At 36.0% G+C, this 144179-nt stretch overlaps 4 protein-coding genes and 2 long non-coding RNA genes across 17 annotated transcripts; 3 read left to right on the forward strand and 3 right to left on the reverse strand.

Annotated features, from left to right (window-relative positions):
• The first annotated feature begins 28899 nt into the window (after positions 1 to 28899).
• On the forward strand, positions 28900 to 29799 carry LOC133806531 (uncharacterized protein At4g02000-like). The gene has a single exon (XM_062244620.1). The coding sequence runs from the start codon at positions 28900 to 28902 to the stop codon at positions 29797 to 29799; it is 900 nt and encodes a 299-aa protein (XP_062100604.1).
• A 12037-nt stretch (positions 29800 to 41836) lies between these two features.
• LOC133807120 (uncharacterized) lies at positions 41837 to 42438 on the reverse strand. The gene is made up of 3 exons (XR_009879160.1): positions 42382 to 42438; positions 42232 to 42304; positions 41837 to 42157 (listed from the first exon to the last, which is right to left on the reverse strand). It is a non-coding gene; the product is annotated as an uncharacterized LOC133807120 (long non-coding RNA).
• A 48-nt stretch (positions 42439 to 42486) lies between these two features.
• On the reverse strand, positions 42487 to 43797 carry LOC133805362 (uncharacterized). The gene is made up of 3 exons (XR_009878942.1): positions 43717 to 43797; positions 43587 to 43628; positions 42487 to 42694 (listed from the first exon to the last, which is right to left on the reverse strand). It is a non-coding gene; the product is annotated as an uncharacterized LOC133805362 (long non-coding RNA).
• Positions 43798 to 80619: 36822 nt separating this feature from the next.
• LOC133803315 (uncharacterized) lies at positions 80620 to 84781 on the forward strand. The gene is made up of 2 exons (XM_062241310.1): positions 80620 to 81182; positions 81330 to 84781. The coding sequence occupies exon 2, from the start codon at positions 81628 to 81630 to the stop codon at positions 84472 to 84474; it is 2847 nt and encodes a 948-aa protein (XP_062097294.1). The 5' UTR covers positions 80620 to 81182; positions 81330 to 81627; the 3' UTR covers positions 84475 to 84781.
• Positions 84782 to 110348: 25567 nt separating this feature from the next.
• LOC133807098 (B3 domain-containing protein Os01g0723500-like) lies at positions 110349 to 115130 on the reverse strand. 9 transcript variants are annotated; one of them, XR_009879153.1, is made up of 8 exons: positions 114830 to 115127; positions 113595 to 114225; positions 113018 to 113208; positions 112389 to 112920; positions 112189 to 112263; positions 111817 to 111986; positions 111287 to 111668; positions 110349 to 110605 (listed from the first exon to the last, which is right to left on the reverse strand). XR_009879153.1 is itself a non-coding variant. In XM_062245245.1 (7 exons), the coding sequence occupies exons 1-7, from the start codon at positions 114923 to 114925 to the stop codon at positions 111339 to 111341; spliced, it is 2025 nt and encodes a 674-aa protein (XP_062101229.1). In that variant the 5' UTR covers positions 114926 to 115127; the 3' UTR covers positions 110766 to 111338. The 9 variants fall into 9 exon arrangements, 6 of the variants coding, with proteins under 6 accessions (XP_062101229.1, XP_062101231.1, XP_062101232.1 ...); XR_009879152.1 differs by lacking the exon at positions 110349 to 110605 and adding an exon at positions 110766 to 111111; XR_009879151.1 differs by lacking the exon at positions 110349 to 110605 and adding an exon at positions 110766 to 111164.
• Positions 115131 to 129811: 14681 nt separating this feature from the next.
• On the forward strand, positions 129812 to 132274 carry LOC133803719 (B3 domain-containing protein REM16-like). 4 transcript variants are annotated; one of them, XM_062241832.1, is made up of 5 exons: positions 129812 to 129890; positions 130080 to 130202; positions 130579 to 131248; positions 131462 to 131652; positions 131804 to 132274. In XM_062241832.1, exons 2-5 carry the CDS (start codon positions 130092 to 130094, stop codon positions 132143 to 132145), a joined length of 1314 nt encoding a protein of 437 aa, XP_062097816.1. In that variant the 5' UTR covers positions 129812 to 129890; positions 130080 to 130091; the 3' UTR covers positions 132146 to 132274. The 4 variants fall into 4 exon arrangements, with proteins under 4 accessions (XP_062097816.1, XP_062097813.1, XP_062097815.1 ...); XM_062241829.1 differs by having other exon boundaries at positions 129822 to 129890; positions 130064 to 130202; XM_062241831.1 differs by having other exon boundaries at positions 129834 to 129890; positions 130072 to 130202.
• Positions 132275 to 144179: the final 11905 nt, after the last annotated feature.

The raw sequence follows: 144179 nt of genomic DNA on the forward strand, positions 1-144179 counted from the left end.
AGCATGTGACCTTGACACATAACTTCCCGATGGTTGGGGTGGTCTAGCCTGTCTATGTCCTTGATGTGCCCCCGGTGGAACCTCACGATCACCTTTATCCTCGAGTCGAGCCTGATGGCTTCTGTCTCGGCTTCCACTCCTAGCACTTTGGGCAGGCCTCTAAGGTGCGATTTCCCCAGCTCTGTTTCCACTAGGAGCTCGCTAGGGTACATCTTAAGCTGGAGATGGATGTCTAATGGGTGATGGAGGATGCCTAATTGGATATGGAGGTGGTCTCTCGTTGTTCATGGCTGGCATCGCGGGATCTGGGTTATTATTTCGAGCTGCTTGCGGGGCTGGTCGGTTGTTCCCAATGGAGACTGGAACCTCTCTTGGCTAGTTGTTTTGCGAGGGGTTTCGAGAAGACACCCCAAACTGGTTGATCAAAAGTACTCGCTTCAACCCTTGTTCCTCGGCATTGTTGGGCTCTTTTTTTGGCCACCCTTGCTGCAATACTACCTCGAGGACATCCCCTAGTTCGTCGTGGGGGTGCCTGCAGTTCCGCAACCTTCCTCATCATTTCATCGTTCAGGCGCATGGCTTCAGCCAGACTTTCTCGTAGCCTTCGATTCTCTAATTCCACCATTGGCACATATCTCTCGAGATTATAATAATAATCCTCGGTAGGTGGCCTAGACCCCTGACCAGGTTCTCATGGGGCCGATGACGCACTCCCTTTAGTTGGATTTTCCTCATTCATCGGCTATTTTCCAGGACGTCAAGGATGTTCTTCTGTTTAAGGAGTGTTCACCTCAGGGATCCCGGCCAATGGTTGACCATTTCCAGATCCATGGACGTTACCAGCGAGTGCATCCATTGTTTGTTCAATGGAAGGTTTGAAAGAACACAATTGCTTAAAGCTCTCAATGAAAGCACAAAACTGTTGACGACATTTTTCGTCAACTAAAAACAAGAGCGATTAAGCAAATGTATAGTTTAGCAAGAAAAAAAGAACATATATTTTTACGTGGGTTAGCAGTTAAAATCTGCCTACGTCCACGAGTCACTTTTTATTAAGATCTGCCTTAAAGCTTTTTTAGAACAAATTTACAGAGCATTTCTAAGTACCAAATGGTGCGTGAGTACAAATGATTAAACCCAGATTATTTATAGACCTGGTTACAAGAATTTCCCCTTAATCTTAGGGATATTCCGATATATATATATATATCAGGTTTGAATTTGAAATACCAATCGGTTAATTAATATATAATCAATTGCATTAATTGTGGATACATATCCCTAAACAATTGGGTTAATTACACGCTTTGAATTAAATCCCCATGATTATAGGGATTTCCTAACAACACCTCCGTGTATTGATTTAATGCATCTTCGAGCTTGAATGCTGCTTCAACGCGCTTTTGAGATCATATGTAGTTTCGAGCTCATCATTCCAGTTGTCGCAACCTCCTTGATTGATTGGTCTTTCAAACTCATCTCTCGGAGGAGACTCTTGTTGCCTTCGAGCCCACAACTCATGCTCGAATACAAATGGTATGGGTATTTGGAATTTCATGTTTATTTGTAGAAGTATAATGTTAATACTTATTAAATTTGAGCTTACACCTTACGAGCCTATATTTTGAGGTAGTTTATTTATTCACGAAATTTGGGTGTAACAACTAGTATAAAACGTAATTTTGTAAAAAGAAAATGTTTTAGATTATATATCAATGAAATATCTCTGTAAATACCGTAAATATAATTTAAAAAGTTTTTATATACATATTAATAAAAAAAAAACTCCTTTATATATTTAAGGAAAATTTGTAGTGAAAGTCAGTAAGTAGTCTGGAAGGCTGCACTAAGTTACTAAATAGTTTTTTTGACAACAAAAGTTAGTAAGTAGTATAAAATGTTCCACATCTCAATCTCTCTACAATTCTTCATTTAAGCTATAATCGAAATCAGAATAAATCAATACTAAAACTGTTTGGAAAGAAAATTAGAATCAAAATCATTTTATCTTATTTACATCACGAGAAAATGCAATTAAAATGCCTAAATGGACTAAATCACTATTTTTATCAAAAATATATAAAGTAGTTATTTTGTAAAATGTATTTTCGAATGACAAAATTATTTTTTGATTTTTGATTTTTTTTAAATTAAATAAAAAGAAATAAAAATTATTACCCTCAATGGCTTTCTTAGGTGATTAGGGGATATTCTTTTTCCTTTTATCCCATCAAGTTTTCTAATTATTTATTTTAATAAACAAGTGAATGAAAACCATTATTACACAAATAGTTTTCATTTCCTCAAGTAAACATGTCATAAATCTAATAATTAAACTGCTGTATCATTAACTATTGTGAAAATTACATTTTATATGAGTTTTTTAATAAAGTTTTAAAAGATATGGCTTTTTTTTTTTTTACAATTATTATTTTATGGCTTTTTAAAACTTGTATTCCCTTTTATAGAATTTTTTTTCCATATTTTTGTAAAAAAATCATTATTATGCCATATTTTTGTAAAAAATCAATATTATGCCATTTTTTTTTCCCATAATCTGATTTTTTTTTTAATTAAATTTGTTCATACAAACCAAGAAAAGTTTAATTACCATATTTTTGTATATTAATGGTTAAAAATCCATATTTATGAAAAAATCCCTTTAACTATTGGTCACAATTTCCTTTATTTATATAAATAATTATTATTAATTGAGATATTTGTTACTGGACGAGAGTTATTATAATCAATTCAAAAACTGTATCCCTGAGACTGCCATGATCTGTTTGAACAATCCACTTCTGCAACATAACCAGTGCACTTGAGAAAGAAAGATAAAACCTCAAGAAAAGACATCACTAAATTAACCAAAACTTGCATGGTTGTCTCGTCTCGAGGATCAAGGATATTTTTTATTAGAATCTTTTATGGTAGCCCCACTAAAACTTGACCACTTAGATATTGGTGAACTTTTTAGCAAAGTAGAATTTGAATGGAATTGACATACTATACAGGAAAAGTTGTTCAACCATATATCAAAGAGGGGAAAAAAAGTAGACAAAACAAAACCTACCAATTTAAAAAAGAATCTACTCAATTATTCAGAATATGGAGTGTTGAACCGCACATTCCACTGAAGAAAAAAAGTTATGATATCTTTGTGCTAAACAATCACATTGATTAATACCAACAATAAGGAACACGCTACAGGAAAATAGGACTACAGCGATGACATGTCGTCGTCACAACAACCTCGGTGTAGATTCATATGTGTAGAAACCTACAACGACGATAAAATACTGTAGTCGGCATAAGGTTTTTCTACAGCGACGATATGTTAGTCGCAATAAGAAGTCTTTTTTTTTTTTTTGAACTAGGCTATTGCGATGACACGCTGTAGGTGTTTACATAATTTAAAAATTTGGATTTCAAAACCCCCTACTGCGACCACATGTCGTCGCAGTAGGTCCATGGACCGCCAACATCTACAGCGACGACATGTAGTCACTGCAGAGTGTGTGGGTTTATATACCTACTGACGTGTCGTCGCCGTAGGGTCACGAAATCTCAAATTTTTCGTGTTCATCGAGCACCCTACTGCGATGACATGTCGTCGCTATAGGTATATAATTTTTTTTAATTTAATTAATTAAAATTTATTTAATAAAATATTAAATAAATAAATAAAAACTAATTTATTTAATTAAATAATAAAACTAATTTATTAATTCAATAATAAAACCAATTTATTAGTAATAATATTTAATATTAATATGATATCAAGATGAAAATAGTTTTGTTCAACTTAGTACAAACATAAGTAGGATAGTCTCTAAAATGTAAAAAACAACACAAAATATTAATAAATTTAAAAGAATAATATAACCAAACTAAATGTCATCTAAATTAATCTCAAAGTCGTCATCATCGACGGGCTGCTGTGGTGGAAATTGGCTCGAGCTTGGAAAGTTCGCCATCATGGACTGTATCATATTCATGTCCAAGTTCACAGGCTATGATTGGAGCTTGGATGTTCAGATTTGTAGCTTGCATAAATTGTTGCATTTGCTGGAAGTTGTTGTTCTGGATCATAATAGCTTGACTGAAGTGTTGAACCATGTACTGGAAAACCTCAGCTCGTACCATTGGAGGGCCGACTGTGATGGACATAAACGGTGATGCCTCTGACTGTGAAGAGGATCCGGTCGCACCTGAGGCAAAGATACTAGTGCCCATCAACTTGCGTCCAATACCTCGGTCGTGGCCACAACGTTGACCAAGTACCTTTGAGACGACTTGTGTCTCATCGACAGAGGCACTTCTTGCTCAAGATTCAAATAGGGATTGTGTCTGGACTTTTTGCTGCAAGGCATCCTGCAGTTTAGAAACAAGACAATTAATACATAATATAATTAAATATTAAACATATATACAAAACTTAGAAAGTTACTTACATATGCATCCTTAGCATTCTTGTTCACACATCCACGTGTCGGATGATTGTGCTCGTATCAATAATGTGTGGCAGTTCCTTAGTTTGAAGATTCATCTTTAGAAAACAAAATGTAACAAAATATCGGTTAAATATTGAAATTATTATTAAGATAACTGAAAATATTTCAAATTATCTACATATTTGTATTTACCTTTTTAAATCGAACAGAAGCATAAGAGGCCGATCCATGGAGACCTGGATACTTCTGTTTTGCTCTGTTGGCAACATTTGCCTTTGAGTGGGCCATGAACTGTGGAGTGTTGAAAAGGTCAACCAACTTTTGCCAACTCTCATTATCCATGTCCTCCGGTGGATTCCTTCCTGGCTGTCTCGATATCATCATACCATCCATGTTCATCGAAGTATTTTTTTTTCTTACGACCTTTTCTATCCTTGTAGGGATCCTGAAACTCTCGCTTAATGCAGTCTTCATCAGTGGCCACTCAGGGAGAGCTTGGGGAAGAATGAAAATTCCTTCAAAAAAATTAAACCTTATTAGAATTTTTAAATTATACAAAACATTACGTGTGAATAAGTTGATAAATTTACCTCATTCTTTTGCATCAATCCTATCTTGTGCTCATCCGGAACACTCTGCCACGAATCATAATATAACGACACATGGTGACCAATAAGGTTACCAATAAGTTTCGTGAACAATGTCCCAAAATCACCAACTGCTTTGTAGGTTCCCTCCTCTAGATCAAATTGTAGAGTCAAAAAACCTTTATTGTCATCGACGAGCTGCTGCAAATTTTTGGATCGAGACCGACCTCTTCTTTTTGCGACAGCCACTGCATATTTTAATTAAAAAATAAATAAAATTGAATAAATAATAAGAATTTGTCATTTATGGATAAAACATAGATTAATCATAGTATATTACCTGTCTCACAGGAAGTAGGCACCCGCATAGGTACTGGAGGAGGATCACTCACTCCATCACTGCCATGAGAACAAGCAACAGTAGCAGACATATATTTATAGTTTAGATAATTATTAACTTTAAATCAGTTATAAAATAATTGTAATAAAATATAGGGCATCCACATTAAAATTTCGGTAATACATTGGAAACTATTGAAAAACAAACATTGTTGAGAAACGTCATATATTGATTGAAAAGTCTTGAAATGAAAACATACACATTAAACATACAATAAGAATATTCACAAGAAAATATTATTCCTCATCAATGTCGATTCCTACATCATCATCTGTACTTTCTAAATCATCTTCACTAATTTTCTCATCTTCATTGATGAAATCACCATCCACATCTCGAACAGATCGAGATGTTTCCCCAATTATGCTGGTGTGACCAAGTCGATCCAAAGGCATAGCCTCCAACTCTCCTAATTCAACAGTGAGTACAAAATTTGATGAAGTACTATCATGCACGACATCAACCTCGTTATCATCATCGATACTTGGATGATCCTAGATCTTTCGATGGTTGACTTCTTCTACTACCCTCCAATTTTTGTTTCTTGAAGGATCTTCCAAGTAGAAAACTTGTTTTGCTTGAGTGGCGAGAATAAACTGCTTGTTTTTGTACCATTCAAAATTAATCATGATACTAATGATGTTATTCTTAGTCACATTTCGACCCTTGCTTACATCGGTGTTGAACCATTTGCATCGAAATAGTACTACCGAGAAACCATGGGAATAACATAACTCTACAATCTCCTCAAGTTTGTCATTTGTATTGAAACAATAATATCGAGTAAGCATTTGTATAAATGCTTGGAGATCATTCAAAAACTCATCAGAGTTACGCCGTCTATTAGTTATCCAACTTTTGTCAATCATCATAACTGATTCAAGTGGAAAATAAATAATCACAATGTGATACTCATAAAAAATCACATTTATTTGGTAATAATGTTTTCTATCACCAAATGACTAATTCTTATAAGTAAATTATGATATCTTATTGAATCTTATGATTAAATTATTAAATTTTATGGTTATATAATATCAAATTTAATAATTTATTATAAAATTAATTAAATATTCAAATATTTAATTATAAATTTATAAATTTACTATTTAATAATAATAATAATTTTTTATGTTTTAATTAAAGAAAACAAGAATTTTATACTTGTAAAATTATTATTTTAATTTTCACTTTATAATTTTATGAATATATATTATCAAATTTTATGAATATATTATAACATTAATTAAATGTATAAATATTTAATTATAAATTTATTAATTTACTATTAATGATTATTATTAATTTTTTCTTTTTTATTTTTAAAAATAACAATAGAGTTTTATACTTGTAAAATTATTATTTTAATTTCCACTTTATAATTTTATGAATTTATATTATCAAATTATATGAATGTATTATAAAGTTTCATTATATAAACAAATATTTAATTATAAATTTATTAATGATTATTATTAATTTCTTTGATAGTTATCAAATTAGTATTTTAATTTTCACTTTTTATTTTTTATTTTTAAAAAAAAAACAATAAAGTTTTATAATTATAAAATTATTTTTTTAATTTCCACTTTATGATCTTTTATATTAATTTCTTTAAAATTAATTAAAAAACTTAATCACACTAACTTTAAAATTATTTTATAATATTTAATATTTCTAAATCTACTTAAATTTCGGCAGCATAACGGTTGTAATCTAATCTGTCCTAAAGTTTAAAATCTACATAAAAACTACAAAACCAGACCTAGAACATACATATACTAATTATAAACATATTCAACTAATATCTAACATAACATTTAATTAAATTAAATTAAAATAACAAAACATAACATATTCAACACTATATCTAAAATAACAAAGTACACAACTAACATATTAACATTTAATTAAATTAACACATTAACGTCACTACTACAAAAAAGACTTTTTAGGACTAGCATTGCGAGTCCTAAAAAAGTTTCTAGGACTCGCGGTGCGCGAGTCCTCTATTTGAGAGCCTTAAAAACTGAGGTTTTTTAGGTCTCGCAAAGAAGTTTTTTAGGACTCGCATTGCGAGTCCTAAAAAGTTTTCACTACTACAAAAAAAAAGACTTTTTAGGACTCGCAATGTGTGTCTTAGGACTCGCAATGCTCCGTATCAAAGTCACGGTCGATATCGTCACTATCATCAATATCGTCACTATCATCAATAAGAAAACCCTTAGGCTTGTTATCCAGGAACTTGTTCAGAAATACTGTAATGAAAGGAACATAGGAGTTTGTCGCTAGGTATTTGACCAAATAGGATCGTCCAGTTCCTATAGAACCTATCACTAAAATACCCCTAGAGAGGGATAGGGCTAAGCAGAGCGAAAAAAGGTTTTCCATGAGATGAGAAATGAAAACTATTAGCCCCACAGGAGGTTTGTGAATAAGTGATTGTCTGATAATGAGAAAGGAATATCCGTCTTTCTGCTAAACATGATGTATTGAACTCATAATTCATTAGAGACTTTTTATGAATGTCAATTAAGTATCGTAAGTAAATTGCTCCCGGTTGTTCAATCATTTGATAACCAGAGTCATTCTTTGATAAATGATCACTATGAGTCAGACTCAATAGAATTTGATCAATCCTTTTTTCTGTCGTTAAGGCAGAGAACTGAACCAAGAGCTCTCTTTCTTGTTTCTTATTCATAAAAAAAAAATTATAATTTTATTTTATAAATCAATATTTAAGTAAAATGCACAATTTTTTTTAAATCTCACTATTGTCTAATGAATAATAAATATATACGTATATATTTAAAATATATATTATAGAAAGTTTTAGAAATATTACTATGATTAAATGAATAAATACAATACACATAAACAAAATCAAAGCAACACAAGACTGCCTCTGTGATGAAGATACAATCTAATACAAAATCAGAAATACAAAAGTAATGAAGATTCAATCTAATACAAACACAACACAAAAGAGAAATAGATCAACAACAAGAAAATGAGAGATTGTATATATTTTTTAAAATGATAAGACCCAAGACTGCCCTTGTTAGCCACCACTGCCGCGAGCTACAGTCGCTGCCAGCCACCGTTGTAGCGAGCCACCTCCGCGAGCCACTGTTGCAGCGAGCCCTTAACCCCTCGTGAGCCACAGTTGCAGCAAGCCCCCACCAACCGTGAGCCTTCATCCACCACCGCAAGCCTTCGTCTGCCACCACCGTGAGCCTTCGTCCGTCGTGAGTAATGAAGGATGGGAAGCTAGTGAGAGAGAATGAGGAAGAAAGAAGATGGGAGGAGGAAGAGGATGAGATGGTGAGGCTGGCGGCTAGGGCTTCATTTAGAAAGATAAAGATAAGGAGGGAGAGAGAGATAGCATGTGGAGAGAGAGGGAAGATGAGGGATTTTTAATAATAATAATAATAATAATAATGATGATGATGGTAAGTGGGCTGTCTTTTTTTTAGTATTAAGGACTCACAAAGCAAGTCCTAAAAATTATTAAGTAAAACACTTATTTTTTAGCCCAAATTTTTTTAGGACTTGCATATTCTTTTAGGATACTCATTGTGAGTCCTAAAAGAGTATTAAAGACTCCCAAAACAAGTCCTTAAAATTATTAAGTAAAACACTTATTTTTATAGCCCAGATTTTTTTAGGACTCGCATATTCTTTTAGGACACTCATTGCGAGTCCTAAATTGTATTTTTTCAGGACTCTCAATAAGTGTCCTAAAAACTCCATAAATATTTTTAAGGACTTGCATTTAGGTGCGTGTCCTAAAAAAGTGTCCCGTAAATGGTATTTTGTAGTAGTGCGTATTCAATGTTTTCTACAATACCCAATTACACAATTAATATATTAATCAATTACACAATTAACATACTCACATTTAATTAAATTACCATATTAACATATTTAACACTGTCTGAAATATACAAATCTAAAATGAAAAATAAAATTCAACACTATATAAACAAATCAATCACATACTTAAAAACATAATTTAAACATTAATCAAACAAAAAATATATACAAACAATACCCAAGGCTCGGGGGTTATCCAAAGGTGTCTCTGGCTAAGGATGATGCTCCACTACTCCAATCTAAAAAGAAAACAAAAAAAATTTAAAAACACATTTCTACTAATTACTAAATACATAAATATATTAACAAAAAATTTATTTTAAAGGCTAAAACATATAGAAATTGAGTTTAGATTGCCTAAGCTTAGAAGAAATGGCCAAGAATCAGAAAGGGGGGGGGGGGGGGGGGGGCGTCGCAGGTCTAGCGGTTCGTCTTTGGTTTTGCAGAGAAAAGAGAAGAAAAATGAAGAAGAAGGCTCGGGTTGGGGAATTTATGCCTTGATCCTATAGCGGTGACATGTCGTCGCTATAGGAAATAAGAACGTCGTAGCTAGAGAGGGCACACCGTTTCATTTAACCTATAACGACCACATGTCGTTGCTATAGATAAGGGAATAGTACACGAAGAGTTCGTTTGCTATCAGAAGTGAAATTCGACAACTTTTTTGGTGGTCAACTTTCCTTCCGTTTTTTTTACTCTATAGCGACGACATAGACTAAATTTTTAACTCACCAGTTGATAAAATGGGGATTTATAGTGACAACATGTCGTCGTTATAGGTAGTGAAATTTGGCAACAAAATTTTTGGCAGTCCAGTTTCCCTCCGTCTTTTTTGGGACCCTATAGCAACGACATATCGTCGGCATAGAATAAATTTTTCCCTTGATTTTTTTTACAAGAACTCTTGAGTGATGACACGCCGTGTCACCGTAGATTCATTCCCTGTCTCGTGTCGTCGCCGTAGGGTTCTTGGAATTTGGAGGGGTTTGGTAGCATGATGTTGGCTACCCTACAATGACAACATGTCGTCAGTGTAGCTAATTTATTTCAATATATTTAAAAATATATTTTTTTGTAAAATTCAACTACATGCTGCAATAGATGTTGTCGTTATAAAGTAATTTTCTTGTAGTCCCACAAGCATGCTCTGTGAGGAACTACACACTCAATGCATGCAATGCAGCCTCATGGTACGAACTATATGTTACAATCTTTTATATAATATAATATAATTGTATGCCAATATAAATTAATAAATAAATAATTGCATTGTTAAGCTATAATAAATTTATTTGTTAAAATAAATTAAGAATACTTAATTTCGTGCCTTGAACGTACGTGTTTGATGTGCATGTGAGCTTATTACATGTGATAATTTACCACCTTTGTTTTTTAAGCCCACTACTATAAAACTAAGGTTTTACTTAGCTTTTTACAGCTTCAAATCTTAACATCAAGCTAAAATTAGATTTCATCACTGCAAAAAGATCATCATTTCGCGTCTCTCGTTTCGGTCGGTCAACATTCATGACCCATGCAGTAGATAACGAGGTTTTATAGAATCTCGAGCTTTTCCCCATGGAATTGTGCAATAACCAATGCCATAGAGGGAGGAGGCTGTTGTATAGGGCATTGCTCAATTTCATACCCCTCAAAACCACCATCTCAAATAAGACTAGAAATCATCCTAAAAAATCTTTCTATATCTCATTCTTTGTTCATCTCTATCTTTCTCCACTCACAAAACTATTTTCTTATTTGAATGCAAATGGACAGACCTTCGATTAGTGACGACTTCGATGGTTGTGAACAGGTGGGTCTCGGCTTGGATGGGCTTCAACGACAGCTGGTGATGCATGCAGTTTTCCATATCAAATTTAACTATATTCGTTTTATATTTTTACCAACTATGTCAGTATAGCGATAACAAGAGTCAATCCCACCAGAATTATTCAATTAATTTATTATTCAAATAACATAAATTTAATTAAAAGGGAATTTCGAGAAGTTAAGAAGTAAAAGGAAATAAGCTCAGTAAATAAAATAAACGAAGAAGAATTCAATTATCAAAAGATAGTTAAGAGTTGATTCTCTATCACTCAACATTCATTCAATAATCTAATAACAATATTATTCTCTAGCTCCTTATCAAACTATCAACAATATAACAATTTTACCTCATTCTCCTTTATGTAAATTAACCAAATGTAAGCATTATTAACTAATTATTTTCATTAAATAACCTAAAGGAAATGCACCAAAGGTTCCAACCTTACTATAGGAAAATAGGCCTACAGTGACGACAAAATTCGTCTATGTAGGCTTTTTAGGACGACATGTCGTCGCAAAGATGTCGTTGTAGTAAGCTTCTATGAGTAGCGACCTACTGCGACAAAATAAAAAAAATTGGAACCTATTGCAACGACATGTTGTCTATCACAAAACCTATTTTTTAAAAAAGTTTGGACCACATGTTGCAATGACATGTCGTCTCAATAGGTTTTTTTCAAAATATAATTAAAAAAATTGAATTTTGGGACCTACAACAATGATATGTCGTCTTGTATGTCTTTTCAAAATAATAATTTTGAATTTTTTGACCTACAGTGACGACATGTAATCTCTTAATGTCTTTTCACAATAAAAAAAATGAATTTTGGGACCTACATGATGACATGTCGTCTCTGTAGTTATTTTCATTATAAAATTTAAATTTTGGATCCTAAAACAACGTGTCGTCTATGTAGATTTTTTTAAAAATAAAAATAATTAATAAATTTCAGCAATATTTTTTTTAATTTTCTAAAAGAAATTACCTATTTAACCAAATCATATCATAACAACATATACTTAATAACTTAATATTTTCAACACTCATAAATAACTAGAAGAAAAAAAAAATTACTTTCTAACATCAAACAAAGAACATCATATATAGCATATATAAATCTAAAGAAAGTTTTAAAACTAACATTCAAACAGTATATACCAATACAAATATAAATCTACATATATTTGAAAACAAAACAAAAACAAACAAATTTAATCAACATATGCTCAATATCAATCATATAACATATATATATATATATATATAAATGGGTGCACTCTTAATGGTTATTACTCATAGATTGTTACTTTAATATTAACCGTTGAATTAAGATCAATGATCCATATTTATAGTTGTTAATTAATATTTCTAAAAATATATTTTGATATTTTTTCAAATTTTTTGAATGGTTACCTGATGAAAAACGTGTATTTATTATGAAAATATAATATTGTAAATTTTTCATTTTTCAAATACATGTCAATTTCTAAATATAGTTAGTGTTTCTCATTGGTTGGAAACACCATTAATTATGGCAAACAAAAAATAACTAAATTCGAAATTAATGTAGAAAAAAATATTTACCTGTTGGTGACTTGCTATACCAATTTACTATGTTGTCATATCATCATAATGGTTAGTACGTAGTAACCACTGAGAATTCTTCCATATATAAATATAACCTAACATATAAATTACAATCCAATCAACCATAGCAACAAAATATAGTATCTATGCTAAATATATAAATTCATGAACAAGCAAAATAATTATGTAGAAAAGACAAAATGCATCAACAACATTAACAATTCTAAGATCTATTTTAGCATATGAGGGCATCAAATCTATTGGCATCAAGCTTGGTGCAACACAAGTAAAATATTATAAAATAACATAAATATACCAATATACGTACATAAATTAAAAAAAATATGTGACATATATTTCCAATAAATAAATCACATTTACAATTTATTTTATAAATTAATCTAAACCCTAATACTAACAATACAACTTTATACAAATAAAAACTCATTAGAAATTCAAATAAATTTTTAAAACTAACAATCAAGCACACACATGCAATTTTTTTTTTCTTAAAAAAACACTAAATTATAAACATCTAATACTCAAATAAGATTTACATATAATCTTTTACTAATATCAAATTATCTAACTAACATGCAATTCCAAACATACTTAGTTTAACCTATCTATAAACTTAACTAATTAAAACATATTCTATCAAGTTTTACCAAAAATTCCCTAATTTCATTTTATTTTAATAGAAAGTACGTCTAAAAGTTCTATAAACATGCATACTAAGATTCTATAAACACATGCTCAAGCACATATAAACTATAATCTACAATACCAAATCAAAAATATTCTTATCATCTAAAATTAATAACCCAACTAATAAGAATTGAAATTTTTTATCATCTAAACTTTTTAAAATATATACAATCTAAAATTTAATAATTAATAAACTTTTTAACATGAACTTAATTGTCTAACCTAGAACACATATGTTCATCTCTTTCATAAAGATACACAAATCTAGAAAAAAATACAATTCATTAAATTAACAAAATCACAAATTATTAAATATCAAACATAATACTAACACTCATAAAAAAAATTTATACATTTAAAAAATAAGAAAAAAATACCAACACCCAATGGAGATCCAACGACACAGAGAGGAGACCAACCAAAGTTTCAAAAAGTTTAACAAAAAAATCTGAAAAAAAAGACACAAAATCAAACATATTACAAACATTATCATAAAATAAATATATACAATTAAAAAAATAAAAACAATACCTAGAATCACTGGAGACAAAGCATTACACGTACAATAACCTGAGCAAAAAATCTGGAAAAAAATAAATAAAACCCTTTTCTTAAATCAAAAAATCCGAAAAAAAAAACTTACTTTTTCAATGGCACAAGATAATTATACGCACTGGGGAGACACCGGAGGCTTGTAGATGAGGCAAGGGACCTAGGCGGAGGTCCCTTGCTGAAAATGGTGGAGGGAACGTTTTCCCGTCTGAAATTTTAGAGAAAATGGAGAAAACTTAGGAAAGAAGACGACCCAGTTGGGTTATATCGTACAACCCTATAATGATGACACACAAATGCCGTCACAGTAGATGAAACACAGTTTTCATTAATAAAAGTTAATTTTCAATGCTAAATTTTTTGGCGGAAATTTTTCCACCATTTTTTTTGGAGCTCTATAGCGATGGCAAATGTCATTCTTATAGGTTATTTGAGAGAAAAAAAAGAAACATTAATAATAAATAATAAATAATTTTGGCGCTGTATATTTCCTCTAAAAATTTAGAGAGCTATAGCGACGACATGTCGACTCTATAGGTCTTTAATAATTTTTTTTTACAGATTTCATGGTTTTATGTGTTCTATTGCGATGATAGAGATCGTCGCTATAGGGTTAATTTCTTGTAGTGCCTATTGAAAGCATTAAATTCTGTAGAAATAAGTTGATCTAAGCAACAAATTCAACAATTATGATTCATTCAACCTAGGTTGTATTTTTTTTTTTATCACAATTAGCTAAAACTTTGACTTAATCTCAAATTTTAATTCACCACAGACACTTAGAATCTTACACTACTATGTGAATATAAATTATAAGATGGTAATAGATGTTGGAGCTAGCAGTTAACACAACAATGGATTTCTACAAAAAAAAAAACTTAGAACAAAACACAAGATCATAGGAAAATAATAACACAAAATAACACAAAGAGTGTGACACAACAAGTCCATGAAATTCTCAAGTCAAGCAATCTTGATGAATTTCTTAAAGAAAAATGAGTCTTGGAGAGCTAGAAAGAGAGAGAGAGAGAATTTGGACAAAGAGTAAGTAGGAGTAATCAAGTCCCAAAAACTCTAAAAATATATATATTTTAAATAGGTTGGGCACTGTCATTAGGTCAAACCAATAGGATTAGGCCTTTTTAAAACACAATTTGGAGCCAAAATCGTACTTTGTACGAAACCAGCATGCGATGTGTCACCTATTGTATCATGTGCATTCCTTAATGGCATGCGACGTGTCGCCTCCTAGGGGGTGACGCGTCGCCCCAAGGCCTGTCTAACTTGTCCAAAAGTGACTTTAAATATGTTTAAATGCTCCTTAGATACCTTATTGTATCACTGTAGTCTCCAAAAAAATATTTTTTAAATACCTACAACAAAAAATCAAATTTTATATTATTATTATTATGTGAAATCGTTAATAGCTTTGTATCTTTGTGTAAAATTATTAACCTTATATATAACCAATCATAACAATTGAGTAATGTCAAACCCTATTCAATGGTCATATAAACAAGACAAGAATACTAATCATAATAATAAGCATAGAAGAATATAAAAAAATTGATTTATTGGAAAATAGAAAATAATATTTATTACTAAATGAAAGAAATTGTGTTTAGGGTTTCAAAATCACCCTTTAACTAAAATACATAATTGAAAAATAAACACAAGAGTAATCTAAGAAAGAAAAGAAGAAGACTAGAAATTGAAAGATAATCTTCACAGGTGTAAGCAATCAATCTATAAAACTCTCTCTAGAATATGCTCTGTAGCCTATGAAATTGTCTCAAATTCGTTGTTATGATGTTCTATTTATACCCCAATTCAAATTAGGTCAAAAAACATGTTTCAAATTCAGATATAAATATAAAATTGGAGTAGTGCCACGATGCTAAGTGGCAAAGCCGCGACCCCAGAGGCTTCAAAACCTCTTCTTCCTTTTGTAATGCTATAGAAAGATAATAATAATAATAATAATAATAATAATAATAAAATCTACAACTTTTATGTTTTGAGGTTTTCGAGAAAATGGCTGGACAATGTTAAAATTTAGAATGAATTTCTTGACTTGTATTAGTGAGCTTAAATGCTCATGTAAAACACTCCCAACTTACCATATAATGTCTTAGAACTCCTTAAAACACAGAACAACCCGATTAAACATATAAATAAATAATCAAGTGCATAATTATAGAAAAATAATAATGACTCTAGATTAGACAATTCGATACTTATCAGATGTCATGGCCATTTGGTTCCAACATCCTCTGCATTGGTAATTTCATGGGTCTGTATTTTGGTTGCCATGTGTTTGTCTTTTTGTTTCTATGGGTCTATGTTTTTGTTTCATTTTGTTGTTTTGTTAATGGTTTATTGTTATTTGTCCCCTACTTTAGGTTTTATGGCTTGGTTGTTGTTTCAAGTCTTACTTCTATGTTATGTTAGTGTTTTCTTTGTGCTTTTTGTTGCTAACTCTTTATCCAGTTGGTACTTTGTTTGAATGCATTTTTTTGGTCTATCTCCTGCGTCGAAGGGGATGACTTTTATCAAGAAAAAAAAAAGTGTTTTGTTGATTTTGTTAATTGTATATTCATTTTTGGTAAAGATCTAATTTTTTTATAGGTAATTATTAATCTGTGTTTGTTTTTGTAAATATCTGATTTTTGTATATCTTCTATTCTAGTAGAGATCTAATTGTTGAGTTATTATTAATCTATGTCTTTTTTTTGTAAAGGTCTGATTTTTTTTTCAATTATTAGTAGTGGAAGTGTGGGGGAAGGGGGCAGGGAATAAAGAAATAAAAGTAATTTTATTAAAAATAGATAAAAAAATCAAGTTAAAATTTGAAATAACAAAAAAAAAAAAAAAAATTGAGGACTATTACTTCGATTCTATTAGATAAACGAATTAATAGGGCTCCTTCCCGTGTCACGCAAGGGCTTAATGATGTCAGTTACAAAAATTGCTCGAATCAATGTCATTCCAATGAGAAAAAAAAAAGTAAAGGGTCCTAATTCTTGCAGTGATATTTTAATTTTAGATATATTTTTAATTTTACAAACAAAAGTAAAGTAAAGTTATTTTTAAATTTTTTTTTTTTTTAATTTTAGATAAAATTAAATTATTTTATTAATTCAAAATACATTTTTAATTATTTTTTGTGTTTTAAAACTATTTTATATTAAAAAGGAATATGTATATAATTGTAACACTTCATACATGTTGAATATTTATGTCCTTTAGGATATGAATATTTTAAAAAAATAATATATAAGAATATCAACTTAACTTTCTCTTAAAATAAATCACCTTAAGCTAAAAATCAGGTTTAAATTTGAAATATAAAGTAATTTTTATTAAACAAATAAAAGTAATTTTATTAAAAATAGATAATGTTATCCAATAAATTAGCATTGGTGACGTGGCGAATAATCTTTGGACACGTGGCTGGTACCTGGAAGCGTCTGCTAGAGTATCGATCAGGAGGCACAGTAGAAGCAGGGTAAGCCTGTCTTACCCGCGACCAGTCTGGTCGGTAGTTCCGCGTACAAGGCAACATTTATGTGAAGATCTTTATGAATCCCGAATTTATCTCATACAATCTTCTGGATATCCGATTATTCAGGGAAGAATATCTGTAACAATCTTTTGTAACCCTCCTTGAGCCTATAAATAGCAAGAGATAGCTCGAAGGAGGGGACTTTTTTTTTGGCTTTCGAATGATAGGAAACGATAGTAATTCTCCAAGTAAATCTGTATTGTTCTTTAGAGGAGAGTGAAACTCATTGAACCCTGATTCTTTGATCACCCTTCCGATTTTATATCAATATCATTCTAAGTGGACGTAAGTCATTACCAAATCCTGGGGCCGAACTACTATAAATTACTGTGTTTTCTTTACTTTTGTCATTGTGTTCTTCTCTATACATCTGTCCACATCAATCACGTTTTGACTCCGTGTCAGTTGGCCAAATCTTGGGTCAACAGATAAAAATCAAGTTAAAAATTGAAATAACAAAAAAAAAAAAATGGAAGCCTATTTCTTCGGTTCTATTAGATAACAAAAGTAATAGGTCTTCTTCTGGTGCTCCAAGTCAGGTAAAGACTTAGACCATTTTCAATGCAAGATGTGAAATTTTTGCTAAATTTGGCATAAAAAATGAATCAATGTCATATCTAGCTTAATATTTACAAATGTGATCCAATGCAAAAATACAAATTAACTTAAAAAGTCAACAATTCATTAAATATTTACTGATAATATATAAATTTTTTTTTTTTTTTCATTTTCTATAGTAAAAAATTGAATAAAAAATGAATATAGTTAGTTATTAATTGTTAATTAATACATTAGTGACAATATATTAAATAAAAAAAATAACATTTATTGTTTTGCCAAATTTAACTCATATTATATCTTGTGTTGCGAAATTTTGCCCTTGTTGTATCTCTAATGAAGTGCTATAAGAATGATATATAATCATTTAATCCCTCACCTCATTTTGAGGTTTGAGATCCCTCACCATCTTTATAGCCATTTTAAAGTCTACATTTTGGTGTCGTGCGGTTGGATTTGGCCACTGAAAAGCAAGGGCCAATAATGATGGCAAGCTTGCAACGAGCTTTTCTTTTTTTGTTGTACTTCTTTTGAATTAAAATAATCTGTGAGTTTCGTAAAGTGTTTTTTTTTCTTTCATTTTATGCCTTACGTGTGTTGAAGAAGGTGAAATCGGTTATTCACCACAATTAGTAATTTATGTTCATGTGTAGCTGAGGAAGAGGAAACATTGAGTGTATCCAAGTTCTAAATTTTTTCCGATCGGTTATTTTTATTTTATTATTTTGAATATGACTTATAGAGTAATTTATATTGGAATTAGTTAGTATAATACCACATTATTCAAGTATTTTTTGGAAATGTTTCTTCAAGATAATTTGATATTCAACTATATTGGACACTGATATAAATTATATGAGAAATTCTCCTATATGAGCTTCATTTTAAGTCCTATCGGTAGGGCTTTCAGTGTTCTTAACCGGTGAACAGTTTTTGGCGCGATTTTTTTATGACCGTGTATATTGTAGCTATTTAGAGCATCCTGCAAATTTTTAGAAAATTCCGAATAGTTTACACTACCGAAAACTAAGTTCAAACATGTTGTTGCACACGTGACTAATTTTTTTTATGTGCGTGGAAGGCAACATGTTTAAACCTAGTTTTCACTACTGTAAACTATTCAGAATTTTCTGAAAAATTTCCAGGATGCTCTAAATAGCTACAATATACACGGTCATTAAATAAAAAACGCCCTGAAAACTGTTCACAGGTCGAGAAACATTGAGAGTCCCACCAGTAGGGCTTAAAGTGAAGCCCTTATAGAAGAATTGTCCTAAATTATATATAGGGTGAAAATATTTTTTTGATATCCTGTGTTTGATCGAAATATAAACTTGGTACCCTCTGTTTCACATAATTATCAATCGATATCTTCTATTTGCAAAATCTACAAAGTTTGGTACTCTCTGTGCTTTTAAATTTTGAATATTCCTATATTACCCCTCATTTTAGTGATTTATTTGATTTTAAATTGTTTTATTATTTTTAAATGATTTAAATATATTTTCAAAATTCATAAAATAAAATAAATGTTTAATTAAAACTTTAAAATAATTTTAATAAACAAAATTATTCTTAAAATAAATTTAATTAATTAATTAAATTAAATTAAATTAAAAAATAAAAAACTAATTAAAATCTTATTAATTAACTTTAAAACAACCAAAATTTTAATTTAATTAACAATTCAATCCAACTTTGAAAAAAAAAATGTAGGTGAGAATGGGAGGGTGGGAACTGAGATGGTGAGGGTGAGATTAGGTGAAATATTGATTTTTTTTCATTAATTAAATTAAAAGTTAGGTTTATTTAAAGTTAATTAATAAGATTTTAATTAGTTTTTATTTTTATTTTTTAAGTTCATTTTTTTTTGTTTTTAATTAAAATTATTTTAAAGTTTTAATTAAACATTTATGAGGGCGGGCAATTGAGATGGTGAGAGTGAGATTTGGTGAAATATGAGTTTTTTTCATTAATTAAATTAAAATTGAGATTTATTTAAAGTTAATTAATAAGATTTTAATTAGTTTTTTATTTTTTAATTAATTAAAATAATTTTATTTTAAAGTTTTAATTAAACATTTATTTTATTTTCTAAACTCTGAAAATATATTTAATTCATTTAACAATAATAATATAAATAAAAATCAAATAAATCACTAAAATGAGGGGTAATTTGGGAATATTAAAAATTTAAACAAGCAGATGGTATCAAACAATGTAGATTTTGCAAACAGATGGTATCGATTGATAATTATCAGAAACAAAGAGTACCAAATTTATATTTCGATAAAACAAGTGGTATCAAATGAGTATTTACCATTATATATATAAGATAACAAAAGATATATATTTTTTAATGTTAATAAAAACATTGAATTTTTATAAATATTATAACTAAAACGTAAGAGGATAGTAATTCGAAGAATTCAAACGTTTGGTCATTATATTAATTAATATTGCTTCACAAATTTTTCTTTGCCTAAATAATTATTTGATAACCCTGTGTTTTATCTTAGTACCATATGTTTTTAATAATGTTTATCTGATACCCGTCATTTGAAATAGTATATTTTTTGTACCATAAACTCAAATTTGATTAATAAAATTTTATCAATACGACCAAACTGTAATTAAGAATTATATTTGAATTTGAAACATATATAATTGAGTGCAGTTTGGTCATATTGATCAAATTTGAGTCTATGATACTAAATATATACAATTTTAAATTACAGGTACCAGATGAGCATTATTGAAAATATAGGATATCAAGTCTGTATGTCGATAAAACACAGGGTACCAAATGAGTATTTACTATTTTTCTTTTTATAAATAACTAGTAGTTATCATTTCAGGGAAAAAAATGTAGTTACCAATGAAATTTTTTATTTGAAACAGAATGTTTTTTTTTTTTTTACATAATATGTTTGATTTTAATATTATATGTATATTAATAAAAGAGTAAATACTCATTTGCTTTCTTGTATTTTATTAAAATACATATTTGATACCATATGTTTTCAATGATGCTCATCTAGTAACTTGTAATTTGAAATAGTACATATTTGCTATCCCACACTCAATTTTGATCGATAAAATTTTATCAATATGACCAAATTCATCTCAATTATATAGGTTTCAAATTCAAATTTAATTCCTTATTTGCGTTTAACTAAGGGAAGTTTGGTCATATTGATCAAATTTGAGTCCAAGGTATTAAATATGTATGATTTCAAATTACAGAGTGTCAGATAAGCATTATTAAAAATATAGAGTACCAAATCTATATAAAACACAAGGTGCCAAATAGTTATTTGTCCTTAATAAAATATAATTTCCAAAGATAACAAGAAGTTGGTTGTAACTAGTAACAATAATTAGTTTGTTAGACCAACTTCACATTCTACCTAACTATTATATTTTATATATTAATTTTTTTAGTGGGAATATATGCTTAGATTTTGTGGGCCTAAATTAGTGTATAATAGTGAGATTTTTTTTTTCACAAGTGAAGTTAATAATGAGAATTGATATGATTTTATCCCAACAATTTACTAAAGGCCAGAGGGATCTGGTGTTAGTGAACGAGTAATGAAATCCACATTGTCTTTCAAATATGCATATATCTTTACTGAAGCTAATATGCATAGAAAAATTTCATGTGTCTATGCACAATAACTTAGTAAAATATTTTAATATGCCAACCTAAGTTATTATCTCAAATATATGACAATTTTAATTTTTTGGACAAAAATATCCCTGACATTCAAATACCAATTTTCTCTTTCAGTCTGAACTCTCTCTCTCTCTCTAAAGTCTCTCATTCTCTCACTCTCTCTCTCATTCTAATCTTGTAGATCTCAAAAAAATACCAAAATTAAAAAAAAAATTATCTGAAAAAGACATTTGAGTGAAAATAATATGAACCTCCAAAGTTTTCATCAAATTTCAGTGCAGAGCATCAAAATTGCATCAAAAAAACACCGTTTTGGCCAAAAATCAAGGTTTCATGATTGCATCGCATAAGCATCAATTTTGCATAAAAAAAACATCAATTTTGTATTGAAAAAGCATCGTTTTGACAAAAGAAAAAAACAAATTTTCATGAATGCATCGCAAAAGCATCGAAACATCATCAATTTTGCATCGAAATTGCATCAATTTTTCATCGAAAAAGCATTGTTTTGGCCAAAAATAAAGTTTCCATGATTGCATCGCAAGAGCATCGAAACACCATCGATTTTTATCGATGGTGTTTCGATGCTCTTGCGATGCAATCATGAAAACTTGATTTTTTTTTTATGCTAAAACGATGCAAAATCGATGTAATTTTGATGCTCTTGTGTTGCAATCATGAAACTTGATTTTTTGCCAAAATGATGCTTTTTTAATGCAATTTCAATGCAAAATAGATGGTGTTTCGATGCTTTTTCGATGAAATCATGAAAACTTATTTTTTGGCCAAAATGATGCTTTTGCGATGCAAAATCGATGATTTTTTGATGCAAAGACGATGTTTTTTCCATGCAAAATCAATGGTGTTTTTGTGCTTTTGCGATTCAATCATGAAAACTTGATTTTTGGCTAAAATGATGTTTTTCTCGATGCAATTTCGATGTTCTGTACTAAAATTTGACAAAAAAAATTTAGGTTTATATTGTTTCACTCGAATGTTCATTTTAGATGATTGTTTTTTAATTTTGTAATTTTTTTGAGATCGACGAGAATAAAATGAGAGAGAGTGAGAAAATGAGAGAATGAGAGATGTTAGAGAGAGAGAATTCGGATTGAGAGAGAAAATGAGTGTTTGAATGTCAGAGATATTTTTATCTAAAAAAATTTAATTGTTATATATTTGGGATAATAACTTATGTAGGCATATTAAAAACGTTCATTAAATTATTATGCATAGAATATAAAATTTCTCAATGCATATATCTTTACTGAAACTAATTGATGCAAACTTAAGGAATCAGAATACATATCCATTAAGTCAAAATGCATCCCACCAATAAATCTATTTTATGCTTTTACCACTTTTACCCCACAAAGTACATGCGAAATTCTTTTTTTCATTTAAAAAAGAAAAAAAAAACTATATTAGAACATTTTTTGTAGCATCGAAATCCGATGAATCCGATTAAGTAATTGGCAGCTAAAGGTGATTGTATAAAAAAAGTAAATGCAATTGTCTTATGCGAGGGATCAAAAACCTCAAAATGGGCTGAGGGACTTAATAAGTGCCATATTTTTAAGTTTACAAACCAAGTCGTTACACCCAAAATTCGAGGATGAATAAATGAGTCTCGCAATGTAGGCTCATAAAGCGTAAGCTCGAAAATAACAAGCAGTGTCTGAACACTTGTATAAATATGCATGATTCCTGACCTGTTCTTGTTGGCGATCGAGCACAAGTTTAAAAGACTCGAGCTTAAGGTATAAGCTAGAAAGAAAGAATCTTCTCCGATGCTTATGGGTGTTATTCGAGCTTTAGTTGTAAGCTCAAAGAAATTGGTCTTCGAAGATTGAGTTTGATGAAACCACTAGCTGAGGAGGAGACTGACTGGAATAATGAGCTCGAGGTATTGGTCGATCTCGAAAGCGCGTTAACCTTGCGTTCAAGGTCAGCAACGCGTTTTGCATACAACAGTTGTTAAGAGATCCATATTCCTTAGGTATTTGTTGTTATCTGATATTAAATACCAATTATTATGGGATATTATGTATTTAATGTATTTATTTACATTTATTTCAGATTTGAATAATTTGTTGTAAATTCCTTGAACCAGGGGAAGATATTCTCCCAACCAGGCTTATAAATAGCCTGGTAATTTTTATTTGTAGAGAGGCATAAATTTGTATTGAGAATAATCTATTGAATTGCACTGGGAAGGCATTGAGAGAGTATCAAAATCAATAATATTGATTCGTGGACTATGCAGATTTTAACTGCTGAACCACGTAAAAGTTTTGCTGTTCTTTTCTTCATTCCTGAAATATTGTTTAGTGCTCTTCAAATTCAAGTTGACGAAAAACGACGTCAATAGTTTGTCAAAGCGGCCTTGAAGTTTTTAGGTTCATCTTCCAAAATTTCGCTTGCTGCAACCAGAGAAAATGCCATTAAATCGGCATAACCAAATTTCACAGGAGGCTTTACCTGTCTTTTAGCTCTGTCACGGGTAGCATATAATCATCCTTATCAGAGTCATCTTTAGCTGATTCTCTTTCAGTTGTTGCACTTCAGCTTGATCTTCTTCCTCAAGAAGCCAAACTCCAACCTGATCCTTTTCAGATATATGACTTGACTCCACCTCAAGCTCATATTTCTCTGTATCAGGCACTTCTTTCTGCTTGCTGCACATACTCTTTATACCAGTCTTGTTCTTATATGCCATCTCAGATTCATTGAAGACAACATCTCGACTTATTATACACTTTCGATGCCCAGGTTCCAAACACCACAGCTTATAGGCTTTAATTCCTCCTGGATAGCCTAGGAACATGCATTTTAGAGCTCTTGGCTCTAACTTGTCTTGCTTAATATGAGCATAAGCCACACAACCGAAAACTTTAAGTCTTTCTAAGTTTGGTGGATGGCCAGACCAAATTTCTTCTGGTGTTTTCATGTTTAAAGCTGTCGAAGGACATCGATTTATAAGGAAACAAGTTGTCATTACTGCCTCTGCCCAAAACACTTTTGGAAGACCAGCACTCAAAATCATACATCTTACACGTTCAAGGATAGTCCTATTGAATCTTTCTGCCAAACCATTTTGTTGAGGGGTACCAGCTGTTGTTCTATGTCGAGCTATTCCATTTTCTTTAGAGTATTCAGTGAAGTAATCAGCACAAAATTCCAGCCCGTTGTCAGTGCGAAATCTTTTAATCTTCCTCTCTGTCTGATTTTCAATTAGTACTTTCCAATTCTTGAAATGTTCAAAAGCTTCATCTTTAGATTTCAAAATGAAAATCCAAAGTTTTCTTGAGTAGTCATCTACTATTGACATAAAGAATCTAGCACCAGAATGTGAGGGTGTTCTTGAAGGCCCCCAAAGGTCAGAATGAACATAATCAAGAGTGCCTCTAGTTCTTCTCTGACCAGTAGTGAATTTAACTCTACAAGCTTTTCCAAATACACACTGTTCACAAAACCGAAGTCTTTCCACTTTGTCACCACATAGTAACTCTTGTTTTCCTAATTCAATCAAACCTTTCTCACTGACATGACCCAATCTCATATGCCATAACTCTGATTTTATCAGGATTTTTTCCGAGACAGCAGCAGCAGACCCGACCACAACATCACCTTCTAATGAGTACAAACCATTTTTCTTAATTCCTTTCATGACAACCATGGAGCCTTTGATTACCTTCATAACTCCTTTCTCTCCTTTGAAAAAATACCCCTTCTGATCTAGCTCACCAAGAGAAATTAAATTCCTCTTTAACTCAAGAACATATCTGACATCTTGAAGAAGCCTCTCCACTCCATCGTGAAATCTGAACCTTATAGATCCAATTCCTGCAATCTTACAGGGCTTATTATTTCCAAGAAGAACTGTCCCTCCTTCTTTTCCACAGAATTCTTCAAACCAGGATCTATTTGGTGTCATATGAAATGAGCACCCAGAGTCCATTATCCACTCTTTTTCTGGACTTTCATGTGAGACCATTAGAGCTTCTGTCGATTCATAACCATCCTGAAAAATTGCAGCTGTTGACGCCGTTTTTCGTCAAACAGTGAAAGAAGAGCACATAAACAATAATTGATAATGGCCAATTGAAATAAGACAATACAAACACACGATTTTTACGTGGTTCAGCAGTTAAATCTGCCTAGTCCACGAGTCTCTGTTATTAATCTCAAGATTATCTCTGAAAATTCTTAAGCATGAATTCTTCAGAGTTTTCTCTCAAGGATCAGAATTTCGGTCATTTACAATGGTGCATGGCCTCTCTATTTATAGAGAAGGATGCAGAATACTGTCCCACATATTTTGGGTAGTTACTCTTTTGTGTAAATAAAATAAATGGCTTTAAATGCCTATAATCAGATATAAAAGGAAACGTCCTCTGAAGACCAGGAGACGTATAACTAACCAAATAATATCCCACGATTCTAGGGGATTTACAATAATAAATGAGGATTATATCTCATATTTATAACACTTGTAGATATTCAAGGTGGTTATCGCGTATCTCTAAGGCTTTAGCTTTCCAGGTTTCCCGTCATCTATCGAGCTAGAAACATCTTCCGAGGCCACATGGATTTCGAGATCGTACGTGTGTCGAGCTCGGGGCCCCTGATCCGAAGTCGTCCCTGAAGATGAATGTGTTCCCGGAGTTATCTTTCGAGATCATGAACTCTTCGAGGTCACCATACTCGAGATCGTCTATATCCTGCAAGCTCGGCATATGATCCTGGAGCTTGTTTCCAACCTTATGAGTCCACTTATTTGCGAATCCGACTTTCGAGGTCATAATTAACATAGCTCGAAATCTGGGTGTAACAGCAGCATTTCCAGAGTCATTGTAATTGTTCCTCTGTCTTTCAGGGCATACGCGATGTGTATGGCCTTCCTTGTGACAATGATAGCACCTTATATTTGGTACATTCCCTCCATTTCTTTGGCTTCCATTTCTCTGATCATTGTTTCTCTGTTCACTGAATCTTGAGTTAGACTTAGAACATTTTCTGTCTTGCTTGTTCTCCTTTCTTGATGCTCTTCCTCTTACTATTAGTCCTTCGCCATTAGATGAGGTCTTTGGTTCTTTCCTCTCATTCAACTCATTTGAGTTTAAGTTTTCATGCACTTCATCAAGAGATAAAGATTCTCTTCCAAACAGTAAAGTTTCTTTAAAATGAGCATGAGATTTAGGTAAAGAACATAACAGTAATAGAGCTTGATCTTCATCATCAATTGTAACATCAATATTTTCCAAATCAAGAATCAATTTATTAAACACATCTAACTGCTCTTCTATTGACTTATCTTCTTTCATCTTAAAAGAGTATAAAGCTTGTTTGAGATACAAACGATTTACCAAAGATTTTGTCATGTACAGTCCTTCGAGTTTAGTCCAAACTCCAGCAGCTGTCTTCTCCTTGGCGATCTGTCTAAGTACTTTATCACCTAGACTCAAGATAATTGCACTATGAGTCTTGTCCAACAACACTTTCTTATCTTTGTCCTCCATTTTCTTATCAAGACTAGCCTCTCCCTTCCAAGCCTCTTCGAGTCCTTGCTGAACCAAAAGAGCTCTCATCTTCAGACGCCATAACCCAACTTTGTACTTGCTGAACCAAAAGAGCTCTCATCTTCAGACGCCATAGTCCTTGCTGAACCAAAAGAGCTCTCATCTTCGAGTTTTGACTAGTGAACTTCTCAACTTTGTACTTGGCTGAAGCCATGGCAATCGTCCACGCTCACTGCACCAATTTGTAGAGCCAAGACCAGAGATCACACCAACAAGCACAAACACAATTTGATCCAAGAAACAGTCACAAAAACTAGTTAGAAGAAACACACAAGAAATCAAACCAGAAAAAACACAACACCAAGAATTACGTGGTTCGAATTAGAGTAAAAAACAGAGAACTCTAATCTACATCCACGGGCAGCCACTTTTATTAGAACTTCTTTCTTTCTTCAGTACAAATCTCTCTTCTCTTAGTTACAGATTTTTCTCATAATTACAAGTAAAAAGATTCTAACAACGTGAATAAGTATACAACTCAATAGTATATATATATATAGCAGTAGTAAACATAACGAAACATAACTAACTGCTTTACAAGAATGGTTGTAAACATAACATATTGCTGACTGAACCAAAATAACTACCACACTTTTTTTTTTTAAATATGTTATAAAAATAATTACTTTATATATATATAAAATAATTAATATGAATTTAGGTCAATTCTTGGTATCTCAATCTTGTACTCATCAGGAAGATTTTTCTAAAAACAAAAATACATGGAATATTCCCAATTAATCTAACAACGAACACGAAATTATCTCCAACAGGGTCATAAGTCTCATCCTTTAGATCAAATTGAATAAAGAGAGGTTTACCTCCATTTTCAGCAATTTTCTTTTCCAAATTATATGATCTAGACTTATATCTTCTTTGAGGCATACAATTTATTTTTAAAATATAAAAATTATTATAAGATATTAAGAAGTGATAATTTTTTTTACATCAACCTACAAACTAACTACATTACCATTACTCGCATGATATGGAGGAAGATCACCATCAGTATCTCCGCTATAAAATCGAGCAACAACAATACATTTAACTTCATACTTTTATATAATTACAAAATTATAATCAACACCAAATATAATAAAATTTAATTTATTTATGAAATAAATCAATGAAAGTACAATCAACTAGACATAATTATCATTATTACTATAATAAGAGTAATGATACATACATACAAAATATGCACCAAAATGTAGATTTGGTGCGTGTCATTTATCATATCAAATTTAGTTATGCTTTTTTTTTTTTCTCTTTCTTACTAACTATAATAATAAGGTGACAACAATGGTCAATCTTACGATGATTGATTTAACCAATTTATTATTCAAATAATAAGAATTAAAAAATATCTCAAATTAATAAAGTCTTGTCTATTGACATGGTTTCGCTAGTCTGCTGGTTTTTCTTGGTTGAGTTACAGTTTTGATTTTCTTGGTCGACACTGACGTTGGATTGTGGTTCTTGGTGGTGTTTCGCTGCTGTGGGATAACTTTTGTCGGGATATGGTGTCGTCTAGTACAAACTTAAAGAATTTGGAGGCTAGATGGGATGATTTCCAGATTGACGATGAGAATGAACGTGGCTTGGCATTTGATGAAACCGTGGAAAATGAGGTCAACTTTGACGCGCGGTGGTGCTTGGTCGGTAAGATACTTTACGATCGGTCTACTGACTACAATTCGTTCCGTAATGTCATGGCTTCTCTTTGGCGAGCGGTGAAGGGGATGTTCGTCAAAGAACTTGAGATAAACAAGTATTTGTTCCAGTTCTTCCATGAGTTGGATATCAAGCGCGTTTTGGAGGGATCCCCATGGACTTTTAATCATACTCTGATTATATTGGAGCGGCTGAGTTTAGGAGAAAATCCAAGGATGGTCATTCTGAATAAGCTGGAAATATGGGTGCAAGTTTACGATCTCAAACCGGGTTTTATGTCTGATCGGATTTTAAAAGCTTGTGGGGCGTATATGGGGCAATTTGTTGCATCATGTCCGAAGAACTACACTGGCATCTGGAGGGAATACCTGAGGGTGAGAGTGAAGATTGATATAGAAAAGCCACTCAAAAGGAGGATGAAGATATTCACTTCGAAAACAGATTTTTTCTGGGCTACGTTCAAATATGAACGTCTCCCAACTTTCTGTTTTGTTTGCGGAGTCCTGGGACACTCTGAGAGCTTCTGTCATAAACTTTTCGATGAAGGAGATGAGAACATGTCGCGACCATATGGGATCTTCATGAGGGCTCCCGACCGCAGAGGACAACGAAATATAGGAGCAAGGTGGCTTCGGGATAATATGGCCAGGCCTCTAGAGTCGGCTCCGGAGGTGGTTCGTACGGCGGCAGAGAATCGTCAAGGGCGTGAGGGGGTTGCTATGGTGCCGCGGCATTCTCGGAGCTAAGGAGGGGATCGTGGCATTGATGCAGGGGAAGATCGTGGGAATATTGGGTGAGAAATCAATGGCTTTGATCGAGGAGGAAATCGAGAGGATTTGGGAGGAGAATATCGTGTTGACCCTAGGGGGGTCAGAGGTGGAGTTATTGGGATTGATATGGGTTTGACCGAAGAGTACCACTTCATGGACCCAAAATGTAAAAGAGTAGATGTTGTCATGGGCCATGTGGGCCAAAGAGACAAATTGGTGGTGGGCCATGAGATAGACCAATCATTTGAACAAGGGGATCACGTGGTGTTGGGCCAAGGCAGTAAGGTGAGTTTGGGGCATATTGATGTAATGCATGTTGATGCTCCTCAAGAAGCCGGTGCAAGTATGGGTGTAGGCCCAACTTATTTGGTGGGGCAACAGGCCGAGAAGGGTGACCTTGATCATGATGATGTGAGCTCTTCAAAAAATGTCTCTGGGGCGGGTGCCACGAGTTGGACCTGCCAAGAATCATGAGTCTCCTTTGTTGGAATTTTCGTGGGCTTGGGAACCCACGGGTTGTTCAATTCCTAAAAGACATGGTGTGTCAAAAGCAACCCAAAGTTGTGTTCTTGTGTGAAACATTGTGTAAGAAAGAAAGAGTTGAATGGCTTAGAGTTTCTCTTGGCTTTGAGGGGTGTTTTGCGGTAGATTGTTTGGGTCACAGTGGGGGTGTTGCGATGCTATGGAAGCTCAAGGAGGAAGTACAGTTGCTAAGTTATGGGAATAATCATGTGGATATGGAGGTTCATTTGAGTGAACATCCCAAATTCCGTCTGACAGGTTTTTATGGGGAACCCAACCGCAATTTGAGGGAAGTATCTTGGAATAAACTTCGTCAACTTGCTAGCTTATCTTCGCTTCCTTGGTGTTTAATGGGAGATCTGAATAATGTCCTTTCTAATAAGGATAAGAAGGGGGGCAGACAGTATCCTTCTTGGCTTATCAATGGTTTTCAGGAAGCTATATCTGACTGCAACTTGATTGATATGGATTTGGTTGGCCATCAGTTCACTTGGGAGAGAGGTCGTGGGACAGATAATTGGGTGGAGGTTCGATTGGATAGAGCACTGGTGTCTCATGGTTGGCTTTCTTTGTTTACTTCGGCGAAGCTTTATAATCTAGGGCCTTCTGCGTCTGACCATTCTCCATTATGGCTGAACCTAGATTACAGGAGGAGGACATGCTATCGTTACCGCTTTAGATTTGAGAATGCTTGGTCTAGAGATCCTATGTGCAGACAGATAGTGCAAGATCGGTGGGGGGTGCCTCATTCAAATACTGTGCTTCAAAAGATTAAATGTTGTAGCACTTCTCTGGCGGAATGGGGGCGGAATATAACAGGCAGATTTAAGTCCCGCATAGCTCGGTGCAAAGCTATTCTCAAACAGATCCAAGGTAGGCGTGATGCTGGTTCAGTTCAGAAGTACAAAGAGACTCAAGCGCTATTGTTCGAAGTACTCTCTCAGCAGGAGATATTTTTGGCGCCAGAGGTCAAAGCAACTGTGGCTTCAGGCTGGGGATCTCAATACAAAATACTTTCACGCAGCGGCCAATAAAAGAAGAAGGAGAAATCGAATTATTTCTCTTAAGGATGACACGGGTACGCTTAGAGATTGGGAGAACGGGTTGGGTTCGGTGATGGTAGACTACTTCAAGCATCTCTTCTCAGCTTCTCATACTGACTGGTACCATGTGATTGATTGTATATCGGTCTCAATTTCTGAGGAGGTGAATTTGGATCTTGTGTCTCCAGTTGAATCTGAGGAGGTAAAACAGGCCCTATTTCAGATGCATCCAGATAAATCACCAGGACCAGATGGTTTCTCTCCAGGATTCTACCAAAAGTTCTGGGATATTGTAGGGGAGGATATAGTTCGCATGGTTCAAAACTTTGTCACCACAGGTGAGTTTCCTACTCACCTCTCAGAAACAAGTATTGTACTTATACCTAAAAAGTCGGCCCCAGAGTCTATGGGAGATCTTAGACCGATTGCGCTTTGTAATGTGGTGTATAAGGTGGTTTCAAAAGTTTTGGCAAATAGATTGAAGCGAGTGCTCAACATGGTCATTTCAGAAACTCAGAGTGCGTTTGTACCTGGGTGGTTGATCACTGATAATATTATGGTTGCCTTTGAAGTAATGCACTATTTAAAGAGGAAAGGTTCAGGAAAAGATGGCTTCATGGCACTAAAACTAGATATGAGCAAGGCCTATGACCGAATTGAATGGGGGTTTCTTGAAGCAGTAATGAAAAAGATGGGTTTTGGAGACTTTTGGGTTTCGTTGATCATGGCATGTGTTCGCTCTGTCTCGTATAAGATCCCCATTGAGGGGCAGGAGTTGGGGCCTATTGTCCCATCTAGAGGACTGAGACAAGGAGACCCTTTATCGCCCTATCTCTTTATTCTATGTGCGGAGGGTTTTTCCGCGTTGATATCTAAATTTGTGCATGATGGTAGGCTCTCGGGGTGCAGAGTTGCGAGAGAGGCTCCTGTGATTTCTCACATGCTCTTCGCGGATGATAGTTACTTGTTCTGTAGAGCGACAATGGAGGAGGCAATTCAGGTTAAGGAATTACTTCAGACTTATCAGGTGGCATCAAGACAACAAATCAATCTAGCTAAATCTTCTGTGTTTTTTAGTACAAATACCAGAGTTGATTTTCGCCAAGCTATATGCACCGCTCTTACTATTCCTGAAGCAGGACCGTCGAGCATGTACTTGGGTCTTCCAAATACTCTTGGAAGAAATAAATCTGCTTTGTTGGGGTTTACTAAAGACAAAATGAGGAAGAAGATTGAGCAGTGGGAAGGGAGATTTTTGTCTAAGGCAGGGAAGGAGGTGTTGATTAAAACTGTGGCTCAAACGCTGCCTTCTTATGCTATGAATGTATTTTTGCTTCCATTGGGGTTATGCAACGATTAGGAGAAGCTCATGTGCCGTTATTGGTGGCATTCCTCCTCTAGTAATGGTAGAGGAATCCATTGGAAGAATTGGCATAATTTAACTGTTCATAAAGTTAAAGGGGGTATGGGTTTTAGAGATCTTCATGATTTTAATAGATCTCTTTTATGTAAGCAGGCTTGGAGGTTACTTAGCAACCCAAGCTCCTTGGTGGGTCGTATCTTTAAAGCTCGTTATTATCGAAATGGGTGCTTTTTAAGTGCAGATCTTGGTTCTAATCCAAGTTATATATGGAGGAGTATATGGGAAATGAAGCCTTTAGTCAAAATTGGTGCCAGATGTAGAGTGGGTAATGGTGAGACCATTTCTATTAGCTCAGACCCTTGGCTTCAGGATAAGGTTAACCCCTGGATCACTACAACTCATCCTGCTTTATTTGGGACAAAAGTCTCCACCTTGATGCATGCCGATAGACTTGAATGGGATGAGGATGTGATAAACGACCTTTTCAATTCTAGAGACGCCGATTGCATTATGAGCATTCCTCTGTGCTCTAATCGGCCTATTAACAATTGGTATTGGTCGATGGAATCATCTGGGTTTTTTTCTGTGAAAAGTTGTTATAAGGCGCTTCAAGTTCTTAAGCATGGAGAGGCTTCAGATATGGAAAGAGCGTTTTGGCTGGGTCTGTGGAAAGTGAAGGTACCCCCCAAGGTTAAGGATCTCGTATGGAGGGCTTCTTCTGGCTGTCTACCTACAAAAACCCAACTCCACTTTAGACATGTGGATGTGAGTACAATCTGCCCTTTGTGCGAGTTGGATAGAGAGACTATCTCTCATTTTTTGGTGACTTGTAGTCAAGTGTGGCCTTGCTGGGTTTGTTTGGGGCTCAACCTTCTGGCTCCAGGCGCTGAATCATTTGGCAGTTGGTTAATGCAGGCTCTAGTTCGGCTAGATGAAGATCAGAAGGCTAAAGTCTTTATGTTGCTTTGGGCTGTGTGGAAGAGGCGCAACGATTGGGTATGGAAAAATAAAAGGGGCTCGTGTTATGGTAGTTTGCATCTAGCTGAACATTCGTTGACATCATGGAAGAAGGCTCAAGACCGTGACATTGCTCCCCTGCCTCATTTCTTGTTGCCTGAAGATGGGCGTGAAAAATGGAGCAAACCTCCGCTGGGATCCGTGAAGATAAATGTTGATGCAGCAAATTTCATTGAGGCCTCGAAGTACAGCTTTGCTGGAATTATCAGAGACCACGATGGAGTCCTTTTGGAAGCTTTCTCTGTTTGCAGATCTGGTTATGTGGCTCCGGAGTTGGGAGAGGCGTTGGGGGTGCGCGAGGCTTTGAGCTGGCTAAAGGGAAGGAATTGGATGCAGGCGGTGATTGAAACTGGCAGTGTTCTTGTAGTTCAAGCCTTGAGAAGCAACATTACCATGGATTCATATTTTGGGTGTGTTATAGAAGATTGTAAAGTCCTGTGGAAGGACCTCAGTTCTGTTTCAATTTTGTTTGTGAAACGCTCTGTTAATGGGGCAGCCCATGCTTTGGCAAAGGAGACTTCCTTTGTGGCTGAGCGTAGTTTGATTAAGGAGACTATCTCCTCTTTTGTGTTGGATGTAATTTTACAAGATTGTTGCTAATAAAGTCCACACTTTTCAAAAAAAAAAAAATATCTCAAATTTAGATATTTAATGATCAAAATAACACAGAAGAATTCACTATCAAAAGATGGTTAAGGATTTATTCTCCCTCACTAAACAATCATATTCAAACATTTAACAACGATATTATTTACAATTTCTTATAAAATTATCAACCGTAGATAACAACAAGCTATGTTATCTCAATTCTCTCGTGTAAGATAATCAAAGACTAGCATTGTTGATGAACTCTTTTCACTAAATAACCTTAAAAAAAAACACTAGAGATTTAACCTAGCGGAGGAAGCATTAAACTTGGAGAGGTTAATCTAAGCAATAAATTCAACAAACACGTATTATTTTAAGATATATTCTTCATTGTAATTATCCAAAACTTTGACTTATTCATTAATTACAAGGGTCTTGCTATTGGCACCCTCATTTTTCTCTCTACACCTATTTCGTTTATTAATTATATTACCAAATATATAATTTTGGTAAATTGACATAAATGTCCAATTTTAAATATTTAGAAATAATAAAAAATTATTTTAGTACAACTTTTGAAACAAGATATAGCTTCATTTATTAATTAATTTATCAATTTTAAGAACATTTTTGCACATATTTTAATTCTTACAAGTATAAAAATTGAATGTTGTTACTAATGAATTTGATTCTAATTAAATAGTTTTTTTTTAAAAACACTTTAACTTATTTATATTTGTTTTCATTTTAAATTAATAAAGTAAAAATTATGATTAATGTTGTCTGTGTTTTCACCATTCGACATGTGGCATAAATTAAGAGGTTGTTTAATGTTCCACGGGAGCTTAAATCCACTTTCTTGTCATCATCACCGCCACAGGAGGAGAGTATCATCCAAGATTCTTACCTTCCGTGAACCAAGTCAGGAAGTAACTCTCCAAAAAGACCCTCAAGTGATGTCCAAATCACCTAAGTGCTCGATAACCTCCTTTGGAGGAGAAGAATAGTGGCAAGGTGTCAGCCAGAGAGGTGCTCTGGACCACAAGCAACCGTCTGACACTCACTGACCACAAAGATCGTGTTGTCGATTCCGTACAAGTAGCAAAAAGATGTCTCACAATGTTACCTGACATGGAAAAACATGCTACCCCTCACATTGTCAGGGAGACTTTTCCAATAAAACAATGGGCCGAGTCTCCTCATATTTGGCCCACTTGAGATACGCTAGGGCCCACTAGCTAATTAAATACATAATGTCTTTCTTTCTTATTGTGAAAAATTGATAACGCACTACAAGAAAAAATGTTTTTAATAACACAAAAAATGTGTTATCAAAACATACCATAACACTTTTTGATGTGTTAAGACCGACTATGTTATCGTAGGTCAGGGTACTTTACATAACACTTTATCATTATTATACAGATGTGTTATTATACTGTCAACGATAACACACTTTCTATGTTATTTTAATAAATAGATAAGTGTTTAATTATATTATTTATAGTCAATTATATAACACATTTCAATACTTATAAATTTGTGTTATACTACTTTTTAGTAACACATTTTTTGTGTTATACTATACTTTAGTATAACACATTATTTGTGTTATATAATGAAGTTTGCATAACAAAATTCTTTGCATAAAAAGTGTTATTGTAATAGATATTATAACACAATTTTCGTATTATTTTAATATTTAGATAAGTTCAAATTCTCATTATATATTCATTTATATAACACTAATTTATTCTATTATATTTTAATTTTTTTTATATAATTAAAATTAGCTTTCTAATATATACTATACTAGCATCATCAAATGAACTTGATTTTCAAATAACAAAAAGTAAAAACATTCAATATTGTATTAACAATCCACAAATTAGTTTAAAACATTCAACACTAGCATCAACAACAAAATGTTCTTTAAGTATTCAAGTAGTCTTAAATATTCAACATATTGAAAAGTTACTACTTTCAGCACAAAATATTCTCCCATGACAGTGCATATATGCCTAACCTCCTAGTATTTGCCAAATTAAAAAGCAACAGTTGCAATGTCTGTACAGTTGCAGGGAGACGGTCCAGTGGTCAGCAATGACATACAGTTGCAAAGAATGGGTAGTAATCCCAGACACATTAGAAATATTAGCCACGTCCTTGACAAATTCCATGTCTATCATGCCACCAAAACGTGAACTGAGACAACAAAACTCCACTGTCGAGAGAAGCAACACAAGTAAAAGCTTTATTCTTATGTTAACCTCTGTAGTTGATGGCCTGAAGTCACACAATACCCGAAGGCCAGAACCTGATGTTTTCAACAAATGTATGCAAACAGATAAGTTGAGGCTTTTACGTGCAGATCTCAAAAGAATCAGAAAGTAACATGTCCCAAATGACCCCAAACATAACACAGTACACAGGAAAAGAACAGTATTTACCACACTCGACTCTCCAATTGCCCACTCACAGCAGTTTCTTGAGCATGAAATGAGCTGCCAATGCCCATTAAAGCAAAACACATCGCCTAGAGCATAAAGAAAAAAAATATCAATAGAAAGAACAAGGTAAACCAAAAAATTTATAGAAAAATCAAACAAGCCTATCAAGAAAAGAAACTCTTGGAAAATTTTTAAATAATCAAAACACAACAAGTTGAAGATTCCCATTTGTGCCAATTCCAAAGTGCAAAAAATAGTTAACAGACCTTAAAGCCAATGTACAGTAAAACATATTTCAATAGAAAAATGCATGGGGACCATATGGTCAAATGTCCATTCAGCATTCATAAAGGACTAGTCCATATCATGTCTGAACTAGAGAAAATGGTTCAGTAAGACTAAAAATGTGACCAAACCAAGTTCAATACCATAAATTGCATAGAAATATCAGGATTTTGAAAGATTGGCACTGCACTTGACACTTAAAAACAAAGGAATCATTGTTTTCCCCCTTGGAATAGGAACCATCCAATTTTTATTCCCACTAAAGAACCATTTGAATAGCAAGAATCACAAGCTATTATACTGTTGTTTTCAGGTTTCAGCATTATACCTGAATCAACTACCTCTAATTCCAAGATAGATAAATCTTACCAGGAACAGATGGCCCAAATTTGACTGTATCCAAGGATAATCTGTATGCTTGATGCTACTATCAAAGCACCTTGGACTGCTCTCATGGTGTTGAGAAATCTCTAGAAAAATGTACAAGAAAAGTAAGCTTCCTTACAACACAGATAGCAAAGAAGTCATACCATTAAAGAATGCTTTAGTGATATCAAGGAAAAGGAAATGCCTTATTCAAGAATAGAAGGGTTGCACTTACGATATGAGGGTCCTCAATACTAGCCAATGGTGAATCATGAATGATAGATATAATAGGGACCATGAATGCATAAGACCCTCCAATAACAGTAGGCAGTCTGGTTCCAAAGAGAGTTTGAAGAAGTGTGTTAATTCCTTCAACAAACAGTAGAGTCTGTACCACCCATGTAAGGAACAAGGAAAAAAGGGATCATCACTGCAGTTCCAAGGGCCAAAATGTAGTGCTGAAAACCCAGAAATATTGCCTCCCCTGTTTTTCCAAATGAAACAAACAACAAATTAAACTAAGAAATAGAAGAAAAATAACATAAAGAATCAATAAATGAAGAAATAAACATACCCCAAGGGCAGTACTCTAATAGGGTAAAATCCAAGCATTGTCCCTGCGAGACTCAAAGCAGCCCTTCCACCTACATATCTTTACAGGCCTCAGATACATGTTGGTTTATAATAGCGCATGCAATGTTAGAGAATATAATTTTATTGCTCAATGGAAAAGTGGAAAAACCAAAAATACAACTCTATGCAAAAATACAATGGACAAGATAATATTTATTAAATAAGTATTACAACTCAATTGCTCAAAATACAAGTAAATAAAAAGATGTAGAAGAGGAAGATTACAAACTCAATACTATAACAATACAAGTAAATAAGAAGAACAATAAGAACAAAAGAATGAAAACACAAACAAACTCTCACACAACCAAAGTGTAGAGTAGTGGGGATCACCAACTTGAACAAGGTTCAAGACCTTTGTCCAAAAGCTTATTTCCCCCTATTCTCTAAGCACTAAGGGATCTCTCAAGGAAATAGCTCTCTGGAATAATCAAGCCTCAAGGTGTATTTTTCAGCCAAGTGCTTTGTGGATGAAAAATGGTGTGTCTTACAAGTGAGCATTAGGCTCCTATTTATAGAGTTTGAGATACCCCTTTGAATTTCAAATTCCTCCAACCCCCATGGTTGTTACCAATGTTTAATTGGATGTTTTATGGAATTAAAATAGAGATTTGGGAGTTACTTAGTTGTTGGAAATGTTCAAAATTGGATAAAAACCGAAATTCAAAGAAGCTGTCAGCCACTAGGGCCGCGGCACTTGTTCTAGGCGCCGCGGCGCTCAGTCAAGTTCAACCACTAGGGCCGCAGCGCTTGTTCTAGGTGCCGCAGCGCTCAGTCAATTTCAGCAACAAATTTTTTTCAGTTTTTTCCAAAACGTTCCAATTTATTCCCACTTGATTTTGTAACTTCTATACACAATATGGGAGTTAAAATCATATCTCTATCAGCCATTTCTCATATGGCTTTATGAAATCCAATCTCAAATGTGTAACATATGATATACACATTATTGGGTAATATTTGGGAGTTACAAATTTGTAACTGATTTTGTAACTCCAAAATATGTCACATTTGGACACACACATGTGTCCAATTTTGTGACTCTCAATAATATGTTACAAGGTGTGACAAATCACATTTGTGTGACAAATCACATTTTGTCACATTATTTAATCTAATATTATATTATATGAAATAATATAACATGCAATGCCTTCCTTTTGTTTCTGTAAATTCAAATGTAGATGGGTATATATACGTATGTTTTTTTTTATATGGACAAGTGTAAATGAATGAAAAAGTAGAGTTCCAAGATTTTATGCTTATGGTGTCTCAAAAGCAGTCCCTCATTGTCTACTCAAGTGATTGTGGTGAGAAAACTGAACCAGAACCAATACACAAACACTTGGCAAACATACCAGCGAGCTACAGATGTATAGCATGATCAAGTGCCAAGTCTTTCGCATTATTTTGTCTAACAGCCACTTCTATATTTTTAACCATCACTAGAGTTTTTCCCTCTATTCAATTGGCTATTTATTTATTTATTTTGGTCCTAAAAACCTGCTAAGTCTTGTACATTTCTTGATGGTATTCCTTGTTCTGTTTTGTACCATTAATGCTTTCTATGTTTAGGACAAATCTATCCATGATTAAAATTGTATTTGTTTGTGAATTTTATTGCATATTGTTCATTTTATATGCGCCAACTCTTTACCTATAATATAATATGATCTAAGCTTTGATTGAGAGTTTTTATATTAGTCTGGATGTTGTTTGATATAATGCTCTAAGTTTATAATGTAGTTTTTAATGGACTTGAATTCGTGCAACAAATGATATGAATTGGGCTTACGGACAACAATAGTTTATCAAATTGTGGAGCATAAGTGTCCAGATATTGTCATTAAGTTTTTTTTTTTGTTTTTTTTTTCTGTAAATAGAAAATATATGTACAACTTTTGATGTAGTGGTAAGTTTGTATACATGGTTAGTTTGTATTATGTTTTAGAAATTGTATATAATCTGATTAATTTTGTAAAAATTAGTTTTGATATTTTAGTAATGTTCTTTTTTTTTGGTAGCTAAAAATATTTTTTATTGTAGTGTAGTCATATATATATATGTATGAATAATTCTTATTAAAGAGATTTCACTTTAACAGAGACCAAAACTAAAATTCCTCCTCCCCAGGAAGGGATTACGTTTAGAAGAATTCTAATGAAAGTCTTAAGAAAAGCACCAACAAGAGAGGGACTACACAGAGGTTAAACAAAGATTAGAAACATACACGTTCAATGGCTGCCCGCTCCTTAGGAGTTACAGTCACAACCTGTGGCATGGCTGAAGCCATCAGGCTCATAACGTTCTTGATTGTATAATAAAAATGAAAAATTAGCGTGTGTCAAGTAGATAACAAAAATTGATAAATAATAAAAAAAAAAATTGCATTCTTCTCATCCTTCTCCTCCCTCAACAGGTTCATTTATCAGGCACAAAAAGTCAGCCTGATGCTCTTGTATGAGATGCACAAGATGTGGATTTTGTTTCCCTAGCTCTTGAAGCATAGGCTGCAAAACAATAAGTGTAGCATGAGTACTATTTAATGTCCGTCTGCCACCAAAATGACCGAGCTATCAACATGCATTTTGTTTCTTTATGAGAAGCCTAACCTGCTGAATTTGAGGGTTTGCTTGCACCATAGCTCGCAATGCTTGGAACTACAATTGAAAGTTAGAGAAAAAAAAATTCAACCATGACTACAGCAATAAAAAAGAGTAAAGCTCCATATGGATCAGAGAAAAAAAGAAAGGAAAAAAAATCAAGTACCTGTTGACTGTTTCGAAGAAAATCCAAATTGCCAGCACCAGCATTTGCACCCACATTTGGTAGGCCCTGATTCAAGAATAGTAATATATTTTATTAATTAGCTAATCATAAAATACAATTCAAACTTCAAAGAAGCAACTATCTGAGGGAAGAATTCAAAAGTTAAGAGGTAGAACAATAGCTACCTGTGAGAAGAGATCCAGTGGATTTGCATTAGGGACAACAGCAGGTGCATCAGCAGGTTGTGATGCTTGCACTGGAGGAATGATTGCTGGGGAGTTTGCTGCTGCCTAAGCAGGAACATGGGCAACTGGTGGAACATCTGCCTGTTCAGGATTTCCCTGATGCATAACATCTATGTCAACTTCATAGTGTCATCAACAAAGAATGTCTCTTACAGCAAACCTTCGGAGAATATTAACATTTCAAAAATATTATTTTTCATGTAATAAAAACAACATGTAGAAGAAAAACAGTACACGGTTTAAGCAAACTCGTGCAAAATAATAAATTTAAATTGATATAATAATGTAATTATAATAAAGCAGTTCCATAGATATTGGAGCACAGAGGAACCTGAACACTAGTATATATATATATATGTATGTGTGTGTGTTGTATTCAATCATGGAAGAGTGTAGAGATTTAGGAAATAAGTAAAAGTTTGTAGAGTAACTTACAGTGGTATTGCTTGGAGTCAATCAATGATTTTTCAACTCTTCTCTTTTTAGTGACTCAACCTATGTTTTCCCGATCTAGCCTTCCACTCTGTTTCTTGTTTGATATTTATATATATATATATAAATATATGTATGTATATATGGAAACGCTTAAGAACAAATATAGGTTAAAACAAAATCAAAGAACAAACAAGAACATAGTAATCACAAGATCAAGAGCTCTTGGCCAACAATCTACCCAGAGTCTTAGGTAAATATTACAATTGATTACGATATGGTATGAACCAGAACTGCACGTCAGAGAATCAGAACAAAAATGCATAAATATTATAGATAATTCAAGCCAACTTGAGGCAGATTAATATATAAAATAGAAAATCTAAATCATATTCTCTCATTTAATGGGGAAATATTAATCAGTTATAAGCAGCAAGAGGGAACTTATAAGATATAACTTTTACTCATGGAGAATAAAAATAATGTTTCATATATCTTTCTTAATTCAGACTGTCAATACTGTTGCAAAAATGACCTTAGGGCTCTTAATCTGGTAGGGACATCCAGCAGGAATGATAACAACTTCTCCTACATGTTGCATGAAAGTCCAAGGTTCAATCTCTGGTAAAAATAGAGATGGGTTAGATTCAGTTATTTTAGATTACCACAAATGATGAAACTCACAAACTACTTACCAAACTCCTCCTTAAGCCTCATTTTGTGAGTGGTGTCAAGAAAGAAACTCTGATCGATAATTGGATGATCAACCTAAGGCAGCCAAATTAAAAGTTTAAGAGAAATTATTTGACAGGAAAAGACGACAACATTTTAGCTTTTACACTTACCCGCTTGTGGCAAGCAAACTCATTAGAATGCCTTTTGAAATAATCTATAAGCTTGGGAACATCGTGTCTGCAAAAAACATCCCATTGGGCAACATCAGACATTGCTAGTGATTTCTTCCCATCATGATTGGAGCTTTAATTGTTACCCTTGAAACTTTTCCTGTCTTCTGATGTTTCTGAGCCATGTATACTCTCACAAGAAGGTAGCAAAGTTTCAGAATCAGAATCAGATTCAACATCCCGAGCAATTTTCTATCCCATGATTCGTGAGTGGCAGCAGAGGAACACGATACCCGAGCAATTTTCCTAAAACCTGGGGTAAAACTAGGGTAAAACAAACCAAAGATACAACACCAATCACTCATATTCCTAAAACCTCATAATGGTACACGGCATCTGATATAAAAAGTAGGGCTGATCATTGGGCAGGTTGGTCGGGTTACAAGGCATTTTTACCCGTCCAATGTCATAATCGGGTTAGCAAAAGTGACCCGTAACTTGCCCAATTAAGAAATTTTTTCTTTTTTAACCCGTCCAATAATTTGGGCGGGTTGGTCGGGTTAACCCGCCCAAACCGAAATTGTATTTTTTTTTTTGCGGGTTGGTCGGGTCAACCTGCCCAAACAAAAGTGGTATTTTTTTTTTTACATTTTTGTAATTTTTTTCTTTTAAATACTAGTACTAATAGTGTGAAGTTTATCTTTTTAAGCTTAAAACAATATTTTAAATTTATAATAAAAAAATTAAAACAAAACTTAATTAATTTATATATTTATTTTAATATATTAAAAATAATAAATTAATAATAAATTCTTAATTGGGCGGTTTAAATTTTGGTCGGTTTATTCGCGTTGCGTTTTATTGCGGTTTTTTCGGGTTGGTTTAGGCGGATTATTCGGGTTGGGCGGGTTGTAAAAATTTCTGCACAGGCCTAATAAAAAGGATAAGAAATAACAAATGTTGATTAGAATGAACGAGTAAAAGATTAGAAAAAATTCAAAGCTTCACAGAAAATGTATGGATTACGTTCTTCATTAACAATATACGAGTTTTAAAAACTCTAGGTTGTCCACTAATACAAGACAAGATCTACTAAAGCGCTTGTCAAAGGCATAGATTAACATGATATTGCAAATTGGCTTGAAACAGAGGTATCACTGTGAGTACTTTGAACTAAAACTATCTAATAAAAAACATGCACACACCTAATTGTTACTTGTCTTCAACCAATACTGAAATTCCCTTGACTGAAATAAATGAGAAACTTTATTTATAAATCAATACTTCAAGAGATTAGTCATTTGAACCACAACAAGAGAAAAGAAATGGACATACCATGTCATAGGAATCATAATACAGTTTTAAGACAGAATCAGCCTGTACAAGTTGCTCGATGTAGCCATATGAGATATAAACACACGGACCTAGGTCAGGCTTCTGGATATCCTTTGGCAACCTTGCAGTACGATTTAGAAGACCAGATGTTGGATTCATGTATTCTTGAAGTGGCAGAGTATGGATTATTTCAGCATAATGGGATGGAAACTATTATTGAAACAATTGGGAAGAAAGCCAGCCCCTTAATTTCAGAGTCTCATTCCATGTATTCTTATGTGTCTGGCCCTTGAAAGAACCCATGAAGTACTGCTTAATACCAATTTCTACCTGCCACATGACCCAAAAATGACAGTGTCATACTATGATCTTATGCCATAAAAGCATAAGTTGAAACTACCATCCAATGTCATAAAAGCTTCAGTGGTGTGTCTAGAAGCTTCTTTTTTTAGCTTGTGGTTGTTATATGCAGCTATGCCTGCTATGGCTACATAAAAATATATTCACAATGAATATCTTTATTACTGTAACATTCTAGCGCCATTTAACTTCACTAGAGTTCCTTTCAATAAAACATATCTATATATATATAGTCATATATTTGTCTAATGTACAGGGGCCTATTATGAACAAGATCAGACAAGGCTGGGGAAGCAAGAGAGGGAAAGATAAGGGTGAAAAAAATTTGTCAAGCCACGAAGGACCTTATTCTTCATTTCTTTAAAATAGATATAACACTTTTGGTTGTTTCAGGGAGATAAAATATTTCAATCTCATAACATGTTATAATACATACTTTGACTCTAAATTCAATAGTACCCAGAGTTTTATTTGAATTAAATCTGCCATTATTTTTATTATTTACCAAAGATATGAGACAGGAGCTATTGTGTGGAGCTTGTTATCAGTGGAAAAGAGAAAGCATTATGAACTAGACAACCATGTATATATTAGTTTACATCCCCCTTTACCCTTTTATTTCATATATAATTCTTTACTTCATATTTAAATTTACAATTTTGTGTTTGGTCACTTTTGAAACCACTCTAGAAATTGCAATATCAAGTGATCCACGGTTGTAAGAGCTTGGCTGAAGAAAAGAGACAAATGAGAGATATTAAAGGACAAATTTTTATGGCTATAGAATGCATGCTATTACCAAAACCGTTTTCTTTTGAGCAAAGCTATGGCCCTTGCTAGTAAGAAAGATGTAGCAGCCCTTCAAAAATTATCTCTTACTGGGGTAAACCTTATAAACAATACTTTAACTTGATATTATAGTATCGAACTTTATAATTTAAGAAAAATAATAGTATTTTTTTTGTCATTTGGGTGAAAATTTCATGTCCCACTGTCTCTCAACTCTCGTCCACCTCTATTGATCATTATTTTCTACATTTTCTCAAGAATAAAAGTGTGTTTAAAATTAACAAAAACCATATTGATCTATTCCCTTTCCCTTTGCTAGAATTTGTTCCCTTTCCTTTTGTATTTTTTCCAACTGAGTTCTCTAGAAAAGCATATTAAAATATTAACATTCAAAACCACCATCACACACTCACACAGTTAATGCATAAAAACAAAACAAAATAACTTACATCAAACCAAGCATATCACGATATTGCTTCATATAGCCACATAGTATCAGCCTTGTCCAAACAAAACATAAACCATCACAAAATCATTCCGTCTATTTTATCAAATACAATTATGTAAAAATAGGTCCATGCTACTCCAGCTCAAGTCACCAGTATAATTCTTGCATATATCATGACAAATTAATAACAAAATAAGATGCTTTAGAAAACTGAACTAACGATTTATTTATATATATATAACTGAAACTGTAAGCGTAGAAGAACAGAGGGTTGTTAAGGCTTTGGGGTGCTGAAGAGGGAAAGGGGAAAATAAAAAATAGGGTTTTATGAAACAATACCAAAAACACACACTGTTAGAATCAAGAACATACTCTGTAGACGATTGGAAACGCCGAAGACAAAGTCGAACGATTGGAAATGCCGAAGATCCGAAGTTGTACTCAGAGCAATGGACTAACTTCAGAGACACCGTAGGCGAAGATGAATGGAGGAGTCGAACAATGATTAACTTTTGGCGAAGAGTACGAATGAACACAGAAGTAGATCCCAGTAGTTATAGGCGAATGAACGGAGAAGCCAATCCCAGATAAATAGAGAAAGACGAGAGAGAGAGAGAGGAGATATGAGGGATGGAGGAGACTTGAGCTGAGATTTGAGGGATGGAGGAGATTTGTGCTGAGATTTGAAGAAGGGATGGATGAAACCGAAGCTAGATAGAGTTCGGAGACTTACTGTGCTTAGTCGAAGAAGAAAATGATGAGTCCGAAATTGGAAGGATTTTTTCTGAAAAAAATGTATAAGTGGCAGACTCCCAAAATATTACCACCTTTTTCATTTGCCACATATATAACATTTTCCATAATACTTTTTCATTACTATTATATTCATGTGTTATGGAAATGGGTATTTGGTGTAGTGACGCAAGTATACGTATCATTTCAAGTAATACAGTGCAAGCACGAGTATTGTCCCACGAAGACTGAAATACTAAGTACCAATATTTAATTCTTTATCTCAATTTGGCTAACGAAAAATTGTTGATAAGAGAAAACTAAAACATAAACATAAAAACTATGAAACAAAAATAATTCATAACTATAAACTCTAAACAAATAACGATGAAGACAATTAATTAGTGGATGAAACTTAGGGAATTTAATCTCGTCGTCTTTCCACTCTCTATTTCCTTAATGCATTATTCTCATAAGATTTTCTTCTAATTGAGATAGCAAGTTACAAAAGTATTCTATATTCGTGTTAAGATATATAAAACTTGACCTATGTTTGAATTTTCTATATTTCTATGATAAACTCAACATATAGGAAGCATTAGGTATAAGAACTTATAAGCTACATAAACCATATTGATATTTTTGTTCAATATTGAAATCTATGTCTAGTCAATTATAGCATATTTGAATCTCCCCTTTCAGATTTTGAAACAAAGTCATATATATCATGTAATAAATGATCAATAAATCACAAGCATTAAGCATAAATTGAAAAGATATCAAATAAGAAGAACAAAACATAAAATTGTATTAATTCATAGAAGAGTTTCAGGAGACTCAATTAAAAACTCTAAAACAAGATTTAGCTCATATTCATACTATTAAAATCCATGAAATTAACAATTAACATAAACTAGAGATGAAAGAAAATAATGAAAAGAAGAAAAACTCTAAGTGATCCAATGTTTCTCCAAAAGTCTTTAGCCGTCTTCTCTTTGTTCCAATTCTGAAAAAACTTCTGTATTATGATGAAAATTGCATTAAAATATGAAATCATACGTACGTTCTCCCCAAGTGAAATGACTAGAATGCCCTTCATTAAAAATCTACAGAAATCCTCGCTTTCCAGACACCTTGCACGGTCGCGCTACTTGTTTCAAATTACCATTTTTCGATAGATTTTTCGTCTTTTTGTCAATTTTGACCTCTTTTTCGTTCCAAAGCATCCTGAGTCCTTCAAAACCTAAATACAAACCAAAACAAGCGTAAAATAGAACAAAATAACCCTAAAAAACTAAAATACTTCCTAAACAGACACACTAAACATAACTCTAAAACTCGTTTATCAAATTCCCCCAAACTTACCATTTACTTGCCCTTGAGTTAAAAACACAACAATAAATAGAGTCGACTAAAAACCTAAACAACAAACACAACTGAATCAAGCCAACAACAATAATTCAAGCCTCAAGCTATGATGACTAACATACTTATATAATCTTCAGGAAAATCAACAAATAATCTAGAATTTCAGTCAAAACATTCTTCCACTTCTCTTAAATTCAAACAAAAATAAAAGCTCCCCTAATTATGATTCATACAAAAAATGTAATTGAATCCATTTATGCTCACCAAATTTGTGCATTTCAGTCAATCAATCCTTTATTATCCCATAAGCTTCCTATACTTGCTAATCTCCACTAATGTAAATAACACATGCTCAAAAATCAATAGGACTTTCACGGCTTATAATTAAATGGATTAGGTAAACATAGATGAAAAAGTCATTTAGGCTCAACTATACCATAAGCATACAAACCAAATAACTCAACCTTTATCAACTCACAAACCCAAAAACCTCTAAGTAATCCAATGTTTCTCCAAAATTCTCCAGACGTCTTCTCTATGTTCCAATTCTGAAAAACTTCAGTATTATGATGAAAAACGCATTAAAATACGAAACCCTACGTTCTTCCCAAGTGAAATGATCGAAATACCCTTCATTAAAAATCTGCAGAAATCCTCGCTTTCCACACACCTAGCGCGGTCACGCAACTTGCTTCAAATCACCATTTTTCGACAGATTTTTGTCTTTTTGTCAATTTTGACCTCTTTTTCGTTCGAAAGCATTCTGAGTCCTTCAAAACCTAAAAACAAACCAAAATAAACGTAATAGATTAAAATAACCTAAACAACTAAAATACTTCCTAAACAGACACACTAAAACGTGTCTAAAACTCGTTTATCATTTATGTAATAACAAACCTCATTGAGAGAGCAATAATTGCAATTAGCTTCAATTGATGAGCTTAATCCTCCTAGTCATCTATAAATAGGGCTAGGACACAATTTGTAAAAGGATCCCAACATTCAGCGTGAGCCATACGCTGCCTGAATATCGAGAGAACTTGAGCTTTTCCAGTTCTTCATCTTCAATACAAGTGACTCGCGGACTAGGGTTAATTAATAACCTGAACCACATAAAATCTGGTCTTCTTCTTCTTCTTCTTCTTTCTTAAGCTTTTCTTTTAATTTGGTAGTTGACGAAAAAGTCAGTCAACAATTAATTTTCCATTTTTTAAAAATTAATTTTTTTAATTGAGAGTGCTAAGTATCTTTTAATTTTATTTAAATTATAAAGGTGAAAAAAATATTTATTAATGAGTAATTTTATACTAATATATATATATATATATAAAAGATGTGTGAAAAGAAATTTTAAGAATTTATTACTAATTTATTTAGAAATGGGTGTGGAGAGAAAAAAAAAATGGGTGTGAATAGAAGCACCATAATTACAATTTACAATAAATACTTAGAATTCAAGACTACTAGATAAAAATTAAGTGAAGTAAAATTACTAAATTATTTCTACACACAAATTAAACTAATAATAGAATAGTAATACAATAATTTTATTTCCTTTCTATATATCAAATAAGTATAAATGAAAGGAGGAGTTATATACACACCCCATTCCATAAAATTAAAATATATTTTATTTAAAATTACACCCCATATATTTCATATATTAGATCTTAATTTGTACAATATTTTACAAAAAATAAAAGAAAAATAGAATAAAATTGTGCATCTCATTCATTAAATTTTGGAAATTAAAGTAGGTTAAATGATAAATTTGCTTTTTTCTTAATAAAGTAAATAATTAAAAAAAAAAACATCGTAAAGAGTTTAATGCAATCTCAAATATAATTTTATGAAAATGTAATTAAAAAAAAAAACTTACTTTCAAATTATAGGATTGTTTCAATAAGAAATTTTTATTGTTGTGTTGATATAAAAATGAAGTATTTTTAAGAGATTAGAAATATTAAATTTAATAGAGAAAAAAATTTATAATTTTAATTTCATTTGAATTGGGGTGTAGTCACTAAGTCTAAAATTTTATAAATAGAATTAAAGATTTAAAGTGATATATTTTAGTCTTTTTTATAAAAGATAAACATGTAATAAGAAGGATGATCTATATTTATACCTTATAAATGTATGTATATAGCCCAAATTAAATATATACAATTCCAAAAATTAAAAGTATACATTTATTTATAATTACATCTCATATATTTCCTATATTATGTGTTGATTTGTTTTTGTAACATTTTACAAAAAGAATAAAAATAAAACACAATTGTGTATCTCATTTATTAAATTAAAAATATTCTCAATAAAATAAATAATTAAAGAAAAATCATAAATGTTAATACAATCTCATAATAAATTTATGAAATGGTAATTAATAAATAAAATAAACTTACTTTTATATTATATGATTATTTTTCAATAAGAAAATTTTATTATTTGTTGTTATAACAATGAATATAATTTTGAAAAGATTCAATATAAAAAGAAAAAAAATTTAATTTTAATTTAATTAAAATTTGGTGTACTTTCTAAAGCTAAAATTTTATAAATCGAATTAAAGACTTAATGTAGTATATATTAGTCTGACAAAAAAAATGTAGTTTGTATTAGTCATTTTACTTAAGGATAATATATAATAAGAAAATATTTTTAAAATGGGGTGTCTTTATAATTTGGGGAGTTATATTTATACCATACAAATATATAAATACACATTTGTTAATTATCATCATTCTATAAATAGAAATATACATTTAATATAATTCCACTCATGTATTTCTTATAATAGGTCTTGATTTCTATACCCATTTAAAAAAAAATATATGGACATCATTCATTAGAAATAAGAAATTAAAGTTTTCAAATAATTCTTAATAAAAATAAATAAATAATTAAATAAAAAAATAAAAATTTAATGCAATCTTAAAGATAAATTTATGAAAAATTAATTTTAAAAAGTTAATAAACTTACTTTCATAATAGATGAGTTTTCTAGTGAGAAATTTTACTATTGTGTTGCTACATAATTTTTAGAGATTAAAATGACTCAATTTAAATAAAAAAAATTATAATTTAAAACTTGATTAGAAATGAAGGTGTAATAAGTGTAAATTTTATAAATAATTAAGGATTTTAAAATATAAATTTTAGTCATTTTAATGATAAATATGCAATAATTTCTTTTTTTATATATAGAAATAAGTTGTATTCATATATTGATGGGGTGTAAATACAACTACCCATATAATTTTATGAGGTATAAGTATAACTGTTTTAGCTGTAGTCCTTATTCTTTACACTTTGTAACACTCAGGTCCCGAAAGTTGATTTTGTATCAGTTAGGTCCCCAACTTTTTCAAATTATATCATTTAGGTCCATAAATGTTATTTTTATTTCAAAATACATAAATAAAATATAAAAAAATAGTAAATCAATCTTAAAAAAAATTGAACCACTTAATTTATGACAATATCAAACATGACATTGATATTTTCAAGATAGTTTTAAAAATATTAAATAGTTTTATAAACTAAATTAATTTTTCATTAAAAAAATTCTTACCTATACTTTTTTTAAGAATAAATAGGAATTTTGCCCCCAAACTATAACAATCATTGCAAATGTGCCTATTTAGTTGCATTCTGTTTATTTTTTAAAACCGTTTGCTAGTTTGACCACTGACTACAGGTATAGTTATAGTATGATGATCTATTTAACTAAGTTAAACTAGTCGAAACCGAGTTTATTAGCATTAAACATACAGACATTAGCTCTAGGAATGTCGATATATATTCTCGTAATTTGTCATTAGACTACTATCTATGCATATATTTTCTGTCTGGACTATTGAATTATGTTAGATTAGCGTTATATCAATGTTACATCAGCAAACTGCTTAAAAAAATGAACGGTTTGCTAGTCTAACCACTGACTACAGGTATAGTTATAGCATGATGATCTATTTAACTAACTTAAACTAGTCGAAACTGAGTTTATGAGCATTAAACATACAGACATTAGCTCTAGGAATGCCGATATATATTCTCATAAGTTGTCATTAGACTACTATCTATGCATATATTTCCTATCTGGACTATTGAATTATGTTAGATTAGCGTTATATTAATGTTACATCAGCAAACTGCTTAAAAAAAATGAATGAAATGCAACTGAAGGGGGACATTTGCAATGGCTATAATAGTTCGGGATGATTTTTTTCCAAAAGAAAAAAGTTTAGGGGGCTACAAGGATCAAATTTAAGGGAGAAAAAAAATCCTATTTATTCTTTTTTTAATATTAATAACTAAATTATCACGAGATTATCAATATTCATCATGTACATATTTATTTTTTATTTTATAAATTTTTTCTATAATGAAACTTATAAGTAATCATGTATATATGCACATAAATAAGTTTATATACATTATTAAGTTTTTAAAAAAAAATATGAAATAAAAAAACATAAATATAATAAAAATTGATAATATAGTTATTAATATTACTTTTAAGACAACAATGTATGTAAGAATATATTTTTTTAATAAAACATTAACTTAATTTATAAAAATATATTAAATATTTTTAAAAATGTTATGAAATATTTTTTTCTCATGTCATATTTGTTATTGTCATAAATTAAATGTTCAAATATTTTAAGAATGATTCATCATTTACTTTGTATTTTTTATGTATTTTAAAAGAAAAAATAAATAAAAATAACATTTATGGATCTAAATGATACGATTTAAAAATGTTGGAGACCTAACTAATATAAAATCAACTGATATAAAAAATTAAGTATTCTGAAGAAGAAAAAAACAGTACTTTTTAGTCTACGCTTAGTATTTTCTTCCCCTCATATATTTTACTTTCTACGTATTTTTCTTTCATCTTTACTAAATAGAGTGTTATGTTATGTTTGGTATATAAAAAAAAAAGTGAAAAAATATAGTGACTATATCTCTTTATTATTATAGTATATGCAAAAAGAGAAAAAAAATTATAAAAGGAATAAGAGTAAAAACATTAAATTATTTTTATACATAAATTATAAATTAATAATGTTGACGTAGTTTTTCGGCAACATGAGATTTAGAAATCCGACAATAGAGATATTACACTTTTTAATAAACTGAATAGAAAGAAAATGACAGAAAACAAGAACACAATATGCTCACACGATTTTACGTGGTTCTGTAGTTAAAATCCATCTAGTATACGAATCACTCTTATTGATCTGTTTATGGCTCTTGATGAAATTGTTTATGACCATTTCAGCAGTGTTTTGCATATAGAAAATTGATCATTTTTCCTGTCCATTCTCATTGTATTTATAGGAGATTCTCATGGACAGTTTTGGGTAATCGTACGTTAATATTGTAACTTACAAATTTGAGCAACTTCCCATTTATATAAATACATGATTGCCTATTAAATTTATATATGTTATATTGGGTAATAAATGTATAATAAAATTTTGGCCTTTATGAGGCGTAAGGAGAATATCCGAGCCTTTTGCGATCATTCACTGTGCGTCATGGTCAGGCTTCCGCGAGTTGAATACATTCCTTGAGCGGGTATTGTAGAACTAATCCGAATTGACATGAGTAATGTTTAGAATTTCATGAAGGCGGTCCGAGCAATGCGTACCTCGAACTAAGTTGTTGGCGTAAGAAGCGATATAGAGACTATCTGATTGTCGTAGGTTGTCAAATTGCTCATTCAATAGTTAGCAAGATACCCTATGTATGCTTTTCTTCATACGCTTGTCTGCCAGGTGTACCCTGTGCTGAGTAATTCAACTCATTCTTTTAGGGTACAACAAATAATATCTGAGTAATGTAATAATTTTACAATTTTCATCACATCTTCACCAAAAGAAATTCCTTCATTTCTATCCTATGTATATATATTTGTTTCCCTCCTATTATTTATTTATTTATTTTGCAGAATTCCCTTCTATTTTATTAATTTTCTACCAACATATTTTTAAATAATGAATTTGAAAACTTCCGAAGATATTTTTGATGTAATGAAATTGAAAAGATTTGGTTGCAATAAAGATACATAAGTAAATTTAATACGGTCTTACAAAGGCTTCACATGTTTGGACTAGTTTGCTGCATGCAAATTGCGTATTTAAAAGATGAGGAAATTACATTTTATATGCGATTTTTAATAGAATGTGCAAAAATATGGTTTTTTTTCAAAAAAAATTAATCTATGGCTTTTTTAAAGAATTTTCACTATTATGGGTTTATTTTCCTATATTTTTGTATAAAAATTAGTTTATGCCATAATTTTACTCTTAATCAAATTTGGAAGGGTATGTTTGTAATTTGATTATTATTTTTTTAGGTTATTTGTTTTTTATATTGTCTTTATATTACTAATTTTATATTAAATTTTTCTTTGGTTGTTTTGCAATTTTTTTTTTTTTAATATGAATTGTTTATAAAATTATTATTTATTTAGTATAAATATGTTTTTTTTAAGATTGTGCATTTTTTTTTTCAAATCCTGAGTAGGGTTATTAGTCACTTGATTGATCTTAAAAAAAAATCATAGAGCTAGGTTAAATAACATGTACCAGGAGGGGTAACCAGTTATCCTGAGATGAGTAACTTTCTGCCATAAGAGGGGTAACCAGTTACCTAAGAGGGGTGACGAGTTACTCATATTAAATATGAAAATAAACATCAAATTTGAAGGAAAAAATGGAAGAACACTTCATTAAAAAAGGAAGAAGAAGTAACTATGATTTTAGTAACATAAGTAACTAGTTACTATAAAGAAACCATAAATATACACACAGCAGAACGTAAAAGTAACCAATTACCCTCAGAAATATACACACAAAGAATGTGAAGGTAACCAGTTACCCATTCACGTTTTCATATTTTTATTAGTTTTCTTTCCAAATTTTGGTATTCCTATAAGTGTTACAGTAAAAAGAAAATGCTGAAAAAATTTATTTGAATTTTTTTTACATATAGTAGAAAAAATTATAAAAAAAATTACAATAATAAAATATAATAAATAAAAAAATATAGTAGAATAATTATGTAATGTTAAAATATATGTGTGAAAAAAAAGAAAAAAGAAAGAAATAGAATGAGAAAAGAATAAGTACAAAATGAAAAAAAAAACAAAAGAAATGATGAATGAAAAAAAATAGATGAATAAATAAGAATGAAAAGAAGAAGAAGAAAAATAATGAAAAAATTGGTAGAAAAAAAGAAAAAAAAAGTTCATATGTGTGAATAAAGAAAAAAAAATGGAATGAGAAAATAATAAATACAAAAATAAAGAAAAAATAGAATGAAAAAAAACTGAAAAATATGAAGAAAAAAAAAATACAAATGAAAGAAAAAAATGGATAAATGAATAAAAATGAAAAAAAAAAGAATGAAAAAATATAAAGAAAAAATTGGTAGAAAAAATAAGGGAAAAAATGGAAGAAAAAACAAGTAAGGAAAAAAAAATGATAGAAAAAAATAAAAATAAAAATAAAATTACCTTCAAAATAAAATAAAATAAACATAACTATGATAAAAAAATATGACATTTCTATATTTTAGTTTCTCATACTTTAATTTTTTCTTTAATAAATTTCTCATTCAAATTAAGAAAAATATAACTTCTATAATTTTACACATTGATAATATAAAAGCCATATTTTTTTTAAATTCCCTTAAAAGTTTAGGTACGTCATCTTTGTTACGTTATTAATTATCAAAGGTTTTAAAAACTATTTAAGTGGTTTAGTCAAATTCATTTGTATAGTCTCCCCAGTTGACAAAAGCTCACTTTTGTTCTCAATTTATCTCTTGTAATGAATTTACCTCTTTTAATTTACCTCAAGTCTTCCATCAAAGTAAAGTTGTTATTTTTTTTAATAGTAATAAAAAGTGTGCTAAATTGTCAGAATGCGTGGAAAAGAGATAGAGAAGTGAGGGCTGAGGAGACATATTAAATTTAGTAATAAAAAGTTTATTGATAAATATTGAATCTTTATTAAACCGATAAATCATAATAATCCATGAAGAATACGTAACACGAAACAGACCAAACAAAGTCCTGTGTCTACATGTTTGGGTGTCCGATCCATCGACTAATTAATCAATAAATAAATGAATCTGATTTTTGGGTATTACGAAACAGATTGGGTAAAAGCCAAAAAAAAAAAATTAACAAAAACCAATGTTCTATATATTTAGATTTTATTATTATTTTTTAAATAGGGGTTACGAAGGAGTAAATTTGTTGTGTAACAATTAATAAACAGTCTGACTCACTCAATCGGTCACTTTAGCGGAAAGAAAAGATGGATTCAGCTGAATTTTCAAGAACTCGAGGACCCAGCTCACTTTTGTCTTTGGGGATAGGAAAAAAAAAAAAGAAAAAGATGCGGCTACTGACAAAGCATCTTGTACTTCTTTTTAAAAAAATATTTAAAAGAAGTAGAATATTATAAAAGTAATTGGTTTTTTTTTTTTTTTTTTTTAAGTATTTTGCATATTTTAATTTAGTTATGATAATTTTTTATAAAATGATCTATTTCTAAAAATTTTGATTGACTGTCTAAAAATTTCGATTAGCTGTCTTAATATTTTGATCACTTGTCTCAAGTGTCAGAGGTCATTTTGCAAAAAAAATATCAAAACAAGGCCAAAGTACAAAATAACTTCAAAAAATAGATCACTTTGTCAAGAGACTCAAATTATAATGGTTTGTTGATTATGAGGAATATGTAAAAATTAGAACAAAAATTATTAGGAGAGATTATCCTCTTTGTATTTATGTCAAAAGCAATATCTAATTGTATTTGTACAAAAGCTCAAGAAGCCAACATATAGACGAAGTTAAATGGTTAAACAACTTAACCACTAACATAAATTGGTTAGACCAAAAACAAAGTAGAAATATAACCAATCTACTCTTAATACGCCCCCTCAACGTGAGATATACATGTGTTGTGATGCTCATCTTGGATAATAAGGCTGTAAATTGAGTTGGAAAGAGAGCTTTGGTCAACAAATCAGCAATGTTGTTGTTGGTGGAGACATGTATAAGCTTGAGCTAGCTTGATTGTATTTTCTCTTGAACAATATGGAAGTCAATGTCGACATGTTTGGTTCTTTCATGGAAGACAACATTTTCTAATACGTGCATGGCAGCTTGATTATCACAATAGAGGATGGCAGTTGTTTTGTGAGGGATGCCAAAGTCACGGAGAAGAGCAAGGAACCAAATTACTTCACAAGTGGCGTTTGCCATGACCTTATATCCAGCTTCAGTTGAGGAATGGGAGACTATAGATTTCTTCTTTGACTTCCATGAGATGGGAGATTGACCCAAAAATACAATAACTGGAAATTGATATTCGAGAGTCAATACAAGAGCCCCAATCAGCATCAATGAATACTTTGAGCTGAAAGTCGTTGTTTTGAAAATCAGTTTCAACATGAGCATGAAGCTAGTTGTTTGAGTTAGAAGGGAAGAAAATGGCTTGTCTCGGGGTGCCTTTCAAGTATTGAAGTATACGTTGGGAAACTTTGAGGAGTTCGGGGGAACGCTAAATATTGGTTGGGTTGATTAACTGCAAAAGAAATATCACGTCTAGTAATTGTTAAGTAAATGAGTTTACTTATCATGCTACGATATGATGTAGGGTCTGGAAGAAAATCACCATCATCATCATTGAGCTTCATGTTAGGCTCCATAGGAGTTGAAGCTGCCTTGGCTCCTAAATATCATGTTTCTGTTAGAAGCTGTAAAGTAAAAGGCCTTTGGGAAACAAAAATTCTGTTAGTAGACCTGCCTATTTCAAGGCCTAATAAAAAAGGAAGAGGACCCAAATCTTTGAGTTTAAAGTTTGAATCCAAACAAATTTTGAACTCACTTATTGCATTGTTGTTGTTGCTTGCTATAACAATGTCATCCACATATATGAGCAAAGCAAGAAAGTAAGTGGAAGTTTGTTTGATAAAGAAAGAATTGTCTGAATGGAACTGTTTGAAGCCATTATTGAGTAAGGTGGTGCTGAGTTTGACAAACCAATGTCTTGAGGCTTGTTTTAAGCAATAAAGGATTTTGTTTAGTTTACAAACTGGGTTTAGAAGGAAGTTTTCCCTTGGGTTTATACCCTTGGGGAATTTTCATATATACACTCTCTTCTAAATCACCATACAAGAATGCATTATTTATATTTGATTGGTGTAATTTCCAATTATGAGTGGTGACTAAAGCAAGAAGTAATTTTAAAGTATTAAATTTTTCAAGGGGAGCAAAGGTTTCTAAATAATCGATATCTGCTTGTTGTGTATAGCCTTTGGCCACTAAACGGGCTTTGTATCTCTCTATCTCACCATTGGATTTGTACTTAATCTTGTAGATCCATTTCCTGCCAATTGAATGTTGTCCAGCTAGTAGTGAGGTTATGTGCCAAGTATTATTGGCTTCAAAAGCAAGTTCCATTTGCATAGCTTGTTTCCATTTTGGCATTGTGGAAGCACTAGTATAAGAAGTGGGGTCGATAATTGTGTGAGCTGTTAAGATGGCAACTTTAAAAGGGGTTGAAAATCTGTCATATGAAAGATAATTAGTGATAGGATGAGCAATAGATGGAGGAACAAAATTATGTTACAAATGTAATCATCTAGATGGGATGACTTGTTAATGATTCGACCAGATTTTGTAGTGAACACATCATGAGTTGCATCTTTTGTTGAAGATGTTGAAGGATGTAAACTTAGCTTGCTAAAACAGAAGGAGGCAAAAAAGTGTTAGAAAAATATTTATAAAGTATATCACTACTATCTGAATTTTTCCAAGGAAAAATATTTTCATAGAAGATAACATCTCTTGAATGTTTTTCCCTTTGAGATTCAAAATCTAATAGAGTGTAAGCCTTCATTCCAGTTGGATACCCTATGAAAATATGTGAACGAGATCTTGGTGACCATATGTGTCTGGTTGAAGGAAGAGTTGAGACATAGGCAAGCCAACCAAAGTTGCGAAGATGCTTATATGATGGAACTTTTTGATGAAGTAGCTGTAACGTCCACAAACTCCTAATAAGGTTTAGTACCTTGGTTAGTGTACTGGGAGGGCATAGTTGAAATTATGTGATTATGTGAATTATATGAGTTATATTATGATATGACTGCTTATGCATATTTACATATAATAAATGTGCTTAAAAATCTGCTTTTATTAAAAATGAGCATTTTTCGTAATTTTGACATGTTGAGGGTGTAATTGTAATTTTATATGTTGTGTGCTTGAGACCGCATTATTATGTGGATATATTTGAGATACTCAACACAAGTTGGTTCTTTTGAGCAATTTAGCGGAAAAGTCACAACGAAGATAAATACCTGGCTTGGCACGAGCCTAGGGGTATTTTGATAATTTGGGAAAACTACTCGGGTTTATTGGTAAATGGAAATAATTTGATGAATAATTGAGATTAATGATTTAATTGGGAATTAGTGGTACAATTTGAGGTTTAGTGGTGATTTAGGCAGAATGGCCAAAATGCCATTGGGTTTGATTTTGAGGGTAAGTTAAGCTAGGGGAAAAATGTTCTTTTGACCATTAAAATAGAAAAAAACTGAACAAGGGCTGAAGTCTATCTGATATATACATTCATCTCCCTATTCCTTTGCTCTAGTTTCTTCTCAAGGTATACACAAAGTTCCAAGAAGCCAAGATTAGAATTGGAACTTTGAATTTTTGGTGGCCCTAAGAAGAATTGGAGCTTGCAGTTGAAGTTAGTAGCCATCAAAGCCAACCTCATAGCTCGGATTTTTGAAATTTCAGAGGAGGTAAGAATCATTTTTGTGGTCTTCATTTATTGGTCTTGTTCTTGAGGAAATGTGTGGGTCTTGACTGAATTTTTGAATTCCGGACTTTTAGAGTGTTTGTGTAAGTATATTAGTGATAGAAACTACTTAAGTTATTGATTTAAAGCTTGTATTAGGCCTGAATTTTGGTTTGGTTGTTGAATTTTTGAATTGAAGAAAAGCTTGAGTTTCGAAAACTCAAAGTGATGGTTTTGATATTTTTGTGTCTCATAACGTTCTAATGTTGTTTTTGTGTTCTTTGGCACTTGGGTAACTTATATTTGGGTCAGAGTTTCGTTAATGTTTGGTTGGAAACTTGGATTGATGAGTTTTGGAGGTCTTAGGTCGGTTAGGGGCAGATTTGGGTTGGAGAAATCATAGAAAAAAGAATCTCAGAAGTCTGGGTTTGCATTGTAGTGCCCCTGCGCTGAAGCATGGGAAATTTGAGTGTCTCTGTTGCTTTTGGGCTCCTCTGCACTAGTGGGTGGGTCCCTTGCGCTATCATCATTTCATAATATGTTTTTTTTTTAGTTTTGGGAAAAGCTTAGGGGCTTGGGAGATAGTTCAATCACCCAAATTGATGGAATTGAAAGTCTCGAGAGCTAGGGAATAGTCATGGAATGTGTATATAGGATTAGTTTTTAATGAGGGTACCGTTTATGCTGTGACTAGGTTTACCGCAAGGCTCGTGAAAGGGGATCGTGCTCGGGGTCGTACCATTACTTACACAGGACTCGAGGTAAGAAAATTGGAATATGAACATAGAGTATGACATTGGCCAGATATTGACATGGAATCAGTTATGAACCGTATATCTGGAAATTTAACCAGCGTTACATGCCCTTGCTATATAATTGAGCCTGTTGCATCTGTTTTCATTATATCTATATGTGGTTGGTCGGCATGGGCCGTATTAGGCTATAATCTTACGAAACATAGGTCGTGATGGCTGGGCCACCATGGAGTGTTGTATACACCCACTCAGCTTAGGCCGTAAGCTTGGCGCTGGGAGCCGAGCCTCGTTCGACAGGGTCGCTCAGCATGGCTGTGTAAATGATCTATGTGTTTAAATTGAACACGTGTATAAGTGGTGAAACATGATTATGAATTATATATTTCGCATGAATATGTTATAGACTATGGAGTATGTTAATAGTCGTTTATATCGAATGTTAATATCATTATGCTTTGTTGAGTTTTCTTGCTGGGCATTGGCTCAAGGATGTTTTATGGTGCAGGTAAGGGCAAAGTGATGGATGCCTAGCCATGAGTTGGAGGGCTATGGAGCGGTGTATACACATTCGGTCTCCTCGGCCGCCGCGGTCGAGATTTATTGAAGAACTCAGTGTAAAAGTTTGAATTTTGTCGCTTAGGTGAACTATTTATAGATTTTAATTTTAATTATATTTTTAACCAACTTTTGGGATCCCATGTAAACTCTTTTACAATTATATTGGAAAGTTAAACCTTTTTATCCAAAAATTTTAAAACCTAAATTGTTACTTATTTTTAATTACACGTTTAAAGTACAAATGACTCGCTTAACGAGTTAATCACAATTTTGAACACATAGTGTAACACTCTTGGTAGAGTAGAGCGTTATAGCTTGGTATCAAAACCGCCAAAGTTTATGGTTCCGGAAGATTGACTGAACATGTATGCTCGTTGCTAAAGACCAGCTCGACTCACGACATGGTATTTAATGTTTTAAATATGTGTTTAACTGCGTAGTTGAATGATGTGCGTTATTTACATGCTAGAGTAGGGAGCATGAGATATACTGATAGGGTCTGGCCCTTGACTGCTATGTGAATAGGAAAAGACATGCTTGTTAGCATTGTTCCCGCATGTGGAAGCTATTGAAATGCTTTTTAGCATTATTGTTGCATGTGTATGCTTTAATTATTCGAATTTGATAGTGGAACGGTCTAGGGGTGGTTGTCATTGCCTGACAATCTTCGGCGTCGGTTGTAGAAGTATTGGGAATATTGTGTAACGTTCCAAAATTCCTAGTAAGACTTATTATTGTTGCATGTGTATGCTTTAATTATTCGAATTTGATAGTGGAACGGTCTAGGGGTGGTTGTCATTGCCTGACAATCTTCGGCGTCGGTTGTAGAAGTATTGGGAATATTGTGTAACGTTCCAAAATTCCTAGTAAGACTTAGTGCCTTGATTAGGGGGCCAGGAGGGCATTATTTGAATATTATGTATTTATATATTAATTAAACGAATATTCATATGGTTATGTGAATTTCATGGGTTATATTATTATATGACTGATTATGCATGTTTAAGTGTATTAAATGTGCGAAACAGGCCCACTTTTATTTAAAGGGGCATATTTGAAATAAATGTAAATAAATACATAACATCCCATGGTAATTGGGATTTAATATCAGATAACAACAAATCCCTAAAGAATAGGGATCTCCTAACAGCTATGTGTGAAAAATGCATTGCTGACCTCGAACGCAAGGTTAACGTGCTTTAGAGATCGACTAATACTTCGAGCTTGTTATTCCAGTCAGCCTCTTCCTCAGCTATTGGTTTCATCGAACTCAATCTTTGGAGACCAATACCTTCGAGCTTGCAACTAAGGCTCAAATAACACCCATATGCGTCAGAGAAGATTCTTTCTTTCAAGCTTGAAACTTAAGCTCGAGCCTTTAAACTTGTGTTTGACCACCAACAACAACAGGTCAGGAATCATGCATATTTATACAAGTGTTCAACCACTACTTGTTATTTTTGAGCTTACGTTTTACGAGTCTACATTTTGAGGCTCATTTATTCATCCTCAAAATTTGGGCCTAACATATTTAAATGTTATTTTTGAAAATACAATTTTATTTAAAAAATAATTTCAAAAAATATAATTAATTTATTAATTTCGAAAATTAATTTATTAATTAATTAATTCGTCTCAATTACATATTTGACCCTGAAGAACAAATTTCTTCCAAATATACCATTTTCCTGATTTTTCCTAGCCTCCGGGACCGCAAACTCTACTAAATTAGGTAATAGAATCCTTCTCAAGCCCTTAGGTTTGAGTCGCCATAACTCAAAACCTAAGCTGGCAATTTTCCCTAATTTGAGTCACAGCTCAAGCCCCATAGGGTCGCGACACGCTACAAGTCAGAGAGCCCCCAACCTATTTTCCTTGGACATGCGCCGTAGCGCAGCCCACCAGGCGTCGTGGCCCCAAGACAATTAAGAGAATTGCCCTAGCCTCTAAGTTCATGCGGTCTGCGGCGCTCCAAGAACAGCGCCGCGTCGCAACCCCACGAACCCAGATTTTCAAAGCTTTTCTCCTAGCCAAATTTCACAGAATTCACCCCAAAGTTGTACCAAACCTATAATTGAGTCCCAAAACCTCAATACTACACTTAAGGCAACACAAATACACCAAACACTAAACCAAAACTTAACCACAACTCAAATTTCCTGCTAATCTCAATTAACACCTCATAATTTCCCAGTTAATTCCAATATCATCGAGTAATCACCAAATAATTTCCCATTACCTGATAATTCCCGGTAATTTTCTAAATTACCAAAATACCCCTGGGTTCACCCTGAGTCGGGTATTTGACCCCGTTGTGACTAAACTGCTAACTTTCTCACTAGGATCGCATCGTGCCGAATAACCCAAATATATCCACATAATAATGTGGTCTAAATCACAAACACGCATATATTTACAAGTATACCATCAACGGGTCAAAATTACAAAAATGTCCTTCTAATAAGAAACGGGTCCACATGCATATTTAATACACTTAAACATGCAAACATAGTCATATCATAATATAACTCACCTAATTCACATAATCACATAAACACATAATTAATTCAATTATTTCCCTCCTAACCCCCTAATCAAGACACTAAGCCTTATTAGGGAATTTGGGACGTTACATCTATCCCCGCCTTACAGGAATTTTTCCTTGAAATTTTATATGAACAGTTCGGGATATTAATCTCGCATGTTTGATTCCAATTCCTAGGTCGCCTCCTTGACCTTGTTGTTCCTCCATAATACCTTAACCAAATGTATGATTTTATTCCTCAGGACCTTGTTCTTCCTGTCTAATATCTGGACTAGCTGCTCCTCATAGGATAAATTTGCCTGCAACTCCAGATCTTCGTAACTCAACGTATGAGCCTCATCGGATGCATACTTCCAAAGCATCAGAAAATGAAACACGTTGTGCATTGCTGACAATGTCGGAGGTAAGGCTAATCTATAGGCCAGCTGACCAATACTCTTTAGGATCTCAAACTGTCCTACAAATCTAAGGCTCAACTTGCCCTTCTTCCTAAACCTCTTCGGCCCTTTCAATGGTGAAACTTTAAGGAAGACATAGTCTCCCACTTGGAACTCCACCTTCCTGTGCTTTGGATCCGAATAGCTTTTCTGTCTACTCTGAGATGCGAGCATTCGAGTTCTAATCTTTTCAATAGCCTCATTGGTCCTCTAAATTGCTTCAGGACCCAAGTATTTCCTTTCACCCATCTCATCTCAATGAATGGGCGATCTACACTTGGTACCACACAACATCTCATAAGGAGTCACTCCAATGGTTGATTGATAGTTATTATTGTAGGAAAATTCTATCAAAGGAAAATACTTACTCCAGGACCCTTCAAAGTCCAAAAGGCATGCGTGAAGCATGTCTTCCAGTATCTTAATCGTTCTCTCAGACTGACCATCTGTCTAAGGATGATAAGCTGTACTAAATTTCACCTGCGTGCCCATAACTTTCTGCAAACTTCCCCAAAACTTGGAAGTAAATGTGGGGTCCCGATCTGATCGACTTCGAAGCCCCATGCAGGCGCACTATCTCTCTCACATAGAGATTTGCATACTGGTCAACTGTATAAGTCGTTCTCACCGGTAGAAAGTGAGCTGATTTTGTGTATCGATCCACGATAACCCACACCGAATCATGTTGACCTACTATTCTGGGAAACTCAACCACGAAATTCATGGTGATATTCTCCCATTTCCACTCCGGGATATCTAGAGGCTGTAATAGCCCTGCTGGTCTCTGATGTTCAGCCTTGATCTGCTAACACATCAGACTCTTAGCCACATATTCCCTCTTCATCCTAGGTCACCAATATAAAGTTTTCAGATCCTAATACATCTTTGTGGTGCCCGGATGCAAAGAGTAAGGGGTGGTATGAGATTCATCAAGAATCTCTTGTCTGATAACAGCATCCATCGTAACCAAGTGGAGCTTCAACATTCATGGTCGTCGGAATAGGGGGAGCATCTGGAGACGAAGCATCAGTGGTGGCTGGAAGTGTGGATGCGCTGGAGGGTCTGTGTCCAGTAGCTCTGGTGTGTGCCATGGAAGATTGAAGAAGAGAAGAAAATTAGAGAGGAAGCTCTGTTGCGTCTGATACCATATTAGGAGAGAAAACCCTCTTTTGTATTTCAGTCAATAGCAATATCTAATTGTATTTGTACAAAAACTGATACATATAGGCAAAGTTAAATGGTTAAACAACTTAATCATGGTTAAACAACTTAACCACTAACAGAAATTAGTTAGACAAAAAACCAAACAGAAATGTAACTAATCTACCCTTAATAAAAATAAAAGGAGGGTGGTAATCTTTTGATAAAAGGGGAAAACAAAAACAAAGAAGGTTTGGAATAAAGATTATTTCCTCCCGACCAACATTATCTTGTCATAACCAGATAAACTCTTTTGTGTACTTTTTATCCTATCCTACTATATATTTGAATTTAATTTAATAGAACATATATCTATAATTTAGAATTGGAAGTTTGAAAATTGATCTAAACTATACTATAATATGTATAATATGAAAGCTTCCACTAACTGAGAAAACTGTCTACGAAAAACTTCAAAAATTGTTTTTTCTATTGTTAGAGCTATCGGATTGAAAAGTAATGAATACTACAATCGTAAAGGAAGGATTTTTTTATTATTATTATTGGGGAGTAATAATTTGGGTCCGTAACCCCTCCAAGGACGTAAAAATATAATTATTAGTCAACATAGTTTGCATCACGAATTATGTGACTTTAGATTTGGATCTCATTTGACGTAAATTTGACAATTACAAAAGTATAGTCAAACTCTCGACAACTTATCACTGTTGGTCGGTCGTTACTATGATTAAAGTTTTTTTTTTCTTTTAAAAAAAATAATTGAATTTTACAATTGGGAGACAGACAGCTGGAGTAATGGTAGGGACACACATGCACGTAAGAACTCTAGCGCTTGGTAATGAACCAATGGTATTGGCCCAGCAAAATCCATTCTACTATTATTCTCTTAGTTTAATTATTCATTGCCTTGCCTTTCTTAACGGTTAATGATAATAACTACTCATATTTTAATTTTAAACAGATATAATACTATCTATCTAATTTCTAAGTATATGTTCTCAATTTCACTTAATAACAATCAATGATTGTTTAGGTGACCCATATTGTAAGTTCTAAAAGTAAAATCAAATTTTATTTAGCTAGCTAATTTATACAATTAATGGAAAATTAGTTGGAAAACAGGTTAACAAAAAGGTAAATAGTAATACTACGGTTCTCTTCATCCTCTACTTACGAGTATAAAAATTTACTATTGTAATTTTACAAATCATTGTGCTTCTAATATGATAAAAAAAAATTATTTTAAATTATTTATATTATTCTTATTTTGAGTTAAAAAATAAAATTAAAGATTGTAATTAGTTTTTTCTTATTTTTTTTAAATTAAGAGTGTAAAAAATGTTTTAATTTTATAATAAACAATAAATATATATAGAGGTTGATTTTTTTTTTAATTTACTATTAAAGTAAGGGTGTTTTTATTCACACCCTCTGTCTTTTTCTATCTCTGCACTCCATCTTAATTGATTAATTCATTCTAAATATATTTTTATTATAAATTTACATAACTCAACGACGAACTCAATCTCCCAGTGCGATGGCAGTCTCGGTAAGTCCTCGGGAAACACATCTAAGAACTCACAGACCAATCTGGTCCCACTAGCATGGCCTTAGTGGTATCCACCACATTAGCAAGAATCCTATACAACCTCCTTGTAGTAGGTCTCTAGCCCTCAACGCTAATATCATAGGCATCCGAGGTCCATGCATAGTGCCAAAAAAAAAAAAAAAAAGGGCTCCTCACCCTCAGGCTCAAAAGCTACCGTCTTCTTCTTGCTGTCTATAGTCACCCCATACCTGGTCAACAATCCATTCCCATAATCATGTCGAAATCATCCATACCCAACTCAATCAAATCCATTGATAGTTATTTATTGTCCAGCACCAGTGGTAATGACCTAACCTATCTCCTAGAGACTACCAACTCCCCAGTAAGCAATAAAGTCCCACACCCCACAATATAATAATCACAGGGTCTACATAATCTATCAATCACTCTACTAGAGAACAAATGTGTGTAGAGCACCAAAATCAATCAATACATTATATGGAGTGACAGGTCTAGAAAGCTGACCTGTCACTACTGAGGGACTAGCCTCAGCCTCTGCCTGAGTCAGGGTGAACACTCGAGTTAGAGTCAAGTTGTCCGCCGTCTTGGGTTCCTCTTTCTTCGAACTCGGGTAGTCCTTCTTGAGATGTCCAACCACCCCACTCATATAACATGCCTTCACCAACATTCTCCCATATGGTGCCTCCTACATCTGGCACACTCTAAGTAACTCCTCATAGTCTCATTGTCGCTCTGGCGGCCGCCCTGAACACCCTGACCCCTCCTATCGGGACCTGCAGTGGTCGAGGTGTCAAGGGTCTTCCTCTTCTGGTCACTTGGGCCTCTGCCCCTACCAGATCCCCCAAATGGAGGCATTGCCCTCCGAACATCATGTCATGCAGCACTCTCCCTCCATATCTTGTTCTCTGGTTCCTCAGCTGTGAGGGCTTTCTCAACCACCTGGGAATAAGTAGTTTCCCCAAAAATTGATGTAATCCGAACATCATAGGCTATCATAGCACCCAGCCCTCGAACAAATTTGTCCTGTCTTGCTACATTAGTAGGCACCAAATCTGGTGTAAATTTAGCCAGCCTATCAAACTTCAAGGCATACTCAGTGACTAACATATCGCCTTGCACCAAATTGGTAAACTCGTTCATTTTTTTCACTTTAACGACATTACTGTAGTACTTCTAGTTAAAGAGGTCTCAGAACTCATCCCAACTCATAGTAGCAACATTTCGAGTTTGGGATGCCACCTCCCACCAGATACGAGCATCGTCTCGAAACATAAAGGTGGCACAAGCCACTCTATTTCAGGCTCATCCTGGATGGAGGTAGTCAAGCTCATCCACTGCTCAGCATTGAGCGGATCCGGACCTCCCTCAAAGGTTGGGGGATGTTGTTTCCTAAATCTTTCGTACAGCGATTCCCACCTATTTTCAACCTCAGGCTGCTGTACCGCTGGTACCACGACAGGTGGCATGTCTGGTGCAACGTTCCCTGGCAAAACCTGCTATCTTAATAAGCGAATCTCCTCCTCTTGACTTTGAAGTCTGGCTTGATAATAAGCAAACATTTGCTGCTAGTTCTCGGGGGAGTGGAGGAGGGTTTTGACCCTGGTTATCATCTCTGGCCTTGATCTCAACGTTGGCTAGTCAAACTGGTCGCCTTGGACGCATAGCTCCCCAAGTATATTTGCAATCAATGACTCGGCTGATCAGGCAATGATAATAGGTTTTTAAAAGTCACCCCACGGTCCAACACCAACGATTAAGCAAATACAAGCAACCACAATGCTAATAAGCTTTTCAATAACACTAACATACAATAACAATGCTAATAAGCATGTTTTTTCATGTACACGTAGCAGTCAAGGGCTAGGCCCTATCAATATATCTCATGCTCCCTAATAAGGCAGGAAAATAAGACATTTATATCTTATTTAAGCAGTTAAACTCATAACCACATAAATAGTCACCAAACCTTGAGTCGAGCTTGTCTTTAGCGGTGAGTGTACATGCCCAGCCAGTCTTCAAGAACCTTTAAACCTAGATCGCTCTGATACCAAGTTGTAACGCCCTGAATAGCCAAGTTCATTACACTGTGTATTTAAAATAGTGATAGACTTGCTAATCAAATCATTTGGATTTAAAGTGTAACTAAGAGTAATTAATGGATTAGGGTTTAAAAGTTTTGATCATAGGAACAATTACTTTCATTTAAAAGTTTAAGTCTGTACATGGGATCCCAAATAAATATTTACAAGTCATTTACAACTCTAAAGGTAATTATAACACAAGCCACCTAAGCGGAAAAATTAGGTTTGATTCTAGTCTTTCTTGAATCCTCGCTCATGGCGGTCGAGCAACTACAAATGTACACATCGCCCCTAAAGTTCTCCAACTCATGACTAGCCTAGCTTCCCCTTTCCCTTACCTGCACCATACAACACCCGTGAGCCAATGCTTAGCAAGAAAACTTAAATCAATAGTTTCAAATAAGCAATAGAATATAAATAACAAGCTTAGTAGTAATAACCCTACTCAATCAAACACATAGTCTAATTTAAACAGCCAATGAGATAGACAAGTGCAAGTTGCACTTCTAATTATTTAGGTGGCATTCGGGATAGACAAGTGCATATTGCACTCCCAAGTTTCCCTAGCCAAAACGGCCTGCATTCCGCACGCTTATTGTCGATCCTGGTTCTCTTAGGCTGAGCTTTCAGATCAGGCATAATCAAACATACATTTTTCCTAACACACTATCAGATATAGCATATACAAGCATGCCTAATTAAGTAATCACATGCATAATTATAGTCATATCCATTAACGGGGGCCCAAGCCCTAATTACAACCAAGGTGCATTTGTCTTACCTCTAGTCCCAAGTAGATAGCGTATGGCGATCTCGAGCACGATCCTTACTCCCGAGCCCTAATGGTATAACCTAGTCACAACATAATAACATGTAATCTTCAAGAACTAAACTAATTAAAAGCTTCAAGAATAATTCCTAGCCTCCGGGACCTCGAATTCTACTAAACCGGGTAGTAGAATCATTCTCGAGCCTTTAGGTTTGAGTTTTCATGCTTAAAAACCCTATGTGGCCAAAATCCCTAATTTGAGTCGCGGCTCCCCTCACAAGCGTCGGGACTCTCTACAAGTCAGAGAGCACTAGCCCTTATTTCCCTAGACACGCGTCGCATCGCAGCCCACCCAGCACCTCGGTGTTAAGGCGATTTAGAGAACCACCCCTAGCCCCTGAGTTCATGCGGGTCGCGACACTCTAGGAGCGCAACCTCGTGAACCCAGAAAAGTTAGCGATTTCAGAAATCACAATCTCTCCCAAAACCCTCAAAACTCAGTTTCCACCCCAAATTGACCACCCAAACTATTCCAGCAATTCAGATACACAATAAATAACAACCCATATCTCTAAAACACATCAATTACAACTTAAGGTCCTAAAAACTCAAACCTATCAAGAACATTAAAGAAAATAACAAGGAATGGACTTATCCCTCTGAATCCCTCAGCAAAATTCGAATCCCCTTAGCTTCTGGTACTCCTAGCTACCTCCAGTCCTCAACCACAGCCTCAATTCCAACTCAAATCACCACTAGATTGAAAGTTACAAGAATTCCACACTCTCTAGCTTGAGATGCTTAGCCTATGTTGAGAGAAAACTTAGAAGAAGAGAGAAAGGGCTAATGTTATACGTGATTGACTAAACCCTCAGCAAAGGGTTGCCTCTTACTCCAATTATGTGGTCAAATGACCAATTTTCCCCTACACACTCTTAACCTTCAAGGTAACCTCCAAGGGCAATTCAATCATTTTTCCACTACTTCCCACTAAACCTCCAATAACACTATAAATTTCCAATTAGCCCTGACATACCCAAATAATCACCAAATAACTTCCCAATACCTGATAAACCCCAACAATGTGCTAGATTACTAAAATACCCCTAGGCTCACCCCTAGCTGGGTATTTGACCCCGTTATAACTTTTTTGCTAACTCACACACTAGGATCACCTCGTGCTGAATATCTCAATCATATTCACATAATAATGTGGTCTCAATCACATTACACATATAATTTCCCAAATAATCCCCAAATAACCTCCCATTACCCAATAAACCCCAACAATGTGCCAAATTACTAAAATACCCCTAGGCTCACCCCGAGCTGGGTATTTGACCCTGATGTAAATTTTTCCCTAACTCACACACTAGGATCACCTCGTGCCGAATATTGCAAATATATCCATATAATAATGTGGTCTCAATCACATTACACATATAATTACAATTATACCCTCAATGAGTCAAAATAAATAAAAAAAAAGCCCTTATTAAGTAAAACGAGCATATATGCATATTTAATACACACAAACATGCATAAGTATTCATATCACAATATAACTCATATATACCACATCATCACAGATATATTCAATTAAATTCACATATTAATCCATTTATGCCCTCTCAGCACACTAATCGAGGCACTAAGCCTTATTAGCGAATTTGGGACGTTATAGAGGCTAAGTACGAGGCCCTTATTTCTGGACTTTGAGTGGCCCTAGAGCTCAAGGTTGAGAGCCTTGAGATTTTTAGTGATTCTCAACTCGTAGTGAATTAGGTCCTCTGAGAATACCAGGCCCGAGGGACAAATATGGTTGCATATTTAGCAAAGGCCTAGGAATGTTGCACAACTTCAAGAGATTTTGCATCTGAAAAGTGCCGAGGGAATAGAACTCTAATGTCGATGCTCTGGCCAAGCTCGCTACCATTGAGGATGCTGAGTTAATCAACGTGGTCTCGATTGACTACTTACCGCCACTAGGATCTCAGCTTCCGAGGAGGTGGAGGTAGTCCAACCTCAAGATGGTTGGATGAAGCCTATTATGAAGTACCTCGTCTCTGGAGAGTTATCACAGGACAAGGAAGAAGCTTGGAAGCTTCTTTACCAAGTGCCTCGGTACGTGATCATGGACAACAAGCTGGACAGGCAAGGATTTTCATTGCCCCTTCTCCGGTGTGTGTCCAAGAAAGAGGCTAGCCTATACTTCGAGAAGTACATGAAGGCTTTTCCGGGGACCACGCTGGGGGCAGAACCTCGCCAAGGAAATTTTGAGACAAGGGTGTAATATGTTATTAACTGCTTATGAGCATGTTTACGTTTTCTTGTTGAGCCTTGGCTCACGGGTGCTATGTGGTGCAGGTAAGGGGAAAGGGAAGCTAGACCAGCCATGAGTTGGAGAGCTTCGATGGCGATGTGTACATATGCAGCTGCTCGACCACCACGACTGAGGTTTCTCAAAGGAACTAGGGCCAAGCCCTATTTTTCTGCTTAGGCCAGCTAGTTGTAACTTTTGAATTATAATTAGCCTTTTAAACGTTATTTTGGGATCCCATGTATGAACATAAACATTTTAATGAATTGGTTATTCCTTTTGACCAAATTTTTTAACCGTAAACCGTTAATCACGTCTAGTTACACGTTTATGTCCAAGAGACTCGTTTAGAGAATCTAACACTATTTAAAACACACAGTGTAACAGTCTTGGCTATCCAGGGCGTTACAATGCGCCTAAAGAGTAACACTACATCTTCGAACCCTAAGTAAGATTGACCTCCTAAGACTTGAGTTATTGGAACTCGTGGGTGTAAGGACACTTCGAGTGCTTCTACTCGACAACGCACTAAAGTTACTCCCAAGGACAACGAGCTTGGGGAACAACACTAAGTGCCTAAAAGGGTCATAATACTAGGTTAGTCGAAGAGTCACCAGAACTCGAGCATAAGTCCCTAGTTGAATCAACTAGGGAAGTAAAGTGCTAAGTCCCGAAGACTAAGGCCCACAAGTAGTGGACAAATAAAGGTATAAAATTCTCGTGGCGTTAAGTTATGTTTGAGTTTGATTTTAAAACCTTGTCTAATTTGTAATACCAAATTGCATAATTACTAAACATTAAATATGTTAGTAATAAAGCAATGAAGGCAAAGAAATAGTGCAAGCAAAAGCCATTCACAAAGAGCAAAGTATTTACAATTGCGCTCGGGGGCTCGAGTGATAAACTTGTTTGTACCCCAAAAGTGAATGGCACATAGGCCTCAAAAGAAAATAAAAAATTATAAGGGCCTACTCACCCAAAGGAACCTTTGTTACGAGTTCGATCATGGGATCGACTTCAGGAGTCCTGCCTGCTGCCGCGACCTCTCTGGCCTTGTCTGCCCAAAGATGCTCTTCGAGCAGCATCCTTATGTTGGGCTCCCTCGTGAAGGTTAGGTCCATCTCCTTGTTTCTTTGCCATGCAACGTAGATGGTGTCCTTGACCATAATGTTGAGTTCCTTGGTCAGCTCCTCATTTTTATGCTTCAGATCATCAGTTTGACACTTTAGATCCTTGGCTTGAATTTTCAGGCACTCGATGTCCTTGGCAGCTACCTTGGCTCATGAAGCCACCTGCACAACCTCTTCTCAGGCCTTGGTGGAATCCGCCAACTACTTGGAGGACTCCTCGGGGGCGATGTGAATTTCCTCTCGAGTTGCCACGTGATCTTCTGCCATCTTACGGGTGGCCTCTTCCACGGCTTGGGTTCGGCCCGCCGCATCCTCTAGCGACTTTGAGGAAGTATCCTCGAGTGTCTGCAACTTGGACCGCTCTATGGCCAGCTAGTTCTCTAGCTTGGAGGTGCGAATCTTCTCGTCCTCCATGGCCTTCTGGAGTCGTGAGTGCTTCTACAGGGGAACTAAGGTTTCCTTGAGCTCCTGGAGCTTGAAGGACCTCGTCATGATGACGTCTCCGAGTCTTTGAAAGGATGTCGCGGTCTACACGACAAAAGTCATTAGTTACAAGGGAAGACGCGGCTAAAAAAGAGAACTTGGAAAAATTGAAGGTAGCTTACTTGCAGAGCGATGAAACAACAAGTGGCGAGGAGTGATATTTCATTATCACTGCCACAACGGGTGAAGCTGTGAATGGAATCTCACAGAAAGTCCCTACCAATCCCTGGAGAAGCTCCGCTACCAATGGGGTCGTCCAATCACCGACCCTCCCCGCTAGAAGGGACTCTAACTCCTTGCGACTAAGAGGAGGTAGCGAATTCTGCGGCCTGTCTTCACACAAGTACTCCGCCAGGACTTTGAAGTCCTTATTGCCCTCATTAATACGAGCACTGAAGTATTTAACCACCCGCTTGTGCTTCTCCAGCTCTTCCCCTTTGAAGTGTTCGGGGAAGATAAAGAGGCGAAGTGTTCTAGGTGGAGGACCGCCAAACACCACGGAAGAAGGAATTTCCTTTCCCTTTCGAGAAGTCCACGTATCGCATGCAAGGGATCCCTCTAGGTCAATGACCTCGCCAGACACCACTGGTCCTGAGGGGTGGACTAGTGGAGTAGCAACCGGGGTTGTAGGGACCGCCGGGGGGGGGGTAAGAGGCATCGGGGTTGCGGAGGATGTCGGGGCTGCATGGGCCACCAGTAGCGGAGGATCAACTCGTGGTGTGTTCAGGACTTCTATTTGAGAGGGCCCCGATACCCTCTAGCGTTTTGCCCAGATGAAGTCGGACATGCCCATGTTGTCTGCAAAAGAAATGGCCTTGTTTGTACTCAGAGGGAAGAAAAGATAGACATAATAAAGCATAAAATGACGTGGATGCAAGTGTGCAGAATCTCCTTGAGAGCCCCACTGCTATAAGGCTCCCCCGGGTGAAGAACGGAGTGGGAAAACTCACGAATTAGTCAGTCCATCTTCTACATGGTGTTGGTCTCGTATTGGAAAAACCACCCAACTTGCATGGATGTCACCTCATCCAGAGGCACAAATCCTCAGGTGGAGGGTGGGAGTTTTCTCTTTGGGTGGCGAAGGAAAACGTCGATCAAGTCTTGGTAATCTTGGAATTCCTCCTCTGTCCATTTGCGCTTCGAGACCTGCCCGCACTTGAGGAGTGATGGAGAAACCCATTTGTGGTCGGGACTAATTCCCTCCCTTACATGCTTAGCATGATAAAGGTCTATGGAGGATTTACCTCGAGGCATGGAAGATGACTCTATCCCCGCCTTGAGCTCCAACTCAAGTTCTTCATCCTCTTGGGCCTCGAAAGCGTCTTGGACGGTGATCACTGTCTCCACGTGCTCCTTGCGCATCCTCTAGTTGTATCGAAGGAGCGCCTGCCCCACCATGTACTCTGTATGAAGCCTGGCATCCTTTAGTGATTTCTTCGAGTCACAAAAGCTGGACAAGCTCATGGAGCTTATGCATTGACCCTCTTGCAGAAGTCCGTACTGGCGCAGGTGAGCCTCCGTGATGAGGAAGGTGAGGCTCATCTCCTCGTCGAGGAGGGTTTGCATCTTTTGGAACCTCTCGTGGTAGGCATCCACGTGAGGAGTGCGATAGAAAAGACCTGCAAAAAACTTAATTCCTAAGGACTAGCCACAAGGGGAGGACAACTTATCGAGCTTCGAGGTTAAACTTACTAACCCTGGTGAAGTCCAAGAGTAGGATGGGATTGGTCCGCGTGGGGAAGCCACTTATCTAGAAGAAGTGGTATTTGTAGTCCCGAGTGTCGCTCTCGTTGCCACTCGGAGCCTTGTAGAACAAACCTGGGTACGTATACTTCATCAAAGTATAGTATCTGCCTCGATTATCCCTCTTCGAGAAGGCTTGAAAACTGTAGACGTAGAGGTTCTTTTTCGGAGAAGAGGTGGGCATCGTGTACAGAACGAACAACCCTGATAGAACCCGAAATCCATTCGGGGATAGCTGGAGGGGAGCTATGCCAACAAACTTCAAAAAGTCAGCATAGTAGTGGGGGAGCGGTAGTGTGGCTCTCGTTTGGAGGTGAGAGGCGCTCCACGCTCCGAGGCTGTGGATGCTCCCGTGCGCCCTCTCACTCTCCCGGGACAAGTGCACTAGCATGTCTCGTGTATCCACTCCGTGGTGGGAGAGGATCTTGTTAAGAGCTCCCCGAAGCCGGGAGCTCCTTTGCCTCGAAGCTGTCGGTGGTATAGATTTTGTCCCCTGGCAAGGGACCCATATTAGCCTCTTCCTCCGATCTGCCAACTCGGACTGGCCTTTGTGTCGCCAAAGCGTTGCCTTCCCTCACTATGAGGGCCTTGCTTTGCTCTTCATCCTTATGCTTCCTCTTCTCGGGGAGTCATCTCGCATTCCGAGCCATCTCCAAGATCTCGTGGTCGAAGTAGTAAAATCCTTGTTGGTGGAGGTGATGCAGCTCTTCGTACATCTGAAACAAAACCAAGTAGTTAGTGCCTTGACCAGAAGGAAAACATGTCAAAACGAGAGACCCTAAGACTACTGCACGGGGAATGGAAGAGAAAGAATGCTAAGGGACTAGGGTGTCCTCGGAACCAACAGATTGGTGCCGAAGAACATCATCAGAGTTCATGAACCTCGTCAGAATCTGGAAATTTTCTAGATTCTGGTCGAATGCCCAGAGGCACGAAAAAAGAACGCATAGAGCGCGAAACAGGCTATTGTGACCATTTTAAACGTCAAAATCGGCCTAAAACGACTAAAAAGAGGCCAAAAAAGACCTCTAAATGCCAAAAACATCAAAGTTATAAACATGCAACCACATACTCGACAAACTAGAACTTAAAACACAAGAACATGCCGAAGTTACTTACTCGATATGAAGCGCCTATAGATGTTGGGTCACATACGAACTCGGAAGTGCTTCTTGTTGTTAAACTAGAAGAATGATGATTCTCTCCAACCGTCCAGGTTGTCGGAGACACAAATGTCGGTGAGGGTTTCAGGTTCTAGAAGTGGTAAAACTTTGGGACGAGTTTGAGAGCTCTGATACTTTTCAAATTTCAAATAACCAAGGTGACTGTGTGAGGGGCGATACTTGAGTTTTATACTCGAAGAACTTGGGGTGGAAGCAACTCCACTGCGATTGTTGATCACCTACAAGGTAGGCATCGAGCGTGATCCAACGGTCACGATTATCAATGTAATGCCCCAAATTTCCTAATAAGGTTTAGGACCTTGATTAGGAGGCCGAGATGGCCATAATTGATTTAATATGTTATAAAATGAATATATGCATGTTAATGTGAATTATATTATTATATGATGATAAATGCATGCATATGGGTGTACTTATAATGATAAGGGCATTTTGGTAATTTGGCCTATTGGGTGCATATTGTAATTTGTGAATGAGATTTCATTATTATGGAGATATATTCGAGCTATGTGACATGAGACGATCTTAGATTATGAGTTAGCGATTTTGTCATAACGGGGTCAAATTTGGGGTAATAGGAATGTTTATTTGGTGATAGATTGGGAATATTTGAGATCAGGGTGAAATTCTAGAAGTTTTGACTATAGTGTCCCCGGGGGTGTTTTCGGGACCCCGAGCACTAGCTTTTATTTGAGGTTACTTAAGCTTGAAGTAGCTTGACAGATAAGAACGTACGTTAGAAGTCGGAATCTCGTTCTCTCTCAAAACAGTTTGTTTTACTGTTCGAGCATTTTTGAGGAAATCTTAAGTTCTAGGAGTCGGAATCAAGTGAGGGTCGAGGCATAGCGATCCTAGGAAAGATTAGAAGCTTCTTAACCGAAGGATTTGACGAGAAACAACCCAATCAAAGGTAATCTAAGTTTGAAGTTTTAAGTTTTTTTAAAGTTTTTAAGCTTAGAATTGGACTTTGTTAATTGCTGAGTTTTTGGTTGGTTTGAGCTTTGGGTTTTGAGGGTTTTGGAGTATTGGGAAGCTTGGGAACTTTGATTTGATGATTGGGGAATGTTTGGGTATGTTTTTGGAAGATTTGGAGTGTTTAAAACGCGTTTGGGAATGGCCCAGGGTTGGGGGCCGCGGCCCTAGTTCGAAGAAGCAGGTGTCAGGAAATTGGCCTTGCTGGGCGCCGCGGCTCGGGCCGCGGCCCTAGCCTCAGAGAACCCTGGGGGCCGCGGCCCAAGGTGCTAGGGCCGCAGCCCTTGCCCTGTTTTCATCCCGTTTGCTCGTTTTGACCCCGGGAACTTAACTATGGGCCTCGGGAGTGTCCCTACTACTTGGATTGGTTTGGATTGATCTCTTGAGGGCTAGATATTGGTGTGGAACCTTTGATTATCATGTTATTAATGGTGTTCCATATTTGGTTATAATTAGGTGACCGCTAAGGGTTTAAAGGTTGATCGTTCTCAAGGATCGTTCTTATATCGGTACTAGCTCGAATCTGAGGTAAGAAAACTGCACCCTGTGTTTATGTGACATGCATGGTTATCATTGAAGCATGTTGGTGGATTATTGAGTATGACATGCATGGTTATTAATGATGCATGTTAGATGTTTAAATGTAAATGTTGATAGCATAATGAATGCTTGGCAATCTTGCCCATTTGCATATGACTATTGTTGAGGCATGCTGGATGATTAAGTGTGATGCATGTAATGCACGAGAAACATGTGATTAGGGCATGCCATGAATGATGAATATGAGATTGGCCAGAGCTTGAGTCTCTGAGTTTGTGCATGATCATGATTATGCTAGAAACTGTTTAGTAAGCATGATGAATGCCCTATTCTTGAATAACTGGCATATGATACATATTGATAGCATTGCTTACTTGTGTATGGTACTGACTAATTATTCAGAATCGACAAAAGTGTTAGTGTTAACTGTGAAGCTGTGACTCATTAGTCAGGTTCGGCAGTGATACTGGACACAGGTCAGGTAGCGCTGACTTATTTGTCAGAACGGCCTTAGCCTGAATCACGCAAGCCAACAGAGATTAGATCTAATCGACTACTAGCATTGAATGACTCAAGGAGCATTAATGCCTAACCGACCCTGAGGGTCGATGAATGAAAAGAGAGCTTGGAGGCTAGTGGCTTACCTAACAGCCACTCTCCCGCTAGGAAAAAGAGCTTGGAGGCTAGTGGCTTACCTAACAGCCACTCTCCCGCTAGGAAAAAGAGCTTGGAGGCTAGTGGCTTACCTAACAACCACTCTCCCGCTAGAAAAGAGAGCTTGGAGGCTAGTGGCTTACTTAACAGCCACTCTCCCGCTAGAATCATGTGATGTTCACCCATTGGTTTGAAAGCTTTATGATCAGTGTGATTATAATGATAATCATTTGATAATGTTTATGAAAAGTGTTATGTTTTCTTGCTGGGCTTCGGCTCACGGGTGCTATGTGGTGCAGGTAAAGGCAAGAGGAAGCTGGACCATCCTTGAGTTGGAGAGCTTAGGTGATGACGTGTACATACGCAGCTGCTCGACCGCCACGGCCGAGGTTTAAAGTGGATTTAGGGTTGAACCCTGTTTTGCCGCTTAGAACGGCCTGTAGTAAATATTTTCTGTAATAAACTCTGAAATTTATATTTTTTTTGGGATCCCAATGTATATATTAAACGTTCTAATGAAACGTTACATCATAACCAAAGTGTTTAAACCCTAAACCACTAATCATACTTAGATCACGTTTTGGCCAAATGACTCGATTAGCGAGTTTAGCACTGTTTACAAGGCACACCGTAACGGTCCCAGGAGTTGGGGCGTTACAATCAAGGCACGAATTGTGATTATTAGCGTGGGAAAAGGTAGCCTCGGATACAGGGCGAAAGGATGCTTCGGGTACGGATTGGACGTCTTGGGAGTGGAACAAACTCTTCATTAATTGCACCGATTGATGGGCCCAACAATGGAGATTCAACACGTGGTTCTGCTTCTTCGAATATGACGTCATGAAGAGCTCAAGAGCCACCTTTGGAGGACCCTTGAAATTACTCCTCTAAGATTAAGTCTCCATTGTCCGAAGACAAGTGAAGACTTTGGGGGGGGGGGGGGGGAATGTTGTCCGTGATTTCATCATCGGACATGTGGCAGTCATTAGAGAAGTAATTAGGCTCCTTGAGAGAATAATGAAGCTTTATAACACTCGCCCAAAGCTCCTTGGAGTGTAGTATCCTCCCAACAAGATGAGTCCCCTATTTTAGGCGTGGATGTCTCCAAGTGAGGCCACGCTCTGAGGACCACCGTAGTGGTCCCCCTGTCTTCTTGATCCGATAGTCCTCCAAGTCTAGGGGCTTTGTCCTCGGACCTGGAGAGGGTGCCATGTGTCCATCACTGTAGCCTTGGGCCACCACAAGATTGTCTGACAGCTTTTTGGGCGCCTCGAGTAGTGGCGCCGAGTTCGTACACTCGACAATTGGTATTTCCCACAACGCCACCTGACACGGGAAATGTGCAGCCGCACCCTAACAGTGTCAGAAGCGCATCTCCTATAAAGTTGATGGACTGCAAGCTATGAATTGGGCCCCTGCAATATGCATAGACCCACAATCTTTGTTAGAATATTCAGATAAGTTAAATAACAATTAACTCATCAAATAATTGAGGAATATTTTTAATTAATGATATTAATAACCTTCGACCCATATAAATAGGGCTTGGATACTATTGTAAAAAGGGTCACAACTTTTGTACTCAAAGCAATATATACGATATCTAATAAAACCTTCATTAAAGCTTGTCATCTCAAACTTCAAGAACTCTAATACTAAAGACTCGTTGACTAGGAATTTATAATCTGAACCACATAAAACTTTGATATTTATCTACATTATTTTTTTTAAAGTTATTTTATTAAGTTATAGCAAAAAATATAGTCATGTAAATAATATAGGGTGTATATTTATGGAAGCACATATTTTAAGAAAAAATTGTCTTTATAATATTTTGGGAATATAACTTCCCAAAGTAAAAATAGAACTAACTAATTCTATTATATAATTTGTCTCAATCTCATTATGACAAATGAAGCTAAAATATTTGCCATAATTAGTTTTCACTCCTTTAATAAACTCACCCCTTTAATCTCAACATTAAACTTTATAAAGCTAGCGTAAGCAAAATTGTAGCTTTTACCTTTTAAAATTACCAAGAATCTTTATGTATAAGCTAAAATAAATAAATAATTAAACAACCTTTAAAGTAGCACAGCACAACTCATTATCAATTCATTTGTTGAATAATGTATAATCATCCTTAAAAAAACCTTCTTTCTTTAGTGGCGAAGCAAAAGAAAGGAAGACTATGGGTACGTGAAGTCAAAGCAGCACCCAACTTTTTCCCAAAACATTCTTCATCAAATTGTAAAGTGAAGAAAGCAAGAAAACAAAGAACGATATTTGTGTTTCTATTCTTTCATTCCACTACATTGCATTTTGTTTTTTAATCTTTTATTTGAATTTACAAAAGAAGCAGGGTGTGGGGACCTTGGAGGGAAAAAGGGGAAAATTTTTGGACTAAAAAGAAAAAAAAAATGAAGAGGAGAAGAGAAGAGAAGAGGTGGTGTGTAATAATGGTGAGAGGTGAGAGAAAACAGCAGCATTTAATGCAGACATGTTTGTATTGACTGCCATAGTAAATGAGGAATAGATGGGTTCTTAAGGATTTGCCTTTATTATACCCTATTTTACTACTTCTACTACTGCTACTACTAGCTCAGTCTCAGAGAGAGAGAAACAGAGACCCAAAAAGAGTGGTTGGTGTATAGTCATAGTGGTTGGAGCTGATTCTTGCAGTTTCGTCTCGTGATTTTATATTTATATCTCTACTTTTTTGTTCTTCCCTGCAGTTTTCTGAACTAGTTAATGGTCTATTTTTTGTATATTATTTTTATTATTGCTTTTAGTCTTTGGGTAATGCCGAGTTTGTAATAATATATCTTTCTGTTTTGGGGGAATTTTTTTAGTTTTGTTGTCTTTGGATGAATCTTTGGTGGGGTTGAAACATGGGTTTTGTTTATTTTAATGAATTTTCAAAAGGGATGTTGTTAAATTCGAATTGAAGCCACCTCCTAATAACAATGGACCATTGGAGATGGTAAAGTTGGGGTTTTTCTTCTCTGATCGCATTTAAAGGTTCGTGCCTGCCTAATAATCAGATGTCCTTTAATTTTTTTTCTTTTCCTTTCTTTTCCCCCTTGTCTTTAAGACCGAGACTTCTTGATCCCACAAAAGTTTTAATGGAAGAATCTTGTTTCTGTTTGTTTTGAATATTTTTTTTAGGTAGTAAAGTAAATGCGTCTCAGCGTGGCAGCTAAAGTTTTGCTGTGTGACTAAATCTCTAAAGCTCTGGATTCGATTTTCAAAATCAAGTGTTCGAACTTTGAAGTTTGATCTCTCTGTGAACTCGAGGGACTCCTTTTGCTTTTTTTTTTTTATTTCCCTTCTGCTTTACTTGGAGGTTTTAGCTTCTCGGGTTTGAAATTGTACTTTGCCTTTAGCCTTCTCGAACTGGGTATCAGTCAGAACTGGTTTTAGTGCGTGAGACTAAAAAAAACAACAAAACAGAAAATTGGCATTCATGCATCTTTCATTATGGAAGCCTATATCTCACTGTGCTTCTCTAATAATGGAGAAGAAGACAAGGAGGAGAGCCGGTTCTGGTTTGACCGGGGACGCCAAGCGCAAGCCCTCAATTCTCCGGCAGTTACAAGAGAACAAGCTCAGGGAGGCACTTGAAGAAGCATCTGAAGATGGGTCTCTCGTGAAATCCCAAGACATCGATTCCGAGACGCCAAATCAAGACAACAGCTTTGGGCGGTCGAGGTCTCTTGCTAGGCTCCATGCTCAGAAAGAGTTCCTTCGTGCTACTGCTCTTGCGGCTGACAGAATCTTTTCCTCAGAAGACTCAATTCCCGACCTTCATGACGCCTTCTCCAAGTTCCTCACAATGTACCCCAAGTTTCAATCTTCTGAAAAGATTGATTATCTGAGATCCGACGAGTATGGCCATCTTGTTGAATCGTTTGCTAAGGTCTGTCTTGATTACTGTGGATTTGGGCTATTTTCGTATCTACAGACTCAACAATACTGGGAGTCATCCGCTTTTACTTTGTCCGAGATAACTGCGAATTTGAGTAACCATGCTCTGTATGGAGGTGCCGAGAAAGGTACTGTTGAATATGATATTAAGAGTAGGATTATGGATTACTTGAATATCCCTGAGAACGAATATGGCCTTGTTTTTACTGTTAGTCGAGGATCTGCCTTTAAATTGCTTGCTGATTCTTACCCTTTTCAGACAAATAAGAAGTTGCTAACCATGTTTGATCACGAGAGCCAGTCAGTGAATTGGATGGCTCAGAGTGCCAAAGAAAAAGGTGCTAAGGTTCACAGTGCTTGGTTTAAATGGCCGACCCTGAAACTCTGCTCTAGGGAGCTGAGAAAGCAAATTACAAACAAGAAAAGAAGGAAGAAGGATTCTGCCACTGGACTCTTTGTATTTCCTGTCCAGTCTAGAGTGACTGGGGCCAAGTACTCTTACCAGTGGATGGCACTTGCTCAGCAAAACAACTGGCATGTGCTGCTTGATGCTGGGTCATTGGGTCCCAAGGACATGGATTCTCTTGGGCTGTCTCTCTTCCGGCCAGATTTTATTATAACATCATTTTACAGGGTATTTGGAGCTGACCCAACAGGATTTGGCTGCCTTTTGATTAAGAAATCTGTAATGGGAAATTTGCAAAGTCAAGGCGGGCGTACAGGGTCTGGAATGGTGAGAATTCTCCCAGTTTTTCCCCAGTACCTTAGCGATTCCATGGATGGTCTTGATGCTTTAACTGGAATAGAAAATGATACAGCCAATGGGGATGAAGAGTTGTTGCCTGAAACACAAGGGGGATCTCAGATGCCTGCCTTTTCAGGTGTCTTCACCTCCAACCAGGTCAGGGATGTCTTTGAGACCGATGTGGATCAGGATAACAGTTCAGACAGGGATGGGGCAAGTACCATTTTTGAGGAAGCCGACAACATTTCAGTTGGTGAAGTTATGAAGAGTCCAATTTTCAGTGAGGACGAGTCATCTGATAATTCTTTCTGGATTGATTTGGGTCAGAGTCCATTCGGGTCTGATAATTCTGGCCAGATGATGAAACAGAAAGCTGGATCACCTTTGCCACCATCATGGTTTTCCAGCAGAAGAAAAGTTAAGGGTCTCTCTCCAAAAGCAACAACAAAAATGTTAAAAAGTCCATTGTACGATGACAGGAGAGTAAACCGGCATGAAGATCCTGTATTGTCTTTCGATGCAGCTGTTTTATCAGTGTCACAGGAAGTGGAGCGTGTTAAGGGGATTCCTGAAGAAGAGCAGTTTGTAGAAACTGAAACTGCCTCTGGGGTTGGTAGAGGATATGCTAATTCCTTTTGTGTTGGGGAGATCGAAGAAGAATCGAAAGTCAGGCAAAACACCACACCCATTCATTCTGAATTAAATTCTGGTGCAAATAGATTTGGGGTAAGGAACCAGTCTTCTATTCAGCAAAGTAGTCTTGATGCGTCTTCAACCTCTGAAATTTGCCAAGAATCTAAAGGGAGTGCTATAAGAAGAGAGACAGAGGGTGAGTTCAGATTGTTGGGGAGGAGGGAAACAAATAGATTTTCAGGTGGTAGATTTTTTGGTGTGGAAGAGAATGATCAACATACAAGCATGGGTAGCAGGATATCTTTTAGCTTGGAAGATAACCACAAAGGAAATTTGACCCACCCTTTGGAGCCTGGTGAAGCATCTTTCACCAACCTAGGTGATTACGAGTCTATGAGCGACGGTGAATATGGTGAGGAGCAAGAATGGGGAGGGAGGGAACCCGAGATCATCTGCCGCCATCTTGATCACATCAATATGTTGGGTCTGAACAAGACTACCCTCAGACTTCGGTATCTTATCAATTGGCTTGTTACCTCCCTACTTCAACTCCGGTTACCTGGTTTGGATGAAGATGCCTCAGTGCCTCTTGTGCAAATTTATGGACCAAAGATCAAATACGAAAGGGGGGCATCAGTTGCGTTCAATGTAAGGTACAGCAATGGAAGAGGGCTATTTCACCCGGAAGTTGTACAGAAGTTGGCTGAAAAGGACGGGATATCTCTTGGCGTTGGCATTCTTAGCCATGTACGGATTGTAGATAACCCAAAACAGAAAAATGGAGTGTGTGACCTTCAAGATACATCTTTGTGCAAACCAATGGCTAATGGCCGTCAAGATGGCAAAGGTATGTTCTTTCGAGTTGAGGTTGTTACTGCATCACTAGGATTTTTGACCAACTTCGAAGATGTTTATAAGATGTGGGCTTTTGTTGCCAAGTTTCTTAATCCTTCTTTTGTTGAATTGGATGGACTATCTGAAGTCCCAGAAGCAGCTTCAGAAACCTAAGAGTGGGAAATTTATACTGATGTTTTCTTACCTTGCCCCTATTAGCCATTCGCAATCTTTGAATTTGTTTATTCTTGCTCCTTTTTATCTTTGGATGTATTTTTTGTACTAAGGTTGTAGAGTTTGCCCAAGTAGTAAAGATATATCAGTTCAGGAAGTTTTTATTGACAAACATATTTCCCAGTCCCAAAAGTCCAAACGAATGATAAAACAAGAAATGGAGGGAAAGAAAAAAGAAACTCACACAAACACAAGTCACCTATGCCCTTTTTGTAAATTAACTACTTGTTTTATATTGTTAAGAGTACCTAATTAGTTAAAAATCTACTTGTTGTACTTAATACTTATATCAGACATATTTGCGATAAAGCTAGACAAAAATTTCCTCGAATATTAAAATAAATGTCAAACACAATTTCACCTCGGTTAATTTTGAGTTTATTAATTTGATTTCGACGCATATAAGATTAAAAGAATAACTTTTTAATTACTATTGTTGACGCAATTTTTCGCCAACAGTGTATAAAGTAATAATAAGGTTGAAGTAATAATAAGGTTGATTACTGTTTTGTAATAAATCGTAACAAAAAATGAAATAAATTGACAAGAACACAAATCTTTTACGTGGTTCACTGGATAAAATTCACCTAGTTTACAAGTCTATATTATTGCTGTTTTTCTCTCTATTTTGGTAGAGCTTCAGTATTAAAGAATAATCATTCTCTTCCCTGTCTAATATTTATAGAGAAATTCCATAGACAAGTATGGGTAACTGCGCGAGTCAATCACGAATTCATATATTTATTACATTTAATACAAACAATTTTCATTTATACTGGAATATGATTTGATCACAAAATAAATGGTCTCTTAATATCTGAGACATTAAATATGATAGGCTGGTCATAAATAATCGTATAAAAGTACCCGAGTCTTTGGGGATTCGCAAGTACGCAATAGATTTGAATTATCACGAGCTGAATATCTCTCCTAGCTCGTACGTCGACAAAATATTCTGAGCTCGTGCTTCACAACATTTATGTCTGTAACTCGGATTAAACCCAGGACACCTAACACCACACGTGCCCATGTGAAACTGGAGTTGCTTACGTGGATAATAAATATATATAATTTTTTTAGTTATTTCTCCGTATGTTTATTTGTCAGCTGTACCCGAACTGAGTGGATGACTCGAGCTACAATTTCTTGCTGTTTTACATTCCAATGTTCTTTCATTAAATTGATTTTGAGAAAGTTTTGATTTTTTACTGAACCAAAGTCTTATAAATATCTTATCCGTTGTGCTCGTGTAATGTTGAAGCAAATTTGTCAAAGATTTAGAATGTCCAAAACCTTTGTCTCATCCATTTTATTTTTATCTGAGAGAAAGAGAGAATGAGTGAAAGCAAGATTAATTTTCCTTGATCTCTCGGACTTGGACTTTCATTGAATATGAGCATGATATTTTGTTGAATGTTCGCACAAAGCCCTCATGACTCTTTCTTTTGTCATATGACTCATGAAAATATATAATACACAAATATATATATATATATATTTATACACAAATATATATATTTATATATTTATACACGTAGGTTTGTGCATTGGGACTAGAACAAAGGGCATGGCTCAAATATGCTTTGAATTATGATATTCAACATTGGGTCATTTGAGTTTAACTCAGCTTGAGCACTTACGTTAAACTAGTTGTGTTTTTTTTTTTTTTTTTTGAGACTCTGGGCCTTCAAAGATTTAGAAATAAGACCCTTCTTCTGTCTATTCTTAGTCTACCGACATTCATATATGTGTGTCTATATAGACAAAAGTAAGCTTGGCCTTACTTGATCTTATTATTTTAATACAACACATATATATTCAGACTTAAACTCAAAATACCCATACCGGAGAGCTAGGCTCGGCAATACCCAAAAGGCATCTACAGTTTGAATAATCTCTTGGCTTCCAAATATGGGAACATATTTTTGTTGAACCGAATTGTTTTTTTTAACCTTTTTTTTTTTTTTCGTTTGATGCATGTAATTATTGCAATTTTGAAATTTATAAAAATAAAGAAGATTTGCTTGCACTCTCATTTTAAGCATAACCACATATGAATTTTATGATTTATTATATTCTCTATGATTATATCTTATTTTTGGAAACATTTTGTGACTTAGAAAGTCTAGGTTAAAGTAGACCCTGAAAAGTATGAAAATTCATTTTGATCTTAAGAGAATTTGAGCAACATAGACATAGAAAAAAATCAAGAATTCTCCTTCCCTTTGGTTACTTTTGAAGACTCTTTGTGACTTAGAATGCCTAGGTCAAAGTAGCGATGTTCATTAGTCGGTTCGGTCGAATTATAACATGTTTTAATCAACCTAATATAAAAATCGGGTTGCAAAAATCTAATTCTAATCCATCTAATTAAGAAAAGAAAGTTTAACCCATCCAATGTTTTAGGCGATTTGGTCAGGTTAATCCGCCCAAACCAATCTTAAGTTTTTTTTTTTTAAATGTTAAAATATTAGATTCAACAAACTAAAAGTATAACATTTATCTTCCAAACTTAGACATATTATTATAAATTGAAACTTTAAAATATTATTCTAAATTCATTGTTAAAATTTTTAAAATAATATTTAATTTTACATATAATATATGTAATAATATACGTAATATGTGCATGTATAAATAGAGAAAAAAACTCTTAATCAGTTTATTCAGGTTGCTATAATTTCCAAACTACCTAATATAATAATTGAGCGGTTTGAATTTTTATCTGGTTATTCAGGTTGTATTTTTCTTCAGATTTTTTGGTTTAGTTTGAGCAGTTTATTTGGGTTGGACAGTTTGTAAAAACTCTGGCACAATCCTAGGTCAAAATAGATAAAGACAAAATAAGAGAATCTATGTAAGAGAAGACACATCTTAGAATAATAAGAAGAAGGTAGTTTCTCTCAGCTCAGTGTTTGTTTTCTTTTTGTGGTTAATTTTCTGTCACAATTTTGACACAGTTTCTCGTCTTTTTTTTCTTTTCAAGAGTCCCCCCCTTTTTTTTTTCTTTCTGATTTTGTTCTTAGAACCCCAAAACATGACTGGATTGTTATTATTTAAATAAATGTGTGTATATATACATTATTCAATAGTTGTGTATTTAAAATACAGAAGAAAAGAAAAAAGAGGAGAATTTGTCCGCAAATGGTTAGTTTGGCGCTTAGGTCCCACTAAGAACCAAGTAGTTGGGAAATGGTTCCCAATTCCAAATATAGTGTTAAATCAATAAATCATGTGAGATTACGAATGAGGCTGTCGAGGCATGTGGCTTTGACTTGTCGAATCTCCCATCCAAAAATCTGTCGTAGACTCTGACCATACGTTTATCCATAATACCATTAAGTTTTATTTTAGGAAATCACACTCCTCTCCTCGTTTTACTCTGTTTTCTTGTCCTGTTTTTGTTGTGTTCAAGAATATTGATCGTTGAATTTGTTTGATTCCTCTTACACTATTCATTTGACTTATTTTCTTAGCATATATATATATATATTTAGGTTAACAAACTCCACCTCACTAAGTGTTCGTGCTGTTCCATTCGTGTCCTTTGGACTTTGGAGTGTAGCTTTCTTTCACTCTTCTAGAGTCTGATGTTTGTATTTGGATTATTTGAAAGTCATCTTATAATTATAAATACCGACACTTTCATTTTCAAGAGGCTATAGTTAGGGGTGTCCATAGATAGTAGACTAGGATATGGGGACAAAGAGCAAAGAGGAAAATTATTTATGACTATCGAAAAAGAAATATCACCACCCTATTAAGGCTGCAATGGACCCAATATTCAATTACTTGGCTATATAATCTAATGTTTAATAATCGATATTCAGAAAGAGGAATTTTCCTTGGTGAGGTTGGCCCAAGTCTTTGTCAATAATCATGTCGAAATATTGGTATCTTCTTCTTTTTGCATTCTTTGGTAAAAGTGTTTTCACTCTTTGGTTTGTTGCTTATCAATGCACTAGCTAGAGTGAACGAACTCTCTAAAATTATACTTACAAAGGGCCCCGATTGGCAAAATGGCAATATTTTGGACTCTTTTCTAGATCAAAACAAATATGTTAATTTAGAAAAAATTGTTGTTTCTATTAACATATTCATTCTTTGTCACTTTCTCAAAGTAAAATAAATATTTATTTCAAAAACACAATTTGCATTTTAAGCATATGAATATAACTAATTATTAGGAGTAAATAATCCTTTCCTTTTTTTCACAGAATTTACCATACATTTTGCTTAAAATAATAATAATAAAAATTGGAACGATATATGAAAAATTTATTACATTTTCATTAAATAATAATTTTTTAGTGTCCTAGTTTCATTAAATAAAGAAGCACATCCCATAATTCTAATTCTGAGTATTTTTATTACAATTACATTGAGAATGAAATTTTATTTGACGAAATAGTTTAATTTCTTTTTTAGTTTTTAGTTTTCTTTTATAAAGATAATATGAAATTTCATTAATAGGAATTAATCACGCTTAGCGAACTCAAAAGATTAACTTAAGCTTTGTTAAAAGTCATTACCGTATCTAGAATGCTCTAAAGTTCTAGAATGTTCTAGAATATACTATGAAGAACATAGAACATTCTAGAAAGCTCTTGAAGAAATTTAGAACTAATTAGACAATATATAAATAGTTCTAAAATCATTTAGAAAAAGGTAGAAAGTAGTCAAATAATTTATAAAGTTAGAAAATTTTATAAAGATTTGGATGTTTCCTTTGTAGCCTATAAATACAAATGTAATGTGTGTCCAAGGTAATAGCAAAGTGAGTGTCCCAAAAGTGTGAGTCTAAGTAAGTATTATATAAGTGTGTCTAAAAAGAGTGTGAGAGAAATTACTAAGTGAGTTCTCCAAAACAAAGTGTGTAAGTGTTTAGAGTGTGTTGCGAGAAAATATTGTATTCAAGTCTTGGTGTAATTACTTTTGTAATAATAAAGTAATTACGTTTTCACGTGTTGTGGTGTTCAATAATTGGTATCAAGAACTAAGGTTGTGAGATCTTTTGAAATTCTGAGTATGCTCTGTGGTTGCAACTTTGACTGAACTTCCACATCAGAAAAGATTTCTTGAGATTGTCATTGAGAGAGCTTTCTTAGAGTCGTTTGTTAAGTTTCTTTGAGAGATCGTGTGTGGTTTAGTACTACAAAGTTTGTTGTCAAAATCAAGCTTGCTTGGAAAAGATAGAATTTTTGCCAAGCCACGACGGATGACCTTCAAGTGGTCAGTGGAATTAAGAAACTTAACTGTCAAAATTACAACACATGGTCGTTGCATATGGAGGCATATCTCCAAGGCCAAGACTTGTGGGAGATCATTAAAGGCAACGAGGTCACACAACCATAGGATGCAGTTGCTCTAAAGAAATGGAAGATTAAAGCTAGAAAAGCATTGTTTGCTATTCAGACCACAGTCGAAGATGAAATATTGGAGCACATCAGGGAATCGAAGACACCGAAGGAAGCATGGGATACTTTCACATCATTATTCACAAAGAAGAATGATGTGAGATTGCAACTTCTAGAGAACGAGCTTCTCTCTATCACACAACGCGACATGACGATCATCCAATACTTTACCAAGATTAAATCTCTGCATTAGACTCTACTGCTGGTATGTCAGACTCTAGAATTAAAAGAATTATTATTCATGGATTAAAAGCTGAATATAGAAGTTTTATTGCCGCAATACAAGGTTGGCCAAGCCAACCTTCTCTTACTGAATTAGAAAACTTGCTAGCTGACCAAGAAGTGTTGGCTAAGCAATTATCTAGAGTCTCAATAAAGAGTGACGAAGAAGCACTCTTTAGTAGTAATAAGAAAGGTCGACCCCGACCAAGTTCTAGCAAAGGTTCTAGAAGATATGATGACAAAGATGGTCATCATGGAAGCTCCCAAACAGGGGGAGCTCAAAAGAAAGACAATCGGGGTGGCCAATTTAAGAGTAACAATAAATTTGACGGTAAATGCTACAACTGTGGGAAGAAGGGCCACATTGCTAAAAATTGTTGGTCCAAGAAGAAAACAGCAGAGGGCAATTTAGTCACGTCAAACACAGGACAAGAAAGCGATGAAGAATGGGACGCTGAAGCATCTTTCGCTGTGGAGGAAGGAGAATTAGCTCTGGCAATTACTGTTCCTGGACCAATCGACTACAATAATGATTGGATAATCGACTCCAGCTGCTCAAATCATATGACAGGGGACAAAGAGAAGTTGCAAAGCATGATCGAGTACAAAGGTGGTCGCGTGGTAGTGACAGCCAACAACTCAAGATTACCGATTGCCCATATCGGTAAAACAAAAATAGTGCCACGATTCAGTACAAAGGAAGTTTCACTCCAGGATGTCTACCATGTACCTGGAATGAAGAAAAACTTACTGTCAGTAGCGCAACTTACGACATCAGGACACCACGTCGTATTCGGTCCTCATGATGTCAAGATATATCAAGACCTTAAGATCTCTGGAACACCGATGATGAAAGGGCGACGTTTAGAGTCTGTCTATGTAATGTCAGCAGAGTCAGCTTATGTAGACAAGACTCGAAAGAGCGAAACAACATATTTGTGGCATGCAAGGCTAGGACATGTCAGCTATCATAAACTCAAGGTGATGATGAAGAAATCTATGCTGAAGGGTCTTCCTCAACTCGAAGTTAGAATAGAGACTGTATGTGTTGGCTGCCAATACGGTAAGGCACATCAATTACCGTATGAAGACTCAAAGTTCAAAGCCAAAACACCGTTGGAGCTAGTCCATTCTGACGTATTCGGGCGAGTCAAGCAACCATCGATCAACGGCATGGGGTACATGGTTACATTCATTGATGACTTCTCATGGTACGTATGTGTGTTCTTTATAAAAGAAAAGTCTGAAACTTTTTCAAAGAATTCAAAGAAATAGTCGAAGGAGAAGTTGGCAAGAAAATTCAATGTCTGCGAACAGACAATGGCGGTGAATACACATCAGATGAATTTTCTCAGTACCTATGAGAGTGTTTCATGTGCCATCAATTCACATGTGCCAATACACTACAACAGAATTGAGTAGATGAGAAGAGGAATCGACACCTTGCAGAGACATGTCGAAGCATGCTACATGCGAAGAATGTTCTAGGAAGATTTTGGGCAGAAGGTATGAAGACAACAGCTCATGTGATCAATAGACTTCCCAAAACAAAGTTAGAGTTCATTTCACCCTTTGAGAAACTGTGGGGTTGTAAACCTGCAGTAAGTCACTTTCGAGTATTTGGCTGTGTATGCTACGTGTTCATGCCAAGTCATCTACGTAGCAAATTTGCAAGAAGGTAATTCGATGTATCTTTGTGGGATACGATAGCCAAAGGAAAGGGTGGAAGTGTTGCGATCCTAATACTGGAAAATGTTATACGTCAAGGAATGTGGTATTTGATGAAACCTCATCATGGTGGTCACCACAAAAGGAAGAGCTGCCAGATTCTAAAGAAATAGAAGACAATTGCAAAAGAAGATGGGGGAGCAAATTGTTGAGCTACATTCGACTCCAGAAATGGATGAAGAAAAACAAAGTGAGGAAGACAATGAAGAAGCAACACAAAGTCCCTGGAAAACAGGAGTGTATCAAAGAGCAGCAGACGATGCAAGTGATATTCAACCTGAAGAAGTAAGCCCTCATACTTCAGCACATGTGTCGTATCTGAGACGTACTTCCGCAACATAGAGACATGGAATACGTCATGAACTCCCGACAATGACGGTGGCAAGGCCAACCTGTAAGCCACCTGTCCAATCCTTTCTAGGATCTCAAAAGGTCCAACAAATCTAGGGCTCAGCTTGCCCTTCTTCCCAAACCTCCCCACCCCTCGCAGTGGTGAAACTCGAAGAAACACGTGGTCCCCGACCTGGAACTCCACGTCTCTACGCTTGGGATCAGCGTAGCTTTTCTGTCTGCTCTGTGAGGCAAGCATCCTAGCTCGGATCTTCTCAATGGCTTCATTAGTCTTCTGAACCATGTCTGGCCCCAAATATTTCGTCTCCCCCATCTCATCCCAATGAATAGGCGACCTACACTTCCTTCCATATAACATCTCATACGGAGCTACTCCAATCGTGGACTGATAACTGTTGTTATATGAAAACTCAATCAACGGGAGATACTTATTCCAAGATCCCTCGAAGTTGATCACACATGCCCTAAGCATATCCTCCAACACCCGAATCGTCCTCTCAGACTGTCCATCAGTCTGAGGATGAAAGGCCGTGCTAAACTTTAATTGAGTCCCCATGGCTTTCTGCAGAGCACCCCAGAACTTGGAGGTAAAGATAGGGTCTCGATCAGACACAATAGACTTAGGAACCCCATGGAGACGAACGATATCCCTCACATACAACTCTGCATACTGTTCCACCGTGTAGGTCGACTTCACTGGCAAAAAATGAGCTGACTTGGTGTATCTGTCTACTATCACCCACACCGAGTCATAAAGTCCCACTGTCCTGGGTAGACCTCCCACAAAGTCCATTGTAATATCCTCCCATTTCCACTCAGGAATACCCAAAGGCTGAAGCAACCCTGCTGGTCGCTGGTGCTCAGTTTTCACCTGCTGACAAGTCAAACACCTGGCCACGTATTCCACTACATCCTTCTTCATCCTAGGCCACCAATACAATGTCTATAGATCCTGATACATCTTCGTGGTACCCGGATGAAGCGAGTACGGCGTAGTATGGGACTCATCTAGTATCTCTCGTCTGATCCCTACATCAGCAGGAACACAAATCCGCCCCTGATACCGTAGCATACCAACCTCAGAAATAGAATAGTCCTTAGCTACCCCCGCTAAGACATTCTCTCTAATCTCCTGCAACTGCGCATCCACCAATTGACCTTCCTTGATCTGCTCTAGTAGGGTCAACTGCAGAGTAACATTGGCCAATCGACCCACCACCAGTTCTATCCTTGCTCTGGTCATCTCATCAGCCAACTCCCTGGAAATTTGAATAGAACTGAATAACTGCCCCGAGCCTCTCCGGCTCAATGCATTCGCCACTACATTGGCTTTCCCTAGATGATAAAGAATGTCACAGTCATAATCCTTTACCAACTCCAACCAACGCCTCTGTCTCATGTTCAGATCCTTTTGGGTGAATAAATACTTCAAACTCTTGTGGTCAGTGTATATCTCGCACTTCTCCCCATACAGATAATGTCGCCACACCTTCAGTGCAAATACCACTGCTGCCAATTCCAGATCATGAGTAGGATACCACTGCTCATACTCCTTCAGCTGTCGTGATGCATAAGCTATAACTTTCTCATTCTTCATCAACACACAGTCCAAACCCAACCTTGATGCATCACAGTATACCACAAACTTTCCTTCCTCTGAAGGAAGACTCAACACTGGCGCAGTAATAAGTCGTCGCTTCAATTCTTGAAAACTATTCTCACACTTCTCTGACCAGACGAACTTCTGATTCTTCCTTGTCAACTCTATCATCGGTGAAGCAATCTTTGAGAATCCTTCTACAAACCATCTGTAATAACCTGCTAACCTGAGGAAACTCCGAACCTCCGAGGCGTTCCTTGGCCTTGGCCAATCTCTCATTGCCTCCACCTTAATCCCCTCTGCGCCAACTATATGTCCAAGGAAGGTTACTTCTGGCAACCAAAACTCACACTTCTTAAACTTGGCATATAACTGATGTTCCCTTAACCTTTGCAAGACTTGTCGAACATATTGCTCGTGCTCTGCCTCTGAGCTGGAGTACACTAAGATGTCGTCGATGAAGACAATGACGAACTGATCCAAGAAGTCCTTGAACACTTTGTTCATGAAATCCATAAAAGTTGTCGAGGCATTGGTCAAACCAAAAGACATGACCAAAATCTCATAATGCCCATACCTCGTTCGGAAGGTCATCTTCGGTATGTCCTCATCCTTGATCCTCAGCTGGTGATAACCAGATCGACGATCAATCTTTGAGAACACCGTCTTCCCTTGCAACTAATCAAACAAGTCATCGATCCTTGGTAGAGGGTACTTATTCTTGATGGTCAACTTATTCAATTCTCGATAGTCTATACACATCCTCAAAGTCTCGTCCTTCTTCTTTACAAACAAAACCGGAGCACCCTATGGATAGTAGCTAGGCTTGATGAATCCCAAATCCGGAAGTTCCTGTAGCTGTATCTTCAATTCCTTCAACTCTGCTGGTGCCATCATATATGATGCTCTTGATACTGGTTTTGTCCTCGGTGCTAACTCAATAAAAAACTGAATCTCCCTGCGCGGCGGCAGTCCTAGTAGATCCTCAGGAAATACATCCAAGAACTCACAAACCAATCTAGTCTCTCCTGGCCCTGCTAGGAAAACCCTAGAAGTATCCACCACACTAGCCAGAAAACCTATACATCCTCCCTATAACAAGTCTCTGGCTCTCAATACTTATATCATGGGTACGCGGGGTCTACATACCATACCCACGAAAATGAAAGGATCCTCGCCCTTAGGCTCAAAAGTCACCATCTTCTTCCTACAGTTAATAATAGCCCCATATCTGACCAGCCAATCCATCCCTAGAATCATGTCAAAGTCCTCCATATTTAACTCAATCAAATCTACTGAAAGCTCCTTATTATCAACCATCACTGGCAGTGCTCTAATCCACCTCCTAGAAACTACCAGTTCCCCAGTAGGAAATATGGTCCCAAACCCCGTAGTACGATACTCACTAGGTCTACACAATCTATCAATCACCTTACTATAAACAAATGAATGTGTAGCACCAGAGTCAATCAATACAGTAAAAGGAGAGCCAGCGCTAGAAAGCTGACCTGTCACCACCGAGGGACTAGCCTCGGCCTCTGCCTGTGTCAAAGTGAACACTCGAGTTAGAGCCAAGCTGTCCACCTTCCCTGCTTCCCCTTTCTTCATTGTTGGGCAAACCTTCTTGAGATGTCCCACTGTTCCGCACACAAAGCAGGCCTTGGCCCGACACTCGCCCTGATGGCGTTTTCTGCACCTTGTGCACTTTGAGTAACTCCTCCATGCCTCACCGCCTCCCTGATGGCCACCCTGAGCAACCCAACCCCTCCTATCAGGACCAACAACGATCAAAGTGTCAGGGGTCTTCCTCTTCGGATCACTGGGGCCTCCGCCCCTACCAGACCTAGAGTATGGAGGCACTACTCTGCGACCCTCTCGCCTCGTAGCACTTTCCTTCCAAATCTTGTTCTCTGCTTCTTCAGCAGTAAGAGCCTTCTCAAATTCTCACATCTCGAGCTATCACAACATTGAGCCCTCTAATAAATCTGTCTTGCCTAGCTGCATCTGTAGGCACAAGATCTGGTGCAAATTTTGCAAGTCTGTCGAACTTCAGGGCATACTTAGTGACTGTCATGTTGCCCTGCACCAATCCCAAAAACTCATTAACCTTCGCTGCCCTGATGGCAACATTATAGTACTTTTGACTGAACAAATCCTTGAATCCATCCTAACTCAAAGTAATGACGTCCCTGGTCTGTGATGCCATTTCCCACCAAATGCGAGCATCCTCTCTCAGCATATATGTGGCACAGGCCACTCTGTCATGACTGTAACGCCCCAAACTCCAGGGACCGTTACGGTGTGCCTTGTAAACAGTGCTAAACTCGCTAATCGAGTCATTTGGCCAAAAACGTGTAACTAAGTATGATTAGCAGCTTAGGGATTAAAACTTTGGTTAGGTTGTAACGTTTCACTAGAACGTTTAATATATACATTGGGATCCCAAAAATATAAATTTTAGAGTTTATTACAGAAAATATTTACAACAGGTCGTTCTAAGCGGCAAAACAGGGTTCAACCCTAGTTCCACTTTAAACCTCGGTCATGGCGGACGAGCAGCTGCATATGTACACGTCATCACATAAGCTCTCCAACTCAAGGATGGTCTAGCTTCCTCTTGCCTTTACCTGCACCACATAGCACCCGTGAGCTGAAGCCCAGCAAGAAAACATAACACTATACATAAACATTATCAAATGATTATCATTATAATCACACCGAGCGTAAAACTTCCAAACCAATGAGTGAACATCACATGAATCAAGTGGGAGAGTGGCTGCTAGGTAAGCCACTAGCCTCCAAGCACTTATTTCATTCATCGACCCTCGAGGTCGGTCTGGCATTAATGTTCTTTGAGTCATTCAATGCTGATGTTCAATTAGATCTAATCTCCGTTGGCTTGCGTGAACCACGCTAAGACCGTTCTGACTAATAAGTCAGCGCTATGTGACCAGTGTCCAATATCACTGCCGAACTTGACTAATAAGTCACAGCTTCACAACTGATACTAACACCTTTGCCAATTCTGACTGACGAGTCAGTGCAACGTGACCAGTGCCCAGTACCACTGCTGAACCTGACTAGTGAGTCACAGCTTCACAGTTGATACTAGCACCTTTGCCAAATCTGACTAATTAGTCAGTACCATGCACAAGTAAGCAATGCTATCAATATGTATCATATGCCAGTTATCCAAGAATAGGGCATTCAGCATGCTTACTAAACAGTTGCTAGCATAATCATGATCATGCACAAACTCAGAGACTCAAGCTCTGGCCAATCTCATATTCATCATTCATGGCATGCTCTAATCATATGTTTCTCGTGCATCACATGCATCACACTTAATCATCCAGCATGCCTCAATAATAATCATATGCAAATGGGCAAGATTGCCAGGCATTCATTATGCTATCAATGTTTACATTCAAACATCCAACATGCATCAATCATAGCCATGCATGTCACATATGGGGTGCAGTTTTCTTACCTTGGGTTCGAGCGAGAATTAATAAAAGAAACGACCTTTGAGAACGATCAGCTTTTAGTCCTTTAGCGGTCACCTAGTCATAACCAAACATATAGGATACCATTAATAAAAATGACCAACATAGGTTCCCAAACCAATATCTAGCCTCCGGGACATCAATCCACACTTAACCGGGTACTAGGATCAACCCCGAGGCCTTAAGCTAACATCCCCAAGCCAAAAACCTATTTTTGGCCAAATCTGCCTTGATGGGCCGCGGCTCACCATAGCCATGCCGCGGCTCATCCCCCTGACAGAGACATAATTGCCTCAGAAACTACTTTAGGCCGCGGCACACAAAAGCCAGGCCGCGACTCATTACCCTGATCAGCCCAAAAACCAGCAACGCACCAGCAAACTCCTCTGCGTTTTCCCTCTCAAACCAGCCCTTCAAATCAGCTCAAAACCTCTTCCAAACACTCATTTAAACCTCCAAACATCACCCATAACTCACCCACATCAAAACCCAAGTTAAACATCAATTAAACTCCCATTAATTCCTAACTAACACATCAAAATCACAAGATGAAACTTAATAGAAAGAAACAGGGTATAGCTCAAAACTCAGACTTAATTCCTTACCTTAAGCTGGTTTGAAACCTTCTCAATGGCTGAGCTAGGTCTAGAATCCCCAAGCTTTAATTTCCCTAGCTTGTTCTTCAATTGGCTCTCAAAAATTGAAAGGAGGATGAAAGAGAAACTTTGTACGGGAGAGAAGGAGATAAGGCTCTGTTTCACTCTGTTTTCCACAGCCTTCTAAACACTCAAAGCTGATATAAATCCTTAAGGTCAAAAGACCATAATGCCCCTAGGCCAATTTAAAAGCTTCTAAACACTCCCAAGGGTAAATCCGTCATTTCCAACCTATACCGTTAATTATAATTAACGCTCTCCAATTCCCGCTAATTCCAACATTCTCAAATGCCAATAAATCATACCCCATTACCCTTTAATTCCCGGTAATGTTCTAATCATCAAAATGACCCCAAGACTCACCCCGAGCCCTGAACTTAATCCCGTTATGACTAGACCGAAAACTTGCTTTCCCATGATCGTCTCACGTCGAATGGCTCGAACCAATCCACATATAATGTGGTAAAATTATAATTCACCCATATGCATAGAATTACACAATCACGCCCCCAACGGCCAAATTACCAAAATTCCCTTGCATTTAAAATATGAGGCCATATGCATGCGTTCACCATCATATAATAATATAATTCACATAAACGTGCATATAATCATTAAATATCATAATAAATCAATTATGGTCCTCCCGGCCTCCTAATCAAGGTCCTAAACCTTATTAGGAAATTTGGGGCATTACAATGACCTTCTACCCTCATGAAATCCTGGATAGCAGTAGTCATAGTCATCCACTGTTCGGCTTTCAGTGGATCAGGTCCTCCCTCAAAATTTGGGGGATGTTGCTTCTGGAACCGCTCATACAATGGCTCCCACTTGTTCCCAACTTCCACTGGCTGAATAACTGGTGCCACTACAGGTGGCACAATAGGTGCAACATTCCTTGACGGAGCCTGTTGCCTAGAAGATGGATCTGTTCATCTTGGCTCTGTAGCCACGCTTGCATCTCTGCCATAATCTGCTACCAGTTCTCAGGGACTGGCGGAGGGATCTGGCCCTGGTCATCATTTCTAGTCTCAGATCTAGTGCCGGCTAGTCGCGTAGATTTTCTTGGACGCATAGCTATCCAAGTTAATCTGCAATAAACGACTCAGACCATGATGACAGGGTAAAAGCCTTTCCAAAATCCACCAATGGAACACAATCAATCACAAACAACCAAGATATGATAGTTCATCCAAATACTCATCCACATGCACCAACAATGCTAATAAGCATGCCCAAACATCACCACACAACAGTCAAGATATAGACATCCATCCATATATTCATCCATATATACGCGATATGCAACTAATCATTTCAAATATTCATTTACATGCACAGCGATGCTAATAAGCACACCTCCATATTGTCATACAACAGTTAAGAGCCAGGCTCTATCAGTATCTCATGCTTCCTATTAATCCAACAAATAACAACAATCACGATTCTTTCCAATCACTTCAACATATAAACACATATACACATTTACCAAACCCTGAATCGAGCTTGTCTTTAGTGGCGAATGTACATGTCCAGCTGGTCTTCAGGAATCCTTAAACCTAGGACGCTCTGATACCAAGTTGTAACGCCCTGGGTAGCCAAGACCGTTACACTGTGTATTTATAAAGGTGCGAGACTTGCTAATCAAGTCACTTAGTTGAAAATGTGTCGCTAAGACCATTAATGAGCTAAGGTTAAAAGGTTTTGGTCATAAAAGATACATCTCATATAAATAAACGTTTTGTACGTGGGATCCCAAAAGAAATAACATTTGAAGGACAGTTACAAAATTTCAAAGTATAAACAACCGCTAGCCACTCTAAGGGGAAAATAGACATTTAAGGTCCTCTTGTTCCTGTCCCTCCCTCAACCATGGCGGCCGAGCAGCTAGTCATGTACATTCCGCCGCTAGAGCTCTCCAAGTCAGGGCTGATCAAGCTTACCATTGTCTTTACCTGCACCACGTAGCACCCGTGAGCCAAGGCCCAGCAAGAAAACATAACATCATAGCACAAACAATGATAATAATCAAATAACTCTTTAAGCATGTTCATACATTTGGCAGTCCATATTAATCACATAGTCCATAGACACCACAAACTAATATTTAACTGTTCAGCATAGCACATTCATCAGTCAACAACAATAACCAAAACACATAATAACTAGGGTCGAAGCCCATAGGTTTCACCCTTTGTTTACCCCACCGACCCCGGTCCGCTTAAACCGAGCTCAGTGAATATTAAGCTGTCTTGAGCTACCAGTGGCTGAGCCGCGCCCTGTGCGCCAATGTAAACAGCGGCACTCTTAGGCCGTTTGTTTACTGTTCACATGGCATAATACCACCTTACATAATGCAAACAAGAATAGGGAACCCTTAGTCCCGTCATAAACTCACAAGCAGGTGCAGTTTTCTTACCTCTAATTCCAATTGTTTTGATTACAAGAGATGACCCTTGAGCACGATTCGTTTCCCAAGCCCTAGCTTACACCTAGTCACAACCAAGATAAAGGATTCCATTAATAATTGTATAAAGGTTTCCTGACCAATTTCTAGCCTCCGGAACATCGAATTCCACCAAACACGATAGTGGAATCGATCCCGAGCACCCTAGGTTAGGTTCCCGCGCCTAAAATCTCCATAAGGCCAAAAATTCCCTTAAGAGCCGCGACCCAAGCTTTCTATGCCGCGGCCCGCCCCTATCCAGAGGCCCAGCCTAACCAAATAACAGACACGGGCCGTGGCCCAACACTCCCCATGCCGTGGGCCGCCCTTCTTCCTCAGCTCTCATCTACTCCAGAGGGCCGCAACACACCAAGAACTGAGCCGCGGCCCGACCCCTTGGAACCCAGAAAACCCACCATTTTTAACAATCAAACCTCAAATCCACCCAAAACCATTCTAATGATGCAATTCAACTATCATAAACATCCTAACATGATTCCAGCAGTAAAACCCAACAAAACCTAGCTTAAGAACTCATCAAAATTACACTTTAATCTTTGAAACCCATAAGCTCAAGAACACCAAAACCAGCCAGGAAAACACAGAATTCAGATACCAAACCATAAATTAGAGCTTACCTTCACTGAAGTGCCAATCGACCAAGAAATTGCTAAGCTAACTCCCAAGTCCCTAGTCCCAATTCAGTCTTCAATTTCAAAACTCAAAAACACTTAGAACCCAGCTCAAAACTATATAATTTAAATGACCAAGAATGTGGCTCAAGTCTTACCTCAACTCCTGATTGAATTCCCTAGCTAAAACTGAGCTAATTTCCAAAGCTTCAACTCAACTCTCTGAGTTTCCAGCCAAGCTTTCCTTTGGTTTCACTAGCTTCTTTGAGAGAATGTTTGAAATGATAGGAATGAGCTGAGAGAAAGAGAAAGGGTCGGTTTGGGCCTTATTCTACTGCTTTCTTAATTTTTTCTTATTCACCCCTAATTAATTAAGTTAATCCTAAAGCTCGGGGTACCAAAAACGTCCCCGAGGGAAAAATGGAAAATTTCCCCAGTATTCCCTCCTAAGGTTCCTAATCTCAAATATATCTCAAATTATTTATTTCCATAACCTGATAACCCAAATAACCATCTAATACCCAAAATACCCCTTGACTCGTCCCGAGTCAAGTATTAGATCCCGTTGTGACTTTCCTGCTAACTGGCTCCCTAGGATCGCCTCAAGTTGCATGCTGCAGATATATCCACATAATAATGTGGTCTTCACAATTTTAACATATAATCACATTTATGCCCTCAACGGGCTAAAATTACAGATATGCCCCTCTAAGATAAACAGGGCCTATATGCATACTAATACTCGTAGACATGCATTTCATATATCCATATAATCATATAAGCATGCTTAGCACATAATCGTGCATTAAATTATTTAGTTCACACATAAACTGATAATGCCCTCCCGACATAGTAATTAAGGCCCTTAAGCCTTATTAGTGATTTTTGGGTCGTTACAATAGCCACCTGGGATATTGGGCTTCTCGAATAAACCCACTGGATAGGAGCTTGTCCACCTCGGCCTTGAGGGCCTCTTTCCGAGTTTGGTCAAATGTCAGTTGCTTCTGTTAGACGGGAGCAAAGCTAGGGTCGACATTCAAGGCATGGCATATGATATTCAGATCAATGTCAGTTATATCGGAATGTGACCATGCGAACACGTCTTGGTTTTCTCAGAGGAAAACCACCAATGTCTCGTGGACTTCCGTTTTCAAGCTTACCCCGACTTTTACTTTCCTGTCGAGAGTGGAGGTATCAAGAACTACCTCTTCCACCTCCTCAATTGGTTCAATGGACCCCTCCTCTTGAACCCTTGGGTCTTACTTGTCAGGTCCCGAGTCTTGCACAACTTGTACCTCTAAGGTCTCGAAGTTCTTGGGACCTTCCTCCTTTACCATCATCACGGGAGCCTTGAGGGAGACATTGTAGCATTGTCTCGCCTCTTTCTGGTCACTGTGGACTGTGCCGATACCTGCATCCGTGGGGAATTTCATGCACAGATGACGGATGGAGGTGACGGCCCCAAACTCCATCAATGCTAGTTGTCCCAAAATGGCATTGTATGCTAAGGGACAGTCCACCACTACAAAGGTGGAGTATTTGAAGGCTTGGTGAGGTACCTCTCCAAGCGTCACGGGGAACTTTATCTGCCCCATCGGGATAAGGGCTTCTCCCGAGACCCCGTAGAGTGTTGAGGCGCATGGGGACAAGTCTGTTGTAGTCAACCCTATCTTCTCGAAGGCTGGCTTAAACAGGATATTCACCGAACTCTCGTTGTCCACAAGAATCCGCACCACCATTTTGTTGGAGATTTGGCTCTCAATCACCAACGGATCGTGATGCGAGAAATGCACTCTCCAAGCATTGTCTTCGGAGAATGTTATGACTTGGTCAGTCATTCGCGACATTAAGGTAGGTAGCTGGGCCAAAGCCATTACCTCATCATCGTGGTTCAAAGCTTGCGCATACCTGTTCTGCAAGCTTCATGAGGTACCCCGAAGTGAGGTCCTTCTGAGATGGTTCCTACCCGCCCATTCACCGGAGGAGGGCCTTGAGCCATTGGATGTTGGGGAATCACAGGAGCCACCGCTGGGGCCTGCAGTGCGATAGGTGGGACCACCGGTCCTGCCATGAGAGGTTGGGCTTGACGCGCTCCACCTTTAGCATATTGATGGACGTGCCCCAACTTGATGAGATTCTCAATCTCATCCTTGAGTTGACGACACTCATTAGTGTGGTGCCCTATGTCGTTTGTGGAAACGACAGAATTTGCCAGGGTCCCGCCTATCCCTGTCTCTTCGGATGGGCTGCGGCTTCCTGTAATGAACGTGTTGTGTTGTGGCCATGAAGATGTTCTCTCGAGATTCCACCAAGTCGGTGCACTCTGAATACTGTGAGACGTACTTCTCGCTTTATGCGAATCCCTTCTCGAGTTGTGTGGTTTCGCTCCCCCTGGGTTTGCGACCCTTACCCTTCCCTCTGCGCCTTGCGCCAATGGGAGCTCTACTGGATTTAGCTAATTGGGATGGGGCGACAGCTATAGCACTGAATGCAGGCTGAAAAGTGTTGTATCCAGTGGGCGATGCCCCAAACCCAGCCGGAGCCATACCAAATCCAGGGAGCAGATATGGGAGCAGATATGGTGCAGATATGGGAGCAGATATGGTGCTGTAACCGGAAGGGGTGGCGCTCTGGCTAGGTTGGGCTCCCAACGAGCCCTGTTGGATGTGAACATAAGGGGAGTATTGGATCCCCAAGGCCATGGGGCTAGGTGCGGTCGACGCAGGGAAAAGGGCAGACGCTCCGAATGCCCCGATCTAGGCGTCCTCCCAGCTAATCTATTCTCGTGATCGACGAATGAAGTCGTCGAGACACCGGTATCCCCTTCGTTGGAGATCATCCCAGAGTAGGGATCCCGCGCGTATGTCAGCCTGCAATGCCATTAACTATTGGCCATCATCGACCCTTTTGGTTCTCGCCGCTTCTTAGAAGCGTTTGATGTAGGCCTTGAGGGTCTCGAAAGGTCCTTGCTTGATGTTGGCCAAGGTGTTGACCTCAAAGCTTACCTTCCAAACTCCTATGAACTATCTTCGGAAGGCGGATGATAATTGTTGCCATGTCTGAATGGACCCTGGTCGGAGTTTCTTAAACCATTCATCTGGTGGTCCTGTCAGGGTGAGTGGGAACACATGACACTTAGCGTCGTCGGAGACACGATGCACCGATATTAACCTGTTGAACTTGGACAGGTGGTCCATGGGATCCCAACCACCATCATAGGATGGTATGGATGGCATTTTGAATCCTAGAGGTAGCGGGGCCTCAATAAGGTGAGGAGCGCATGACTCTACCTCTTCATCTTTTGAGTCAGACTCGTGGCCTTATCGCTTGGCCATCCTGAGCATTATCTATTTCAGGCTTTCTAACTTCGCACGAAGCGGGTCGCGATCCCGGTTGATGCTCTTAGCTGGGTAATCTCTTCTCTGAGCGTTGAGATTATCTCAGAGATCCAACAGGCCTTTTCCAGTAGGCTCGTGTACTCCTGCCTTATTGCACCTCCGAGCATTGAGGTTGTCTCGTAGGTCGGCCTATCTTTTGGATGAGCCACTTCGGTCTCTCCATCAGACTTGTTTTCGTTTACCGAGATACTGATGCCCCATTCTTGATTTTGTGGGGCATTCCTCGGGCGAATTCCTGGGTCGTTATTCTTGTGGGATTGGTTAGGTCTCGAAGGGACACCAGCTCCAGGCCTCACACAATCCGTATGGGCGCGTCAGGGAAAAATGCCCCGAGCTCCACGGGCGCTGACTGCCTGGTGGTGTCCTCGGGCCCTTGTTTCATTACCTTTACCAGCCTGTTGCGGAACCTAGTGGCCCTCAGGATCTTGACGAGCCCTCGTATGCTTCGAAGCAGGGTTATCATCAGCATTTCCCTTACCACAGTCCTACGGTGGCATTGAGGCTCCAACTCCTGCTGGGTGGCCGGTGGGCACCCCAGCTAGTAGGTCTCGCGCCTCTACAGCCAGGTGTTCGGGAGGTACATCAGCTGCGTTGATAGGTGGCACACCTGTTGGGTGCCCAGCTGTCACGTTGCCATTGGGGTCCACTTGCAACCCCTGGGCTGCAAGAGTGGCCTTCATGGCAAGTACCATCTCCTGAAGGGCAGCAATCTTACCTTCTTGAGCACCAATTTTTTGTTGTTGGGTAGCCACCTGCTCACGGAGCACCACCACTTCCAGCGTCTCTTTCGCCTCCATGGGCTAAGGATATTTGTCCCCATAATACCCTTGGTCGGCATCAGTATCTTCGTCGTCATACTCGGCGTACTCATCGTAGTCCATCATCTCAGGTACATCCTGAGGTGGTTGCCTATTGGGTTCTCCTCCTTCAACTCCGGTAGGAGGGAGCACCTCATTTGTAACGTTTCTTCGTGTATTCACCATGATCGTGAATGTTTCAACTACTTTCTTCAAGCTCTCAATGAAAGCACCAAAATGTTGACTGCATTTTTCGCTATCAACCTTAATAAGAGAGATTAAATAAGTAAACTGTAAGAACGCAAGAATTTTTATGTGGTTCAGGTTATAAAAGAACCCTAGTCCACGAGTCTCTGGTATTAAGAGGATTGTAAGCTTGTGATTGCAAGCTTCAATGGTGTATTCTCATGCAGCGTTTAGATTGCGGGGCCCACTGCCGAAAAGCACCTACTTTATAGGGAACATGCCCCAAGCACTGCCTGGGCGTGTTGTAAGTATTTCCATGTCAGGCGGCGTAGTGGGTGTGCGAATTGTCGAGTCGTACACTTAACAACATTGTTAACAGATCGCCCATAAAGATTGTCAAATGATCTTCTAACTCTGAAAACCTGCATTTACTGACACGTTGCACCTTATCTTAGGTTCAAGAACCAGAATCTCGGACCTGGGAGGCGATTGAGAGACAAGAGCCCTCGCCTTAATTGTCCGAATTGGAGAACTTACAGTTCTGAGAACGGACATCGAGGAGTAACTTACTAAGGCACCCATGACCCACTGTCAAAGACAAGGTCTCACCTAAGAGGACCCTTGCTCCGACTAGAGTCCTCGGGCAGTAACAAGCCCCGAGGATATCTACGGACGTCCAAACCAGTCACTGGGGGTTGCCACGTGTCGGATGTGAAAATATGGACAACACTATATTTTAGAGTTATTAATTGAGCTTTTGGACTTAAAAATCTTAGTGAAGTAGAATCTTTGTGTCACTAATGTGTGGTTTTAGTCATTTTGTCTTTTAATTTTGTTTGTGAATTTTGTTTTAATCAATGATAAGCCTTGTTAGAAAATAATTGGATTATGAACTAAAAAATGTGATATCTATTTTGAAGGCCAAAAAGAAAGGATGCTTGGAAAGCTTGGTGGAAATTGTGCAAAGAAAGCATCTTGGAGCTGAAATCCTGATACTTTGCTGTAGCATCACTTCAACTTTGCTACAGCAAAGTGTACACAGTCAGCAACTTAAGTCATTCATGCATACTTGGCAAGTCATTAAATGAGATGGAATGACATGATGAGATGGATGATGAGGTGGAAAAAGAGTTGATATTTTTAGGGAAATATGTGGTCCCCACGTAGAGAGTGAGAGAGAGAAGAGGGTTTATACCCATTTTTTGAGCCCTAAAAAAGGAAATATATTTCCTCTTCAACTGGCAGTAGCCGCCCAAGACCATTGAAGACCATTTTTCTACAACTTTTGAAGAAGAAAAAACACCAAGGAGAAAGAGGAAAATGTGGGAGAAGAGAAGAGAAAGAAGAAGAGGAAGAGGAGGAAAACTCTGTACCATTTGAGGCTAGATTTTCTTAATCTTTTTCCTATTTCGAGTTTGCGTTTCTTTTCTTTTCTTGAACTCATGGAAACAATGGTTTTGAATGTTTATGGCTATTTTTTTTATTTTGAGTATGAGCTAACTCTTTTGAAGCTAGGGATATTAATGAACCCTAATTTGTAGTGAACCCCAAGTTGTTAATTTAAATTTACGCTATGTTGCTCTTGTTCAATTAAGCTATGTTTATTGCTAATTCTTGCTTGAGATTGATCAACTTTAGTGAGATAGAAGCTAATATTAATTCCGGAAGGGTTGAAATTAGTGGATATGCTTAATTGATGTATGTTAATAATTATATTATTAATTAGTGAATATTATGGGAATATTGTATTCACCATGCAAACATATAAGATTAATGCTTAAATTGTGTTCTTGAAATTGGATTAGCATAGGAATATGTGGATTAATTGTGAGAACTTTAGCATGTGCATTTGGAAAGATGACATGTGCAATTGTTATAGAACCTTAGTTAAAAGAGTAACTTTGATGTGAACTTTGCTATAGCATTAGGGATGAACTACAAATTAGGGGGAATTAATATTCCTAGCTATTTCATCATTCATTTGACAAAGTGACTATTCATTGATTTAGTTTAATTTGCTCATTTTATTTTTCTAAAGTAGCTTGCAAATTCTTAATTACTCACATCAATTCAAAGTGTTTGCAACCCGAATTGTTAGAGTTAATTTTTATAATATTTAAAAAATTACTTACTACTTCATTTCTTATTAAACGATTATGTAGACTTGCATATCCTAAAAGAAAAGAAGAAGAAAAATTCACAACAAGAAGCGTAGACCTGCTCGTCTTTGATAACTACAGGGCAGCCCCCCTTATGCTAATCTGTTCAGGTGGCTTTTTGGTATCGGCAGCCTACCCTCCTTGTGTTATTCTTTGGTTGGTTGCTCGTTCTACCAGTTGTGCATTTTTGTTTCTCATCTTAATTATTTGTGTTCCCCTGCCTTTGATGGGCTCACTTGCAGCAAAAAATAAAATAAATGTACCCCTTTCAAATTTGAATTGAGTGCAACCGTGGCCTTTTAAGTAACTTCCTTTTTGGTTAAAACTTCATAGTTATTGGTTCACTGAATTCAATGGATAGTTTTAAATATGATGATCTCCCTTACTTTGTTTATACATGAACACAAAAACGTTGGAATAGGAAATCTCTTCATTGGATTATCAAGTGAGACACTAATGGTATGATGTGTATATTTATAAGAGATATGTTCATTGGATTATCAGTATATCAATTAATAAGCTAGCATTCTAGATTAGTAGTGATGGAACTACTTGAAGATTAAAATCAATTTTTTTTTTCATGTTGTCTATTATGGATATATGTTGAATCATGATAATTCTAGGACCAGTTATATGTATATTCAATTATCATATTTATTTTGCATGAAAACTTGTATGTATATTCATATCCCCTTCATATTATCTGTTGAATATTGTTCTTGTTATTTGTGGTTTAAAATGATTTTTTAATGCTTTTGCAAGAATTGATTTCTTTGAAAAATGGTTCTACATTGCTTAAAAATGGTGGCAAATGAGTTTTGATTATTTAAGAAGATGATTATCCTTATAGTTTTTATTGTAATTAAATATTTTTCTAGAATGCTGCTCTTTGTGATGCCAAAGGTCTTTCTCTATGTGATTCCTAATTCTTTGTATTCCTTGTAAGCTGAAAAAACCAAGAAAACCATTCAGGTCTCCTCCTCTTACTTTGATTGTTTCAATCTCTGAGTTCCACCATGAGACCACCACCACCACCACCACCACCACCGCGACCACCACCTCCTCCACCTCTGCGACCACATCTGCATCTACTTCCTCCATCGTCGACTCCACCAACCCATTCAAGACACCATCAATCGGGTCCACCAAATAAAATGAGGCCACCTCCACTATCCCAACCACCATTGAAACAAAGAGCTATGGGAGCTGTGGAAATATTTGAAATATTTGGGACATCACAATCACAATCTTTAGAACCGGTATGTTAAGATTTTGCTCTTGCTTATTTTCTAATAACTAGTTATATTTTGTTTGATAAAATGCCCCTTAAAAGAGAATTAAATGTATTGTTTTTTTTTTTTGAGGCTTATTATATATAAATGCTCTTTTTGATGCGGGCTGTTTCTCCACATAATTATTTATAACTTATAAAATTTCTTCTTATAATTTTGGTTGTATACAGTTTTGCAAAAATATGATGGAAGCAAAATTGCTCTATTTCTCACTTACTTGGTCAAATTTTGCATCTCTACCTTGGCTGAATTTTTTTTTATCTAGGCACCTATGATTGTTGAGTTAGACTATGTGATTTGATTAGTGTGAATGTAGTGTACAATGTTGTTTGCTAGCTTGTTTTCAAAATAATATTGGAAGTTATATGTTAAAATGTTTTGTTGTAGATGTTCTTTATGTAGATAGAAAATATTGAAGATGCACAAATCAACTTGTCGATTGGCACTAAAAAAAACTTACATGGAATGATGATATGGATGATTTTTTGGTCGATTCATTAACTGACCAAATGCACAAAAACAAAAAAAAAATAGTTTTTACAAAGACGACTTTAGCAACTGTTGCTCATTTGGTTAACAAACAATTTGAGCAATCCTGTCATTTTGATCATGTCAATAATAGAATGAAGACTTTGAATAAGAATCTCGCAGTAGCCAAAGAATTATAAGAAAATTATTTTTTTTCTATACCATTTTTCTTTCCTTACCAAACATGAGAAAATAATATTTTACTTTTCCACACATTTTCTTTCCTCATTTTTTCCTTAGTTTTTTTTCCCTACCTAAATTCTAACTCCAAACAAAGCCAAAAGAAAATTATGGATGTACTTTATTATGTTTTTGGTACAAAGATAGTTTTATTCCGAACTTTTTTTATGACTTTGTAAATTGTAATTATAATAAGAATCCCACCAATTTTCAATAAATTATGATTAGTTTAAGGTGCTAGAAACAAAATTCAAACATTTATTGTGTGTGTGCCTTTTTTTTTATAGGCACATGCAACAAAATATTTGGACCTTAATTTTGATATCGTAAATTATTCAGAATTTTTCAAAAACTCATGAGATGCTTACTGAAACTATAATATATATTATAATATAAAAAAATATGATTATAACTATCTAAGTACAGAATAGAGGTGCATTGGCAGTCCCCTTTTAGAAGAGTTTTAGGGGAAACTACTTGAGAATCACCCAATCATTTAATGTTTATTGTAAACAATGTAGGATGTTAATTGTAAATATTACTTAAATATTATAAACTCTTGATATAGTATTGAAAAATATATATATTTTATATATATATATAAATGGCATATTCCCAACGTTAATTTTAGAGATTGAACCATGCTCCGTTTGTGGATTTTGGTTACTTTTGAGCTCTTGCACGGTCCCATGAACGTAGAATAGAAGAAGAAGAAGAAGACAAAAACGAAAGGGACAAGCGGATGTATTGTTAATCTATTCGAGTATTTGAAATAAAGAAAACGAAAAAAAAATGCAGAAAGGAATGAATTGTTGTTTTGTAATATATGAGGTGGTCCTTGAATGGTGTCTCCAAATGTGAAGCTGCCCACCTCAGTATGCTCGTCGTCAGCATGGATGAGATGTTGTAGCCAGTACAAGTCCTCAACTCAAAACCAGCAGACAGCTACCTCATAACTTAAGTCTTCCAAAATCTAAAATATAAGTTTTACTATAATTTCTTAAATAAAAACGCATAAAAAAAAAATACTTGTACGAGTATCATAATTTACCTTTAAATTTCAAAAAACAAAATTTGTTAGCGGTCACTTTAGACAATAACTAATAAATTAGGAGAAAAAAACTGATACGAAATTATAAAATTGTAAATGTATTAACACATGGCAAAGTTGCACAAAAAAACAACTTCCTTAACACAAATGGGATAAACTAAGCCCTGTCACTACCGTTTTCTTATCAATTCACTGATAGAAACAAAGAACTGCACTTATTATTAGGGCAACTGCACAGAGTAGTGCAAGGAGTATCAAGTTCTTACCAAACCTTTTGAAAATTGATAGAAAGATTAATTATAGTTTATGTAATAGCCTAAATAGTTCTAATTACTTTTTACGAATATCTTTCTTCAAATTTTGGATTGAAGTTAAAGCTTGCAGGCCACTTCTATCCACCAAGCGACAACTAGCTAGTTGAACAGAAACTAGGAATTATGCACCCAAATCAGATGAAAGAAAGTTGCACATAATGTAGCCGCTAGAAGGAAAATTTAGTAAGCAAAAGCAGAAAGTTAGCAGCAACAAAACTAAACTCATTGAGACAATCAGGTAAATGCAGTCAAATTTGACAAGAAAATTTGAGCAAAGGGCTAAGCTCACCACAATGTATTTCCAGGGAATTTGACCTGCTAATACTGGTAGAACATACACGTCACAAAGAAAGATGCTCGCTGGTAGATGAAATCAGAGCTAGGTTATCAGACGTCGCTTCTCCAACTTGATGGTCCAGCCCTCTTTTTCCCACCTCAGATATATGTACACGCATTTCACATTTACCAACCAGTTCAAAAATGCAGATGTCTCCTATTTTGACACCATTTCCACGAACAAAAGCCATCCATCCTCCACAAAAGGTGTGCACAAGTCGCCCTTGTGAGTCTGGGACAGAATTAACAGTCCAACACTCTCCATTCAAATTACGAAGTAAAATCTCAGTTTTATAGTTGGGGAGGTGTGCTGTAGAAAACTGGTGTGGGATTTTCTGCATAAAATGAAACAACATAGAAAGTTTCATATCTTCTGCACAGGAATTCAATAACCAACAAATAAATCAGAATTAGTTCAGAACTGATCACAAAAAATAATTTCCAATAAATTTTAGAAGAACACCCCAAATACAAAAGACTCACCAAGGTATAAGAACCACTAATGTTGAATTTCTTCATGATCTTCACAAAGTTGGGGAAACAAGAAGAAAAGGATCGAGCTGCTCGTTCTTCGTCAAGTGCTAACAGCATTCTTGGACCACTTCTAGGTTGAGATCCTAATTCATCTTCAACGCCTCTTGACCTGTGAACAACTGTCCCCTTTTACAGTTCAAAACTCTTTTCAAGTCCAAAATATTAAGATGTATAAACATTTCAATTATGCATGCGCCACAGCCTTTTAACTCCGGTAAAAGCCAGTTATGTACAACTTACTTTTTAATTAATTATTTGCAACAAGTTCAAGGAACTTAATATTTTGAATTACTATTATAAGAACACAATATCTTAACATACTGTTCTGAAAAATTGGTTGTGCCTCATTGCCACTTTCTCCTTTCCTTTTTCTAACTACAATTACCCCATTTGCACCTTTCAACGACAAGAAAAAAAGAGTCATAATAAAATATAGTGTAAAACATAGAATTAACATGGCAAATTACAAAACCAGTGTACTTAGTGGCATTATTTTCAAGTATTAAAGTTGGAACACTCACCCAACTTTTTATTGGCTGCATTTGACTGAGAACAAAGTGCAACTTTAGTTAAAGCTTTTGATGTGTTACCGTGTTTCTTCACATCATTAGCAAAGGGAACCTCTGTAAGCTTCTTTGAAACTTTTTTATCAGATACATCTACCAGTTTTAAGCTTTTAGAATGAGCCTTAGAAGAGTTTCCCCTCATTTTTTTGGAAAAACCTTTGATACTCTTGTGTGATGTCACAGCATTCCCAGTGTTTGGCCAACTAGAAGCAACTTTACCACTTTGGCAGTCAACCTCTTCATTTCCAACTCCAAGAATGTGCACACGAAATTCACACTCACCCACAAGTTCAAAAATGCAGATATCTCCAATCTTGATGGCATTATAACGGACAAAAGCCATCCATCCCCCACAAAGAGTATGACTCGTATGAACTCTAGTAGATGGTACGGAATTAACCGTCCAGCATTGTCCATTCAAATTTTGAAGTACAATCTTTACTTTGCAATTCGGAAGATGTGCCATTGAAAATTGATAGGGTATGTTCTGCAAAATAGTTTTTAAGAAACACACACGTACAATAAACAAAGAGCTCAAATAAAAAAAAAAAACTAAAGACAATTAAAACAAAAGGAAAACCCACCAGAGTAAATGAACCACTGACATTGAAGCTTTTCATTATTCTCACGAAATAAGGGTAGCAAGAAGTAAATGACTGAACCACTTCATGTGCTGCGGACATTTGCACACAGCCTCCACCATTGACATTAAATCTGTCTGCTTTGCTACATAAACTCTGCATGGCCTTTGCTTTGAATAAAACAATATCCAAAGCTACAATAAAGAATAATCATTTTAAACTATAATGATCTTGACCAGCTAATGGTTTTATTATCAAAGACACTCATTTTATCCGTTAAAAAAGAAACTAATTAATAATAAGCATAAACACTTATTATTGATGACATTCTTTTTTGCGTTGAAAAAAGAGACTTAAGCTAACAGAATTTTACATTGTTTATACAAATAAATTATGCAATAAACGGTGATTATGTACATATATGTAACTACATAAATTTAGATTATAACATTATTTAACTCCAAAATGAGAAAAGCCAGCTCTTATTTATTCTACGTGCAATATATCAGGACTTTATATATGATACGTCTCTTCTTTAAATTTTATATTAAAAAACCAAGAGAACATTCAACCGCCTTACCAGGCTTTTCATCGCATTTCTTTGACAAACTGCCATATTGTTGAGTTTCTTTGGAATAATTTGTATGTTCACATGGTCTTGTCACGCATTCATAATGGCATCCATTCTTACGACATAAATCCAATACTGCTTCCTGGTTGCTGTGTATCCGATCTGAATAATGTTCAGGAGAATCCTCTCTCATTTTCTTTAGAACACCTTCAACAATTCTATCTGAAGACGAGATACCATCTTCCCTTATTCTTTTCTTCCCCAAATTTTGATCGTGGAAATCCTGACTGCATTTGGAATGAAATGCCACCTCTTTCTCACATGCACTTTGATCAAAAATTTGCACAGTGAAATGCAACTCACTGTCATACCGGAAGATTAAAAAGTCACCACATTCCACATAATTATCTTTCACAAATGTTGGCCATCCATGATGAAGGAATAAATCGCCATTGCTCTGAATCAAATTAATCAGCCATGTCTTGCCGCTGGGACCCTCTAATGCAACTGAACCAGAAGACCTTCCTTCCATGTGCTTCATGAATTTCGTTGGAATTTTCTGCGACAGATTGCAATGTGTCACCCTCCAACAATGCAACAGGTATTCCACCAAAATACTGACAAGACATAGTAACGTTTCCTTTCATGAAAGCGAAATTCAAAGAAAACCCAACAATGAGCACAGATGAAATCTTGAACAATCTAAATTCTAACAAAATATCCAGTTTCCTTATACTAGGCACAGGCAGTGCACTAGTTAGAGGGTAGTACATTACTTCCAACTTAGCTTTCTGGGAAAAGAAATTCAGAACGTAGGTGCTAGACTACTAGTTTTGGTTTTTAGTTATGAAATGACGAACCTAATTTGAGCTTTGGAACCGCTAATAACTGCATACACCTGTTTTACTCTCAAAGCATGAAACTGAAGAAGTAATAACACAATAAATAATTTAAATCAAACATTTACTTTCACAAATCAAAATCTTCTCTTTTCCATGAAAATAAACATTTATAACGAATAAAATAAGCTCTAACTCTCTGCTATCAACTCTTTCTAACCATATAATCTTCATACAGTAATAACCAGAAATTTCCCCTAACCCTAATCTTTTCCAACACACACAAGAAACCAAATTAATTAAAAAAGATGTCAAGAAAATTAAAAAAGAAGAAATATGGAAATAATAAAAGAAAAAGAATATATGATATATATATCAATATATATTATGGTGAAGATTGATTACCAGCTGTTCTGCGCTTAAATGAGCAGAATAAAACGCAAAGAAGTGAGGCCTTTTACCACTCGGCACACTCGTAGATTCTGTTTCCATGGAAACCATCACTTTGACCTTTCTCACTCAGAACTGATTTTGTATCAAATTTTCTCGGCAACCAAACGGCCCTTCAACATTTTCCTGGGAATTACATGAACGAACTATGTTTCGAAATAACAACAATAAATAAATACGATGATCAAAACTCAAAACCAAACTGTTTTTATTTATTGATTTGTTTTTCTTGAGATTTTATTTATTTTGGAAAATATTTTTCTTGAGAAATTAAGTGAGCTTTATATCCTCTGGACGGGATCTAGCTTGATGACTTCCCGCCAGTAGTACAAGGCGCGTGCTCTCACGTTCCTGTGAAATCTCCAGTACTTCACGAAGCGTGGGGAGAGAGAATCGAAAGTAATAACACGCGATTTCATTCGCGTGAAAGTTTATCTTAGATGGCTGACAACGCCCCACATTTTTTATTTTATTTTTCTGGAACGCTCCCACATGTAATTAATCTCGCGAAGAGGAGACAATTTTTTTTCTTCTATGAAAGTAAATACTTAAGAGAGTTTCTATGGTGTAACTTTTTTTTTTTGTACCGATGTACTTGTCACGTTTTTAATCCTATTAAGTAAATAGAACGTACAATGCGCACGTATACTTAAGTTGATTCTAGGTTTAAAATTAAATATTCTTTATAATTATTTTTAAAAGAATATTTATAAATTTTAATATAATAAAATATTAAAAAATTTAAATTAATATTATAAATTTAAAAAATTTATTCGATCATTTAATTTCAAAATAATTAAAGCCAACAAATTTTTTTATATAAATATATATTATTTAATTAATTATTAGAGTAATTAAAATAAGTAATTTCTTATTTAAAAAAAATTAAATGGAAAAATAATAAAAATATATATATTTATATATTATTTTACTATTACACATATATTTGGATAAATAAAATACAATAAATGATCAAATAAATAATTAATAAAAAAATAAAATAATAAATTTAAGTACATAAATATTTTTTTGTTATAATTTTGAAAACATAATGGATAGATTAATTTAAACATTTTAATATAAAAATTTTAAAAATATGTGATGAGAAATTAGTATAGCTCATTTATTACTTTTTATTTTTTTTTTCAATTTATTTACCTTATTTAGATAAGTTTATTACTTTTTATTTTTAAAAAAAATATATTTACTTTATTTAGATTACTTTAAAACTAACGGTGTTAGAAAACAATAAATCTAATGGAGAACAACAATTTATGTTAAACTAACATTTATAATATATAACGATTTTTTTTATGATAGTATATTTGTAGTTATTTAGAACATTTTGCAAATTATTTCTCCGAAATTCTGAATAATTTACATTGTCGAAAATAAGATTCAAACAGTATGTTATACACGTGCTTGTTTTATTTTATACGTGTGTGAAACAGACTAATTGAACATTGTTTTTTACACTATAAATTATTCAGAATTTTCAAAAAATTGCAAGATATCCTAATAAAGAACTACAATATATATCGTCTGTTGATGCCGTTTTTCGTCAATAGTGAAAGAAGAGCACGTAAACAACAAACAGTAATGACCAATTAAAAAAATAACAACACAAAACACGATTTTTACGTGGTTCAGCAGTTAAATCTGCCTAGTCCACGAGCTCTGTTATTAAACTCAAGATTATCTCTGAAAATTCTTAAGCATGAATTCTTCAGAGTTTTCTCTCAAGGTTCATAATTTCGGTCCATTACAATGGTGCATGACCTCTCTATTTATAGAGAAGGTTGCAGAATACTATCCCACATATTTTGGGTAGTTACTCTTTTTGTATAAATAAAATAAATGGCTTTAAATGCCTGCAATCCGATATAAAAGGAAACGTCACCTGAAGACCAGGGGGCGTATAACTAATCGAATAATATCCCATGATTTTATGGGATTTACAATAATAGATGTAGAACACGCCCCTTATAAACAACACTTATAGATATTCAAGGTCATTATCATATATCTTCAAGCCCTTAATCTCCCAGGTTTCTTATTAGCTTTCGAGCTAATGACATCTCCCGAGGTCACATGGCTTCGAGATCATACGTACGTCAGGCTCGGACCCCCTGATCCGAGGTCATTCCTGAGGATAGATGCGTCACGGGAGCTACCTTTCGAGATCGTGAACGTTTCGAGGCCACCACGTTCGAGGTCCTCTCGAGTCTTGCAGGCTCGATATTTAATCCTGGAGCATACTTCGAACTTTACAGGTTCATTCGCTGCGAATCCATCCTTCGAGGTCACATTTAACATGGCTCGAAATCTGGGTATAACATCTTGCCCCCTCAAAAGTATTTGTTCGAATCCTAAGAGAAGGAAACTTTTGAACTACTTTCTTCGGGAACCGTACCGTCATACTCCTGAAAATGGACACGCGTCAGTTGGGTATTGCTCACTTATGATACTTGAGTACCTTGGAAACATGCCCACGATCATTCGTCTGCCACCTTTTTGGTACCATCTTATCAGTAATCCCCATCCGTTGGATCTTGCAAGGATTTTATTCAACGCCCCAGATTAATCCCCTTTTTCCATCCATTTATATGAGACCCCATTCATCATCATCTTTTTTATTTTCGTTCATCAGGAGCAAGAAAAGAAAAGGACGAAACCAGAGGCCATCCTAGAAAACTTCTATCTCGTGCATGTTCTCTCAGCCAAAAAAGCAAAGAACCTCCGGTTTGCTTGAGTCCGTGAGTTCATATTTGCAGCCTCTCCTTCAGTCAGCAATTTCTCTGCAATCGCCATTATTGTGTAAGTGTGCAATCTTCGTTTTCCTTTTTGCCAGTTTTTGTTCATACTGTTCTTGTTGTGTCTTTGAATGTACTAGTTTATTTTCTTAGCATAATACGTTAGGGAATTTTTATCTGGTAGGCTCTTATGTTTTTTAGATTTCCATACTGAATTTACATCACTGGTTCACACCCAGTTTTGATGTTTGAGCAAGGTTCCTGTTTTCTGGGTTTTAAAGTTTTAAGAGACGTTTCTTGTACACCAAGCTTTCGGGTAAAAAAACCTTGTCTTTGACAAATGCACGAAACCCAAGGCTGCCTTTTCTGGTTATCCGCCACTCTTTTTCCCCTGATTTTCAGGATTTTCAAAAAATTATCCACTCTCCTCCCTTTCTCGTGGAACGCACGTCCTGACTCTTTAATAAGGGTCTTAATATATAGCTTGCGTTGTTCCTAAACTCCGAGCTCGTCCTATCGAACTCATAATTCTTGCATGCATGGCCCTCACCATTTTTTCTTTCTCGCTAGATGTCACAGAATCTGAAAAGACGGTGGGGGTCGTTGCTGGCAATCCCTTACGAGCCAAAAACCCCGAGCCTAGAATCGCTGTTCGCCCGGAATCAACGTCGGATATGGGAGTACGAGCTTGCGCGCGAGCAAGAGGATATTCGAGCTCATTATCGTCGTCAGATAAACGAGGTTATAGAGAAGAAAAGGAGAATTCTTCGGGAGGCCCTTTATCCAGAATCCAATTCAGGGCCTAGGCCGATTCCCCTCGACCCTGCACTAAAGGTCACTGTCGCATACAATCCAGGAGAACTTCAATTTTCACTAATGGGGGAACCTTCTTCCTCACAGCCGAGGAAAGAAATGTTCGAGGCCGAGCACTATTGGAGCTCGGTTACCTCGACTAGTCAGATAACTGACATTTTGGCCCACCATGGCCTCAGCTTGTCAGGTTCTTTGAAGTGTCGAGCTCCGACCGACCACGAACGAAGCTGTTTCGCCCCTGGGGGCCGCGACGCCAAGGTGAAATACGCGGCATGGAGCCAGGAACACATGAGGGCGGGGGCACTGTTGCCTTTGAAGTCTTTTTTCAAGGACTTCACGGATTTCATTGGGTTGGCTCCGTTCTAGCTCAACACCAATTCTTACAGGGTGCTGTCTGCCCTGAGGTCGCTATACCCCGAGACTCACCCCGAGCCCCGAAATTAACCCCGTTATGACCAAACCGATAACTTGCATTCTGAGATCGTCTCATGCCGAAAAGCTCGAACAAATCCACATATAATGTGGTCTTATTCATAATTCACCAACATGCATGAAAATATACAAATATGCCATCAACGAGCCAAATTACCAAAATGCCCTTATAATGAAAAAGGGACCCAAATGCATGCATTTATCATCATATAATAATATAATTCATATAAACATGTATATAATTATTTAATAGCATAATAAATCAATTATGGCCCTCCTGGCCTCCTAATCAAGGTCCTAAACCTTATTACGAATTTTAGGCATTACAGTTCATATCAGGATATCGTGAACCATCTAATGAAGCATGCGAGCTTGGTCAGTTCCAAAAAGCTGCAGGCCATAGAGGCGAGGCCCTTGGCGACTGTCCTTGACTCTGACCGTAAGTATTTTCCTTATCCTCCTTTAGTTCCATGCTTTCACAAACCGATCCTTCTTCATTCATTGTTTGCAATCTTGCATGGCTCAGATCTGTGGTAACGCTCGGATCTGAGCTGAGGTGGATGAGCCCAAGATTGCCTTGGGGGAGGCGAAGGTTGCCCTGGATGAGACCAACAAGGCCCTGAAGACCTCCCAGGAGAACGAGAAAATTGCCAAAGCACAAGTCTCGTAGGTAATCCAGCGGCAGGACCAGCTTCAGCTCGAAGTTGACGATCTTAAGCAGAAGCTTACGGAGGTCAACAGTCTCAAGCAAAAGCTTACGGAGTTCAAAGCCAAGGCCAATAGGATGTTGCCGAAGCGGAGAGCTCTATGGAAGAAATGTTTTATCGGTGGTGGGCGTACAACCAGGAAGGGGATTTCTCGTTCCTAGACGTGGAACTTTGGGGGCGCTACCTCACCAAGTTTTAAGACCCATTATCAAAAGAGCCTGCAGAGACAGCAGAGGCTTCAGGAGCAGAAGTCGAGGAGGAAGAGGTGTCATCCCGAGAGCAAGTTACCGAAGCTCAGGGATGATGGGGGTCCTCCCTTATTTTTCTTTTTTATTTTCTCTGTTTGGGTGCTTGGAGCCCTTTGTATTTGGGTCTTTTAGCCGAGACAACTGCCTTTGAACTTTACCTCGAGGTTATTTTTATACTAAATATAATTTATATATTTTGATATATGTTTCAACTTGTTATCTAATCTTTTTTGTTTACCCTCCTTTTCTATCAAGTATTTATGTTTATGAACCTTTAAAGTCCTTATGCATCCAAATAGTTATAGGGGTAACTTTATCAAGATATTTTTGCCTGATGCCTCGCCCAGTTAATTTTTGGTCGATGACCTAGTTATTTCCAGGAGTTATATCGCCTAGTCGCTTATACCTGTTAGGGATCAGGCCTTGGACCTGGTTTAGTTCCAGGATTTTTGTACCTAGTTAACTGCTAGGATTTTGTTTGTTATGCTTTGAATTTTCTAAACTTTGTTCATATTCATAATTTCTTTGAAAACTCAAGCTTTAAGAAGTTGTAGAGTAATCAATTTTCCAAATTCTAAGTTGCAAAAATTTTAACCTAAATTTATCGAATGTTTCAAAGACTGTTCAAGGGTTATATCCCCCCCCCCCCCAAGCGATCAGAGTTTATAAATATTCTAGACTACTTTTACATAATCAACTCATGCTAAATTACAAGAATAAAATGAAGAAAAAAAACTGATACCACGTTTAAAATACGTAGCAACCCTTTATTATTCAAGTTTAAACAAAATGAAATGACTTTTACAAATAAGTCTTATAAAGAACAAAACATATTAAATCGAACATAGACGTCCTATTACTGATAATACTTCTTGAGATGTAGAGCATTCCAAGTTCATGGAACCAATTCTCCGCTTAGCCGAGCTAGTTTGAAAGTTCTTTCTCATAAGATCTCCATTATTGTATAGGGTCCTTCCCAGTTTGGTCCCAGTACATTATCTTTAGGGTCTTTGTTAGCTAGGAACACCCTGTGAAACACCAAATCCTCTAGCTCGAGTCTACACCCTTTGACTTTTGAATTAAAATATCGACCTACTATTTGCTGGTAATGGGCGAGCTGCAACTGAGACCCTTCCCGTCGCTCTTCAATTAGGTCCAGGGATGCATTAAGCAAGTCATTTCGATCCTTGTTGTAGGTCATTTGCCAATGTGACATCACTAGAGCCTCAACTGGGAGCATAGGCTTGCTTCCAAAAGTTAGAGAGAAGGGAGTATGCCCAATAGAAGTGCGATGTGAGGTTATATAGGGCAGAGCACTTGAGGGAGTTGTTTAGGCCATAACCCTTTAGCATCTTCTAGTCGCTTCTTTAAGCTCGCCTTTAGGGTTTTGTTTACTGTCTCGACCTTCCCATTAGTTTGAGGGTATGCCACTGAAGATAAACTCTTCATTATGATGTATTTCTCGCAATAGGTTGTGAATAGGTCATTGTCAAATTGAGTTCCGCTATCAGACATAATCTTCTTTGGCAGTCCAAAATGGCATACGATGTTTTTCATGACGAAATCTAGTACTCTTTTCGAGGTTATAGTCACCAAAGGCTCGGCCTCAACCCACTTAGTAAAAGAGTCGATCGCGATAACTGCGTAGCGAACTCCTCCTTTTCCAGTAGGCAGCAATCGATTAAGTCAATCCCCCATATAACGAATGGCTAGGGTGAGGAAATCATAGTTAGCTCCATGGGTGCAGCTCAGGCAATGGTGGAAAAACGTTTGCATTTGTCACACTTGAGGACATATGAAGCCGAGTCTATTTTCAGTGTGGGCCAAAAATAACCTTGCCTTAGTACCTTTAAAGCCAAGTTTTGCCCCCCAGAGTGGTCCCCACAAAATCCTTCATGGACTTCTCGAAGGATGGCTTGTGCTTCCTCGAGCAAAATGCACCTTAGGATGGGCAAAGAATGACTTCGCCTGTAGAGAATTCCATCAACCATAATGTACCACAGGACCTGATACAACAGTTATCGTGCATTCTCTCGATCTCTTGACAGCTTTCCAGTCGTGAGGTATTTAACTATGGGAGTCATCCTGGTCGGTTCTTCACAAATCACTCTGACCTCCACTTTTATGAACGTAGGCAAGATATTGACAAGACCAATGAGTCTTTTAAAGGAAAAAGCCCTACTAATCCACTATATGTTTTAATAGTTTATGGCTTGCCCCAGCAGACTTTATGGTAACTTTCTAGTTTCTTTTCTATTTCAATGTTTTTAGTAATTTATAGTTTATTTATGGTAACTGATTTTGTTTTCTATGTATTTTTTGTATGTAGTGATTGTGGTATTTTCACTATAAAGTATGTTGAATACTTCATCCATGGACTACTTGATAATGTTCCAAATTCATTCGATGTAGAATTTTTCTGAAACAAGTTGTGTGTGAAGCTGTTTGTCCATGCAATGAGGAAGGAATTAAATGGTTACATTTCTTCTTCTGAGACTTCTGGAAGGATGCCAAAATAATTGAAGGATCCAAAAAATGTAGGGGATGGTTGTTGGGAACCTTTGTTATTTTTATGGAGTTTGTAGGATTCTAGAGTTGCTAGTTTTTATCTAGCAAACTGTTATGTAGTTGCTAGTTTTTATTGGGCTAACTTTCATTTTGGAACTTTGTTTATGACCTTTTATTTCTTTTTTAATTATGTAATTCATGATTTATATGACCTTTTATATTAGGATTTATGGTATAATGCATCTTTTTTTGTTGTTGTGATACTTTAGCTGATTTTAAAATCAAGTTTATTTTTGTTTTAGCAAAAGATACTATAGTGGTGATAATTGTATAATAAATAGTAACTACTTAGTTGATAACCAGAACAAAATTATGATTTAAAATTCCTTTTTGAATCAGGAATATTGTATGCTCAATTCAATAATAAGGTAACTAAAAAGTTGGTAATATACTCAAATTCGTGAAAAAGATACTAAAGTCATGAATATGGTAACTAAAAAATATATTAATTTATATTTTTCTAATTTAAAGTTGTAGTTCTGTCACTTATTATTATGAAATTTTTGAGAAGTTACTAATCAGTATCTTCTTCGACTAAACTTATATTTGGCATACCAAAAGTTATACAATATAAAAGAAGTTTAAATAATCTTGTCTTGTAATTCTATTTTAGTTGCTATAGGAAAAGATAGTCAACACATGAATATTTTATGCTCCAATCATGAATAAGGTAACTAAGGAGTTTGTATAATGGTCAAATTAATAAAAAATATACTAGTCATGAATATGGTATCTAAAAAGTAACTTTTGCAAAAGTTACTAATCAATATCTTCCTCAACTAAACATTATAATTGAAATTTTGATAATTCTGGCTAAACACTATCAAGTATTCCAATGGAATGTTGATGTTATGCTTTCATTTTCTTTTTATTTGACTTTAGAACCGGTTCATTTTTGCAAGATCTTCGATTGTATCCTTTTTGTTTGCACCTTTCACATTTGATTTGTGTTTTTTATTCTAGTGCACTTTTGTATCTTTGTTTCTTTGGTCTCTCTGCTGGTCTCTTATTTTTTGGTGGCAGCACAATTATTTCTTTGATCTCATTAGGTATATCTCAAGAGATTGGATCACCTAATGGTGGTATGTTGTATTAATATGTTGCCATGAAAGCTTCTTTTTTGTAGTGGTAGGAGCAATAGTCATAGCAAGACACATGCCTTTTTGTTAATATAGTTGCATGGGAGCAAGACATTTCATCATATTGGAATCTTTGACACGTGCATGTTTTTTTCTCCATCTCCACAATGTAAGATCTTGTGACATCATGTACTATGTATATAAGTAGTTTGATGTTTCAACTTGCATTATTTGATGAATAAGTATGTTTTTAGTTGATGTTATATGAAAAGAGACCATATGGTTTCTTATGTAATGTGACTAAAAATTATACTAGGACAACTAACTGTATATTTTTAGTTATTTTACACAACAATATTTAAATTACCTTATACTTTAAGCTCATTTTTCTTTGTCTCCACAACTTTTCTTCTGGTATGGTTAAATTGGTGAATGTGGCCAATGCTCTATTCTCGTTATCCCAATACCGTATTTGTACTAAAGAGTGGTTACATTATAGTAAAGTTACAATTGGTAATTCTCTTACCTCTTTGAGTGCTGCATTGATAGATTCTGCGATATTTGATGTCATTGTAGAGTATCGTTTGTTTTTGCTGTACAATCTTGTCCATTTTTCTATACCAACTTTATTGAACAAGTAAGATCGTATATTTTCATCAATGTTGTCTAAGTTTGCTATGTACTTTTCAAGTCCAGTAGTATTGTAAGCCCTTGAAGCACCATTAAATGCATTTTCAGCTCTTCTCCTCGCTTCTTGAACTTTGTTTTTATGTTTTTTAGCAAGTGATAGCAACATACACCATGCATTAGGTTTGGGAAGGTTGCTTGTGCTGCCTTTCCAAACTAATCATGTCTATATGAAATGATGTGTTGACCTTCTCTTTCACCATAATATTCTTTTATTTTGTGGAGGAAACACTCCCATGATTCGTCATTTTCAGAGTCTACAACCGCAAATGCAAGTGAGAATATATGTCTATTATCATTTGTGCATTAACAATTAGTAATGTTCCTCCATGTGAGTTTTAACAATGTTCCATCAGTAACAATTATTGGAGAACAGTGACGCCAACCTTTGATTGAAGTCCCTACAACAAATAATAGATACTTGAATCGCCATTATGTGTCTATGGTGAAATCTGTCATTGTTCCTGTTATAAAAGTAACCAACTAGTGTTTTATTACATTTAAGAAAAGAGATACTTTTCAGTAACTAATTTAGAACTACATAAAAGTATCTAATACATGAGTTGCATTTTTGCATCATGTATAAAATTGTTGGTATTTCACTGTATGATTCTTGTGGGCAGCATCTAACATGCTCCATAGCTTTCTCTCTAGCTCTCCAAGCTTTTTGAAAAGAGATTGAGACACTATAGTCATCTACCATATTATCCATAATTTGATTGAGAGTGTAGTTTCTTTTTGGGTTTATCAATTTGTCTTTTATAACATTCCCAACTAAGCTGCTTGTAGCCTGAGGATGGTCCCCATAAGTGATGTCTAATGAGCATGTGTGTGCCTTTTTAATTTGTCTAGTTTGGAAAATTTCTATGTTTGCCATGTTTTGATGCCAAGAAGCTCCATTTGTGATTATCATCCACACGTGCTAGTTTGTAATTAAGAGATGATGATCTTTTTACCTTGAAATGTTTTTTTTTTTATATAGAGTAAAGGCTCGTGGCAGTTTTATAGTTCTTCTTTGTTTCTAAAAACTTGTCCAACAACAATCATATCAACTTGAGGATTTGAAATGACTTGTGTAGTTTTTTCCCAGCTTGTGGCTACTGCTTTTTGAGCTTTTTCAACTATGAAATCTGCTATTACTTGTGCGTATTCTGTCTTGGTAGGCAACTTTTCAGTGATTTGTATTTCTGACTCAATGTATTTCATTGTAGTGAGAGATGCTGCCAATGCAAGATACTTGGAGTGTCCCCTGATCAATTGTGACTGCTTCTTTTTCTGCATAGTTAACCATTAAAGGGTAGGTTGACTCATCATCATTTTTCTTTCTTATTTGTTCGTAGAATTTGCATCCATTATCATCTTTAATCTTCATAGGTGGATTCCTTCTTTAATTTGAAATTGGACATCAATATCATATTTGTTTCTATCCAAGTCCAAAGCAACACAAATTGAGTGTGCAAGATTTTCATAAGAGCAACTCCTTGGTATTAATATTTCTGCTACTTCATAACTTGTGTAGTTGCTTCTATTTATCCAGTTTCCATTGCAAAACATGACGACTGTTTGTGGATCCATAACCTGATTTAGAAGTAACATAGTGGTTAATATTTTAAGAAGTATATGTAGTGATTGTTTAGAGGTAGTACTAATTAGTTGCCTACATGACATTTTGTTTCAAAATATAAAATATTAGAAGTAACTTATAAAGGCAACTAAATGGTATTATTTTTAAATAATGACAACGAAATAGTACTATTTTTGTTACAAAAGTTACTAAATTGTCCAATGTATTTTTTTTTTATCATAGGCAACCAAATAATACTATTTTTTGTTTGTAAAAGTTTGCAAATTGTCTCTCTTGATGATAGGCAACCAAACATTATTATTTTTATGCAAAAGTTGCTACATTGTTCCTTTTTTTTTTCTTTTTCTTTTTTTATGATAAACAACCAAATAGTAATATTCTTATGCAAAAGTTGCTACACCCCCCCTTATACTATTTATTTTGTTTACAAAAATTACTAAATTGTCAATTTTGATGATAGACAACTAAACAATATTATTTATTTATAAAAGTTATTAAATCGTCCCATGTCTTTTTAACAGTAATATTTTATACTATTTATTTTGTTTATCAAAATAAACATCAAAATTGAATTGGAACCAATTAGTCTAGTATTTTCGTTCATCAACTTTGTAAGTAACCAAAATAAACTAAAAAATTGATCGTATTTGACTTGAATTGATCATGAATGAAATTACATGTTGGTTGTTGTTGCTATGCTCTATTATTTTGTAGTTTACGCTAAACGCCTGAATTGGAGGATTTCATTGCCTGAATCTATGGAGGCCGATGTTCAAATTAAAGTTTTAGGAATTGTTTTTGCTCTAATTAACTAGTAATGGTGACCATGGTCCCGATTGAAGCTTTTTTCTGATTTTTGAAGCTTTTTTTTTTTTTTTTTTTTTGTAATGGTTCGATTTTTGGTGGCTGGAGTTGGTCGATAATGGATCCAATGGAAGCTTTTTTCTAGTTTCGAATAAGTTTTTGATCGATGCTTGTAGAGGGGCTACAATTGTTGACGCGATTTTTCGTCAACAGGGGATTTAGAAATCTGAAATAGAGAGATTAAGCTTACTGTAAACTGAATGTAAAGAACTATAAAAACACTCACAATTTATGTGGTTCAATGGTTAAAATCCACCTAGTCCACTAGTCACTACTATTGATCTGTTTAGGAACCCCACACGAAATTGTTTATGACAATTTCGGCAAATTTTTTGCATACAAAATGTCCGTCTCCCTCTTTTTTACTGTCCATTCCCCTTGTATTTATAGATAATTATGGTGCACAATATTTGGTTACAGTACAATAAATGGTAACCTACAATATTGGGTAACTTCCCAAGCCAATGGACACTTAAATATCATAATTAAGCCTATTGCCGTTTTACATCAATCAATAAATATATATAACGATTGTATGTATTTATTGCGCATATTGGGCATCTGAGTCTGTAGGGATTCTCCCATCCGAGCTAGATGCCATTCTCGAGCTAGATATGACTGGAACATGATGATTGGACTTAGATAATGCTCGGGCTTGATGCAGGCGATCTGGACGTTGGGTACCTCGATCTCTGTCATTTGCATCTCTAACGGTCTGGAAGATCCTAGGTTGTTCTGGACTCAGTGACACAACCTCGAGCTATTTGGTCAGGAGTTAACAAAACGTCTCCGAAGTCTTGCCTTCTTTATTTATTTCGTGCCAGCTGTACCCTGAGCAAGATAATTGAGCTCGTGTTTTTAGGGTACAACAACAATAATTTGAATTTTGGTAGCTTTTATTTTGGGACTAGGCAATTTCACGTGCCCAAATTTTATGGGATTTTGGTTTATCAAGAACGCGTGGTTGTGGGCATTGATTATGGTTTCCATTTTCAAAATTTCGGTATGAATAATTTCAAGATCCGGTATTTTTAGCTGATGTGTTACATTAATTTTGTTATTAAGATTATACACGATATTAACGTAACTAGTTTCCTATTTACGCATAACGTTACAAATTTATTATTTACGTATATCGTTAACAATTTTCCTTTATTTAATCATTTTTCTATATACTTTCAATAAAAATAAAATGATTTTGTTGATTTTTCAAGTTAATTTGCACAAAATGTATTAGAACACAATTGCAAAAATTTGGCCAAATATAACAATAACTCGTTTTTTTGAACTAAATTTGATACAAAATTTACACACCATCCATTAGAGATGAACCAGTGCATTAGGCTATTCTCTTACACCATTATAATTAGTAGTGAAAATTACATATTATATGGGAATTTTAATAGATTGTGCAAAAATATGGCTTTTTTTCAAGAAAAGTTAATCTATGGCTTTTTTTGTTTTAATTTCACTTTTATGGGTTTAGTTTCCCATATTTTTGTAATAAAAGTTTGTTTATGCTATATTTTCACTCTTAATCAAGTTTTATGAATTTGGAAGGGTATGTTTGTAATTTGATTATTTTTTTTAGCTTATTTGATTATTTTTTTATATTAATTTTATATAACTATTTTTATATTAAATTTTTCTATGGTTGTTTTGTAAAAATTTATTTTTGTACTATGAATTGTGTTTATTATTTTTTTTTATTTATTGTAAACATTTTTTTTCCTTTTCTTTTTAGGTTGTACGTTTTTTTTTTAAACCTGGGTAAGGTAACCAGTTACTTAATTAATTTTTCAAAGTTATGTAAAAAAAATTCTACAGCTAGCTTAAATAACATTTATCTAGAGGGGTAACCAGTTACTTGTTTGTGTTTTTTCACATTTATATACAAAATAATCTTAGAGGCTAAATAACATGTATCAGGAGGGGTAACCAGTTACAGTGCGATCAGTAACTTACTGCCATAAGAGGGGTAACCAGTTATCATAAGAGGTTGACGAGTCACTCATATTATAAATGAAAAAAAAAACATCACATCTGAAGGAAAAAAAAGAAGAAAGTATGATTTAGTAACCTAGGTAACCAGTTACCATATAGAACCCAGAAATATACACACACATCAGAATGTGAAGGTAACCAGTTACCTCCTAAATATACAAACAAACAATGTGAAGGTAACCAGTTACCACAGATCTCAAGACAGACAAAAAAAACCAGATTTGATCACGAACCAACCTCCTCCCTCACCTCTGACCACCACTAGAAACCCCCATCCCCTATGCACAAAACCCCGTCGCAAACCCAGCCATCCCCGTTGTTTTGCACAGATCCGAGCACCACAAATCGCACAAAGCCCAAGCGCCACCCTTCTTCCTCGCCTCCGACCACCACTAGAACATCCATCACCTCAGCCTATCCTCGTCGTTTTGGATTTGGGGGCTCGCGAATGGAATCGCGTAGAGATGCGCGAATTGAGTTTGTGTTCGTCGATGGTGCGGCTGGGGTGTTCTTGGCTGAGTTTCATGGAGGTGCGCGCCTAAGGTGGTGAAGGTGGCTAGGTTTCACGGAGGTGCACCTGGGGTGTTCTTGGCAGGTGGTAAGGGGGTGGTCGGAGATGATGGTGGAGATGGTGAGGCAGCCGAGTGGAGGAGTGACTGGGTTTCACAGAGGTGTGGCTGGGGTGTTCTTGGTAGGTAGTGAGGGTGGGTGGCCAGAGATGATTGTGGAGATGGTGAGGCAGCCGAGTGGAGGAGTTTTGGCTATGGTGGAGATGGTGAGGCGGCTAGGGCAAAATGAAAGAGAAGATGGACTTGGCTGAAGGAGTTTTGGCTATGTTAATTACTATAGTACCCCTCATTTTGCTTATTTGTTTTGATTAATTTTGATTTCCAATATGGGATTAGTTTTCCCATAAACTAAGTTTTCTTAATTAAATTTTCCCATACAAATTAAAGAAAGTTGAACTCCCATATTTTTGCACATTAATGGCTAAAAAGCCATATTTTTGAAAAATCCCCTAATTAGTAATCATTAATGATAATTCGGCTTCCACACATTTTTAATCCCATATGACTAATAAATGGTATTTCTGCAAATCTTTGTAAACCAGTTCACTTGAGTTGAGATTGGGCCTTAATTAAATAAGGGCTTCGAATATTATAAATACCACATTTTGGTCCACATATATAATTTATAAAAAAAAAAAAATACGAACACCTCATTCTTATCTTGGTATTATTCTTACGACTTGGAGCAGGTACCAAATTCTAGTAAGGTTTGAAAATTTCCCCAAATTCACTTACTGCCTATTATTTTCTTTTCATTATCGTATTTTGGCAGGGTTTCTTCTTCTTCTTTTTTCGGTTTACATGAGTAGATGGTTTGCTATTGACTTGATTTCAAGAGCTGTTTAGTTTCAGTTTTACAACTCGGTATTTGTATTTGAAGCTGTTCAGATCTGTAGGGTTGTTAAAAAATGGGGGATTCGTGCATGGAGTGCACAAAATGGGCGGAAGAAATTTACTGGACTCATTTTCAAGATCTCCATTTTTCTCAGATTATGGCTACTGGTTTTGATCGGCAACTGGTCAGTTTTTCTTTTTGATGTATAAATTATAGATAAATTATTAAAAGAGCCTTCTTTATAATTATGTATTTTGTTAAAAAAAATCATTTTGGGATGAATCCCTAGTATCTATTCATTTTTTGTTTTTGGGGAAATTGGGTTGCTCGTCTTTTTAGGGTTTAGCTTACGCAAGCGTTGCAAAACCAGTAATAAAATGATTTGGATTTTATTGTAATTTTTCCTTTAGTTCCACAGTTTCAGAAGTACCCTTCCCCCAATTTTGTGCTTGTATTAGCTTGAACAGGCTAATGAATTCTGATAATCCTATGCTTTAAAAAGTAGAATCTGCTGAAAATCTGTCTCTTATGTTTAAATGGTATTGTTCTTGAAATTGCAGGCCATCCCCAAAAAGTTTTCTAGTAGTCTTAGAAATAAATTGCCAGAGTTTGTGACCCTTAAAGGTCCTGGTGGTGGTACTTGGAGTGTAGGAGTAACAACCACTGGTGACACGTTGTACTTTAAACATGGTTGGCAAGAGTTTGTGAATGATCATGGTTTGGTGGAGAATGATTTATTGATCTTTAAATATAGTGGAAAGTCACATTTTGAGGTTCTTATATTCAACGGACAAAATATGTGTGAGAAGGAATTTTCATATTTTGTGAAGAGATGTGGGCATAAAAAGGATGATCATGGGGGTAGCTTGATTAAGAAAAAATCCAGGAGAGCTTCTTCAGATAAATCCAACAATGGCTCTTTTGAGAATGTTGAATGCACTTCGGTGGAAAAGTCTAGGAATTTTGATGGTCTGTGGGTACAGTCAGGAGAGCCAGTCATCACCCTGACCAACGATCAGGTGGTTCGCAGAAGATCTGTTAATCGCCACATAGTATCCAGCAGTAATGATGGCAGCCTGGTACCATCAGGAGAGCCATTCATCACCCCGACTACTGATGAGCAGGTTGGCATAAATGCTACTTCTTTTCGCCCCATAAGAACCACACGCAATCACAATGCAATTAACGAAGAGTCTTCCCCTGGCAGTGGGGAATTGTTGTACGTTTCTGGTATGTACTGATCTTTTTGAAGAAATACCTTTGCAATGTTAATTTCCTCTCATTTGATATCAATAAACAATGACTAATTTTCTCTTGATTGTGAATTGTAAAGGAAGAGAAGGTAGGTTGAAAAACACCGAAAACTCTGATTGTTGTAGAAGCCCTGTGGTTTTGTCAGAATTATGCTGCTAACCTCGTTAATTTGATTTGTCAATGATTTAGAGGCTGAACATACACCTACCAAAAGAAGTGGAGCATCATATGGTGTGCAGTTTTTATCAAATAGAAGGCCCGTAAGTGAAGATGAGAAAAACTATGCCTTGAAGTTGGCTCATTCTGAAATCTTAGAATCAAACAGTGAGGGCTTAATAGTAGTCATGAAACCCTCACATGTGTACAAGAGATTCTTTGTGGTAAAATTGTTCTTCCCTTATAGACCTTGTTCATTAATGAGATCATTTAGAATTGCCTGTCTTCATTTGACTTTTTTGTGTTTTAATTAAAGCTAAAACATTGAAACTTCTAAATCGTTACTGTTGGTTGTCATTATCTTTGCTTGATCAGTTACTCCCTACAGACTGGGTGATGAAATATATCTCTTTGGAAAACCAAGATGTATTTCTACGATTTGGAGAGAAAGAATGGCGTACCAGGTTTAACTACAACCAGCTTCGCAAATCTGCGGCACTTTCTTCTGGTTGGAATCATTTTGCAGTGGACAACAACTTGGAAGAATTTGATGTGTGCGTATTTCAGCCCGGTAGTCCTGTGAACAACTCATTTTGCTTGGATGTTAAAATTTTTCGGGTTGTCGAAGAGATTACTCCTCTGACTACAATCAGTTCTCCAATATCAAGAAAGAACAAAAGGAAATTGATCAAGAATGAAAAGCAATCAATTGTTTAGAGTGTTTAAGTTACTTTTCTACTTGTTGCTTTTGATATGTCCGGCAGACTTTGGTTTCCAGCAATTGTACTTTGCTAACGTGGTTAAAGACTTAATGTTTTCATAATACTATTTGATATGTTTTCGTAAGTATGTGGTTAAAGATCTAGCAGAAGAGGAAGAGTATAATCTGATTGAGACAGATAACAAGGTTTTTGCCACGTACAAAAATTTAACTGGAGATAAATCTGTTTTCAATTTAAATCCTTAATTTAGGATAAGTTTGGTGGACCGTATATGCACCTTTTATTGTTTAACTTTATTACAATACAATATTTGGGATACATATTGTATTGTATAATTTATCATACATAAATTTTAATACAATACAACCTGCATTATTGATAACTGAAAAAGAGATGGTATTAGGGTGTATTGTAATATTTTATTAAGTCTCTTAATATTCTCTACACTCTCACTCAACGAAACTCTCTCACAGCCTCATTCCAATCGACAAAGATCCGATCAACTTTCTCTGGAGTATTTTTCTAGTCGATCTCCATGGATGAATATATGTGGTAAGTTTCTTTAACCTCTACGTAAGGGTCAAGTTTGGTATTTTCTATTTTAGATTTCTAGTGTTATGAGCTTTTCTATGAATTTTACAATACTCATTTATCAAATCTCTTTCTTGAAAATGATTTGGATATATAAAATATTAAAGTTAATTCTTATTGAATTTGAGAGTGGCTGTCATGTGTTTGATAAAAGTCTTCAATGAGTTCTGCTAAAACATTGAGAGGCAAGATAGGAAGTAACAGAGTCGACGGTATCTGACAATGGATAACATTTTTCGTTTCTTGTTTTCTGTTTTATGTAGATTGTACCTGCTTGTTAGAATCTCTACAAAAATTCCTTCAACTATCACTGCCTCCAAGATGAAGTGACTTTACAATTTTATGAACCAGTTTTTAGGTCTGTATTTTCTCTTGGCACCCCCGTCTAAGGAGTCTGTATTGTATTTAAATAAATACAACATCGTGTTTGGATAAAACTATGTATCGTATTAATTATTACAGTCACTAATTCTAATTAAATACAAACTGAATTATTTTATTCTTAAAAATAAGTGTATAAGACAATATTGTAATATTTTACCCTCTCTCTAACCTCTCTTCGGTCTCCTCAGTACTGGCCATCTCTTCCGATTGTCGTCCATCTCTTCTGATGGAGCTCTGAGGAAAGTTCCAGTCGCTGCTCAAGAGGAAGATTGTATTAACCTAGGTTTGCCTTTTCTTCTCTGGATCTATAGTTTATACCTGTTTGATATTAGACTTCTCATTCATTTTCGAGCAAGAAAAATAGACTGTAATAAGAGGAGAAGCAGTACCTGTTAATGGTGCCATTATCTAATGTTAGTGAATAAATTTCTTTTGGAAATATTCAAATATGTTTGTTTCTTCCTTAGAATTCGGTTCTAGAGCATAGCTCACCTTACTAGTGTCATGAGAATTGACAAAGAAATGTCTGCAATTGAAGTGTGACTTGCAATTGGATGGTTGAAGTGTGTGACTTACAATTGGATTGTGAAACTGTGTGATATGTTGTTTCTTCGTTGAAGGGCTTAAAGTGAAAGTTGAAGTTGTTTAATTGTTCTCCTAGGATGAAATACTAGCATTTTTGCCCTAAAAGAGATTATGTCTTCAATCATAGTGGCATGGTATATTAGAGGTGCTAGTAATTTCATGTACTTGCTAGAGTTTTAAAGCACAAGGACAGTTAATGCGATTGTTCCGATTAGGTTGACATGTACAATCTCAATGGAAATCTAGCATTTGTGATTGAGTTACACATTTAAGGTAGTATAGGTGTTTTTCTTGTGGTCAAATAAACTGCATTGTCGAGGAGAGGAGATTAGGGACATTGTTAGGGGTGGGCATCCAATCCAATCTTTTTGTACCTAGCTAATTCAATCCAATTAAAGGTTGAATGTCAGAAATCATTATCCAATCCAATCCAATTTAGCTTCAAAATCCAATCAAATTAGTAATTGGATTGGTTTGGTTATTTTAATTTTGAACCTGATTTTTAAATTAGCTTAAAAACATACAAAATTATATTAAAAATTAAACATCACCATTCACTCAGTAACAATATAACATAAAGTCATCAACATTACAAATTATTGAGAGAAGGAAAGGGACGAGTTTCAGAGAGCTCTGAGAGTTGTCAGGTGAAAATGAGAGAAGGAAGACAAGTGTTGAGAGATGGAGGCGGCAGACTAAATCAAATGCGTCTCTTTAGGATTTTTTAAGATATAGTGGAAGGGCACATCATAACTTCATAAGATAACCAATAAAATTTTTCTAAAATAAATATTATTATATTTATGATATATATATTTTTATGTAGATTATATTAAGATTGGATTGCATCGGTTGGTAATTTGATTTTGACAGTCCAATTCGTTGCCAACCGATCTAATTTAATTAATATCCAAATTTTTAAATCAATAGAATCTGATTGTATTCGGATATCCAATTTTTAGTAAATAGATTAGTTTGGATACTGTCCACCCCTGCTTTTTATAAGTGTTGCTAAATGTTGGTGTTAGAAATTTGTCGAGAGTTGGCCTCTCAAACCTTATTATTGGTATGTTTGATTCTTTATTGGAGCATAACATTTTGCTTCTCTTTATTAGTTTTTCAACCGTTAATAAAATCTGCAAAAGGATTTATAAAGCCCACATGCCACACCAGCATCAAAAATAGTAAAAAGCCTGCTAGGATTTTGGTTATTTGATTCAATAAATGACCCACTTTATCAGTTTTCAACCATTAATATATGCCTTGTAGTGAAACAACCCCATGAAGCACTACTTCTCATTGTTGAAAGTGTAATCAACATCATGAGAAAGAAATAGAACCCCAGTAGTGCCTCTTTAGGAGGTTGCCAGTGAACAACTCGTTGAAGCCCATTTTAACCAAAACATCAAAGTTCACTACCAAATACATCCTTGCATTGAAACACAAACCACAAAATGACAAATTAAGCATCTGAAATGGTGAGCATCTTATGTTTGATATGAGAAGTTAAATAAAGTATATGTATGGAGAGAAAATGTCAACGATATTCTCAATAAGTAGAATTTCTAAGCCCAAGACTGAGTTGGCTAAAAAGTTGTAAGACATTTGTATATCATCTTTATTGTCCAAGCCTTCAAATTAATGAGAGGTTCTTAGGGAAGTAAACGGGGTTGGGCATTGGCGGGAGTGTTTCCCCTTCCCAATCCTCATTTACCATTTTTTTTTTTGAAAAAAGAGACAGAGGTCAAACGAGATCTCCTTCAATAACATTGAGAACCCTCACTTATAGTGGAGGAATACCGTGGTAACAAAGGGAAAGAAAGAAACCATGCTCTGGAAGAGTGCTGACCCAGAAAAATTACGACCACAAATACACCCACTCCCTACACAGGTCCAAAAAGAAAACACCCTCAAAACCTTTCGATCTATACACCCACGTAGCAACCCAGAATCTGATTTTATCCCAAAGAGAGTCGACAGAACAAGAGGACTCTTCAAAGATCCTACTATTTCTCTCCAACCAAATAACCCAAAACGTGGCCAACACGGTACTCTGCCATAAACGCGCCATCCTCTTTCCTCCCTCTAACGCGCCATCCTCTTTCCTCCCTCTAACTGACACAGGAACAATTGCGAACAAGAGGAAGGCATACACCAAGAGACTCCAAACTCGTTTAACACTTTACCCCACAGAGCCCTGGAGAAAGAACACTCTAGAAATAAATGACCCACTGACTCACTCTTGTTTTTACAGCAAACACACCAATTTGGCGACAAGTAATGAAAAGATCTTCTTCTCTGCAAATTTCCATGGACACTTAACTTATCCAAGAATAACAACCACCCAAACACTTTAACTTTCGAAGGAACAACACTCTTCCATAACCTCTTAGCCCAAGACAACTCTGGACCTAAATGAGCATAGGTCAAACTATGAAAGGCAGTCTTGCAGTTGAAAACACCACTACTGTCTAGAGTCCAAATCCTCTTGTCCTTCAAAATAGTCGGAAGATCCACAACCTTAAGCAAATGTAACAACTCAATCAAGCCAGGAACCTCCCTATCAAATAAATTCCTTCTAAATCTCAAGTCCCAACATAGGCCACCCGAGCTACTAACATCCTCCACAACTACTATGTCCTTGATCAAAAAATTCACGGCCTCGGACACCCTAAATAAATAAGGGAATTTCCACTTTATGGAGCAATCACCTATCCAGATATCATCCCAAAAACGGATCCTGTCGCCCCTTCCCACTTTAAAATAGACCAAGCGCCTATAATCCTCATACAAAGTTGTGATGTCTCTTCAAGGACCACGAGCAGACAATCTTCCCCCACAATCTGTATCCCAGTCCACCATCATCACCATACCTGCTTTTGACCACCCTATGCCACAAAGACATGCTTTCCAAGGGAAACCGCCACAACCACTTCATGAGAAAAGCCTTGTTCCTCAACACCAAATTCCCAATCCCCAAACCACCGTGACTATGGGATTTACAGACTTCGTGCCAAGAAACCAAGTGATCGGCCCCTGACTTATCCACACCTTCCCACAAAAAGTCACGCATCAATTTCTCAATAACCTCCACCACATTCTTAGGGATACGAATAAGCGACAAGTAATACACTGGAAATGAAGACAAAACATATTGAATAAGAGTCAACCCACCACCTCTAGACAGAAAAGCACTCTTCCAGGAATCCAACCGTTTAGCACATTTAGAGATAACAGGCTCCCAAAACCCTTTGGAACGAGGAGAAGCACCCAAAGGAAGGCCCAACTACTGTATTGGCCACTGGCCCACTTCACACCCAATCTCACTAGCTTGCCGATCTACCAACTCCTTCTGCATATTAATCCCCAACAACTGACATTTATGCAAATTGATAGATAAACTAGACACAATGCTGAAGACCTTAAGGATATCCAGAAGCACAACCAAGGACTCCTCATCGTTAGCAAAGAAAATTGTATCATCTGCAAACTGAAGATGACTGACGTTGACTCTATCCTTTCCCACTGTAAAACCTCTAAAAGCCGAGACACTTTTAGCCTTATCAATCATTTTGCCCAAAACATTTGCTACCAAAGTAAACAAGAAAGGGGACAAGGAATCCCCCTGGCGAAGACCCCTCGAACCTTTGAACTTTCCCCTTGGACGCCCATTTAAAAAGACAGAAAAAGACGCGGAGGACAGACATCCACTCATACACCTCCTCCATACTTCACCAAACCCTTTCTTTTCCAAAACTAAATCCAAGAAACCCCAATCCACACAATCATAAGCTTTAGTAAAATCTATTTTAAACACCCAACCTTTTCTTCCTTTGCTCCTGTATTCCTCCACTGCCTCGTTTGCGATCAAAACTGTTCCAAAATCTGCCTACCTTCCACAAAAGCGCCTTGAGTTTCCGCAATTTAATTGAGTTTCCTCATTTACCATTTTTAATCCTTGCTCCCTTCCCCGCATATTCCACGTCAGGGGTGGGGCGGGAATCCCCATGGGGAGCCATTTATCTTTATAAAAAAATTATAAAAAAGGTAGATTACACAAAAATTAATCTATTACACTATGTTAATAATTCAAAGTACTAAATATTGTCCAAAAAAATTATAATCTTTAATTACTGATATGCTACAAAAACACAAATAAACATGTAAAATAAATAAATAAATAATTAAATGGGGCCCCATTGGGGCGAGGAGTGCTATCCCCATCCTCGCCCCGTTTAACATTCAGGGATGGAAAATGATCCCCGGTCCCTCTCGTTTTTTGTTTAGGCGGGGAATCTTCGCCCTCGAGGTGGGTGCTACCTTGGAGAAAATTGACATCCCTAGAGGTTCTTAATTAAATTACCTCTAGAAGCAAATGTTTTACTTGCATCATCCTTTAATTTGATTAGGAAGCTCTGAAGATTTAGCTACATGGACCTTGCTAGACCTCTTGCCACTATGCAGTGGAATCTTGAAGTAGAGGCATGCTTTTGATGCTTAATCATATTTATTTATGAGTGTAAAAAATTGAACCAATTGCATGAAGTTTCTAGAAATAATTTTCTAAAAACGGAAAAAAGCCTCTTCTCTCCTCTTTTTGAGAGAGCGTAGAGCATGCATTTTAGGAGATTCCATGGCTCTCCTGGCTATGGAAAGAATAGGTTGAGTGTGCACCATGACCAAACTCCATAACCCCATTAGTTATGGACGAAAACACGTTTCCGTTATTGGTGACTTTGGTAACCATTACCGGTATTAGAATAGAACACAAGGTATTCATGATGACCTTAACAAAGGATAGAGGCTTAGTTAGAATATGTGAGAGAACACGATTACGAGGCGATAGTGATCATAGATGCAATATACCAAACGTGGAATTAAACTCTTATTTGGACCGCCCCATTAGGGATATTTGGGAATTAAACAACAAGTCCATTATTATAACAAAAGAGTGGGATATTTGAACATATTAGAAGGGCACAAACAAGTTAAAGCCCAAGAAGAGTGGACTTAAATCCAGCCGTAACACATCAAGGGAGATTGTGAAAATAATAGACCCAGTGGGAATAATAAGGGCTTTTTTTGAAGGAAAATTGAAGAGTGTTTCTCCCAAGTGTCGAGGCCAATTTAAGAAGCAGTGATTAATTTCTGGGCTAATTATGAAGTAAACGTTAAAAGGAATAGGGCTTCGGTATTTTTCCAACAAAGCGAAGAAGAACAGCAGTGCAAGCATGATCAAGGTATTAAAGTATACATAAGAAAGAAGAAACACAACCTTACAATCAGTTCAATAATGCTAGACGGGATGGACGACAGTAAAATTAGTAGGAAAGTAGGAGAGGAAGAATTCTAGGTATCAAACTATGTGGATGGCGCAGATAGTTGTAGTTCTGAAGAAGAGGACGAGGAGTTGTGTAACGCTCCACGTCACTATGGTTGCTTCCTGGAATGACGACTGACCCTGCAAACCAACACGAGTCTTTATAGTGTGCTTTGTCCTTACTCGCACACTTCTTGGGAAAACTTCCCAGGAGGTCACCCATCATGAGACTACTCTAGGTCAAGCACGCTGAACTTTGGAGTTCTCAAGTGATGGACTAGCAAAAAGAAGATACATCTTGTTGGTATAGGTATTATCCATCAATCCATTTAAGTCATCTTCAACTGTGTAGTCCCATACCTGCACAGTCTTAGAATCATCATAGTTGACCTTCCCCAGGCGATGTGGGATTGCACAACTTTTACCCGGTCTTTCCTCCTGCGGATCACGGGATTTGATTGTCACAAGTTGTTTGCTGGGGAGGATGTAGAAAATATTATGGTGGATATAGGAGGAATGTGGGTGGAAAGGTGTGACCAGAAGGAAGTGGTTGTGGAAGAGAAGGACAACGTTCTTAATTCCAGCAATTGTGAAGTGGGTTTAGATCAGAAAACAACAAAATAAATTGATTTTGAGTAAGATAGAATGGTGGAAACTATCCAAGAAAAAGTGAAAGGTTGTGTTGAATCTAGAGATCTTGATCACCTGGTTACGTCCATGAACCACTTGGGTATTAAGGTGTTTTCACACAAGTCACAAGAGGAAGGATAGATGAATTATCCAACAGCATCAAGGAGGAAGAATAGAGAACTGAAAAATCTGGACTTTAATGTTAATTATGAGATAGGGCAAGGAAAGAAAGGGAAAGTAGGAAGACATCAATGATAATGTTATCATGAAATGTGAGAGGTAGTGGGTCCACGGATAAGAGGGCCATCAAAAGCTACAGTATGTAAGATTAACCTAGACCTGATTGTTCTTCGGGAAGTGAAAATGGGGAAGGTTGATAGGATATTCATAGATAATATAAGGTCATGGTTCAATGCAAGGATTTTGCTACCTTCTATTGAGACGTTAGGAAGAACTTTATTGGCTTGGGACACAAGAAGTATTACAATTCTTGATTCTCTTGTTGGAGAGTTTATGATTTCGATTCTTATCCAAGTTGAAGGAAAGGATCCATGGTGGTTTTCAGGGGTGTATGGACTGAGCTCAAACAATGAAAGTGCTGAATTTTGGGATGAGGTGGCTGGGTTGAGTTATATTTGTGGTGAGAAGTGATGTGTGGGGGGTAATTTCAATGTGGTCATGAAGGTAGAAGAGAAACTCAACTGTACTTCTAATACTCAGATTATGGGGTTTTTTGATGAGCTAATAAGAGAGCTGAAATTGAAAGACTCAAAACTCAATAATGGCCTTTTCATGTGGTCTAATTTTAGAGAACATCTCATTTGCTGCAGGCTGGACAAATTTCTACTGACTAATACTTGGACTAAGATTTATCCATATGTTAGACAAGAACTTCATGTTTAGACTAAATTGAGCCATAGTCTAGTTGTTTTGGACGCAAATCCTCCTTTGTGGGGTCAATCTCCACTCCAATTTGATATTTAAAACTGAATTTGGAAAGTGGTGGACAAAGGCAGTAGGTAAGAGCTGGCCAGGGTACAAGTTTATGAGTAATTAGAAACAAGTCAAAGACAAGGTCAAAGAGTGGAATAATAAGGTGCATGGATCCGGACAAGTAATAAAACAACATCTAGAAAAATGATTGTTCTCTCTTGATAGAATGGATTAAAATGGTAATTGGAATTAGCAGTTACAGGAAGAAAGGGGGAGAATAAGGAAGGAATGGCAACAACTTTATTTGGGGAAGATAGAGGGTTGTGGATGAAATCAAAATGTAAATGGGATAATGAAGGAGATGCCAACACAAGAATTTTCGATAGTCTCTCAAGTGCGCGTTAAGCAAAAAATGTTATATCTAGGATCGAGAGAGAGAGAGGATAGATCAATCCTAGTTAGGGAAGAAGATATTGTGATAGAGATTGTTGAGTTTTATTCCAACTTGAACAAGTCAATATAGAGGCCAATCGTTGGAATCGAAGGGATAGAATGGAAAATATACTTGATTTTCTTGTGTTACGCTTAGAAAGATCCTTTGAGGAGGAAGAGATCAAAAGAGCGGTTTTTGATTGTGAGGGGATAAATCTCCAGGAATAGATGGGTTTACTATGGTGTTGTATCAATCCAATTGGGAATGAGATGTTTAAGGGTTTTGCAAGAGATGGGGTTATTCAGGGTACTACCAATGAGACTTATATTTGTCTTATGCCTAAAAAACTTAATAGTTGCAAGGTGAAGGACTTTAAGTCGATCGGTCTTATTATAAGCCTATATAAGATTATTTCATTAGTACTCTAATAGATTGAGAGGAAAATTTGTTGATACAATTTTTGAGAGATTGGGTGCAAGGTGGGTCAGTGGCCTATGAAGTATTTGGGTCTTTCTTTGGGGGACTCTCCCCGTAACAAAGGATTTTGGGAGACTGTGGTTTCAAGTTATGCTAAGCGGTTGGATAGGTGGAAGTGTGCTTTCCTCTCTAGGGGAGGCAGATTGACACTTATCCAATCGGTCCTTTCTTCTATCCCGGTGTATTATTTGTCGCTTTTTCGTATTCCTAAAGGGGTGGTAGATGTGTTGGAAAAGCTGATGCGGGACTTTCTTTGGGAAGGTGCGGATCATTCTAAGTCGGATCATCTGGTCTCTTGGAAAGAAGTTTGTAAATCTCGAGATCACGGGGGCCTTGGTATTGGCAATTTGGATGCAAGAAATAAGGCTTTCCTCATGAAGTGGTTGTGGCGCTTTCCAATGGAAAAAAACACCTTGTGGCATAGAGTGGTGATGAGGAGGTATGGGGGGGATGGAGGTTTTTGGGACACTGGTAGAGGGGGGAGGCTGTCTGTTCGTGGCCCTTGGAAAGATATTTCAGCTCTTTATGAGGATTATCTTCAGTTGGTAAGCTTCAAGGTGGGGAAGGGGGATCGAATCCGCTTTTGGGAAGATATTTGGATTAACGATGCTCCTTTAAAGAATCAGTTCCCAGATTTATTTTTGATTACAATGTCCAGAAATTGTTTGATACGGGACTTGGTGGTCTTAAGTGGGGTTGCGGGCCTCCAAACTCAAGGATGGGATTTGCGCTTTAGAAGGAATCTGTTCGATAGGGAGATCACCAGTCTCTCTCAGTTATTACTTATGTTAGAGAGGGTGTCTCTTCCAGGAGTTTTAGAAGATAGGAGGACTTGGATACCTGACGTTAACGAAGTATTCTCTTGCAAATTGGCCTTTTCGAGGTTAAGTTATGCTCAACTGGGTTCTGTTCGGGAGTGGGGAAAGTCTTTGTGGAACAGTGTCTCTCCTTCGAGAGTTAGTTTTCAACAATAAAATTAATGTTCATGACAACTTGCAAAGAAGAAGACCCTACCATTGTTTGTCTCCTGCTTGGTGCGTTTGTTGTAAGCAGGCAGGGGAATCCACTAGTCATTTATTCTTGGAGTGTCATTTTTCAAGAGAAGTGTGGGGTAAAGTCTTAGCTGAGTTTGGTATTCTTTGGTGTATGCCATCTAACTGTTCTCAATTGTTTCTCACCAAGTTAGGGGGCGGCAGTCGAGTTTCTCGCCTCTGGCAAACTACTGTGTTGGCAACTTTTTGGGCCTTATGGCTTGAGAGAAATAACAGACTTTTCGAAGATGTTAGCAATCCGGTAGAGACTATTTGGGATAAGATAAAATTTTGGGTGGCGACTTGGGTGTATAGAAACAAAGGTTTTGAGGGGGTTGCCTTCTATGACCTTATTAGAGATTGGGGCAACTTCTGGATTTAATTTATGGGGGTGGGATTTGTTGTGGGTTTTTTGATCGTTTAGTTTGTTCTCTTTGTAACCTCGGTATTCCTCCGCCATAAGTGAGGTTTTCAACTATTTGAGTAGAGGTCAGCCTTTTGACCTGTCTCTTTTTAAAAAAAGAAAAAAAGATTTATACATTATGGGCAGCAGCTATCCTTGCTGTTTTCTGGGCTGTGGCTGGAGTAGAATAATCGAATTTTTTAAGATAAAGAGGAGTTAGTAGAAGGGCTTTGGGAGAAAATAAAGTTTTGGGTAGCAACTTGGGTTTATCGAGCTAAAGGTTTTGAGAACTTATCTTTTCTTGGATCTTAGTAGAGAATGGATATTTTTTGTACTAGTTATGTTTTAGTTTTGTAAGATTATTTTATTTTGTTTTACTTTATTTTTATTGTATCTTGATTGTTACCACAATTTTCCTCCCCTATAAGGGGGGATTTTTAATAAATTTGGGGAGATCACTTATGGACATGTGACCTTTGTTTATTTTCAAAAAAGAGAAAGTAGTCAATACTTAGCTTCAGATGATTTTTCTCTCTAGAACAAGAACTTATTGTTGTTAGTGTTTAGTATAACAAAATATAATCAATATTTTGTCCATTAAATATTGGATATACTTTTTAAGCAAGCTCTCTAGTCGTTTTTGTTTTGTTTTGGCCAATATTGAATAAATTTGAGAGGCATGTGTATTGTAAGCTATATTCAAAAAGAAAATTACTTTAGCTAGTGAAAAGATAGCACCACATACAAACTGTATATAAACTCAACTTTATATTAACTGTATTTAATTCCTATAATTCACCCTTGCTCTGCTCTATTTTAACTGTATTTACTTATATGCTTAATTTTAAGTTGGATTAATGGTGCCATTTCGAAAAACTATGTGTATCTCAGCTTAGAATTACAAGATAAATCTGGTTTCAACTACAATGTTCAAATCCCTCTTCCGTACCTATGGGGACAGAAAAGAATAATAAATGTTCTAATAAGATATTTTGAATCAAATGTCCTATCAGCCAAGATTCTTTTTGGCAACTTGGTCATTTTTTGAGAGATAAGACAATGAATTTAGGATGCGTTTGACACTTCGTATAAGCCTCTTGTATTGTATTAAATAGTTGCAATACAATGTTTGGAGGATGTTTTGTATTGTATTAATTATTACAATACTAAATTTTAATATGAAAATTTGAGCTTCCATGCATCTTAGTGTATGCCTTATTAAAAAAATACGCCAACTTAATT

This window comes from Humulus lupulus, chromosome X (genome assembly GCF_963169125.1).
Source record: "Humulus lupulus chromosome X, drHumLupu1.1, whole genome shotgun sequence".
NCBI classification, from domain to species: Eukaryota; Viridiplantae; Streptophyta; class Magnoliopsida; order Rosales; family Cannabaceae; genus Humulus; species Humulus lupulus.

What these genes read in the sequence shown, in the direction of transcription:
- LOC133806531 (XM_062244620.1), top strand. Translation starts at nt 28,900, where the DNA reads ATGGTGTCGTCTAGTACAAACTTAAAGAATTTGGAGGCTAGATGGGAT.
- LOC133803719 (XM_062241832.1), top strand. Translation starts at nt 130,092, where the DNA reads ATGGGGGATTCGTGCATGGAGTGCACAAAATGGGCGGAAGAAATTTAC. An exon ending in GGAATTGTTGTACGTTTCTG is followed by an intron (nt 131,249 to 131,461) that starts GTATGTACTGAT and finishes TCAATGATTTAG; the next exon opens with AGGCTGAACATACACCTACC. An exon ending in TGTACAAGAGATTCTTTGTG is followed by an intron (nt 131,653 to 131,803) that starts GTAAAATTGTTC and finishes TTGCTTGATCAG; the next exon opens with TTACTCCCTACAGACTGGGT.
- LOC133807098 (XM_062245245.1), bottom strand. Translation starts at nt 114,925, where the DNA reads ATGGTTTCCATGGAAACAGAATCTACGAGTGTGCCGAGTGGTAAAAGG. An exon ending in GAAATGCGATGAAAAGCCTG is followed by an intron (nt 113,209 to 113,594) that starts GTAAGGCGGTTG and finishes TCTTTATTGTAG; the next exon opens with CTTTGGATATTGTTTTATTC. An exon ending in TTAGTGGTTCTTATACCTTG is followed by an intron (nt 111,669 to 111,816) that starts GTGAGTCTTTTG and finishes CATTTTATGCAG; the next exon opens with AAAATCCCACACCAGTTTTC.
- LOC133803315 (XM_062241310.1), top strand. Translation starts at nt 81,628, where the DNA reads ATGCATCTTTCATTATGGAAGCCTATATCTCACTGTGCTTCTCTAATA.